The sequence below is a fragment of the Haemorhous mexicanus genome, chromosome 3 (assembly GCF_027477595.1).
Source record: "Haemorhous mexicanus isolate bHaeMex1 chromosome 3, bHaeMex1.pri, whole genome shotgun sequence".
Taxonomy (NCBI): Eukaryota; Metazoa; Chordata; class Aves; order Passeriformes; family Fringillidae; genus Haemorhous; species Haemorhous mexicanus.
Genome location: NC_082343.1, coordinates 77,976,403 through 78,099,021, shown reverse-complemented (window position 1 = coordinate 78,099,021; position 122,619 = coordinate 77,976,403). Strand labels below are relative to the sequence as shown.

Below are 122,619 nucleotides of genomic sequence, written 5' to 3'. Positions count from 1 at the left end.
GAGTCATCTCATGCCAAGAGGCACTTAATATGTGACTATCCTACTATTCTGTTCTGAAGGATAGATTTGACTGGTGTGGACACATGTGGCTACTGTAGTTAGTCCCAGAGAATGGTCATGGACATATTTCACTAGCAAAATGCATCTAAATTTCAAGCATAGATTTAAGCATTTAATACTAGGTACCTATTTAAATTCATGAACAGTCTTTCTCATGAACTAAAACAATATCACATCCCACCACCTGCAAAAGGCATTGTCATGTTCTCTGGGAATGGTAATCACGTTATGCTAAAAGAGCCATAAACTCAATTTAGGAAAAATCTTTTTCTGTTACAGTTCAATGCATGATTGGTTTGGCAGAGTTCTAACAATTTACTCTCTTGTATTTAATGAGATTTTACCCCTTTTTAGTAACAATTCCTCCTTGATGAAATAAAAATTTTTTACAACTGGTATGACATAAAATGTGAACCTAATGTATGTCTAAATTTTGCACTGTTTGATGACCTCCTTCCCCTTGATTACTATGAAAGCCCTCCTGCAGAGTTCAACTGTGTAAGAGTGAACTCAATCTTTTTCAGGTATTGGGAGAATTGATAGCTCTTGATTAAATAGTCCATTCATTAAACCACAGGACACAATTTCTATTCAGGCAAAAAGGATACCTACAATATAATTGAAATAGAAGGCAAGATTCTGTACATATTTCCAAATACGAGCTGCACAGAACAGCAACTGGTGATCAAGACAAATATCAAAGCAAGCAGAAGAAATTTGGCTCTTCTGATAAGCATCTGCTGAAATTCCTTGAATTTCAGGACACATTTTTCACCAAACTGGGACTGAATGTATTAGTAGAAATGTAAGAGAAATTCACCGTGGCAAATCAGATGCCTGGCATGGAAGAATTTTAATGCATCAAATGAATATTTGCATGTTTTTAAACACAACTAAATAGAAGTTTCAAATTCATCTATTTCACACATATTGCATTTCACTTTTCAGAAGGAAATCAGGATATTAATTCATTACTTAGGTCAACATGCTTGAAAAATTCCATACCATTCAGATAAAAATCCCAAAATAGAAAAATTTGATATACATTGTTTTGGTTTGTGTGTTTTGAGGTTTTGAGTAAGGAATAGCAAATCTAAAATTTAAGATCTAAAAGTCACACAGATAAGATAAAGCAGTCCGAGCATATTTACAACCCCACCACTATTTTCTTGTGTTCTAATTTTCACTACAATACAAGAAAATAACATTCTTCACCCAAAACTCTTGACTGGCACAGCATTTTTCTCTAAAGTAATAGGTTATGACCTCATCATCAAAACCCAGTAAAACAAATTTGCATAACAACACAGCTTACACATAAACATGAGAGATGGTTAGAAGCAGCTGAATGAACAATGTTTCTTACCAAAAAAAAAAAAAAATCAGGTTATGCTAAGCTGAATTTATGTCCAATATCCCAAGCTATTCTGAATTAACCTCATGGCAGCAAGATGATACCATCAGATATCTTGGTTGACTGTGAATGAAAGGTGTATACTTTGCAATGTCATTTATTCTTTTTGTTTCTGCCTCAGATCCTCTCTTTCTTCCTCCTGTTTCTGGCAGAAACTTCAATAAGCTGACAAGACCCTTCTATTTTATTCTTGGGATGGCAACACTCAAATGTTTCCATGCTACTCATAGACTTTGACTGTAGGGATATGTTCTCTTACCATTTTTCCTGAATGGACCTTATTGACTGCAACAGGATTATACCTCTGCACAATATTAAACCCTCATACAACTGCAGGCAAGACTGATTGTTGCAATAAAGCTTGCTTACTTTTTAATATCTTTTGAATTATCAAGGAAAATACTCTATCCCTCTTTTGTATTTTTCCATGTTCAGTTTCCAGGTGTAGTTTGTGTCTGAACTCACTGGTAATACCTACAAACAGAATTCTTTATCAAAATGTTGTGGCCCAGAAGCCTTTTCAGGTGAATGTCTGGTTTGTTCACTGAGGAACATCACAAATATAGCACTCAATTTACACACAAAAGATTATTCTCCAACAGCACTAGATCCATGAGGCTCAACAAAGAGTCTGCTGGAGAAAAAATCTATTTTAGTTCCAAAATTACACCAAGCTAATTTCACTGGAATTTGTTCTAAAATTATGTAAGTATATCTTTTGATTTTAGTCTGTTTTCTAAGTTCTTTTGTGTTGGTTTTCAATTGATACCCACTGACTTACCTTCTAAGCATATAATCTGTTACTAGCACTGAATCTGCATATGTATGGGTTCCCAGCTGGACAAAGCTCATAGGCTGGTAGGCATAAATTATAATTTAATAGACACATACCAAGAAAAAATCCCTGCCCATCTGTTTCATTCCTTCAACTAAATATTTTGGAAGGAAGTAGTTCACCTTGGCAAGATTCCACAGCAAATTATGAATAGAATAAATAAGCTTTCATGTATTTCTGTTTGTACTTGCATTGTTTCTCAAGTTAGGACAATTTATATTTATCTCTTTTAAAACATTTTCCCAGTAAATGAATAAAACAGCCCCTGTTCTTAAAGGCTGACTGGTTGCAGAGATCATGTTATAGAACCAAAAGCCTTTTTGTCAGGGAGAGATCTTAAGAACTGAACACGGTATCTGGAGGTAAATTGGTTTTAACTACAATATCTCTGTCCAGTGAGGTGCCAGAAACTACCCAGGAAGGACCTTCTCATGCTATAAAGGAGAGACAAAATTGTTTTCCCTCTGAGTAGTTGCCTTGAATCTTCCTTGCTGCAAAGTAACTTTTCTCTTACCTCTGATCACTATGTAGAATATACTTAAACTTACATTTTGGTAGCCACAGCCTGCTGCCATCTTCCCATCTGTTCTGTTTTCTAGATCAAAAAAACCCAACTGCTTTTTCTTTAATTTCAGTGGTCTTTATATAGGTGTTTCTAGATTCTTCTTTAAATTTGTTGCCCAGGTTCCAGTTTCTCATCAGTGCTTAAGAGAGGAAGTAATTTGTTCCTTTACACACCACTCTTGCTAATACAACACAGAATGAGAGATACTTTTTCTTTCATTATAATATCCCAGCAGGGAATTGTGTTTCATTTGTGATCTGCTACAACTCTCACAGCCTTCACTGCAGTATCTCTGACAACTCAGTTATTACTCATTTTGTACTTACAACTTTGATTTCACCTTCCCAATTGCTGAACCTGTATTCAGTGAATTTTGCCTTTTCAAATTTAGATTATTTCTTCAATTTACAAAGAACCATTGTATTCTGATCTTTCCAATTTCTCTTTGAAGTTATTTGGCTGACAATCTGGTGATCTGGACTGGATCGCTGTACATCACATACATTGATCATAGGATTTATCCAGTGAGGTGGCCAACATTGTGTGGTGGGAGGAGCAGAACAGAATTGTCACCCACCACTGTCAGTTTGCTCCAGGAAAGCTCATGAGCCCAAACTCAAAGCCCAGGAATTTTCAAAAGTGTACTGGTGGCAGAAATGTGCATAAGGTGGAATGGCTCAGCTATGTAAGGTACATGGAATTTTCTCTCCTAATGTCCCACCAAGCATCGAGGGAGCGCTTCTACCTGCCACATCCTTCCCCACATCAGTGGGGTTTGATGCACAGCTGCAGCTAAAGAAAAGACACCTCTTCCTGATGCTCCACAGCTCAGCACCAGCTCCCTGCTGCTTGCATGGCAAAAAAATGCTTCACTTTGGGCTGGAAACAAAATTTCAGTGTCATAAAAGCGAAGAAGGAGATGAGACAGAATTTCACTGCTGTTCTAGAAGAACTATCAGCAGAAGGAAGCAACTCTGGGAAACTGGGTTTTATTACATAAAAGATGGGAGTGAAAATGGTTGAAAGCCTGAGAGGTTCAAAAAGAAGAAACTGTCAGGGAATTGTAAAGCAAATAAAACATTTCTTAGAAATTACAATTCACAATCCACAAAATTGACTATGGTAAATTTATGGATTAAGCTTGAAAAAAAAACAGTAAATGAAAAAAATACTGAAATACTTCAAGAGAGGGAGGAAAAAAAAGATATGCTTTTACTGGTTTGTATTGTGCTGTCCAGACTCTTGCATTTTTATTAATCTATTTCCATTTATTTTCAAGGAACAAATAATAAAGGGCCATCCCAGTGTCTGTTATAGTACTCCATACATTTGTTCTGCTCACAAGATTTTAGGGGTATTGAGACATCAACTATTTCTGAAGTCAAAGATCTCAAAAATCAAAAATCTAGTTCATAAGCAGTGTGAAACAGCTGGGTAGATCTAAGCAGCTCTGAACAGATCACTTTTTCTAAAACCATTACTACTTTTACATGTTAGTTCACAGCAAGTTAACTATTCTAACACATCCTCAGTTATATCATCTGATGTTAATTTGACTGCCTCCCATCTCAATATCCAGCAAAAGATTGGCTGGATATATTCTTACACAAACTGATTTGGCTTGGAAGAAAAGAAGAAATTTAAAAAAAAAGGAGATTGGAGATGTACAGGGACCAGTAGGCTCACAGCTGGAATGAGCCAAGTAGATTTATGGTGTAAGTTATTTTATGTCACCTAAGTTCAGCTGTCTTAAGTCTGGGTGTATAGTTTATCATCTAAGTCTTGACACATAGGCTTTTCCCTTTCAAACATCTCCATGGAATGAAAAACAAGATATGTATTTTAGATATTTACAATCAATAAATACTTGAATATATACTTGTCTCACACCACTAACTGTAAATGAAGTTTAGGTAAATGGCTGAAAGTATAACATATAAATATATAAATACTTTATTTATATAAATACCTAAATCCTGGGGAGATAAATTGGATCAAGCATGTACTACCTTAGAAGTCCAGCATGAAATAACATCATTTTGATTTGTACAGACTTTTCAGTCTTGAATGATCAAAGAACTGTTTTAGTGTGCAGAGAGCATTAATGAGTGCAAAGGGAGGGGAAAGGATTAAGGTGTGTGAAAAACATTGAGTAAATTGTAGAGGAAGATTTTCTGTGGGAATGTTAATTTTCTGGAGCAAGGACTAGAATCCAGATGCAAACAGCTTTGTGCTTGTTAGTTTTGAAGGGTAAACATGAAATAGCTAGTTATACCTGAGGGCTGTTTGGAAACTAGGAGAAACCTCAATTACAGTTGTAAAGACTAGGCTGAAAGAAGTTATTACAAAATGAAACATTTTTGTGTTTCACCTTGACACTAAATCACATACTCTAAATAAAATGGGGTTGCAGTTTTGCTTTGGATCTCAGACAAACACAGCATGGGAATTTGAAAGCCAATGTGTTAATAGGGATACTAGAAAATTTGCAGGAAGGCATTGTGATAACCAAAATACTCTACTTCTGGTGGCTGAAATCATTCAAGTATCTCTTCCAGGACCTACACTGAGTTTTAGAGAACTGACTTCTGCCATTGCTATATAATCAGTGATAAAAGGTCACCTAACCTTATTATCCAGGTTCTGTGTTTAAATTCTTACCAAAAACCACTGAGTTTTCAGAACTTATATGCAAATAAATTAATGATGATGATAAGAAGACCTAGCTGACGTGCTGTACAATTTTTGTAAGGCAAAGTCAAGTCTTTCCAAGTTTATTCTTCCTAGCTGATTTTTTTTTTTTAACATTGGCTTGATCTCTAAAACATCTTGGAGATACAAAGCTGAATGGGTGCAAATCTGTCCATAATTTGTACATTTCCTCCAGATTTATAAAACTGCAAACAGCTGCAAGCTATACAGAACAATCCCATTTTGAAGAGCTATTTAAAAAGTTTGAGTGGCAATATCCTTCATATGGCATATGAAGCAATAAACACAGAGCAGTTGATTTTTGTGTACTTCACTCTTAAATTATAAAGCACTTTTCTTGCAGAGATGGTTTCTATTTCATTCTCTGTGCTCTGAAGTCTGTGCAAAGCAAAGCTGCCTGATGGACACTTGACTTTTATTTTTTTCTTCTTGTTCTTCTTTAACTTAAAATAAAGGTAATCAGTAGGGAAAGACTATGTGGGGAAAGATAATTCCAACTACATTAAAATAAATAATACTATAATCCCTATTTAATTCTTTTGGTTGAAAGGAAGTGGTTATAGCTGCTTCTAACTTGAATGATTTTTGCTTTAGCAGCATTTAAAAATTATCATTGTTTTAAAAGTGCCTTTATGAATAAAACATTGGAGTTCTAAAAACAGTCTGGCTTTGCAGTGTTGTGAATTGAGAGGAAAAAAAAATAACAATTAGTAGGCATGATAGAATTTCACCTGATATTTTATGGGCAGAAATCTTACAGCTGATTTAATAACTGAATCAACTGCATGGGAATCAACTGCCTTGAGAATGACATCAATAGTTTTGAATGGGCCTGATTTAATTCCTACCTTTCAGTTTAATGTAGAAAGACTTTTCATGATCCCACTTCAAAATTCTTTACTGTTAGCAGGAGTATTTACAAATGGATTGCTAGGAGGACAAGAGATAGTAGATACAAATTAGATATTAAAAAAACCCATAAATTAGGTATTACAAAAAACAGCACCAGTGTTCTTTCTAAAGAATTACTAACTCTAGAAACAAGCAACATTAAGGCTAATATGGAGTTCCTTTTCCCTTTATGGGAGACATTATGCTCTATTTTTTCAGTCTTGGACTAGCCTGAGTGCCTTCAACTTTGATTGACTTTGAATTGAGATACAGACATCCAACACGTCACAAGATTTAACCCTTGCTAGCATGTGGAAGTAAATCTCTCTACATGTCTGCTACACATGTACACATGTAGACATTCCTGTGGGTTTAGGGAAAGGTGCCGGTTGCAATTAGCTTCACTGAATGCTCAGGATTTCTGAACTCTACAGAAAAGATATGGCACCACTATGAGATACAAAATCCAACTCCAAAGGGGCCCCTTGTGTGGTCTGAGAGAGATCATTAGGCTTGCATTAGGTTTGCACCAACACCCCTACCGCTCATGGCAAGGTCCTAACAGCAAAAAGGAAAGGCTAATTCAAACAGCAAACTCAACAAGGCCTCATTTTATGCTGTTTTCTGGTTCAGTCTGAGCTACTGTCACTGCCAGTCATTGCTTTCCATTTCACTTTCAGTACCCACACATAAGCAACCAAAGTAACTGCTTCCTGCTTTCAAAAACAGAGCCTGTAAGTAATCCTATCCACCCTCAAGCACCTGATATTATTGGATAACCAGTGCATTTACTACAAGAAGTGAAAGCATGGTCTAAACAACATCCCAAGACACAGCTCCCCAGCTTATATATACATGAGTGTTACAAACATGGTGGGTAACTCTAAATAGATCTCCTGCCTACATAGAGTTTCACTTAAGAGATTAATCCTTGTATGTTGGAGCCTGTGATGAAAGTTAAGTTTCACAAAACATTCAGGTTTTCTTTGCAAGTCTTCCTTTTAAGAACTGGTATGAAATCCCAGAGAGAAACAGAGTGAAATAGCTCCCAATTCTGCAAACACCAGCATGGCTAATTGCAAAGTTGTGTATCAGAAAATCCAGGGGCTACTCAACAGCAGAAATTAATTTCTGTCTAATGCAGCAGTTTTCTTTTCAAGCGAAGTCACCATGGAGACTAACATACCTCCCAAAGTGGCACAGAGGTACCTCCTCTTCTGCAGCCACTGGGGACTGTACAACCAGCAGAAGGAAAAGCACTGGACAGCCCCTGCTCTGGATTAGAGCCAGCATGAGATTGGACCTCCAAGCTTCAAGGTTTGGGGTCCAGGTATGCTGTCAGTCCTTGTGCCTAGACACAATGGGCACTGAGATGAGGCAGGATCCTAGTCCTACAGCGCATATTCTCACATAATATTTCTGCTAGCCAAAAAACACTTGCACATTCATCTTGTCCACTCCTCCCATCAATGTTTTCATTCCCTGGCAAAAAAGCTCACTCCTTTGTCCTCAAAAATGCCATTGTGTTCTTTTCTGAAATGCTGTGGGCTTTGTCCTACGTGGCAGGGATTTCTGTCTGATTTTCATGCACTTTACTCTGTGAGAGAAGATTCTCCTTCTCAGAAAGAGACTTTCAAGATTAAACAGTTGGGAGAAGGAAAATGAGGAGGACCTGCTAGGCAGCAAGAGTTCTTGCCACAGTTTTTTTTTACTGCTTTATTGACCATCAGTGTCAAATAGTTAAGCAGGGAACCTGTGGCTCATTTTCTTTTTCATTCTTTGTGATGGTTTAATACAGGAACATCCCTGTGGAGCTTCCTCAGCTGGACCTCAGCTTCTCCAAGCTCAAAGGTAAGGTCTCTTCAAGAATTAAATGTCCTGTTACACAGAGGTATTGTAGCATGTCCTAATCTCCATACCTTCCACTTATGTAGATGCAAATGTGGCATTTCCTCCAAGACATGGTCCCATGTGCAGAAATACAAATGAATAGGAAAAGTTTCCTTTAATTACATAAGAAAAAGCAATAGTCAAAAGCAGCTGTCTACAGTCTCCACTCTGGTGGTGGTTTTGCAAACAGTTTACAATCAGTGTTGAATATGCAAACAGTTAGTTCATTTAATCTGGGACTATTTAATGTTTCAGAGTTAAGCAGATGCCTAATTGCAACGTTCACAGAGCAGTAACAATGCCTGAAGTTAATGGTCCCTGACAGTTTTTATTACAATACTTATTTTAGATAAGTTTTTCCTTCCCATACATGATTTATAGCTGGTGGTTTCTTATAAACTCAGCAATTTATAGATTATAAAGTCAAATTATTCTATCCCATTTCTTCAAGTAATGAGTGGATGAGGTCAAGCAAGTGTTAGGTACATACAGCAAAGAATTTAATTGGACTTACAATAAGTTCTTTTTTTCCCTGGCCATCTAGCTCACAGTGCAGGTAAGTTTGTAGAATGTTTCTCAGCCCTGATCCCTCATTGTCCAAACTGGAAAATGTGGGGAAATTCATCATGGGTCTTCACCTCAGGAGCACAAACCTTCTTTTAATGGAAACCAGGGTCAGGCAGATGTATAAATGTGGTTCATGCCTGTCTCCTTTGCAAACAGGGAGTGAGGTTGTGGCTTGGATGTGCACAGCTCTGAGGAGCTGTGAACCTGCCCCAGATCTCACAATATTCATATAATGAAGTGTGAACTATTTTGGTGAGAGAAGAGGAGATTTTCTGGCACAGCCTGTCTCTTATCCCCAAGCCACATTTCATGCTATTTTGGCTTTTAAAAGGTTCTGTGAAACCTCAATGTATTGCATAATTGTGTTAATGATAATGCAAAAATTAAAGCACACCAATTCTGAATTCAGAATCAAAGCAGCCTAATACTTAATGGCTTATAAGCCTTGACATTTCATAGGTCTTCTGGGACACTTATGAAATATCCATCTTCTTTTGTGAAACTCAGCTGAATATTTTACTGCTATTCTGTATTAACATTTGGTACTATTTGAAGGTTTCCTCAAAGGATTTCAAAGGATTTCTGGTAGGCTGCACATATAATAATACTTCCTCCCTCACCCTGGTGTTTTATAGCTGTAGTATAGACAGGATGCTTACAAGTTTACACTAAAGGACATAGTCATCATAAAAAGTAATGAGCCAAAATTCAGAATTCCTCCCTGCATAGAATCAAGCACCTATAGCCTGGTAATTACTCCAGTGTAAGACATTAAGTCAAAGCTTCTGAGAGCTCCTTCTTGTAGCAGCTGCTAAATGATTAATATCACGTTGGTAGATTTCGCAGGAGAATCTGTTAAATAAAGGAAAGTTCAGCGTATATGCAAAGTTTCAATTCCGCACAATTTGGTTTAGAGTCAACATACAATATTGCATATTTCATGGTTCCAGGAGGAGTGCAGCATTCATTAAGAAAATACAGATGGTTTTCAGATAGCTAACAAGATTTCACAGCCATTTCTTTTTTCCCTGCCGTGAAACCTGGAGAGAAAATAGCAGTAACAATGAACTCACTATGGCTGAAACCTCAAGGCTCATTTCTGCCAAAATATCAAAATCCTGAATTGATGTTAGCAGTCAAGTTCCACCAAGTTCAACAGAGCTAAGCTATTTACAGGACCTCAAATGTGTCCCTCTTTTCTCCAGCAGTACTTTTCTCACTTTGAGAAAACCCAGCATTTTTGAGGGTGAGACTGTCAATTTATTGTGAGCCCTGAATAGCCAGCAGTGTACAGTCGTACTGCCTCAGGACCACAGCAGTCTGAATCTTCAGACTCAGAGAATGAGAATTCAGTCCTTGGGAGATGCCAAATCTGCACCACAGTCACATAGACTCTGCCTTGCCCTGCCATGCACTGCCCTGCACTAATGTGGGGTAGAGGGAGGAGTGAAGAGATGAGGGTCAAACCCCTCTGCTGCACTTCTCTGCACAGCAGGACCTCGCCGTGCCTGAAATCTGCATTCAGCGGGCTAATATCCTGTAGAATTTGGGGAAAACAACAGATAACAAGCATGGTTTGCTGGTCTGAATCCACTCAGGAATAACTGATTTCTCTCCCAGTTTTCCTGGCTAAAAAATAAGGATTTCAGGATTTCTTCCCACGTGATTTCTGCCTGCAGAAAGGGAATATTTGATGAATGATGCAAGTTTTAACACTGAAAAACAAACAAAGGACGATCAGAATTTAGATCAGGAAGTTAGTTTTACCTTCACCTTACACTCTTAAAAATATTATGCCTTCTGCCTCCAGTGTCTATGTTTGACTTCCCCTCTGTTATTCTAATGCATTCACTATTTTCCTCCTGGAGCATCTAAGAATATGAACAAATACTTATATTGAATATGCACACATAGACAGATATATATTGTGACTGCCCCAAAAGACCTTCTACATTAAAATAAAATTGGGATATATAAAAACTTGAAAATATTTGAAAAATTATGCTAGTTAAACCAAAGACTCCTCACCACTGTGGTGAGCTGGTTTTGACTGGAATGGAGTTAATTTTCCTCATAGCAGCTAGTATGGACCTATATTTTGAATTTGTGCTGGAAACAGTGCTGATAAAACTGGAATGCTTTCATTATTGCTGAGCAGTGCTTGCACAGAGTCAAGGCATTTTCTCCATTTTTCACCCCACCTCACCAGTGAGGAGGCTGGGGGTGCACAAAAGGTTGGGAATGGACACAGCTGAGATAGCTGGCCCCAACTGACCACAGGCATATCCACTGCCATATGGTGTCATGCTCAGCTTATAAATCTGGGGGGAAAGGAAGGGGTAGGGGACATTTGGAATGATGGTGTTTGTCTTTCCAAGTCACTGTTATGCTTGATGGAGCCCTGCTTCCCTGGGGATGGCGGAACACCTGCCTGTCAATGGAAAATGCTGAATTAATTCCTTGCTTTGCTTTGCTTTTGTGCATGGCCTTTGCTTTACCTGTTAAACTGTTTTTATCTCAGCTCATGAGTTTTCTCACTTTTACCCTGCCAATTCTGTCCCCCGTTTCACCAGGGGGGAGTGAGGGAGCAGCTGCACGGGTCTGAGTTGGCAGCTGAGACCAAACCATGAGCAGCAGCCTCAGGTACACCTATGCTCTATTCACCCTCTAGGATGCAGCACTGGGCCTACATACAATTAAGTATGTGAAATTCAGTGAAAATACTGGCTTAAGGCTACTGTTGCTCAAACACAGTTTGATCTCACCCTTGCTCTCAAAACTGGGAGTTAGCTATTATTTAAGTTTTCAGTGAAGAGCTTGTAATCTGCTTATTTTCAGGATCCACCAAATCTTTTGCAGCCAGCCCTGAGTTTGTTCTGCCTATACTTGGAGCTGGCAGAATGCAAGCAAGGGCTCATTCAGAATTCCCATAGCTTCCTTAGGCAGCACTTTGCTCTGAGCAAGGCTTACTGTATTACTCCAGGCATGGTGCTTTCAGTTTAAAGCTGGTGAGTACGTTGTTGACTTAGAGTACAGGTGAAACAAGCTTCTGTAAAAGTACAAAAACATCTCTGCAAAAGTATATGTACGTAAATATTTATGGTCTGACACTATTAGCCAGGATGTCAGGCTGCAGGCTCTTACTGGTATTGTAAAATCCTACTTGGAGCTCAAGCTTAGGGCTATAGCTGTTGTACAGAGTCTCACACATGCAAATGCAGAACTTGCACTGCAGACAACTTTTTCCACAAAAACAAAATCAAAATCACTACTTTGTATTATTCCATCTGAGTACAATGGCTGTCTCTACATTACCAGGCTGATGTCCACACCTGCATTTATCTATATTGCTAACCTAGGGGAACATTCTTGCAGTGCTTTTGCAGGAGGTATCTCAGAAGGCAGAATGAGTTTTGAAATATGGCACAGATTTATTTAGTGTCTGCGTGGACCTTGAGGCTCTGGACCCCATTGACTTAGGCCAGTGGATTGGGTAGAGAGATGATCTTGCCAGCTATGTCAGCTTCTGTGTTCTACTGTAAGTTAACATGTAAACCCTACATTCTTATCAGGTATTCCTATTTTGCTATGATATCTCCAGACTGAAAGGGTGAAGGGCTACTGCAGACTCTCTTACAACTGGCCATACATTAGTTTTAGTTCTAGTGAAATCTCTATAGAGATGAAACCTGTCTTGCAAGACTTCTGCTGCAGTATTAATGGAATATTTCATACATAATATTAATTATATATATAATACTAATGGAACATTTTATATGCATCATATATATAGAATATACTGCAGATATGGTTCAAGATTTTAGTGGAATTTTATCATATAACTTTAAACCCTTCTACTCAAAAGCAACTGTATTGTACTGGCAGGGGGAAAAAAATATTATCATAATGTTTAAATATAAATATTCAGTGAATTCTTCATTGGTCACAGTGAATTACATTTTCTGTCTCTCTAACATACACTTGCAAGGTTACTGTGGTTAAAACTTCCTTGATGAAACATCCAAGATTATTATATGTCTGAGAGTATGAGTGTTGCTTTTGGACATTTCTTTTTTAAATTTTTGTCTTTTTGCAGTTTCTTTTTGAATTATTAGATTGCACGGCTTGAATGTGAAGATAGCTGCACAAGTGGCAACCACACGTCTTCTTAGTACTCCTAAAAGTCTTTGAAGCTTTTGCTCCTCTGTCTGGTGTATTTTAACTCAGTGTGACCTGAGTGATTGACTTTTAGTCTGATTACTTATGTGGGATTCAAATACTAATGTTGTAAAACCTTTAGACCTCATCATGCTACCATGCAGTCTCCTCACACGCTTTTTTTTCTGATCTAGATGTAAGAAAAACCCTTTCAAAGAATAAAAATCCCATCATTTGTTGCCATGTCAAGCAGTCATGTTGTTAAAACTTTCCTTATCGAGCCATGACAGGAATTGTGCCTTTGTAAAAAGGAAATTGAGACCCAGAATGAAGCCAGAACTGCCAACAGAAATCTGGTGTTTTAAAGGGAACCTGTCATGAATTCTAACTATGCTGAATGAAATCACCCTCAGCCTCTCTTGCTTATGAAGCACTCCACTTACCCAGAAAAATACTTAACTGTGTTCAACAGGTGTGCCAGATTTTTTGGTTTTTCATCCATCTGTCTTTCCATTCTAAATAAACAAATCATCTTGTTATTGCAGTAAGCATTCTTCTCAAATGAACCCAAATCCTTAAAAAAAAAAAAAGGAGTTTGACCTTAATAAATCCCAATAAAGGAGACTAACCCCAACTCAACTTTTGAAAATTACCCAATGAATAATGGCATAGAAGTGGCCTGGAATAAGATAAGTCACAGATTTTTCAAGAGCAACTTTGTGTTACTGTAAGTTTTTACTGATATGAAAAAAAACTAAACAGAATAACAACAAGTAAAAACACCCACAAACAAACTAACTCCAAACCAAAAAACCCCAGTAATAGATGTTGAACTTTTTAATTTAGCTCTTACATGGCTGGCTAGCTCAGTGAGTTCATCTAGTATTAGATTTATTAACATTTACTATTCAAAAAATTGTGCAAGCACAAATCATTATCAGAAAACCTGAAATAATTACAATACAGAGGAATTACAAAAATATATTCCTTGTTTTTGTTTTCCAAATTCATAATATAAGAACTCTATTGAAGTGCAAGATACATTGACTGTGTTGTGGAAAGACAGTGAGGTTAAAGAACCTGCATACATGTGTCAATAAATAATAAAGAAAATTATTAACCTCTTTTGTATGGGTCATTTTTTTCTGCAGTGATATCATCTGTGCATTTTTATTATGCAGTTATGCTATTGCTACTGGATTTAAAATCCTATATGCCTCCTATCATTAATTATTTTTAATAACAATTAAATAAATATACATGAAGTTAAAATTTCCAATTTTCCAACCATAGCACTAACCATCCAGATTAAAAAACTAACATTGTGAGTATGAAAATTTAAGCTTCCAACAAAGGACAAATAATTCATATATCTAATTAATTCTCCCTCAGCTTTGTGAGTGCATGAATACCACATAAGACATGGGCTGTCCTACCTTCACAGGTTTTTTCTATACCCACACACATTGTCCAATGTAAATAGACTGTAGCTTGAAATAATTATGGACAAGAGGCTGTAATAGCAGTCTGCTCATCACTGTGTTATTTTTGTCAAGAGCAAAGAAATTGAAACTGAGCAGTCCTGAAATTGCTCAGAATGACTCATGACAGTGTGAAAGTAAATTATATTCTCCTCATCTATTGAAATGGGGGTAGTGATATTTACAGTGTCTGGTTTTGTTTATGAAGTGATTTGGAGATGAAAGGTTCAGTTTCACACTGACTCCTTCCATTGTGCCAAAAAAATATCTTGCATTTCCTTTCTGTGGAGCCATATGTCCCACAAGGACAAAGATTTGAGTGTCAAAGTGCTCTGCAGATACAGTCCTTACCATGATAATTAGGTTAATAACTATCTGAAGCTGCTGTGACAAATTAGAGCACAATCTTTAGTAACAATATCATTCTGAATGTCGCTGTATATATACATATTTCCCTAGTATTAATATTACCTTCCTGTCTGATGTAATGTTGTTGCAGTGTTTTTGTTTAAAGTTTTAAAAAGCATTGGAACAGGGTTTCATAAAATCAGTGTCAGGAACATATCATGAATGTATATGAATTCTGATGTATTTCAGCTCCAGGAACAGAAGTCTTTAAAACTATTTTACGTGAAAAACTTCCTGTAATTGTAAGTGAAAATTGTCTCTTATCCCTTCTGTGGAAAAAACACCAGAAGGCTATACAGCATTTTCAACCACATATCCTTAATTGCAACACATTACACAGTGGAAGTACTGGCAGCTGTACCACCTTCTCAGAAATTATGTAGCCTGTGTCTTTGTCTCAGCAGATGGTATTTTTATGACCCACAGTTCCTATCCTATGCTCAGAAAGCCTAGAGGAGAAAATAGAAACCAAGAAAAACTGGGAAAATAGGAACCAAGCAAAATTGGGAATTCTCATCTTGCATTTCAAAAGACAGTAACCAAAGTTTTTCAATCTTAATAATAGCCTTCACATTAAGAATTATGGGACTAAATGCTCTGATTTCAGAGATACACAGTAATGAGTTAAATACAGCGTCATGTGGAAATCCTGTCCATTTATGTAGGTGCCCTACCAAGTATTAATGACTTAGGCAGAAGAACTTCAAGGAAACAAGTGTTGTTTGCAAAGAAAGCCTCTATAAGATACTGGAAAAACACACCACTTCCTGCTGTTCACTTTTTATAAGGCTGAGTTCCAGAAAGGGTTTTCAGCATCCCACATCAATTCCACATAGTATGGTCATTTTTGACATATAAATAACAGATCATATCAGATTGTTTCACCTTCACAAGTACGGATTTGATCAATCAAGAATACCAAAATATATACCTCTCTTCATTTTTATCTTATCTCAATCTACAAGCTTAATCAAATTTCATGTTGTGCTCATTTTGCCTGGAGTAAATTTCCTTCATAGCAGGTAGCAGAGGGTACCATAGGGTGTCATGCTCAGAATATAAAGCTGAAAAAGGAAAAAGGAAGAAGGGTGTGACCTCCATAGTGATGGCATTTGTCTCCCCAAATAGCTGTTATAAGTGATGGAGTCTTGCTTTCCTGGGGAAGGCTGAACAGCTGCCTGCCCATGCAAAGGGATGAATGAATTCCCTGTTTTGATTCACTTGAATGTGCAGCTTTTGCTTTAGCTGTTAAGTTATCTTTATCTCATCCCCCAAGTTCTCTTGCTTTTACTCTTCTGACTTTGCCCCCGTCCCACTGGCAGAGAAGTGAGAGAGCAGCTGTGTGGGACTTGGCTGTTGGCTGCATTAAATCATGACACATCTTGAACTGGTATTTTGAAAATGGGATAGGTGATTCAAAATTCTTCATTTTTTATATATTCAAAGATACCCAACTGAGCTTAGCTGTAATAAACAGCAAAAAGACTTAAAAGTAGCTCTACATCTTTTAGCTCATTATCAGTATGTGAATATTCTGTTTCATACTGTACATCATTTAATAGAGGCCTTTCCCTACAAATACAGATGCACCATCATATGCTCAGTCCTGGTCTTTGTACTGATGTAAATCTTCCATACCTCCTCATTGGCAATCTCTTTGGATCTCTGTCAGTACAACTAGAGGGCAAATATGGCCACCCTAACTGAATATTTTATACAGTCCTCTAAAACTTCACTCAAAAAAAACCAAAAACCTGTGGGCAGATTCTACCCCTTTATAAGCTTGTGAGAAATAGAACAAAGCAAACAAATAATTTCCCAGCTGTTAGAACACCTAAAGAAACTGTCATTCTGATAAATCCCAAAGTACTTTTTGAGTAAACAAGTGTTTACATTTAAAAGCCACAATGTCATTCTAAAGAATTATTTCTATCCCACTCATTGCTCATGGTTAGAGCTAATTGGAAGCAGTTTCTCAGTCTATTGATGATTAATGAGCAGCATTTTGGTTTTTTAAGTACAGTATTCTTTCGTCCAATGTAGAAAGGCAGAAGAAATTAGTGGCTTCTTAACTTAGAATTTCAGAGCAGAGAATAATTTAAGTGGTGAAAAGGCAAAGGAGGACACATAACAAGCCTTATTTAGACAAATCCCCCACTGAGAGTTAGGAGAGTTTGGGATCACAAGGAGTAAGCAAAATCAATTTATTTTGGTCTAACTCGAGTAAAGTTATTGATTTTATTTAAGGATTTGATCTTCTATGTTCATTAGTTGCCAGCATGAAAAATTAATCTCATTTGACAGGAGAGCATTGAACACAGAGATTGCAAGACTGAGTTAAAAAAGTAGAGGGTAAAAGACACTCTGTATTTATATACTCAGAATTTCTTGGTGGTGTGTGGGATGTCTTTCATTCTTTCTTTTTTAAAAATATAAAACCATAAATATCTATACAAAGTTTAGCTTTCTTGCCCAGCACTGTACCTCCTTTCATGCTGTCAGCACAAAAATTATGACCCATCCACGTGTTTGAATAGATGTCTTCATAAGCTCCTTAAAGAATAATGAATAATACCATTCACATTTCCGTAATCTACAACCAAACTAGAAAAAAATGGTCAAAAGTTCTGTCCAAGAAAAAGAGACAATAAAGAAAAATATAAGTTAAAAAAGCAAAATGTTAAGTGAACTATATCCTGATGGAGCTTCAGGGATAATACTGCTTCTAGCTTGCTCTGGAAAAAGACAGTCCACTCTAGCCTTTGATTTTGAAGCTACTGAAAGTAGCAGATTTCAGATCAAGACCTGGAATTTCATCTCCCAAAGATCAATAGAGATTTGGAGTAGTCAACCTTATCAAACAGATCCTGGTGTGGATTTTCTGTACATCTTATACTTGCCCCCCAGTAGCTCTGGATGATGTGGATTTTGAAGGGAGGTCAGGAACGAGCTTGCTTTGAAGGAATAATCAATCAGAGACCAATCTTTGCTTTTTGGTTCAGGATTGTGGAAGGGCACCCCGCCTCATTCTCTGCTGCCTTGCATTGTGTGAAGTCATCAAAATTTCACCTACAGAGCAATATACAAATGTTCATAAATGACAAGCACTGATGGAACTTGACACTTGAACTAGGTATGAAAACAGTGAGTGGGATGAAGCCTTATAAAGTTTCAAAGATAATATTGTTGCAGACTTTTCCACTTTAATTCATTAGTTTTTATTTGTTCCAAGTCTATTGAAATAAATAGGGCAGGAGCTCTTTCTCCTTTTTAATGCCTTTATTAAAAATCAGCTTGGGTGGGAAGAATTGACGGGTCGTGCTCACGCTGCCACTGCTTCCAGGAGTGGCACGGAAGAGGAGGAAAAATGCAGCTTTGTCCACTGGTCTGCAGGCAGAGCTGGGGGTTCTGTCCTCACGAGATCACCAGGAGATTCCCACTTTTTCAGTTTGACACTCAGGGTCCTCTTTCTGGCCAATGTCCTTTAAGGTTAGGGTGAAAGGTAAAAAGGGTCTCAGTGGACCCTGGATTCTGTTCTTCACAGCTAGACTTCACTTCAATCTCTTAATTCCGTGTTGGCTCGTTTTTAGGGGTTTTTGTTAGGTTTGGTGAAATATTTCCCCATTTGCATGTTAGTCCTGTTGTCCCCTCTCCTTCACCGTCTGGGGTGGGGGGGGTGCCATCCTCCAGGCAGCAGCAGGGTGGTACAAAAAAGGGGAATTCTCAACAATAGGGAGTTAACAACCGATTACAACATGAAACTATCAACAACGGACAGTTAGAACTCCCCCCTGGCAGCAACTAGCCCAACCTGTGAACTCTGCAACCTTTAAAACAATGGGTAACTTTCCTACTCATAACATCTATTATTTGCTCTGTGCTGCTACTGTACTAACTTCCAAGGGTTTTTTTGAGGGCAGGCAAAGTCCTTGTGTCTTATCACCTGAAGTGTAGATAAAAGATTATTTACTATCAACTTGAAAATATGAATGATGGCTGATGATCTGAGAAATCACCAAAAGGCAGATATTCTTATGATAAACACATTCCCACAGCAACTAGATGACAGTGATACCAGAAAACAACAGAACCTAGTTTTCCCTCTCAATCCCAAAAGCCACCTTTGCTTTCCAATGCTAGGACAGGGTAACAGGCCACTGCCCAGGACCTCACACACAAAGCAACTGTACAGTCCCAACATGAAGCAAAAATATCTCTCACTTCATGAAAACAGAGCAGACCCAAGACGCCAAGCAGGAAGATGTCCCAGGCAGCACACTGCTGAGAGTGAGCTGGATACGGCTCACTGCTCACCATAGCTATTCCAGAGCCCTGAAAAAAATCAGCTTTCTTTGCTGCTGCCATCCAGGAGAGGCTGAGAGGTGAAGGCCACTGCTTACAGTGCTCCAACCTCCATAAAATCTTCAAACCCTGTGCTCTGCCATTGCCTCTTGTTTCAATTGAAACAGCAAGATGGTTTCCCCAGGATTTTTTCCTTGCCTCCTCATCCACCTCTGTCCCCTTTCTTCTGTTTCTCGTGCTGTTCCAGCAGGAGTAACACAGAGTCAGTCAAAACCTGAATTGTCTTTTTAGAGCAGCATATTAAATTTTGCCAATAATGCTGAAAATCACTGCACTACCTCTAAAAAAACATAAGCTCAGAGCCATGACTTACTTCTGTGCAACACAGCACTGAATCCTGCCCTGACCTTAAAGTATGTTCTAAACCTCCTGTCTTCATGCAGATTAGCTGGGTTTGAGCATACACTTAATTGCTGTCTTGAGCTAGGCTAGATTAAACCTCCAGGTCTGTCAAAACAGAAATATTTTAAAGAGCACATGAAAGAATAATCCAAAAGCGGGACACTGTGAAATTCCATCAGCCAGAATTAATTTTTTTTTTTTCTTCTGCATGTAGAAAGTGAACTGGGTCATTCAGCATTCAGTGACTCTTTTTCTTACATGCTTTACCACACACAGCGATTACTTCTCCAGATTTAGATCATAGTCACAGGATGTTTAGTAATTTAATATTTTAAAATGAAGCGGCACTTCAAATTAAAGGGGCACAAATATGGTTTGAACATGGCAAATGCTGATCATATAATTACATGGCAATTAATTTTCATGTGGTATCTGTGTGATTATGAGATAAATATATGCTTTTTCTGTCTTCCAAACAGCACAGCCCTTTACCAGTTAATTACTTTTATATCTGCTTAGTGTAATTACACTGTAATCCATGAAAGTCTGTACATATTCTGTCATTACTTCTTGTTTACTAACAGCAGCACACAATTGCCTTAGGTCAGATCTCATCCCTTCCTCAGTATCCTGACACCTTGGCATAGGTGTAGCTCTACAGAGGAAAAGGAATGCAGGAATTCAGGAGGATTTCTTGGGTGCACCACATCTTATATACAATGTGCAATGTGCTCTGGTTCTGCTAGGATTTCTTGCTCTGCAGTGTAATGAGATTTCCAAGATCATTGCTAGAATTTGAATTTTTGCATTTTGGACCTAGGACAAAGAGAGGGGCTGATTAGATTTGCATGCATTCAACTACATTTTTTTCCTGAATTGCTTTGTTTAAATACAACAATACTTAACTTTTTCTGTGCTTCTTCCAAACTTCACATATCACCAGTTCATGAAAGTATCTCAGTGTCTCAGACAAAGAAGTAGTTCAGTTGAAGAAAAATACTCTAAATCTCATCAAGCAACTTCTCCATGTTCAAGAGAAAGATCCTCCCACCTGCAGCTGGAAAAGTGAGGGAAGGGCAAGAATGTGCAGTTGTTCTCTGTTCTCACTGGTGTTCAAATTTAGCAGGCTGCTGTTGCAGTATGAGAGATTACAATGATAAGCATTATCCCACATGTGATATGAATGGAGAAAAGACATAATAAAACTATAGTAGCTCTATATAACTTGTGCCTTGTGGTTTGAATATCTGCTATGGGCTCAGTCTGTGTGTATTGTTCTTATTGTGCAAATGCAGCTTTTTGTCAGGGGGTGAGAAAATGCTGCAAGGCACTTGCATTTCATTTCCATTTCCATTTATTTACAGCATCCCCTAATTCACACTCATGCTGATATGTAACTTAAGCTCCCCTCAGTGACTGACATCTTATCTAGGGCATTGTGCATTACCATGTTTTGGTAATGTTGCTTAAACATCATATGGAAAAAAAAATGGGCTGAAAGACAGCATAACTAACAATGGGAATATTTAACCTATTATTAAATCAAAGGGGTAGTGTTTAGGAGGTTCCAGATTAAAATTTTGAGGACTAGGAGATACCCTTCATTATGACAGCAAATGCCAAGAGAACTGACTTTCAACAAGCTATGTGAGAGAAATTGTTTTTTCTAGGGTCATGATTCATAAATCATCTTAAAGGCAAATCATTGTGACTTCTCTGTGGTAGCAGTTTCAACATCATAAAATATACATTGTTCTAAAGCAAATGGCAGCTTGTAATGTCTTTGTTAATGGCACAATAATTCTAGATTTTTACACAGATAAAGAATTTTTAATGTATCCAAACTTAGAGCATCAGACTTCAGAAAATCCTTGTTATTATGTTTCACTGGCTAAAGTCAACATAAAAGCCTTTTAAAATGTTAATTTGTGCACTGGAAGTAAGACATGATTCACCATCTGTCTCAGAGGTTCACTGGTTATATTTGGATCCATTAATCAACTCATAGGTTGCAGATGAGTAAAGGTGAGCCACCCCCCCCCCCCAGTGGAAGCAGCTGGCCCAAATCTTTGCCTGGTTTCATGGCCAAACTATTGAAGTTCATTCTGACTCAGAGAAATTGCATAGTATGGAAAAGATAACTTAGTCACTCTGTCTGCAAATCACCCCACCCAGATGGATCCCTGTTGGATTGCAGGTCTGGCCATGCCAAGCAAGCAGGATGACACTTTACCTCCCTCTGCCTCTGGAGTTCAACGAGACCTTCAGGAGACTCAGAGAATTTAAAACCCTCTGAGGGCCTTTGTGAACAACTCTCCACTTTTTAAGTTTGAAGTTAAAAGGTTCAAAGGCGGCAGCATTTCTGACCTTTAGCAAGGAATTTACATCATTTGTGTCTCTCCCTGACTTTTCCTGATTGCATCATTGTTAAGCATTTCTGCTTCCCTCTGTGTTTCTAATTGGTTTGTCTGTTGGAGATATTTACAACAAAGGGAACTGCTTTTCAGCCTAGCATTGTCTGAGCAGCACAAGCGATCTCAGAGATTGCATTATCCTTACTCAAGCATCAGTTTTCTGGGTGCATTTCAATGACATTTCTGAAGCTTGAAGAAGAGACATAATCTCGAGATGAAAGAAATTAGAGAATCTGTTCAAAACCTTATCCTTTCTCCTTCAGGTCTACTGTAGCATTTTCCTTTAAATCAGGAATGCATTCTTTTAAACAAATCACCAGATTGTAGCCATTTACCATACCTTGATTCACAATGCAAAGCAGACTCAAAATACAGGAGCAGGATTTGTTTCACTATACGTCCAAAACAGGGACTTCTAAGTTTAAAGGCACAAGATGACATCAGTCTGAGAAGGACTAAATACACTTAAAAGACCACAAAAGCACACACACACACACACACACACACACACACACACACACAAACAAAAGTATTCAGATGTATTTTAAATTACTCTTTTTTCTCCTGGTGGAAAAGAACATTTCAAAAATTGCTGGAAGCAGGAATAGATCCTCAGCTTCCATTAGTCCATTATCTCAGAGGAATTGTGCTCCAAAGCGAAGGAAACTGAAAGCTGAAGTCCATCAGGTAAGTAAACTGTAAAAAAACTCTGGCAAATTTCCAGATGATGGCTATCTGTCAAGAATAGCTCATGAGATCTATCCCATAGTCTCATTACAACTCCAGAGAAGGCATGATACAGTGTCTCGGGAGCCTTTTTGGTTCCATATTGTTATAGATGGATAACGAGATGATTGGCTCTCGCAATTAAAAGATAACTACTGTGTGAGTATTAAGAAGAGCTTTAGTGATGTATAGTTATGTTATTGTAGTTTTTGTAGTTTAGGTTTCCTCTGTTCTCCCCATAGTTCCCTTTTCCCCCTGTATTGTGGCCATCAGAGAGCCAGGGTGGTCTAGGACAGGTAAAAGAAGGTGTGCACGTGTGTCCCTTACCTGGAGCAGTTGGGAATGGAAAAGCTTAGGGGGTTGCTTAGGGGGTGCAGCATGGCAACACCTGACTTTAATCAAGTTACAAGAAAGCAGTATCCACCGATAAATGGCAAAGAGCTGACTGACAGACTTTGGGAGGGGCCAGGGCTGGCTGATGCAACCCCCGGGGGTGTAAAAGACTGAGCATCCACCCTGAAGATGAACCAGCTATGTGGTGTGCATGAGGGCAGTTCCTAGTGCTGCAGCTTTTCTCTTATGTAGTCATTTGTTGTATTTTTGTTAAGGTTTAATAAACCTTTTACATTTTCAAAGTGAGCAGTTGTTTCTCACACATGTAAAGAATAATGTCTGTTAACCTTGTATTTAAGATGTTAGGTATATCTTTCTAGTTTATGTTAAACAATTACATTATGAAGCTTTAAAATTTGACTTTTATCTCCCTGGCGTTACAGATACTCATCTGCTTCAGTATCTGGAGACCTGTTTTTAAGAAAACTTCAGAGAATCTAGATGAAGGCAACTTGAGGTGAATATCTTATGAATAAGGATTCAGTTTCCTGTGATCATAAATGACAAATCAAATTTGGTTTTTCAATGATAATTTCACATGGTTGGGAATATCATAAGAAATAAGGATCTGTAGTTCCATACCATGCCTGACACTGTAGTAAGAATATCACTAGGATATCTCATTAAATATACACCTGAAAACCATATTGAATTTAATGTTATTACTAATAAAAAATTCAATGAAAAGACAAACTGAAAATTCACAAAACATCAAACACTTTAGCTTAAAAGAGATTGAGCCAACATATTCTTCATTGCTCTTCATCATCATTTTGCTTTGTCAGTCTTTAATGGCAATCTGTCACTGACAATAGCTGGCATACAAACACCTACCACACACTTAATGTAAGACTGTGCATGTGCATATCTTGACATGAGTGGGAAAGAATCTCTTACACCAAAAGCCATGTACACTCAGATATATAGGTAATCTGAAATGATTTGACAAGACTGTAAATAAAGTGTCATTTTCCTTCACAGGAAACAAAGAGTGGGAGAGATCCAGCCTCAGAAGTCTCTCCCACTACATTTTGTCTTCCTGTGAAATTCTACCAAAGAATGAAGGAAATAGTTTCAGCCACTTTCTCATTTGCTTTTTTCTCACAGAAAGCTTTGCAACTGGGGTAGCCCATCCTCAGAGTTCTCTTTAGGTAGGTACTACAAATTCCTTCCTCTCAAAGCTCTCATGATAATTATCACATTGCCATTAGGATTATTCCACTCTTAATGATCAGTATCTAAGAGTGGGCTTTTCCTTTGCATCAAGATTCATCCATCTCTCTGCTTCATTTTCAGAGGAAGAGGCTCCTGTGATCTCATCTCTTTGTGTTCATCTGTGTACCTACCCTTGAAAAAATCTCAACTCAGAGGCCAGTTTCTACCAAACTTAACAAAGAGGCAAAAGTTCAAAGATATTCACTTCTGACATGCTTGAGGGTTGAGATGAGGACAAGGTAAGTAGTGGAGACATTTCCCATTTCCACTGCATTCAATTCATCCCGTATTAGATGTCAAAACAAAGAAAAAATCCATAGGAAATCGGGACTCTATTCTTACTAGGGAAACTTCTGTCACCAGCAAAACATAACTAATTTCCCTTACTGTGAAGCAGGGATTGCGGAGATTTAGTTCTGAGTGCATAAGAAAAGAGACAAGATATTATAGCCTTTCTTTTCATGGTAATAAAACCTTTGTTTATCTTGGCCTGCTTCTGCAATGTGAATCTCAGCACAGGAATTCTGCAAAAAACAAGGACTCTACCATAAAATTCAAGTTCATCCTGTTCTAGAGAAAGCGAGGTTTTATTTTATGAAGATGCATTAGTTACAATATAAAAAAGTAGCTGGAAGATATACATGTGAGTTCACTGCTTACTTCTTTTATGAGTTAACATTTCCTCTTTGTACTAATCAAACAATGCAAATAAACCCCTCAATATATATGAGTAATTTATCTTAGAGATTAAAAATAAAATTTTATATTGCATTGCATTACAGATTATTTTTATATATAAGCAAGCACGGCTTAGCTAGGAAGTATACAGGTGCTGTGAGAGAACTAGGGATGGGAAAAGCCTCAACAGAAAGGCAGGGAGAGGCCAGAGGCAGCTGAAGGAAAATAATACTTGGTTCATTCCTCATACCCACATGCAATGACAGTTTATAAGAAGGACTGTGACTGGCTTTACATCATGTGTCAGCTTTCCTGCCTGCTCAGTCTTTATTGCTGTCAAATTTTATTGTTTGGACTGACATACAACTGAACACAACTTTAAAGGGTTAGGGCATTGCATTCAAGTGCAGTTCTGGCTGATTTAAATCAGGAAGATCCAGCACCCCTGATTCCCCAACCTGTTGTCTCCCTAACCTCTACAACTCCCAAACACCAGTGGCACCAGAGGCAAACATGGGAACTGCAGAACTGCAGTCAGAAGATGGGACCCTGACATCCCTACTACGGCCAGTTTAAATTCTGGTGGAGACGCTTCCCGTGAGCATGGTCAAATACAGATAAAAGCAACAGAGGAGAAGGATGGCCAACATGCAAGGGCAATATCAGGTACCTAAACAATTATGCTGAGCAGTATTCATGTCCACTGATCATAGTCATAGAATAATTGCTTTCCATCACAGATTTTTTTCAGGGGTGTCTCATTCTTTTCCTGTACAACCGAAATCTTTCTTTAAGAAGCCCCTGTAATAAATAATAGCTCCTTCTTCTTGTGCTCTATCTTCACAGTCACCAGGTCTGGCTGAAGGAGTTGTATGCTTTGATTGCCAGCCTCACCCAGACTGATGTAAAAGATGTTTTCCTTCCATTTACACAGAACCACCTGTGTTTCACTTTGTGCCCCAGCGCCTCTGAGCACCACAGAGAAGAGTCTGGCTTTGCCTTCTAACACTGTCCCACCAGGTGCTTACACACATTGCCCAGATACATCCCTTCCTCGGGGCCGACCAGCCCCCATTGGAAAGATCTGGCAATCTCAATCATCCTTGTTGCCCCTTTCTGTACTCTCTCCTGCCTATCTCTTGCACTGTGGAAGCACACCTGGACAGAGCACTCCAGAGCTAAGTAGAGGGGAAGGATTGCCTCCCTCCTCCTGCTGGCAGTGAGGAGGCTGTTGGCCCTCCTCGGTACAAGGACACATTCCTGTCTCATGTTCGAGCTGTTATGCAGGATCCTTGTCCCTTCCCTGGAGAGCTGATCTCCATCTGGTCAGCTGCCAGCATACACTGGGGCATGGAGCTATTCCTCCCCAGGTGCAGGACCTTACATATCTCATCAGAGGATTAGAATGTAAAAGAATTTAGCACACAGAATCATTTATAAGGCTGCTTTATGTACCTCAGAGTATTATGTACTTGAGAGGGCAGATGCTATCTGACCATGTGCAGGTAATTTTTATACTGTTAAATAAATATGTCTTATGTTAGGACTTCTCACCTCTTACAGAAAACACAGAAATCAGTAGAAGTAGCTCAGATATTGCCTGTCCAGTCTGAGCTCTATTGCTTTCTTAATGAAAACCCAAAGTGAAAAAAAAAGTGGTACTGTGTGACAAAATCCCAGTTTAGTTACTCAGGTTAAAATGTGAGAATAGTTGCAAATTTAATTTAAAAAAAAAACAGATTAATTTTCAATTTTCAAGACTTCCATTTGAATAGGCCTAAAACATCAGATTATTAAACAATTTTACTCTTGCATTTTCCCAGAGTAAAAGGTGGTAGCAGAACCAGACATCTGGTTCACTAAGATGGAGAATGCTCTCAGCCCCCACTTAGACGAGCTTCTTATTAGATGGAGTCCCAAATGCTTTACATAAAATACCACAGAGAGGAGCCTTACTCAGCTTGCTTTCCATATGGGAAGACACAGACAGGAGACTGACAGAACATGATACACAGGGATTCATGGGGTGGTTGGTTTCTTTGTTTTTTTGGTTTTTTTTCAAAATTAGAATATGGTCCCCAACTGTTTTTTTTTATTTTCAGGGGAGCTTTATTTTCAACTCTGTTTCTGTCTGTGTTCTTCATTCAGGAGAGAAATACCCACAGCCATAGAAATGTGTAGTGTGAAAAGATAATAGGACAATTTAGATGGGATAAAATACCTTGACGATTTACAATGAGCCTTAGAAGCTCAGCTCTCAGTGCCTGAGACAGCAGCTGCTGAGCAAGTGTCATCCTCTCAGGCACTTGGTACGAAAAGTTTCACATTTAATCTGCTGTTTAAAATGATAGGCATGGAAGAATTTGTGTGTAACCACGGGGACCTCTTGCAGAGTGGTGCTTTTGCCATGCAGACCCCCAGCTCCTTCCCTTGTTCCTTCCCCCAGTAGTACCCAGCCACTGACCAGGACACACAGCATTTCCTGTCTCACTCCTTGGCCTTGGAAAGTTGCAAAAACAACTAGGAAGCCATACAGAAAATTCCTGAGTGTTGTCCCAGAAGCCTGAAAAAAACATTTCCATGTATTTCCATGTCAAGACAAACCTGAAGCCAGAAAGTGGAGGTATGAGCCTGGTGGTTTCCCATGAGTCTATGGCTGTCCTTGGATGACACAATATGTTCTGAAACATAAATTCTGATAAAGGACTTTCCTGAAGTTAATTCCTATTTATTTGTCCCAGGTAGATCCTTTGGTGTCTTTTATAAAATTCATCTGTGGCTTTTACCTTTCCTTTACTGGAGAACTACTCTGTTCACTTTCTTTTTATCTTTCTATTTCACAACTATAGGGTATATGTTTCACATCTTTCTCTGTATGTCAAATTTAGTTAAAATTGGCCACAGAGATTATGTGGGTTTTTTGCGGGGGCAGCCAAGAGCACTTGACAACTAAGCATTTTCTGTGTGGAATCTGGATAGAAATATCTAAAAATATACAATACTCTCAGGAACCATGAAGCTTTACATATGCTAGATGATGGAATTACTTAATTTCTACTTTTTTATAATAAAATTAGAGAAAAATCCAAACGGTCCAATTAACCCGTGAAAAAACAACTTCTTTTATTTAACACTTGAAATTTTTGAATGAAGCCTCAACATCAGGTTCATTTGAAAGGAAGGGTATTTTCCTTTTCTTATGCCAAACCACAGAAAGCTACCATTGTTAGAAACCTTTGTCCTTTTAACTTAAGTACTGACCCAGAAGTCAAAACTGCAAATTGCAGCCCACTTACAAAAGCAGAACTGTAGACTGTGCAAGTGTTCAGCTTTTTAATCTCTAGAATGTCACACTCCAGCTCAAGTCACTATTCATTAAACAGGAGCTGTTAATGTTATTTGTTGCCAGCATGAGTTATCACTATTTGACAGTCATTATCTTGCAGCAAAGCTCTTTAGACTTTTTTGGACCCTTTCTCTGTGATTATGTTGTGTTTTTTTTTTTCTTTCTGTAAACAGTAGTTCCTTTATCATTTGAATTGGGAATTCCCACAGAAGCCTAGTTTCCCATTGAGTTATTAGTTAGGAAGTAAGAGGAATGTAGTAGTTTTGGATTAAATTTGGACCATCTTATCTTTGAAATACAGTAAAAAACTATATTCTCCACCTAAATGGTAATTCTCTTTAACAATGTTTCAAATATGGTTGTGTTACTTTCACTGACCAAAGATTTTTTTGTAAAAGTAAGAAGGAAAGGAAGGAAGGCATAACTCCTAATGTCTGCAAAATTCATCCCTTAAGCAGTAGGAGGAAGACAATGTTAATAAAACATTTACTGGGATGATGGAGAAGGCAGGAATAAGATGATATAAGGTAGTCTGTGACTCAGGTTGTCTTTTCAGTGGGGTTTTGTAGCCTGTGAAGTATCACATTATACTGAAAAAATAATATAAGCAAAATTTTGAATTTCTAATCCTTTGGCAAAGCAATTTCTTCTTCCAAATTAATGTCAAAATATTGAGGATTTTTTCTCATCAAAAAGTTCATAAAATCCCTGATTCACAAATAGCTAAATATTGTGTTATGAGTCAGTTTGACATTAAATTGGATTATCTGTCATCCCACATGGTCTTACAGGAGCTGTACCATCTCCAGTTCATAATCTACTTCATAAGCAGTGCTCAGTGTGAGGACTTCATCTTTCACAGCGCACTGACACTCCTAATTCCTCATGTGTTTCAATCAAAGGCTGCTATAAGGCACCCTGGGAATTAAAATCCATCTGGGCAACATAGATTACAGAATGCCTGGAGGCAGGACTCTAACCACCAATGGACAGATGTTATGAAATTTCACTGACAGGAGGAGACCCCAGGTTAATTCTGAACTGAAGTTACTATTCCAAATTTGACAAAAATTAGGCATTCCTAATGGATTATTTTTTTAATCATCAACATAAAAACATGGTTTTATAGAAAATGTATGTTGTGTAGAAGATGGCCTCCTCTAGCTGAAAGAAATAAACCAAAATTTTTTTGTCCACTTCCTGGTATGGTGCAAGTTTATGATTTTAGACTAGTGCAGGAGAATGTCAGACAGTTCTAAAGAATGGCAGAACCTTTTCCCTTTGATTCTTTGGTTGTGTAGAGACTTTAGACAAGGCACTGCCTCAGAAAGGCAGGACAGGCATTAATAGCTGGACTATTTTAAAAAGTCAGATGGCAGGATATAAGGCAATGTCACTGAAGTATTCTGATGTTTGATAACTCTGTAACAGGAGTCATCTATTTCAGGTTAGATTACAAATTGATTGAAAGCAGCTAATTCATCTGAGCAACCCAATTATGTGAGCTACACAGAACCACATCAGCAAAGAACTATTACATATCAAAGCATAATAAAATTGAGGGCATGTTGAGAGCCAAGGGTCACTGAGGTGTTGCCTTATGCTTTATCACCACTTAACAACAAAGGCAAAGAAAGATAATCTTCTAATCAGTCCAATATGAAAATTCAAGAGGAGACGTTTTATTCCTCTTTGATACTCTTCCTATGCAGCTGCTTTTTGAACACCAGATTTCTTTCCCAAAAATGAATATACTTTACAGGATCTTTTTCCTGCTTGTTGTGGGGTTTTGTTTGTTTGGGGTTTTTTTCTTATTGTTTTTGAAAATGTGGATGGGACCATGAAAGAATCATGTCTCTTTTATTACACAGCATTCTGTTCTAAGCAATATCACTCTTTATTGCATCACATTTCCTATTTGATCTAATAAAGTAGCTCATTATTTCTTAATCATGCCTCTTGCCTTTGCTGTTATGAAAAGGTTGGAACAAGATGCAGGTAAGAGAGAATTAAATTATAAGAGTATACTTAATGTCCCTTGGTGTGGCTAGAATGGAAACAGGCCTTGTCAAACAAATAAGATTTGAAATTGCAGGTTTGCTTGATGAAGATAACTGCACAAGTATAATTGAATAGCTAAGCATTGACATCTGAAATACCAATTTAAAAATTAGCTGTATTTATGAGCAATGAATTAATCATCCAACTAATAAACCTTCAAAAGTCAGTGGAGAACATTGCTTAGCACTTTAAAATAGACCAGGAAAAGCACTCCTGTCCATGACAAACACAATGTAATGCAAAAAGCACTAGCTTTTTGTGGTAAAAAATGTTACAAAATTAAAACATCCCGTGACAGAGCATATTGTCCTTCTCCCTCAGAGAATATTTAAGTCTATACATAAAACAAGAAACAGGTATTGAGACCATTTTAAGACTGACTACAGTAAGGTAAGAGATTACATTTGGGATAGGGGTAATTTGGGTTGAAATCCAATTTTTAGCCTGAATAAAAGAGATAAAACTTTCCCAATTCCTAACAGGTGGGTTTATCAGTACTCTGGAACGCAACTCTTTAGTTTTTATTACATATTCCCGAATCTGAGAAACCTCTCTGTAATACTTACCAAAATCAGCACTTATATATGAAGGACTTTTAATTCCAGCATATTGGTATAATCCAGTGAGAAATATTTAAAAATACTGGCCTATGACTGTTTTCTATGGAAATTTGGTAGGGCATGACAATACAGCTGACACTGATCAGTATCTTCTCCATTGATATGCAAATAACATAAACCTACTGCTGATAAAATTGTATCAACTGATGCAAAGATGAGTGGAAGGCTAAATAATGGTGATGAAACACCATCATGGTTGGTAAATTGCTCAGCAAACTGAGTCCATTCAGGCAGGATACATTACACTAAAATATGTATGAAGCACAATATAAGTAGTACAGAAAGGGGGACTATTCTGTGGCCACAGAAGCTGTGATCAGGGCTCAGGATTCCCACTGAGTTAACTACTTCAGCTGAGGATGGATGCAGGCCCTGCTCAGAATGCAGATGACTCTTTCAGACTGTATGAGTGTTTCTGAATAATAATAATTACTAAAGATGTCTCAAACTGAACAGAAAAATTGAGTTATTCAAATTGGAAAAAAGTGTTACATTTGTAATTATATCAACAGAGGGGTAAAAGTGAATTCATCTTCCCTCGCTGTCTTCAAGTGAGCATTTAATAGCTTCAAGAGAAATAATGTTTCAGCCCAACAATTTTCTATGTTTTCTTAGTAACATTTGCTTCTGTGTTCTTGTTGCCAGATGAAGAACTGTCTGCACACCTGCTGGGTTAACACAATGCTTATTCTTCTAAAACCACTGGCCTATGGAACCACACAATGCTTATTCTGTGGGATCATGTTAAACATTAACCAAGAAGAAGAATGGAAAGTAACCAGCTCAGTTATGCCAAATTTTCACCAGTGCACCAAGCAGCCAAGTATGACTTTGGGGTCACCGACCACCAGTGACCACGAAAGAGACCCTCAGAACAGAGGAATGCAAAAAGGGAGGGGAATAAATGTTGAAAATTTTGGGGAAATTAACATCAAATGTATATTTATTCCAGGAAAATCAACGAATATGTATGCAAAATATAGTATAAAAACAAAAGTTTTTTCTGTACTCAGCATACATAATATTTTGGAGAAAACATCCCCTCATGCATCCAGATAAATAAAGAATGCCTGTTTCCTAACGTTACACTGGTGTTAAGGAGTTATATTTTTACTGATTTTTGAAAACAATCCCATCTTTGATGAGATTGCATGGGAACAAGTTATTAGCCTTCAACACTTCCAGCAAAATGAAACGTAGCCTCTGGCACAAGAAAGCCTGGATTCTCGTGAACTTTTAAGCTACATCTTAGACTTCTGGTGTGTAAAAAAAATCAAAACAAAACAAAAACTTGCTAACTCCAGATAGAAATTCAAGCCCCTTCCCATCTGGATTGGCTGGTGGCTCCAATGGATATGCTCCTAGAGGTGACTTTGCTTCAGGTTTTACACATGCAAGACACTTTCCCACACTTTCCAGCTGTTTTCATGAAACTAGAGAACTAGCCAGCAGTTTAGGCAAGCAAATTGAAGCCTGTCACTTGAACCTCAGTTTTAGATATAGTGATTCTGTTTCCCTGCCAGAGCACAATAACCACTGAATGGAAAGCTATAGGTGTTTCTTAAGGCCTTCAGAAGTTATTGTCTACCTTAATTCTGAGCCTAAGCTACCGATCTTTCTTCAGAGAGATCTCTAAAGCACCCACTTCTCTAGCTTAACTGTACAGGGAATTTAGCCAGATGCTTTAAGAACACTTCTTTCTAGGAGTGGAAGGATAAACACATTATGAGTTTTTAGTTAAATGGTCGTCAGCAGCAGCTATATGAAAAATTACAATAGAAGATCTGAATCATGAAGTCTGTATTAGCACTGAAACATGAATGTATCATATGATCCCAAGTATTTCTTTCCATTGCAAGCATAAAATATTTTATTAGTAATAACTCTTTTATTTTTCTCTCTGAAAAACAAGATTCAGAATATTTTAAGTTAGCTGACATCCAAATTTTTAGAACAAATTTCTATTGTAAGGAAAATTGTGTGAGAAGGTTTTCCCAAAATCAAGTTGTTGTTTGTTTTTTTTTTTTTTTACATGAGATTATTATAGATTTCTTTATTTGTCTAGAGAGCAGGGCTTAATAAATATCAACACTATTTCATCACATTTTTTTAGCTAATACTACCACTTTTCAATATTGCTGAGAGGCTTTGCAGTTTGATGAACTGTCCAGCAAGAATCTAACTGATCATTGAACCGGTCTTAAATATGTCAGAAGAATTGCTGACAGCAAAGCCTGTGCACTGAAAACATATAGATCTGCTAGACATGCACTCTGTTCATTATATAGCTCCACATTTTCATTTAGTGTACCTAGAGAATTTCTTATCCTTGGGCTACCTGCAGTTTAGGATTTGACTTGGATTTGTTTCCCTCTTTCGTCTGTGCAATAGCCCAAAGCACAGTGCTTTTTCTTCCTGAATTTTTGATGCTCTTTCCAGCATGCTAGCCTATGAGGGTTATTTTCTCCATTATTCAATCTTTGTCCTATTTCTTGTCTTCCTTTAGGTTGATACACTTGTTCCAAACGGATGGCTGTTTTACTTCAGTGCTCTCGCTGAAATTCAATAGGAGATATCTTTATAGAGATAAAGCTGTTCCTCTCATAAATCTCCCTAGCAAACTGGATTCACATAGTCCACGAGAGATTCAGCCGTCGATTAGGGACTTCTTTCTCTGATATCCTATAGGAATATACAAATTCTTAACTATGCATGTTTTGGAACATTTTTTAATTTGCAGTTTTTGTCTCAGAACTCATCAAATTGCTCTCTCCTATGTTCATACAGCATTTCTAACAATGGTGTCTCTCTTCTTTGTTTACCTTTTTTGTCTCATCAAAATATTTAAAAGTTATTATCTCATTTTTTAAAAAACTTTATCAAGGGAGATCTGTATACACACATCTCTTTCATCCATTGCTTTTACACAAAGATATTTGTATCTATGGTTAGCCTGAAGCTGTGTGATTTTTTTTTTCTTTCCTTGGGACTGTAGTGTTCAGCAATTTATCAGTGTCTTCCTAAGCATGAACATCAGACAACTGAATATTGCTACCGTTATTCTTGCATCACTTGTTAAGTAATGTATAAGAAGATTCTTTTTTCTTATGGCCCACTGCCTCTTTATTAAGACTTAGATATATTCTAGAACAGTAGCCAGCATTCTAGGCACATCTTGTTTTCTCAGGCCCCTTTCCCTTTGTAAGCTGTACGGTTTCTTTCTCTAATGCCTTTCCAGAGTTTGTAATTATTGCAAAGTTTACTAGAGGGTAAACAAGCAAGCAGCAGCATTGCCAGTGTTCAGTAGCTTTAGTTCTTCTTATGGAACAATAATTTAGTAATTCCATTAATATTCTCAGTACATGACTTCTTTTTTGTAGCAGCAGCTAAATAGCAGCTGATAGGGAAGAAAAAGTCATTTAAATTTTCTGGAAATGTTAAAAACTCATTTGGAAGTGTGAATCTCCAAAAAAGTTAAATTTATGATATAAGGATCAAATCAGTCTCAGTACCATTTAGTGGATATAAAATTTTTCTTGCTATTTCTGTGCTTGGGACACAGATAACATGGATGGATTCATAAAATAACTCTAAATTTCAAAAATAGTAGGAATATAAGGCCACAATGATTTATAATTACACATACACCAGTGAGGTTTTATATGTAATTAACTATTGTATGAGTGTTTGAAACTCATATGACTGTTTGAAACCATCAACACTTTGAACCTTTACTATTCATAGCATTAACTAACAAGTGAAAAGTACTGCATGGCACTACAAATAAGTGGGAAACAACTTCAATAGTTTCTCAGTCCTTCTCTCAAGCAGACAAAACAAAGTGTATCTCAGATACCTGAGGAAAATAAATGGTAATCACAAACGATTAATAGTATAAAACCACAGTAGTACCTGTGGGAAGTGAAAGAAGGTAAAATAAGAATTGACCAGAAACAGCACTGTTTTTTTTCACAGGTAGGATTTAATTTGAGTTCATTAAATGGTACTCACAGTTAGGAGGACCATGGAAGTCCCATTTGGTTAGTGATGTTTCATTGAATGCTACAAGCAACCTCATGCATAAATGGCAGCTTCATCACACCAGTACCCTTTCTCAGGTTGATGCTGCTCATTTGGCTGTGAGACAGCAATACAGTCTCTAAGCTGTTCACTGAACTTTGAAAACAGTAATCCAGCACATCAGCTCCTCAGGTGGGATATGCCACTGAGGGTCCTTCTATTCCTTCTGTTTTCAAACTAGTGGCTGGAAGCCCTGGAACACTTTCATGTCCAGAAATTAAAAAATACTAGGTTTCTTTTCCACCTCTGAGCTTTACACGCTTCCCTGACTGAAGATCAAGACAATGAGGGAAAGGCAAAAAAATCCCTCCTTTCTTTCTATCTCTGTTCTCCTTAGGTTTGTTCAATGGTATTTTTTGTTCTCTAAGTGAAACCACAACAGTGACCTTTCTTCAACAAGGACCACCAAATTATTAGCACTGGTGACAGAAATAGAGCCTGAGATTTAGGTTTTGGAATAAAATCAAGATTTATTATTTGTTCTGTTTCTCTTTACTCCATTTTTTATCATAAAATTGTCACAATAATGTGCCTTTCCTTGAAAATATTGTGTTTTGCCTCCAGCAACCCACAAATCACAAACACAGATTGCTGAGGATGTTACTATCTTTCTTTTTTTCCCTCAGAAATAAACTTTTTGTCTGATATTCTCTCCCTAAGAGAAATGGTCCTCTAGCAAGTGTGGCATGTATTTATTCTGAGTTAATATGATTCTATCATGCACTTTGCCCATGACTGATTTACTGCTTTGTTGACTGTGGGGTTTATGTCTTTTTAGGATTCCTGCAGCTGATGGCAAGCATTAGAACTTTTTCATTAGTACAGATTGGGTGGTGTAAATTCCATTGAGATTCTCCTGCCCAGCATTTTCTGTTTCTCACTGGTAGACCCTCAGGGATGAGTGGCTATTAGCCACTGAACAACGAGCCTGAAGTGGAATTCAGGTTGTCAGAACCCACATCTCTACACTTGCAAAACTGAAGTCCCTAGGAGTATCTTCTTTCTGTCTGACCTGAAAGAATTTTTATTTAAACACAATAGGTAGCACCCTTCAGAGCTAGCTTTACATATGCCAGGAACCTTCACCAAATTATATACCTTTTCAAGCTTCTAAGGGAAATTAGCAAAGAGCCATAGATCATTTGCTCTTTTCTGAATTGTCATACGCTATGGATAGCAGAAACAGTACTCCAGCCAGCTGGTCCTTTGTTTTGGCCTTATGTGTGTCCTTATTGTGAGCTACCTCTATACTTGGGCATCCTTTTAGCTTCTTGAAGCTTTCAGCACATGAATGATGATAAAGCTACTCTGGTTGCTGACTAGTGTAATGTTCTGGGCAGGATTTGCCAAGGGAAAGAAACAACGGGCAAATCTTCACAGAGGAGTGCTACTTCTGTCAGCTGTACACAGTGGATGACCAATCCTGTTCTTGATAGAAAGCCAGTGACCTGTTGTCAGTATTTTTTTACTTTTCATTCCTTGCTGAAACAGAAGAAAGTAACGAAAAGAGTTTAAATTAATGAGAGGACACAGGATAAATGAATAGTTGTGATAACATGAATAGTTGTGATAACATTAGCTAAATTAATAGGATCTGCAAGACTTGTCACACTTAGTGGAAATTCATTATTTCTTGTCACACCCAGCCATCTCTGTAGCCCATCACTAGACTCTCCATGTCTCTCTTCTAGGGGCAAGGCCAGAACTGGACACAGTACTATAGATGTAGCCTCATCAGTGCTCAGCAAAGGGAAGGATCACCTCACCTTGACCTGCTGGCAATCTTCAGCCTCCTACAGCACAGGATGCCATCAGCTTTCTTCCATGCCAATACTGGAAAATGTAAGAAGGGAATAAAATCCTTGTATTTTCTCCATGGAATACAAAGTGCTAGGTACTTAAATCTTCTTATGAAAAAATGAAGCATTAAGAGAAAACAGCTCATCAGTGGTCATTACAAGTGAATTAATCTTCTTTATAGCATCCATAAATATTGCTAATGCATTAGTGTTTCACACATTGAACTCAGACATGAAAAAATATAAATCAGTAATACATCCACTATTTTCCAGTCACCTCATAACAGGAAAAAAAAAAAAAAAAGCCTCTGTACCTTCTGTACCTTACAAAAATTGTGAGACTCTCCACATCCTACGGAGTTGAGAGACACGTGTAAGGTTATTTGTAGCAGGCAGCAGGTGGTAGGAGGAATTGTTAGTAAATTCAGTTCTCAAAGGACAGATTCTCCAGTGCTCATAAGCCACCTGCCATCAAAAGCAGACCAGTTCGCTCATCCACGCAACGTATGAACTGAAGAAGTGTTCTAAGGTGTGGTACCACATAGGTAAGAAGGGTACACTTGTACTCTACTTGAGGGAGACATATCCCAATCCCCCAGCAATGCCATACAGCTATCCATTTTTCACTTCATCTGAGGTTTCATGCTGTTTCTGCCCATTACACACCCTTGATTATTTTCATATTCCCCTCCACATTTCCATAACATATCCTAATTGAGAATTTCTCTCTCCTTTTTCAGTGTTTTTTTTTTGTTGTTGTCTTTGTGCAGCTGATGAAGCATACAGATGCAGCCAGCAAAGATCTGTCTCTTCATTTTGGCTATAAGCACATAGCAAAGGTCTGGAATTTAAAAGAAATTAAACTTAACAAGAAACTCCTGCATGCATTTCATATCTATCCATAGTAACAGAGCTCACAGCAGACTTTTTCACTTGGTCAGTCACCCTGACAGTGGTTGCTATGGATGTTTTGATGGTTTCTTTGCAATTAGAAGGTTTTGTAGAAACTGATGTTTCTGACAGTACATTGTTTCTCTGAGGTGAATTTCACATTTGACTACCTGCTATTCCAGCATTCTACAGATACACACATACAAATCAAACAGCAGAAGATGCCTCTGTCATTCAGGATGTTTCCAGTGCACAGTTAATGAAAACACTCCACAGGCAGATAATAACAAAAAGTGAATATGGGCAGTCTAGTTCAGTGTAATTGCAACCCATCACTACAATCACTGTCTGCATGACAACAAGGCATCACACAGCCTTGCAGCAGGTCAGAATCTAAACCATGCCTTTGAAGATGAGAAGCAACAAAACAAAACTAATTAATAGCATCTGATATTTTTACATTATTATATATCACAATGGGACATTTTGTGGCTTTTCATTCCAGTGCAGGAATTAAACTGGAGAATGCTAGGTCCAACTGACATGTTTCAGATTAGAAGCACCTATAGATGAAAACCACCCTATATGGTTTTAGGATAAAATTAATAACTCCAAAGGTGCAGAATACAATCATTAAACAGTTGATATACTAACACATTAAATAAAATTTGACTTTACAGGACAGACACCTTTTATTACTTCAAATTTAATTTGATTTTATTCACCTCTTTCTATGTAGCCATTTAAAATTACATAAGCAATTAATATAAAACAGATTAAAAAATTAATTATTCAATCAAACAAATCTTACACATTTTTCTTCTCTCTAATAAGTTCTTTATATTGTACGTGTTTCAGCTCAAGAGCATAAGAATCATTTGGAATTCAAGCTTTGTCTCACTTAAAAGTCAGGAAAAAAATTATTCTTTTAATAATAAATAAATAAAAATTATTAACATTTACAGATATGCAAAATTCAACAAGCAGTCATGCATGCTATTATGCAAATCAGAATATTTCCTCCCCATTTATATTTTAATAATCCATTAATAACTAGAAACATATTATGGATATTCCAGACACAAAACACACAAAAATTTAGTACCAGCAATTTCATCATCACTTGTGGTCATAGACTAAAAATGAAGATAGAATATGGGAAAAAAGATTGCTTTGAGGAATCATTCAAACTGGGTTTTATGTGGGTTAACTAATTAAGTGCTAAGCTGGAGTGCAAGGTAGTGGCCTGCTGATTGGTTTTGGACATCAGTTAGTGCTGGTTCTGCTCAGCTCTTCAGGGATGATGAATAGCTAGAGAGAACAAGACAGTCATTTGGAAACAGTCCTGTCGAAGGGAGATGTAAAAAGCAATGAGTTACATGATATGATACAAAGAGATCTGGAAAGATTAGAAATCTGGGACAAAATGAAATGGATCAAAACAAGTTTCTTCTTCCAAAAAAAAAAAAAAAAAAAAAGGTCAACCTAATAAACCTGAGGAAATCCAATTAAAAACAGAAATACTCAGTCTGGTGGAGAAGTGTAGCTAAGATCAATGATATAGAAGGGCAAAATCCGAAAGTGAATGAGACAGGGTTTGGCAATGTGATATGGCTACAAAACCAATTGTACTGGGGCTGCAGAGCTTGTGAAGGGCCTTGAGGGGAAGCCATATGAGGAGCAGCTGAGGTCACTTGGTCTGTTCTGCCAGGAGAAGTGAAGACTGAAGGGAGATGTCATTGCACTCTACAACTTCCACATAAGGGGAAAAGAAGGGGCAGACACTGATCTCCTCTCTGTGGTAACCAGTGACAGGACCCAAGGGTATGGCCTGGAGTTGTATCAGGGGAGGTTTAGGTCGGACATCAGAAAAAAGTTCTTTCCCCAGAGGGTGGTTGGGAACAGGCTCCCCAGGAAAATGGTCACAGCACCAGCCTGACAGAGTTCAAAAAGTGTTTGGACAATGCTCTCAGGCATGGTGTGACTTTTGGGGATGGCTCTGTGCGCAATGAGGAGGTGGACTTTGATTATTCTAATGGGTGCTTTTCAGCTGTGATAGTCTGTGATTCTATGACCTATTTTCTAAAGATTTTTAAGAAATTGGAGTCATCATACATATAATCTTCTACAAATATGATCTAATTAATATTTCAGACCATGAGGAATGAATAGCACAGTACACACTGCTATATGAGCATAATTAGTGCAATTATAGTTTTCCATATTCTCATAGAAATCAGGGATCTACATCAATTTTTATAACTAATAACTTTATATTACCAGAAGGGACAGAATATAGATAGTTCAAACGTATGAAGTTGTACTGATCTTTGGGAAAAGTTGAGGATCAAAATCAAATGTAGTGAAGGTTAAATCCTCTTTTGCCAGTTTACTTAAAATTATAATAGCAAAGAGTGTAAAAAAGCATTTCATTAATATTCTCCAATAAGTTTAAATAAAGAAGCAATCTTTTCTGAGTGAAACAATTGCTAATCAAAAGCAGTCTAAGTTTCCATCTCCAGGCACTGCATGAAATTCACAGTGTAAATCCTTGATATCAAGTGAATGAGGATACCATGATGATATGGAACTTTCATTACAATGTTGAAATATTTTACAACAGAAAATAATATACAGCTGTAATTCGCTGCCCTGAACAATGACTCAATACACAGCAAGTTTTCTGTGAGTTATTTCTATTTTCTGATGAAGTCACAACTAATACTGAAAGTATCAAAGCAAATATTCTCTTGATGAAAGCTTCAGACTGTCTCTTTCTCAACAGCTCTATCCATCTTATAAATAATTTTTGAGACAATAAAGGGCACAGACATATGTGCCTTCTGCTGTTAGGTTTTATTTTCAGTAGAGAATTGTTAGCAAAGATGATTTCAAGATGTAATATGAAGGGAAAAACAGCATTCCCAATTTCCAGTAACAAAACTCCAGGCTTGTCTTGTATTCCGTAAGCTAGCTTTCTTCAGATAATCACTAAAATATTTTCCCATATTTTCCTGCATCTTTCCATAAAGAAATATGAAGACTGTCTCATCATAGCTGAGAAATTGAACAGTGTATAGGGCTTGCAAGAATCTACATAATTCGGAAAAAAACCCTTCTTGCTCAAAATAATCACCTCTGCCAGGAAGCTTATACCACCTGGGGGGAATCACATGCATGAAAATACGCAGGCATCTGAACAAGTTATGTAAGCATAGGCATGGGTGAAATGACACCTGATTAACAAGACACCTCACAATTGTTGAAATGCTGGCTTCCTTATGACTATGGAAGCAGAATACTGCACTTTCAGACAGGAAGATTGTATTTTGAAGGAATCTGAAGAGATAAGGAAGAGTGGCAGGAAAAGGTGAATTTTTTTTTTATATTTTAATTACCAATATTCTCTTAAGAGTTTTGAACAAAAGAAGATAAAACTTAAACAAAACAATACCCTCCTTTCAGTAGTCTTTACAGAATTTTATTCCTGCCAATGACTTTAACTAATAGTTAAAAGGAAAAATTCTTGATTATGCCATCTATCACTGCCAACAGTCACAGTCCATAATTCTCTTACAAGCTTGAAAGTATTCAAGCAATTTAAAGAAAATATTATATTCTAGTTCATTATGTAGCAAAAGAAAATTCAAATACTACCCATAAGAGCCTAACCAGGGAAGACAGAGTTATATGCCATTATTTCTATGCAATTCAGAAGAGAAAAAAATATTTGTGTGGTTATTTACTCTATCAAAAGCTCCTCCACAAGTCAAATTTAAAATATCATAGGTTCAAATTCATGGATACTTAATGTGGTTCTGTAGTGACAGGCCCTCAAGACTGGACTTTCCTACGGATGTGCATGTAACTCACCAAGAGTTAAATGAAAAGTGCTATTTGCAGCAGTAGAAAACTACTCATAAACAGATGATAAATCTAGCAAGAACTGTCTTTTTATTGTAAGAAAACTTGTTTTGCATACTTCTCTATCCATATATCAATGCAGCAAGTAGTGTTAAAATTATTCAAAAAGAAGTATCACTTGACTCAACTCAAAGGTGGTCCATATAACCAAGTGCTGCAACATGATGGCCTCAGAACTGAATGATTTAAGGACCTGGCTGGAGCTGTCAAGGGCTCCCAAAACTCCCATGTGAATTACTGCTTTTCTTATAGAATGCAGCCCATTGTGGAATTCAAAGACCATTTTGCCTGAAGAGCAAACACACTAAACCTAAACAGAAATCTATGTTTCGCTCTCAAATGTTCCTTTATCAGTCAGTTTTATTAACAGCATACAATATTGTCATAGTGCAACAGAAGTAACATTTAAAATGGAAGTAACAGCTTCAAAGAACTTAAAAAACTCCAAAAAATAATATAATATGATGGTCTGTGACAAGGCTGGAGAAAGAAATTATGAATACATGTAAAATCCATAGCAGGAGACACTGCATTCTGGGAAAGAGTACACACACCAGCTAACTGGTAGGGTAGATTAACAAGTTAGTACACATTTTAAAAAAATACAACATACCAAGTTCCACATTCAAGGGGCTGAGAAAAAAAAGCATGATCTACAAAAAGACCTCCATACTGAGAAAATTTTTTCTGGACAAGGGTTGAATTTCTTTGCCTATAAACTTCTTCTGTTCTTAGGGTTATGCTCAGAGTTAAGACAAAAAAGAAAACTTGAAGTTTCATTGACAAGAAAAGGATCCTACATTTGAAAAAGCTGAGACTGGATGGACAGAATGGTCCCCAAATATTAGCACCCATGAGGTGAGATAGTGTCTCTGTACATAAGAACAAAGAAAGAGAGGAAGGGAAACCCTGGAGGCACAGTCTTGAGAGCTCTGGAAAATCTCCAGCAAACCAAGAAGGATGGGCAGATGCAGCAATTCTCATATGGAAATAGTCGAGTCTGTGGGAACAGTGGTACAAAGGTCTGAATGTGGAAAGCTTTTAACCTGTGAGAAAGCTGATAGCATCACCAGCAATGGGTAGGGGTTAGGTCTAAGAAAGAGAGAATGGTTGCAATAGGGCTACAAAGGCAAAGCTAGAACAAAGGTGGTGGAGAGCAGGGATGGGGTGGCAGAAGAATTAGTAAATTCCCTGAAAAATTTCTCATCTTGGTCTTGTCTGGGACCATGGATGTGCCTAGGATTTGCATCACGATTCTCTTAGAATTACGCTAAAGAGAAAATCTTGACCTCACATTGGACTGTGGCTACAAACAGGCTGAAAAAGTGAGGGCAAAGCTGTGAAAATAATTGTCCCCAAGAACATGTTCATCTGGGCCAGGACACTGGGTCTCAAACAAAGGCTCAGCTAAGCCAGGACCAGTATTAAGGGTTAGGGTATTGGTTGGGAATGGGACAAAATCTGCAGCAGTGAGATTAGACAAAGGCTGCAAAGGGGCTGAAAAACAAGGCTGTCAAAAGAATTATTCCCTCCAAATGTTCTCATCCCTGCTGAGGCACTGAGTGTTGAGCTAGGGTTCAGCCAAGAAGGAGACTCAACTAAGGAAAAGAGTTAGGGTCAGGAAAGAACTACAGCTGGAAGTGGGGTGGCATTGCAAAAGGGCCACCCAGAGAGGTGGAGGTTTCTCTCTTCAGCTTATATCTTTCTTGTGGCAGCCTGTTTGAAGCTCTCCTTCAACTGGATTTCTGTGGTTATTTTTTCTTGGCTCCTAAGAATCCCAAGTGATAAGGTGACTGCTCCAGCCCCAGTTCCTACTTCCATCAGAGGCTCCAGGTTCCTGGGAAGAAAATTCAAGTTTCAGCTGTTCCTTTTCCTAGATGATTTTTCAGTGTCCTAAACATAGTTATCTTACAGTTTATTGCAATTTTATTCCTAAATATAATCCCGAATATAAAATAAGTATAGGCACTTTCCTTCTTAATTTTACCCAGAAAAGGATTTACTCCAGGGGTAGATAAAGCCTACAGGATTGGTTTGGTTTTTTTTTTTCAGACAGCCCTTCTTCTGCACCACTCAAGCTGTAGCTCTAGGCTTTTTCTCTCAATCATTAGAGTTGTAAAAGGAAGTGACTGGTGCAAAAATAATTGTTTCCTTAGGAATTTTTCATCTTCACTGGCCTTTTATTTTCTGAGGTTCTTTTCAGGGTTTGGGTTAAGGTTATTTTTGACTGAAAGTCCACAGCTATGTTTGATCCCATCTGGACAGCAGCTGACAAGGAAACCCATGGGCCGACTCTAATATTCACCTAGGAAGAACAGAGAATCTTTGCATGGAACATTGTTTTTGGTTTATGCATCAGTCAAGCATTTATGTCAGTGCCAGAGGAGGTTTAGAGACAAAGAGAAATCTGAAATGAAGTTATAGTGAGGCTGCAATGCTTTGTTAAGTAAGAACTGATACTACAACTGGAGAATTGCATCATATCCATCTAATGGTTTGTCTGAATGGAGAGGGATTCCTCTCCTATGCTCAGGCCAGGATTAGGGCACTCTGTTAATGTTAGGTGTGTTGAGGAGAAAATTAGCTCAGAACTTCACAGAGCTAAGTCTGGAAAAGGACTGTCAGAAGGAATTGTGAGATCAAAAAAAATATTCTTTTGGCCAGTTTTCAGTATAGATAAAGTCCATCTGGTCTTTTCTGACACTCACATGACATGTAGGATTTGGTGTTAGGGCTTTGGTTACTATTTTGAGAAACAGAAATAAATAAATGACACTTTGGAGATATCTTTTACAGGTGAGTAAAGACACACATGCAAATTTTCTTTTAGGAATATTGATTATTTTATTCTTTTTGGTTGGAAATTAGCCTTGTCCTAGATCAAACTACAGTTATTGCCTAAGACTAGAGCTGCAAAAAAGAAAATTCAGAACTCCACTGGCAGGGGGGCTGGTAATGGATAGCAAAAGAACCCTGAAATTCTCCCATGAGGAAATTTTTGTCATGACTGGGCTGCCATGCTTTTTTCTGAGGTTCCCCTTGCATTGGGCTTTTGTTGAAAGAAATGTAGTAATTTTTTTGAACATGTAAGATGCTTCCATTTTTACTTGCCTTAACCAACAAAGTAATGGTGGATCCATGTGCTTTGCATGGAACCACGAGTAAGGATTTCTTGTGCTAACCACTGACTTGCATATATGACTAAGCATATAGTCACTTAGTCTAAGTGCAAAAATTGTGGAAGACAAAGTTACAAGGTCCTGTGTAAAGGAATGTCCTTTTCTTCCCCTCATTTTCCAACATACAGCAACAAAAATTCACAAATATTCTTATCTTGTTAGCATTATTTCGACAATGAAAATCTTGCATGTTCTTGTTTTGTATGACACTGTTTTCTTGAGTATCTGTTGCACTACATGCATGTTGACACACAAGTCTGCTCCAGTTTTCTGTCAAGATCTGTAAAAACTGAAAAGCCTTAGAACCAGGAGTAATGGTTAGAATGTACTGAATTTGTTTTCAGTGACTTTTGAGGAAATAAACTAATTTTATATAATTATTCTACACAATTATTTAATTGTGTAATTTGACTTATACTCAGCATCACAGCATTTATGTATTTATGTTTGTTATATGCTAAAGCAAAGCATCAAAGCAACAGCTTTATGATTGTAAATCTAGTACACACAACATAGCTTATATTTGAGAGAACATAAATAAAACTTTTCTGTTGCTTCTGGCTGCAGGGATAATCTTCCATAAACAAATGTGGATGACTGAATAATGCTAGCCTGAACATGCCTGTTTAGGAGATTTTTGTAATAAACCCCTTCTTTCTCAGGGAGATGCTTATGCCTTAGGCTCTCTGCAGTAAGAACCAGAATTTAATTTTCATAACTTGAGGGAGCTCAGATTCTGTATTTCAATTTAGTTCATGAAGAACAAGAGAAACCAGCATTTAAATATGATCATAAGGATTAGTGCATCCGGACCAGGACCCGACTGAGACCTACCACACCTTCCTGTCTACGTATAAGCAAATCAGTATAAGTGAAACAAGGAACCTCTCCAAAAGGCTCTGATATAAATAAGAATGGTTATGGCAGCACTGGTTGTGGGAATAATCCTAACAGTATGGCAGAGACAAGTCATATTTGGTTTGCTTCTTGAGACTACTTTCCACAAACTGACCCAGTTTATACATATGTTGCTTCTGCTTTATGAGCAGAGCATCCATTAATCAAGTCAAAATTCAGACCACTGTTCTGCCTTCTGCATCAGGCATTACTCAAAATCCTCTTTCACATTCTGCATTAAAATCTTTAGAACTTCACAGCCATATTTTGAGTAAAGTACAGGAGCTTGTATATGAAATGACTGCTGTTTTGTATGACACTATTTTCTTGAGTCTCCCCATTTAACCTATTTTCATTAGCATTTAAATATATGCATATACAAAGTTCTTAACATCCTTATATTCAGTACTGAATATATTCAAAGGAAAGCATAATATACACACGCTGCACTTCATGTGCACTGGTCATATCACTAATTATTACAACAAAATTATTGCAGAACGAGAAAACATGACAGAGCAGCATTCAGCTAGATGATATTGAAAAGTTCTTCAGATTGTTTTCTTCTTGTCTAGAGTATAAAAGTGAGGCAAATGTAGATATGTGGTGATGCCTTAGAGACATAGAAATAAAAGAACAGACTTTGAAGACAGTATTAGTATAGGAGATAATATGAAGGCTGGTCTTTAATAGGCTGGTCTTTAATGGAGACCTCCAGGGGTAGATATGGCAAAATGCCAACCCTGCACAGGGTGAATACAGTTTTATAAATTTACCAAATTAGCATAATTGACACATATTCACAATTAGAAGCACAGGTGATAAGGGAATTGCCCCTTCTGGTTAAACCTTTTTCTGGACAGCCCCTCTTCCCCCCTTGGTACTAGCTGTACTTTGCTTATGAAAAAGTATCTGGGGAGAGAAGCTCATCCTTGCTTCCCAGAGAATTTAGTCTTGGACCCCCATGGCTTGGAGCCTCTGGAGGATGTATTTTGTCTTTCGGCCTGTCAGGAGAGGAAAATTACTGGAGTTAGCTAGGAACTATGTAACTATACAGTAATAGTCTACAGAGCTATGAATATTAGAGAGGAAATACAAAAACAAAAATAATTCTGGCATCAGTGGTATATTTTGTTGTTCTGGCTGCACAGGAAATCTAAATATTCTACTCTGTAAATGTGTGCATACCCAGCCATGTGCTAATCATAGAAGCAAGAACATCACAATGGAAATTCTAAGCACATGTTAACAGCTGGGAAAAAATTTTTGCACCATTTTTTTCAAGTCCTTGTCTTTTTGGTATTAACAAGAAGTATAGATACCTCCTGAGACAAATGACATTTTAAGGATAAATATGAATTTCAGCAGCTGTTTTTTTTCATCTTTTATAGGTTAGAGAGAATAACTTTCTATTTACAGAGATGTGGAGACAGGTGAGCAGGAGTGTTAGCTGAGGGCAAACAAAGGTTAATTGATTTTACTTACATATCAAGCTCACCCCCTTCTGAGTGCCCATTTTGGAACACATAGTAAGTAAATTTTATCCTCAGTTTTAATTATGTGTCTGTATGTGTATTTACACACATAAGTAAGGGCTTGGACTGGTGACCTAGCTACTCATCTTTGGTTTTTTTACCTTCCCTGAGTAACAACAGTGCTAGGCTGTATTGTAACACCAGATCATTACAAAATAAAACTATTTTGGGACTGTGCTCCTTGCACTCAGGGATCCAATTGTTCAGGCCTCAGGCAGTATCTGTACAAATGATGTAAAGAAATTATTTAATCTCTACTGGAAAGTAGAGAAGTATCACTGGAAACGGCTGAAAAGAGCCCAGATAGTGAAAATGGTCAAGCTCATTCTATATCAGGGCATAGGTTTGTCCATGTACTTGCCCTATGGCAATGGGGCTATAATTAGAGCTGTAGCTGCTGGATTAAAAGAGATGCTGCTATGCTCAAACTTCTATTATAGGCAAAAAGGAACATAACATATGAATGAGGCTAAGAACGTATTTTTATTCCACTTAAAGTTTTACTAGTCTAACAGTCTGAGTTAGATAATTAATTGTCATGGTCTTCAGCACATCAATAAGTTTTAATTGCTTTGACCTCCATCCATGCCCATTGGTCCAGGAGATGCAGTTAAGCTCCTTGCCTGAATTATGCCACAGGTATGTTTGTGCTCAGCTCTGACCTAAGTTTGGTTGCTTATTGCTTTGTGTCTCAGATTATCATTAGACTGCATTAACATCCACGACACCTATGCTTCTGTTAGAATGAATGCTGTCCTTCTGCACATTGTTGTACCCAGCTTGAATATTATTTTTTGTGGTGAAAAATACTTAAAGAGCTATGCTTTCAGCCTGGGCTTTTATAACCCTATAAGGAATCATCTGCTACAGCACAAGCAGCTGATGAAGAGCCAAGACACAGAGGCACACCTTACCTTCTATGGCAGCAGCAAAAATGCATATTTTCTACCCAAAAATTATCCTTTCTCTTTCAGTCTGTAATAGCTCAGCACCCCGCGCTGCTCTCCATCTGTGCCTCAAGCTACAGTAAAGCACTGAACTATCATGGAAGTTCTGTTAACATGCTGATATGAATTCTTTCAACACCTGTACATTAAGCACATTACTAAGTTTTATAGGATGGAAAAAAAAAGAGCAGGAAGAAAAAAAAATAAGTGCTTTAAGGAAGACTATTCTACAATCTTTGAAATAAATAGTTTAGAAAACATCTAATATTCGCTCACAGATGCTGCCACCTAGAGTCTGGCATTATGACACAGTGAACACAAGGATTATAGAGTAACTTTCAGGCAGGAATATTCAGTTTGTGAGGAGGTGGAGGTGTTAGTTTCTGGGGGAGTAGGTAGCAGGAAAAGGTTAAAGAGAAGCCAAACAAGCAGAAGGCAATTTTAGACCTTGAAATTTTTAAGTGTCTTCTTTCAGTAATGGTCAAAGTCAGATCTTACACTGAAAGGAGGAACGGTAGAATTTAGCATGGGAAAGCAAATTGGACCTGCTATTCTGTCCATTTATCAGAATACCTAAAAAATAGATTTATTTCCAGTTCAATTTTCAGGTCTGAAAAATAATGGTCAGCAGAATAAGAGATGTTCTAGTTGTGCAACCTCACCTTCAATTTTGATGAAAAAGCCTGCCAGTTCTCAAAAAGTCATTGAGAAAGCATATTTAAGCTTCTCTCTCTCCCCATCAGTAGAATACTGCAGAAGAGAAAATATCCCCATGAGGCAGCCTAACTGGAAATCTAAGGCAGCCTGGAAAATGAGCTATCCTGCTATGCTTTAGAAATTGCAAATAGCAGCAACCCAGTTTCTCAGCTAACCTGAAGGACCTGGCAGCATTTGCTACAAGATGCCTAATTCCATGCCTGGACTCTCACACTGTGTGTTATTTGTTTAGAAATGAGCTACAAACCTGGATCTCAATTTGCTCAACAGGATATGGTTTGATTAAATGTGTCTGGATGCATTTGTAATGGGATTATAGATTTCAATTAGGAGTCATTACAAAGCAATACTTTGTCATGCATACTTTAGCAAGCAGAACTGAGGCAAGGACTATGATGGAAAGGTCTCTCTTTTCCCTCCAAGACATTGTTACTGCTTCTTCACACTCTAGTACTGTTTTTTTCTCAAGCTCATGTTATGTTTCTTTACTTTCTCTTTGCTGCCTGTTGTCAAATTGATGGCTTCTAGTTCCATTGAGCTCTGAACATGGTCCAGTAACAGGCTGATCTGCAATTCTTTTTCCTGCTGGTGAATGACAGTGAATAGATCTTTACTGTATTTGATTGCAGAAGGGTTAAGCCAATTGCCTCCATGTTGGTAGAGGTACAGCTTGACTGAACTAAACCAGCACTGCCTTACCTTGTGTCTGTGCTGCATGGTGGAGAACAGGCTTGAGAAGACAGTGTCTGTTCAGTGAGCCCTACAATCCTCCCAGCTGGTGACAGCTGAAAGAGCCAAAACCCAACACCTACTGCTCAACAGGTGAGTAAGCCTCACTTACATCTGCTTTGTCAGGCTGCATCCCAAAGAGTCCTACTGCAGAGCCATGCACACAAGGATTCCCTCTTCTCCGGGAAGCACTAAGGCTAAGGCTGGTTTGGCCCCTCTGTACAAAATTAAGGGTTTACAACATGGTTTGTGGTCAGTTCTCTTCTAATGAGTGGATTCATATCTCTGCTGCCTGCAGTAGAGACTACTGTCACAGAGACACGTAACAAAGTGCAACTTACAACCATGCACCTGCATTTTCTTTCCACAAAACAGGATGACCTCATTCAAAATGGAATTGCTGCATAGCCTGTACTGCTCTCCAGACTATGTCCTGGAAGTCTGAAAAGCTATTACCTGGCATGGGCTAAAATCATGCTAGAAAGAGAGTTAAGAGCGCTGGACTTCACTTGGATGTGTGTCCTGGACTTGAATAGTCTTGTGTCCTCAGAAAGCAGGAACTCAACACAGCAGTGAAAATAGGTGTGTAATTGATTCTGAATAGGATGCCAGTTTAACAAACTACTGCTTGTCAACTATGGTTTAAGTACCCATATCCTCCTGCAAGAAAAAAATAAGAATGCTGAGTGGCAAAGGTGACAACAAGAAAAAGCAGCTTATTCTCCCAGGGTCCCCCTAAGGGCATGGTCACTTAGGCAAGAGAGCAAGGTTCTAATGTGTTTTACAGGCATGATGTCAGGAAATCTATTCAGTCCCATAAAATATTATAGAATCACAGAATCATAGAATGGTTTAGGTTGGAAGGGGACCTTAATAATCATCTAGTTAAAACCCCCCTGCCATGAGCAGGGACATCTCCAACTAGGCCAGGATGCCCAGAACCTGGCCTTGAACACCTCCAGGGATGGGGCATTCACAACTTCCCTAGGCAACCAGTTCCAGTGCCTCATCACCTTCTCAGTAAAGAATTTTTTCCCAATATCTAACCTAAACCTACTCTCTTTTGATTTGAAGCCATTCCCCTTATCCTGTCACTACATGCTCTTGCAAATCTTGCCCCATTTTTCCTTACTGGTTAGAGTTACCTTTTCTCCTTATCCATCATTGTGGTGGTTTGTGATGTCTATTATCAATAGGCATCAGGCCTGCTGCTGTTATGGTCTGTCAGTGGATTGCACATGCTCAGATTTTATTCCAACCTACAGAACCAGTCTGCATCAGTTTGCACTGTACTGGAAACCCCATTTGCATACACTGCTGTGCACTGGCAGAGATAGTCTGGAAATGACTCACAGGCAATGCACAACTTATAATTTTGCCAAATGGGGCAGTGTATCGGCAATTTTGTGGCATCTGCCATGATATTCAGGCCAACTTTCTCTTCTGCAAGGGAAAGAAAACTGTCTTCCAGACCAGATGAATTTAAAAGGAAATATGACAAATTCTGCCCATTCATTCCACAAACTCATTTCTATTCACTAGTTACTATTTTATTTATATCCTTTAGCATAGTGAAGATCTGGTGCCTCTCAGTTCCAGTATTCTGGATAGCTATTACCAACCCATGGAACTGAGTGCCCTACTAAGAAAAAAAACTCCTTCTACAAGAGCAGCACAAAAATATGCAGTTACTTAGTCTGGACTGATCATCTAGTGTCTTGTTAATTCTTTATTTGATGGAATTCAATTCTTTGAAATGTACAGCAAAAAAAAAAAAGTAAAAAACATGCAAAACATGCTGGAGTTTAGAGTATAGATAGAGAAATGGAAAACCAACAAAGGAAAGAAGAACAAGAGAAAGTAAGAAACGCAAGTAACAATTGAAAAGACTCATGGCAGACTCACTTGATAGAATTATCATTAACTGTTTCAGAAAGGAGCTGACAATATCCTACAGACATATCTGATTACTTCAGCAAATGAGAGAGTGGGAAGTAGGATTGCTGACAAGCTGCAGTAACCTGAGATTAAATTATCCTGAAAATCAGTATACAGGGGAAATAAATTTTAAAGCTATAGGTATGTTTTTGAAAAGCACCCACCTTTATACCATTTTCCAGGACCACAAAGCATGTGATGTTAGAGGTAATTAGACATAATTGTCAATGGTCATAAGCAAAACAAGTCTTAGTTAAATATAGGTTTATTTGACCAGACAGCATCACTGAAAATGTTTCCTTCAGAAGGTATTTCCCTTATGTCTGAAATTAAAACCTGATCTGCAGATCTTCCATTCTGCCCAACTTTCTAAACCCTCTCTAGTCCTCTTGGCTTCCCAGTGGTCACCTGTAGGAAAACCCTCCAGGAGAAGGATGTCAGAAACTTACTGACCAGGAGCAAGGCTGAGTATCTAATACGTAGGGTGGCAGATGAGTTCAGGGCAAATCAAGCAACCAGCAAATTGAAAAAGAATGCCTTAAATGGCCTGTGTGATTCTTCTGTTCAGGGAAAAATGAGCGTCAGTGGAGCCCACATGCACTCTTCACTTTCTCATCAGCCCCGGAAACCCATATTTCCTAAGATTTTAATTTATATTGTAATAATACTTATAACAGTGCTTTTCTCCAGAGTTAAAACTAATAAACAGGGAAGTACAAATATGGTGGGATTCAGACAGGTATAGGACCAACATGTATATGCCAAAAGGTAGCTGCCTGGGAGAATTAAATGCCAGCACAAAGGAGCAGTGATAAATTCTTTTCACAACAGAGACAGGTTTTAATGCTTTAAAATTGGAATACATTCAAGTTTTAGGTGATGGTTTTGGGAGGTCTTTAGGGGTTTGGGTTTTTTGCTTGCTTGTTTAGAGAAAATAGAAAGTATTTCCAAGACTGCATATTGGAAGAAATAATAATTCCCCTTCATCTTACAGGATCAGAGAAAAGAGTATCAGGTCAGTGTTCTCAGTAACACCTGTCTGCTTCCACTGAGCAATGCCAGAGCTGCTGTATTCCATGTGGCAGTATAATGAAGTTCATTGGAACCTCAGAAGGCTCATATTTATTTCAGCACATCATTTTTTACTGCTGTTCTAGATAACAGTTTTGATCTATAATTCCCTGGGTGGTTAAAACCACTGATGTTCTCATACTTTCCACCAGCAGGTGAAATCTTCTAAACCAACAGCCACTGTGGGGTGTTTGCTAGATGCACGGCTGGGGTTTTTCAGAAGTCAGCCTTTGCAACCTACCCTTAATTCAATGAAGCTGAAAGACATCTGACTTTCAGCTAATAGAGCAAGGCAGAGAGCATTTTTCAAGGAATGGGAAAGCAATCCCAGCAGGATTGCAGGCACACAAATGAAAACATGACCGTGTTTTCTTTGGAAAGATAATTCTTTATGTAGTGAGGACATTTCATAGGCATACACTCCTCCCACCCTACCCTCAAATGAAGGACTGCACTGCCCAAAAGGTTGGAAAAGCAGAGGCAAATACTACTCTGGGTTTACCCAGCCATTAGTCCTCAATAAGTTGACACCTGTAAGACTGAGCTTAAAGTGGACACATGCTCACACACAACCTAACTCCATAAAGTACTGTTTTCTTAGCGTGTCCTTATTAAAGCATTTTAATTGCTCTTTACCTGACATATCAGCTACTTGCAAAGATTCCAATATTTCAGCACATTTATTCTTTCCTTATATTCATATATGTTTTGATTTTTTATTCAACTGAGAGCTGAAGAACAGGAGAACTATGTTAGTGCCTTCTGGGCTTGCCATAAAGAGAACTGAGATGATCAGTAAAAATTCCCAGTAAGAACTCTGTCAAGAACTGAAGTATATAAAAAAAGGATGACCAACTTTCTGCTCTAGGCCAGCTGTGCCTCTTCAACACTCACAGCTTTACTACTGCTGACAACGCAGTTCAGAGAGGCAACAAACAGCACTTGCAGGCGGAGCATCTCTTGGCTAACAGTAGACTGCAAGATCCATAACAATTCAGTCCCGCTGGGAAGCACAGGCAAAAGACACTGCTGCAAGAATTACAAATTCTGACTTTTGATTCAAAGGAACTTCTATGACAGGTCTTGCATTTTAAAAGATCTGTTCTCTGGGGATGTGAATCTTTTCATTGTATTCATGTATCATTTTGCTCAGCATCTGTGGTCTCAGATTTCCCTTTCTATTCTTCTTATACAGCGTCAGTCCATTTTATTTGGCATTTATTCTACTCACCTCTGGAGTCATCCTAAGGCAGCTGGTTAGCCATGGAGAACGTAATAAAATTAAAAACAGCAAACAAAATCCCAGAAGGGAACAGGTTGACTACCTCAGGGATATTTCATTTTATATAAATAAGCTATGCAATTTAGATTCATGGAATGTGAGAATCCAAGCTTTGACTCCAATTTGCAGATGTTAGTTCATGCAGAAAAGAAACATGTTTAACTGGGTAATTCTCTTGATGTCAGAATTAACTTATAAATGTCTAAGTTGTCAATTTTCCTCTACTTTCAGTCATCACTACTGTGAATTTATTTTCTGTAAGACAGATCTCCAAGTTTCTGAAATGTTTGAGAATGAAAAGCGGTACTATCAGTGTTAAGCTCAGCCACACAAATTCATTGTGTAAATTATTCTATTTTACAGATTTATTTTACAGATTTCTTCTGTGCAAAATCCAAGAGTAAAATAGTGGAACTTATTTGTAAATCATCCTAGATATTATCAGCTCAATGGCTATAAACATTACTTTGATTTCTGTGCACTCTTCTTTCCAGTCTTTTAAAAGTTATTGCCTCAGCTACCTGCAAGCTGCATTTTTTTTTCATGAAACCTATACACCTCATAACCCATTGCAGAATAATCAGAAGTTTGTAAAAGCATATTTAATCCATTGGCACACATATTTTCTTACAGTAGGTGTTTCACAGTTCATGCCATGAAGTTTTTTAACTATATGGAACTAGAATGACTGCCTTAAGGTCTAGATCCCTAATTCCATTCGATGAATTTTTTTTGCAAGGAGAGGATGAAAGGTTGCTGATTTCTGAGACTGGAAATATATTTGAGTTCATTATATGGCACTTGGATTAAAATATCAGACTCTGACTATACAATTAAGATTCTGTGAAATCCACTTCACTTTTCCTCCATTTTTTAAAACTCCATTCCCTCAAGATGATTTTTTCTCCATATTATGGTGGATTGACCCTGGCTGGATGCTGTGTGCCCATTGAGCCACTCTGTCACCCTGCTCTGCAGCTGGATGGGGAAATTTAACAAAAGGCTCATAGGTCAAGAGAAGGAGAGAGAGAGAGACCACTCAGAAATTAACATCATGGGCAGGAGTGACTTGACTTGAGGAAATTAGTTTAATTTATTACCAAACAAATCAAAGTAGGTAAATTAGAAATAAAGACAAATCTTGAAACACCTTCTACCTATGTCCTGGGTTTAACTTTAATCCCAAATTCTCTTTCGCCTCCCCCCCAGCAGCTAGGTGGGACAGGAGATGGGGCTGTGGTCAGCTCACCACAGGTTGTCTCTGCTGCTCCTTCCTCCTTCGTGTGGAATTCCTCACACTCCTTCCCTGCTCCAGTGTGGGGGTCCATCCCATGGGAGACATTCCTTCATGAACTTCCATGAAAACTGGCATATTACTTAGGCTTTAATTCCATTACTTTAAATTTATATTCTTGATAGAATATCAACTTCCATAGCTTCAACATTCATAGCTTCTCAGAACAAATAAGGAGTGAAGCAAAAAAGCTGTAAAACAAGGAGGCAAATAAAGAACTCAAAAACTTATTACTTTAATAAAAAATAAATTTTAAAATATAGACAGAAAAGTAAAACTCATCATTTTGGATTTAAGTTCAAGTTCTGCTGAACACTAGGGACAACTATTGCTCACCCATTTGTCAAGGAAGTGAAGTGCCAGGTTTCTGTTTGTGGTTCCTGCCTGCAGCACTCCTGGTCACTGCTCTCCTGATATGCCAGCTAAAAAGCAAACAGGAGCCAAGTGCAGGCCTCTCCCACTCTTGTGGAAGATGGCTTTCCCCAGCAGGTTCCTTCTTGTGAAACTAAACATGCCCCCCTTGGGGGGGTGGGGGCACAGCTCTTGGGCACAGCTCATATAGCTGCCACATGCTCATTCTGCCCATTACTGACACATGCTCATTCTGCCCATTCCAACCTCATAGCAAACTCAAGTAAAACCGTAACTAGATTTTGGTTACCATTAAATAAACATTTCTAAATTTTACTAGGGGCGACAGTCTCAGTAAGTGATGAATAATTAAATATATCACATATTTTCACTGTCCAAAAATGCATTTAAGCTATTCTAAGCAGCTTTGTTATGAATTCTCATGGCTGAGTAATGGATAAACTTGAACAATTTCTTCCATTTGTTGTTGTGGAGGCAACATCAAAAGATCAGTAGACAAATCTACTGCTAAAAAAAAAGCTAAATCTGAATGTTCAATGTCAGCACGGATTTGATGAAAAGCTCAAGAGTTTGTTAGCACATTCACAGCATTCCACATTCCAATTACAAAAGGGAAGATTAATATAATCAACTTTAGTCAACTCAAAGTTGACTATTTCAAAATGAGTAACCTTAAGCCCTGTATGTATGAGGAGAATGAATGAGGCACCTCCAGTGGGTAATTCATCTCACCCTAAATCTGGTGTTTTAGACAAGATGAATCATTCCATGTAGACACTCAATTCATTTTGTTGACTCAAAACTCAGCATTTAAACTTATACAACTTCCATGATTATAAATCAGATAGGAAAAAATAGCATAAAACATCTATTGTCTGAACTCTGTTATCAGATATCTACATAGGCATTTTCATTGGGAATATATGTCCAGAAGCACCTAGAAAAATAGGTCTCATAATGACAGGCAGATTCTGAGAGCAAATATTTCAGAACTTAAAAACACAGTCATTATATAGCATGCAGTTCCTAATATCCATAGACATGACAAAGCACTACAGTATATATATGAACCTTCAGTAAAAAGGTCCATGACTTTTCAGAATTCTGCTAATAGACTTCTCAAATATCCTGTCTAAAATAAGCAAACTGAAATTTTCAAGGAGAGAACCAGTTGACAAGGCTACAGTAGTTAGAAAAGCTAAACAAAGCAGAAACTTGGCATTTAAAGGGCCCAAATAATTTGTGGTTTTACTATTTAACATGTATTATTCATTTTAGTATCATCATGCTTGGAATTCTGCATACACAATATTAGACGCAGTAATTGTGCAGTTCTATTAGTCAGCAAATGCCAAAAGTACTGATACTGTGAGTATCTGTCACGAGATAGGAAATAAGCACATCACAAAAAAAAAAATGAGCACAGAGGTGCTACAGAAATAGTGAGGCAGTTGGCTCATGAATACCACAGACTGAAGTTGTTAACTTCTCATGGTCAATTATCTGGTGTTAGCCTTTCTGTTAAAAGGATGATCACTACCCCCTGCCCCCCAGTCTTTTTGCTCTGCAGAAATTGGAAATTCCACTTCTGATCACAGCATTTTGGGACTATCCTGGGAAACATTTTTCTTCTGTGTGTAAGCTGAAGATAATGGCTGGGATTCCACATGAGGTTAAGTAAGCTGGAGAGGAAGTACAGACATCCAATGCATATAAAATGCTTTCAGTTATTCAAAACACCTGCACAGGGCTGGTAAACATGACACAATCCTTGAGGAAGACACATATTTCTACAGGGGCTGTGAGAGAGCAGAAGAAATATCCCACAAAACCTAAATGACACTAGACATCTACATACATGCAGCTGAATCCTTCCCAAAGGTAGGTGCCTACAATCATGATGCTTACTTAGAGACTTAGGGTCTCACTACAACTAATAAAGATCTAACCAGCATAATGCAAAGAGCCTAGAAAGCATCATCTTACTGAGTAGATATTAACAACTTGATTTCATCCCATCAGTAGACACCAAGCATTATTTCTGATGTCATGAGCTATTCAAAACTCATGACTCCCAAATATGACACAGGACTTGGGGAAAACCAGTGTCCTTCTGGAGTGGTGGCTAGAGGCCAGTAGGATAGCTTTTTAATATCTCAAACAGCACTCAATATCTGTCCAACAACCTCTCAGCTGGTCACCTGAAGCTTCCTCTGGACTCCACTGACAATACTGACTAGATACTTATTTTAGTTGACTAAGCATAAGAACCTAATACATCTGATATGTTTAAAAATCTTCCACGTGACTTTCAGAAAAGCCAATCACTCCTTTAGGCCTTTTGTTACACTTATCAGATCCACACAGGTGGCAAATGTTAATCTCAGACTGGATCCCAAGCAAGATTTCTTATCTAATATTTAAAGTGAACTAACTAGGTTGCTAGAAGAGATCAAAAACCAAAAAAAAAGCATAAAATGCTCAGGGACTTTCAGTTGAGGGCATTAATCAAGAAGACTATTCTGTTACTAGTAATACTAAAATTTGTACTTGTGTTATGGAGCCAATGTCATGCACAGTGTTTCAAATGCATATCAACATAATTGCTGGCTCTTCCTTAGACAACAATCTAACAACTAAAATCTCTAAAACCCATCCTAAAAACTGAGGAACATTGTTTTGCTACTTTGTACTGTTGCAGCTGTTTAGGTACTCTTCCCAGACTGAGCCTCCATTCTATTAAGTTATATATGTCTCCAGTGAAGCCATGACACATCTTTATGTGTCAAGAGCTCTCTGCACACTGGCAATCTGTTAACGTCTGTAAGAAAACAAAATTTCTATGAAAAGTTCATAGGTGGCAAACGGATATAAAAGCTTTTTCACTATTTGAAATGAAATTTAAAAATCCAATCTCAGAAACAGAGTTAAACAGATTGTTTTTTTAAATGGTAGATTGTATCTCAGTTGGACAATATACTAATCTTGACATCACCTGCCAATCCACAGCGAAGGGGTAAGATGAATTCATGATCTATGATTTTTTTTTTCACTTTTTTCCTTTTGGCTTTTAATTCTTCTATTACTCACCAGCAGCAGTTTCTCTGTGCCCTTTAATTAGACTGACATTAAAAGATGGTGACTTCTACAGGGAAAGAGTGAATTACTTATCCAAAATATTGAGACAATGTGCCATGTGGAGAAAATAGAAGAGGAAAATCTCTACGAACTAATTTTCTGAGCTTTAACGTTTACATCGGTCCTGAAAAAAGCAATGCAATAATAAATACTTTGTGCAGAATGCCAAAATCTAAGGCACATTTTTTGCCCCAAATATCTGACTTCTTCGGTTCAGTGGTTATCATTGGAGCACTTAGGAAGATTATTCTACTCAATTTTTGCAGGTGCACAGGAAGACTTTTTTCCTCAAACCTAATATCTGCAGATGTACATTTTGCAGAAGGTTTGAATTTAATTTTCTTTTTTTTTTAAAGCTGTGTTGTTTCTCATAGAAGGATAAATTTGCTTCTCAGTTTGCATTGGCATTTCATAAACATCCACCTAAAAGATCTATTTGCAGTGTGCACAACACAAACACACCCTCAAATAAAACAACATAGAACATAGAATTAATATGTTGAACTAAAATAGAGTTGTTCTGCTTCAGCATGCCTATAATTTCAGAGGTTTGGTGCTGCACTAAACAGGAAAAACAAACAGGAAAAAAAATCCATCTTTGAAGGTTTTTTCTGAAAACCTACGTCTTTGAGTCTTTAATTAGTTTTCTATAAAGATGTTAAAATTAGGTTTTTCAAGAAATTGTACTATTCAGTTCACAAAAGAAAAGCCAAAGTGTAGGATTGTTTATTTCACTTACAAATGTAAACAAATTTTGGTAAGTGCAGACAGGAAAAGGATTAGCAAATAGTATATAAGAACACAGTCAGAAGCATTTGGGCTGCTGCAACCTGACAGGTTACCACACAGGACAGATCTCCTACTGTGATCCACACCCGGGACATTTTAGGCAACGGAGTCTCATCTCCCTTAGAAAATTCCAGCTAAAGCCAGTTCAGTTGTTTGCCTCATAACTCACACCCTGAAGTAGTTACAGAACCTCATTGTTCTGTTGAACCAAAATTTGCCTCTATCTTAATTATAGCTTTTCCCAATAGATCAGTTTTTTACCTTCTCATTAAAGGCTCAATCATATTTCAGGCTTTTAAAGGCAAAGACAGATCATTTCTTTAAAACAGACCCTCCATTCCTTTGTCATAAACTGTACCTACACATCTTACAGGTTGTTTTCCTTTTTAGCTTGGACAGTTGGAATTGTACATGATAAGCATTGTCTTTCAACAGGCATAAACACTCCCATCTTTACCAGAAATATCTGAATTCAAGCATCCTGACATCATAGTAATCCTTCTCACAATATTATACATTTTTAGGCTATGCTGATTCTGTGGACTAATTAAACTAAAGCGCTATGGTGACACAAACACTAATGCTCATTAAGTCAATCTGGAAATAAGATTAAATCATCTAGATAGACTGGTTCCAAAACAGCCTTCCAGATGGAAGAGAGCATGAGGGAAGAAGACAGTTACTACTCGTACTTTGAAATGAGGAACATCTGGTCTCCTGTGAAGTGATATGAGCGAAGGCAAAGCAGTGATCTGAAGTTTCTGTTCTCATTCAGGGCTGAAAACATCCCAAGGAGGACAGGAGAGCAAGAGAAACTGCAGTCAAAAGCCTTCTCTCCTGTAAAGTGATGGAAACCACATGGTTCAAAGGGGCAATTTCAGAGGTCAAGGTATGACAGAGAGACAGGCAGGCTTGAAACCTGGTTCCTTCCTTTCCATTAAAATTCCCCCTCCTGTGTGAAATACAGAATTCTACGCTTTTATGAAGTTCTCTCCCATTTTATGGCAATGGATTTCTAGCACCTTTAGTACCTGAACCCACGCTGTGCTCTGAGCTGGCACCTCTGCTGATCTTTTGATACCTGTCAAGAATATGCAAAATCTCAGTTCCCTGCTTTAGGATGAGATTAGTGACAGTTCAACTACAACAAATCCTCATACAAATTTGAAAATATACCACCGGGAAAAAAAAAGCACTCCAGGGATAAAAAAAGTTTGGTTTTCTTCTTATTTCTGTATTTGTCCACACCGCATTTTTAAATTACATTACCAATAAATCTGTACTTCCCTCCTGCCTTTAAGGGCTTTTATTTTAATTCTCTGGTTTTAAGCGCTACTTAAGTATTTGCTTGCCATTGGATTTTGAGACCTGCTGTCAACAAACTCCTTAAAATTTTCTGTTCCCTTTGATAGCATAAATGGTTCTTTATTTATGCAGCAACAAATATTCTGTATTGTTGCAATACTTCACAAGGACTTCCAGCACACTATGAATAAAAATTTTATATACTACTTTAGTGCTTTGTTCCATGATAGCTCAGTGTATCAGAGGAAGATATATTTAATGTTTGCAGTTTCTCACTATGACATGCTATTACTGACAAATTGATCTTCTTTTTAGCATTAATCAAAATATTCAGCTGAATGAAAAAATGTGGGTATTTACAGTGGCTTTTGGTTTTTTTAATTTTTAACTGGGCATATGGCTGAAAACTGCAGGAATACATGTCTCTTCCCTTGAATCACATTCACAGTTCAGGTCAAACAAATGATTACTCTAAATTCTGCATATTATGTTTAACCATTCCTCAGAAAAGATCAAAGGCAGTTTTGTCAAACACAATGTGGGAATTTGCTCATTTGAACACTTCAGTACATTTAGTCTTCTAATCCAAACAGAGAGAACTCCCTTTCCAAACAAGGATATAAACTGAAGTCAGTACTTCAAAGCTTAGAAAAACTCATTAGCTCTATACATATATTAACAGAAAGAGCTACTTAAAACAGTAAAAAAAGCATGGTACTTATATGAATATAATTTTATGAGCACATGTCTGAACCACATTAATAAAGTGTATGAATGAAGCAGGTGCTGATGCATTTAGTACACTCACTTGTGAGATTTTTCACATACATGTGCAGTTTAATACCCTGTATGTCTAGAAATATTTTGTTCAGGGAAGATTTTATTATTGATATGAATATTCACTGCAAAGAAAGAACCAAATGAGTACCGAATTTTCTCTACCTACTGTTAGGTAGGTAATCACACTAATTAATTGAAAGTGTGTTGTTTCCTAACTGAACCAATTATGCAGAAAAGGCTGCCTGAGGTTGAGCTAAGCACAGTCCCATTAGCACAGCTACAGTGCAAATGACAGGAAAAGAGAAAAGAGTGCACTGAAAAGCAAAACATTATGCTATTTATAACTGTGCATTAAAAAGGGACTGTGTAAATGAAAAAAGCCAAAGCTACACACAGCACAAACAGCCTGGGTGAAAACCCTTCTTCTAATGGAAGTCCAATAGCCAGTCACCATTTAAAAAAAGCTTGTGCTTTATCCTGCCAGCTCTCTCTGATAAAGGAAGGGGTCATTAGGCACCTGCTCCCTTATCAGAATAACCCTTATGAGTCACCACATCAAAACTGTTACTAATATTTTTTATGCAAGAAAAACAAAAAACAAATGAGATGAGAAATAACCTTTTTGATTGCTAAAATCAAAGTAAACACATTAACAAGCAAAACATGACAGCTAAACCATCCAAATTCACAAACTCACCTGTTTGGTAGGAAAATATGTCCAGCAAGTTAGGAAGATAATATAATGACATATGCACAAGGAAAGAACCATTTTAAAAAATTCTAATTTATACTCCATTTCTTTCAGCTTACAAACCATTTTCAGACATCCTATTACACAATTATTTATTCATTTCCACCTGCATCATTTCTAATTTTTCATCAAAACAGTCGTCACACAGCTATTTACTGTCTTTGTCTTAATAAATTCTCTGTATCAAAAACACAGACTGCACACAATCCAATTCCCCTGCAAATATCAGGTAAGGTTCCATTATGAGGCGTGACACTGTTCTTTCTGAGGGAAAGGAAAATATACTGTACATATCAGAATTCCTCCAACTCATTTTTTATGCCAAGCAAAAAGCTTTTTTTGAAACTTTGTTCTTTATTTTGCATTACTCATTTTCTCTACGTATTTTCTACATACTCCTAAAAATACCTGCTATATTACTATTATGTTATTACATGAATACTAGAATATCAACCTTCATAACGTACTTTATGTCATACAGACAGCATTGATTCATTTTGATAGGAGTAAGAACCTTATCATTTGCTTTTATTGTCCCAATTAAGACAGGGTAATTGATATTCCTAGAGTGAATCAATGCAATACTGTGCATTGCTTTCATAAGAAATTATTTACTTTGTGTCAATGGAATATAGCCATCAATCCATATTATAATAACTATGTAAAAGTCTATTTAAACTTTTGCCCTCATTATAGCTACAAAACCTTTCATACTTATTTTATATACCTGCATCAATGAAACAAAAACATTTCTGCTATTGTAATAGTTCTGAAATCAGTTAACTCAGAAGAACTGCAGAAAAATAAATGGTATCAACCTCATTTTTCAGCATCATACCCATGCATAAAAGAGATGCTAATAACATTTAAGCTCAGTTAACTGCAAGAGGTTTGTGCAAGTATAGTAAAATGAATCAGTTAATCTATTTTTAAAACAAGATTTAACTTAAAGGCTGTCTAAAGAAAATGGATTTCTACAGAAAAAAAAATCTGAATTGCTACTTGAATAGCAATTAGGTATAGAAAATATTAATGCATCTGTCATGCATATGTACATACATCTCAAATGAAAAGGGTCCTTATAAAATTTCTTTGATTGCGGACTCAGAATCTGCAATTTGGAAATATCAAATGCTTGTAACAGTTTCGTATTTATGATTCATCTGCTCCTTCTTTGCATGCTGGTGGAACATACCTCTGAGCTTAATAAATTAAAAAAACAAACAAACAAACAACACCCCCCCCCCCCCAATAACCCAGTTCTATTTATGGGTTAGTATTTCCAAAAATCTGGGAACTGTGGCTTGAACTCAAGTCATACACAGACAAGTCAAGGTCCAGCCATCATACATCACTTTGGAATCTTAACTACAACACTCAGTTTGGCCAGTCCAGTGATTCAGATTTTAGCTGAAAGGGATTCTCTATTGCCTGGTAGCAATATAATTAAAGGACTTCAAATCCATTTAAGATTAGGTAGGAAGAATACAGTTCTAAGTCCCTAGTTCTTTTTCCTGTTGTCCCCTATGGGAGCCTATTTCTATACAATCTTCATAAATACTGTCCCCATAATTGCTATCATATTTTTTCCCTAGTCTTCCACTACACTATTCATTCACAGAAATACGCCTAAATCAAGGACCTGGCTAAGCAATGTCCCTTGCTATCTTCTTTGCCTGCGGAGGAGCACAGACACCTCCCTGATGTAATTAGTGAGCTTGCTTTAGAGCTGTGTTTTAGGAAGAGCTGCTCTTTGGGAAGCCTGTCTCGCTGCCGGCTAAGGCTCCAGGACCAGACCTCAACAGCAAACCTCAGATGCCCAAGCAAAATGAATTTTGCCCCTAATTTTTTATCTCAAAGGGAACGACCAGTAAAACTGAAGCCACATATTTATCTCACTATAAATGCTGTTACAACTTACTATGCCGGTTGCAAAGTCTTTGTTCACGCTATTTAAACCGCACCCCGCACATCAAACCTGCCAGAGACATTTTCCTGTGACTTTTGGAAGGCAGAGTCACTGAGTGGCTGTCAGGGTCAGTGAAAACAGCAGCTACGCAGGAAGCAGCAAGAAATCTGGAAGGACAAGGACAGAGCCTCAGCAGCACAAACCCCATTCCCGGTGCTGGGCAGCTGGCAGTGTCCTGCTGCTGTCCCGCCTGGGATGTGCCGGGCACTGTGTCCCGCTGCTGTCCCGCCTGGGATGTGCCGGGCACTGTGTCCCGCTGCTGTCCCGCCTGGGATGTGCCGGGCACTGGTGGCTGAGGCTCCCTCTGCTCGCCCCGCGGCGGGAAGCTCTCTGCCATCGCCACAGGCGAGTCAGCTCCAGATAAGCTCCCAAAAAGCCTTTAGGTCTGTGGAGCTCACCTCTGGTCTGACAGCTAAATAAATTCAGCTTGCCCTCGCTGCGTAACAGCGATCCGGCTAAGTGGCGACACTATTGACCTCACACCCAACTCGCGGTCTAAATTTCATTTCAGGTTTCGGTAGTGGCAGCTCCTAGTGCGGTTCATGCTAAAGGCTGGGCTCACAGCCCAGGCCCCCTGCGATAGCCCCGAACGGAGCGGCCGCTCTCGGGCCGCCGCGGGCAGCACAGCAGAGCTGCCACCGTGCCCACGCCACCGGGACCCCGCTGCTGGAGCCAGCCCCGCCTGCGGAAATTGCTTTTTGTTCCTTTTCCCGTGGGCAGCTTTTGTTCCGTTTGTTTTTAATGACCCGGCCCGCGCAGGAGCGCCTCGGTGCCGCGGGGCGGCGCTGCGGGCGGAGGCCGGCCCCGCTCGCTGCCCGCCGCCGCCGCCCGGCCGCGGCTGACGTGTCGCTGCGCGATGGCGGCGGCCTGGGAGGAGATCCGGCGGCTGGCGGCCGATTTCCAGCGGGCGCAGTTCGCCGAGGTAGCCCACAGGTGAGCAGGGCAGGTGCCGGCACCGCCTGCCGCGCCCCTTCCCCGCGCCGGCTGCCCGCTTCCCCCGCGGCCCCCGGTCCGGGCACCCAGCGGGGTCCGGCCTGGCCCGGCCCCTCTGCTGGTCCCTGTGTCAGTGCTGGAGCCCCGCGTCCCTTCTGGGACCCCAGAGCACGGACAGGCCCAGGGAAGCGACTGAGTGTGTAGTCACAGTTAAGTTCGAGTTCCTCAAAATCGTCACGGCTCCAGTGCTTGATTTCTCCCTTCTATCTGCCTGACTAGTTGAGGCTGTTGCCCAGAACTTTTTTTTAAAGAAAAATGAATCCGAAATGCGCAAAAGTAAAATAAAAGCGCACAGAAGTGTCATAGACACGAATTCCTTAATTACAGGCGTTCCTAAATTCACCAGCAGATGCGTTCTCACAGCTGACAGGGCTGAAAGCTGTTCAGGAGGAGAGTAAAAGTTTTGGAGAGATGACCCGCTCAAGTGAAACCATATGGATGATTTGGTGGGTGATAAGCATGATACAGACATTAATTTCTTAGTCTGAAAAAGTATGTTCGCAAAGAACTGCAAGCAATCTTCGCTGTACTTCCCATGTTTAGTGTGTTTGAAACTTTAAAGGTAATTTTAGCAAGTACTTCCTTAGAATAACTGCTGACTCCTGCTTCTGCTAGATTGTCAGAACGGAACTGTATAGAAATTGTCACAAAGCTGATTGCAGAAAAGCAGCTGGAAGTAGTGCACACGCTTGATGGCAAGGAGTATGTCACTCCAGCACAGATTAGTAAGGAGATCCGTGATGAGCTCCATGTTTCTGGTGGTAAGTGTGACATTTTCCTTCTTCCTTTGGATTTGAAAGTTAATTCTGAAGGCTACAGAAAGATTTTGAAAGTTTTCAGTAGCCTTAATCTTTCAGAAAAAGTGAGTTTGCTTCATCTACACCTTGATTCACCTGCTACTCTTTTATTTTCACTTCAGATCTGTGTCAGGCTTTTAGGTAAACATATCAAGATAGGCTATTTGGTTTATTTTCACTCATGTGGAATTTCTGACATAAAAGTTGCATAAAAATCCTTTTGAAGGAAATTTGGCGTTTTAATGAAGTTAGTATCTGACCAAGATGTTTGGCCTTGTCTTGGAATTTCAAAGTCTTTCTTCTCTCACACCATTAGTAATAATAATATTTGTAAATTGTAATTGATAGGTTCTTTTATTTTACCAATGTGAAGAGCCACTTGTGTTGGAAGATGTGACTTAGATATATAAGGAAGCAAGTAAGGAACTTCAGATAGCTTTTTGTTGATGGCTTTAATGAGCAGGCAGTGTATTGTACTTTGAGTTATTCTAAGGGTGAATTTCACAGAGTCATATGTTCAGAAAAATTAACTTCTTATTATGTCCATACAGATTAGCCATTTTCTCACTGTTACCACAGGTTTTCCTCAGTTTGTGTTTTGCCATAGTGTATCATATTAGTGGGACAGCTTGGACTGAATTAAAATTTGGTGGGTTTTTTGTTAGTGGCATCATACAAAGGTAGAAAGTTTTAACAATCTCTGGGTACTCATAGACTAGTTTAATTGGTCTACAGAAGAAGTAGTTAAATATTTTGTGCACAATGATCTGTATTTCATTCTGAATCTGTTCGAGTATGTTTCATGTACTAAAAGTGTGTTTTATCTTTCCTTGAAGGTCGAGTTAACATTGTCGACTTACAACAGGTAACTTTAGTAATAAGCACTTTATACTTCTTTATTTTCTTCACCATGTATAGTGTGAATATGGAGTTCATTAGTTATACTCCAGCTAAGTTATTTTTTTAATACAGAACAAATTTTATGAAGAGCTGGTAGCTCGTATCAGGGTACTGCAAATTACTTAATCTGTTCATTTATTGCTTTATTGAAACCTTTCTGCTTAGTGATAATCTAGGACTTCTGAAATCACTACTGGTATATACAGTTTTTGTTTATGAACTCTTTATTTGTAAACTAAGGAGGGCAGACAGAAAAGAAATATGTTACCCATTTAAATTTAAAGCTGCATGAGCCTGCATAATTAACTTTGCATGCCTCTTTAAATCTGCCCTCTTCCTTCATTATTCTTTGTCTCTACTAATCGTTGTCCTGCAGTACTCTTCCTCTGTGGCTAATTTTTAGTTCAGGCTTGAGCAAAATTACTTGGAAACAGAAAACCTTTCTGAAAGCCATTTTCATATTTTGTCTTACTGTTTTCTGGCATTTTTTTATTATATACGTTTCTTTTAATCTTGTAACAGTTGCAAAGAGAGGTTTTTTTCTCTAAAGGATTGCTACTTTATTCCAAAACACAGATCAAGTGTGTTTGTATGCAATAGTATAAAAAAATAAGAGCTTTCCTCAAGATATAGAGTTATATCTTAATGTTTGAAAATGATTTTCAATTTAAAGTTCTGATAAGAGTTTTGTTTTTTTTTTTTTAGGTAATAAATGTGGACCTTCTGCACATTGAAAACAGAGCTAATGACATTGTTAAATCTGAAAAAGGTATTCAGCTTGTACTGGGACAGCTTATAAATGAGTGAGTACCTTCAGGAGCAATATGTATAATTCATACCATGTTTATTTTTTAAAATGCAGACCAAAAATAATGTCCAACCTTTGTTGCTTCTGAAGTGAAATACATTTTTCTTGGCTGATCTTAGAGCTGCTTGGTGGTGGTCAGTGCTACTCTTGGCAGGTGAGACCTATCTCAGCAAAGCATCCAGTGAATCCATGGTGTAAAGGCCCTACTGAACATCTGTGTTCAGTGTCCTGTGTTTAAGAGGCTTCATTTCTTACCCAGTGTCTTTGTGTACAGCAGCCAGATCTCATTTGCTCTCTGGCTTTGCTGTCTACCTTCTACCTCATGTTTTACCTCACAAACCTAAGAGGTTTGAGCTAGTTATTTCATGGCTTCCAGCACACTAACAACCACTGAAGTAATACTCTTACGGGGCTGTCCTTTTTATTGATTGAGCTTCAAGATCTGTTTTTATCAAAGAATATGAAGCACCTGGCTCTCTTGAAATAGTAAAGACCTGTCTCACTTACTTAAGCTGTTTTCCAATTTTCATTGACATAATGTTTTCTAATTTCTCTTGCTTGAAATTTTCATACAAGTAGATAAATGCCCCATCTTAATACTAGCTACCTGCTTAGCAGGCTTTTTAAAAAAAACCACACATTTTCCCTTACACTCTTCTACTTTATTCATTTAAAATAACTTTCAGTTTATTTTTGCAAAGATGTAATAGAAAGAGGTATATTAAAAGAGGTCAGTTACTCAGTACTTGATCTTGAGGTTGACTTTGAATGTCACACTTAATGTGTTGTCTTTTCTTTTTCTTGTTTTTACTAAAGGAGTTATCTGGATCAATTAGCGGAAGAAATAAATGATAAACTACAGGAAACTGGCCAGGTGACAATATCAGAACTCTGCAAGGCATACGACCTTCCAGGAGACTTCCTGTTACAGGTGATGAAAGCCACCAACCTGGCAAATGCAGCATTGGTTGTGACCACCTTCTTTCTTTATCTTTACAATGTCAATGGCTTTAAGTCACTGTTTAATACAAAATTAATACTAAGGTTAAATCTTTTTTTTCATGGTGCATCTGCAAACCATACTTCTGTTTTCTGCAAAGTTTTCTGTCATTCGATACTTGTATATCTGATGGAAGAAGGAATGCTTAGAAAAGCTCAGTTCTTCTATTTACAGGCATTATCCAGGCGTTTGGGCAGAATTATTCATGGACAACTAGACCAGGAAAACCGTGGGGTGATTTTTACAGAAGCCTTTGTGTCCCGCCATCGAGCACGCATTCGTGGGCTCTTCACCGCGATTACTCGGTAAATTGCAATGCCTGCAACCACATATTAAAATATTTTTGTGATAGGTCTTTATGGTCCAGATTCACTTGTGATTGAAAAAGAAGAAGGACCTGTGGATAGATTCCCCTAAGTGTAGTTCAATTCCTGGGACCAATTCTCAGTTACATTAGACTTGCTTTTTAGAAATGGGGACTCACTTTTGAAAAACAAGGGAAGTATAACAATATTCACTACACAACATACATTAGTGTTTTGGCTGAAGAAAATGTTACTCTGTAGTTCTTTTGTTACTCTGTGGAATATCTGTCCTCTTGTCACTCCGCTGCTCCTTACTCAGTTACATATTGAAGTGGTCGCTACATATGATTATAGATAAGTTTTTATTATTAAATCAAATTTTTGTGTCACTTTGTAGGAAGAGGAAAACTTAACAAAGCAGAAGTTTCCTTACAATAATTCTCATAGCTTTTGTGTTACTACTTCACAGTAATTCAGAATTAAAACCTTGTAAGCTATTTTAAACATGTGTCGTACCCTGAGGCTATGTTCATGTATAGTAACCTCTCTTATTTCTGGATTCTCCAGTCAGTTTCATATCATTAATTTGTATTTTGTTTTTCTTTTTTTCCCGAGGCCTACACCTGTAAGTAGTTTGATCAGTCGGTATGGATTTCAAGAACATTTACTTTACTGTGAGTTTCATTCAGAATATTTTGTGTGTTTGTTAGGAAATCTGTTCTTCATTATTAAAAGTCTGCTTTCAAAGAAGCTTTTTAGTACATTGACTTAATTCTGAAATACAGAACAATGTGTTTCTCTTTAGTGTGAAAGTATTAAACCTTTTGTGCTATTCATAACTGAAGGGATGTTCTCTGTATCCAAAGCAATGAAAACATTTGTTGATGAGATGCCTCTGGGGACAGAATGATGCAAGAAGTACAGTACTTATTTATACATCTCTTTCATTATTTGCCCTTAGCTACTAGCGGCTTTATCAGTGAAGCACACAAAAGGGGACAGATTTTATGTAGCCAATTAGCATTAATTGCTCAGAATTTTATTTTCTGACTTTTTTTCTGTGATAATGGAGGCTAAGCTTTTGTTGTACTCTTAGGTAAATGACTTTATATACTGAGAGATAAAACATATCCTTAAACTGTTTGCTTTTATTTTCCACAGTTCCTTTTCTAAGTAGAAATGCATAAAGATTCCCTTTTCAGCTGCTCAAATCTTTAGGCTCTACTTGTTTGTCACTTTATATGCCCTCTCCTATCTCTCAAAAATGCTGCTTCAAGCATCATTAATCTTCTGCGCTGGCTGACCAAGTGCTCCCAGTCTTCTAAAATCCTTTAATGGTTTTTGAACTCTTCTTGTGAACCTTAATGCTTCTCTTGATTGGGTCTTTTATCCTTCAGAGCATTGCTCACTTTAGGTACACTGTAGTATCTCTCTGCTTATTCTGTTGTAATCCACCACAAGCTTATTCATTAAAAATTAAAATCCTAGCACTTAAATAAAGTCATATAAACAGTATACTTGCACATGATCAATTTAAAATTTCCACCTTTTTTTGATGTGCCGTACAAGTTTTCATAGATTAAAGTCTGTGAAATTGCATTATCATAACCCAGCAAATTTCAATATTTGGTTACAGTCTATTTCAGATAAGTCCTTCAAGTACATCGTCATGTTTTGATGATGGACAGTGTTAATTGGAATTGAAGTTCTAGTATTTTCCTGACACCAGTGAGCATCACAATATGTACTTCTAGTACTTCCATGGGGTTTTTTTAGTGAGTTTGTTCATCCTTCTCTTTAGTTTTTCTTACTTTCTCTCATTACCTCTGCAGTTTCTAAGTTTCAAAGAGCTTTTTATCTTTTTATTCGCTGCCAGATTTTATTGTGTTCATTTGCTGAGATACCATTTTTATTTCACAAATGTTGGAAACTTGAAAAATACCTTTTTATGATGTTACCTTTTAGCTTTTTATGTCTGTCACTGTTATTAATGTGTTTTAAAGTGGTCTTCATCAGTTTTCTGTCTCTTCCAGAATAAAAATGTAAGTTCAGTGTAATATTTGTATTATTTACAAACAGCTAATTATTTAATCAATACTTGGGTTTAGACAGGATAAATATTATTCTTTGGTTCTTTCACATAGGTGTGCTGCTATTCATCTTAATGAATAAAGTTGGAAAAAAAAAGTTACAATAAAAATAGTTTTAGAAATGAGAAGCTCTTCAGCTTAAGACACTAATTACAAAGCATAATGCAATGACAGATGTTATTCATTTCTGGGCATTATGTTACTGATGTAGGACTGATATAGAGGGGCACTTACCATCTTTGTCAGACTTTGACAGAGACCTAACAGGACACTACAAACTACTTGGCAAAATAATTGTCTGTCTAGACATAATTGTAGCAACAGTCTGTAAAATCACTGAGAGCACCTCCTGTGCCCTGGAGTTTTAGAAGTGGCAATTTATAAAATACAGAATTTAATCGATGTTTTCATTTGACTTCTTTTCTTCTGACATTTTCTTTCCATAAAGAACAGATTTTTTTCTTTCCCTTCATGAATAGATTTTTCAACCAATTTTGTGGAGTTCTAGGAAAGTCTAATTCTTTTTCCTAAAAACTTTGAGTAAAAAGAAGTTGAAATTGCAAATAGAGAACCATTCTGTATTATCTGACAATTGCTTAAGTGGAATAGACACCTTGACTCTGTTTTCTAGGGCAACTAAAATATTAGGAAGTATAAAAAACTAATTTTATTTCCAGAATTGGTCTTAAAAGTTCCATTTTATTCGATGTAACTGAACCATGGCAGAACATGATTTCTGGCTCTTGTCTTAAATTGCATAAAGCTATATCTTGTTTAAATCAGTTCCTCTTTCTGCTGCATTTTTTCAGTGTAAGTATTGTTCAGCTTTGCTAGTGGCAAGTTGTGATCAATAGCTGCTAGCTTATAGAAGGTCATCTACACTATGGGCATATCTGACAAAAACTGTCATGATTTGCTGTGCACTGTTTCTTCTGGAACTGGGCTTTCAGGTAAACTTTCCTGCATAAGTGAGCTAAGCCTCTGTGCTGTACTAAGCATGTTGAAGTGTTGATTGCTGCTGCTATTTAATGAGGAAGAAGCCTTGCCATGTGATACCATTAAATGTTTTGTTCCAGAGCAAAATACATCTTTTAATGAAGTAGAAATTAACATAAACTGAGTATTAAAAAAAGCCATCTGGCAAAGCTCTGGAAATTAGCAGAGCTAGCAGTTGATGACACTGATTTTTTTAAATGTATCTCTTGTATTACAAAAAGGCAGAAGCAGATCATAGGAGGCAAATCAGATATTCCTGTGCAACTTAAATGGATTTAAAAAATCCTATTTAGCATTGAGAAATGCTTAGTACTTCAGTACTACCAGTTACCAATATGTTTTTTGTTGGCAGTATTTGTGTATTCTCAAGAGGTTATTATTGGCAACTCTGTGACGCAGTTTAGGTAATGACTTTACATGTCATTTTCTGTGTTCAGATTTTTTTTTTTCCATTTTGATTAACATACAAGCAGAGAATTCAAAGAAAAATTACTAATAAAATGCTAGTATATTTTATTCTTCTGGCCAGAGAAAGATTCTTCTATGTCTGCATTTTTTAAATTAAAAGCTAAAAGTGCCCAGGTATATATTCAATAAAAAACGTTTTGATCCTGCCATTGTGGTTCACTCTTTAGAAACATTGTCTGATTTCCAGTGCTTTTGTGAAGAAATTTTCATAAGTGTTAAAAGTAATTGATAGAGCTTGGCAATATTTCACTAGAACAAGCACAAACTGGTAAGAAAGAAAAAACAAACCAGGGAAAATAATTACTATCTTTTGATTAATGGGTATACTAACTTAGGAAACATCTCTTCATTTATTTTCTTCTTGTAGCTTTGCTAGAAGAACTTGTTAATGCTGGTCGTCTGAAAGGCACCGTGGTTGGTGGGAGACAGGATAAGGCTGTGTTTGTTCCAGACATCTATTCCAGAACACAGAACAAATGGGTGGATTCCTTTTTCAAGCAGAATGGTTACTTAGGTAATTAATCTATATTCTTACAGATAATGTAGTTTTCTAAAACTAGTGTAGGTAATGGGTCTTACCTAATATAGCTAGTGCTTAGGGTGAAGCCTCACAAGGAGAAGTGGAAGTCAAGGCAGTGGCTGATACTCCTTTGCTAAAAGACCATCTTGCTCATAATGATGTGTGTTACTTTTTCATGATGAATTGTGTGTCAGCAGAGGGTACTGCACTGCTAAACAGTAACTATTTCTCACATACAATTACAAATGCTGTTTTTGTTACTGCTCTGAAGACATTGATTAGACTGCTCATTGTAGACTTTTCAGATCATCATGGCTGGAGTTTCAGGCCAGGTATCCAAATTGCAACCAAACTTTGGCTGCTAACAGTCCAAATATGCAGTGCTCAGGAAGAATTTTTTTCCAAAATAATATTTGTAGAACTGGAATGAGTAGTACTAGGGTCCTCATTAGAATCCAGACAATTATATCTAACTTCAAGCTGAGTGATGCTGGATGATGGTGTTTTTAGACACCACAAGAAACCATGCGGAAAATGTGGATCTGAATAAAGAGAGGAATGTCTCCTTATGGTCCCAAATGGTCAGGCCCTAAGTAGCAATTATTCTTGCAGATTTAAAAGGTTCACCATAACTTAAAATGATATTATGAAGTGTTTCTGTAATACTATTTGACTGATGGAATGTCTGTCAGTCTTTGAATGTTTTCCCCACATCTTAAGTATAAACTGCTAAATAGTTGAAAACAAAACACTTGGACATTGTATGTATTGTAAATATTGTTCATTATATATTAGAATATTTGCAGTCATATCTTTCCAAAGTATAAACTTAATAGTATAAGAATCTGAAAATAAACAATTTTCTAAGTTCAGATCAAAGTCACATCCATGATTTAATCTGCAGACTTCTATTAACAACATTTAGGTGTAGCTTGTACTGAACTGAGTTTTAGGTCAGCATTAACTTAAGGCTGCATTGACTTGTATAAAAAATATGTTTAACTCTTCGTTTCCTGCTTTCAAAATAAAGTCATCCCATAAGATCATGTATATATATGAAGGAACTAAATTTTAACAGACATTTAATTATTTTATAGAATTTGATGCATTGTATAGACTTGGCATCCCTGACCCAGCAGGCTACATTAAAAAAAGGTACAAGTCCACACAACTCTTATTTCTGAGAGCAGCTTGTGTTGGTCAAGAAATTGTGGATCAAGTTGAAGCCTCTGTGGAGGAAGCCATCAGCTCTGGAAGCTGGATAGATGTAGCAGTAAGGAATCCTTTCAATTGCTCTTGGATTTATTTTTTTTTTCTGGTTTTTGTGTCAAATGATACTTTATTGAAACTACATATATGCGTAATGAAATTCTATGTTGTCAAAGAGTAAATTTCAGTCTAATTAAAATGACAAAGGGCATTATTTGCCTTCGATTTGATCTGAACAAAAACAGGGGAAGGACATATTGGCATTCAGTTTATATATATGTAAGACTAACTTTCCTTTCAAAACTAGTGCTCTGCTAGAGAGCAATATATTTCTGTTGGCTTTTTTTTTTTTTTTTTTTTTTGAGAAAATGTCTAAACTAAGTGCTTAAAACACCTTTGGTGAGCAGAGGGATCTTAGCCACTTTGTCCTAAGTCCTAATTTTGGGCCTTCCAGAACTACCTTTGTTGCTCTTAAGTGCTGCTGCTGTTCTGTGTTTGGTGTTGCTTTGTAGCTGTTGAGCTTCATTTTGAAGAATTTGCCATGCATTTGCCTGGAGGTAACACATATTTCTAGAGCAATATGGATTTGCCTTGTTAGAAGATTTAAAGTAGTGTATACTCTTAAATCAGTAGCTTAATTTGAAAAGTGCAATGCTTTCTAAGTAGTTAATAGGTGTCAAAAGGCCTGTGTCTATTCTGTTTATCAACTTACAAGGCTGTTGTATTTTAATTTTCTTTACCCTAGACTCTTCTGCCCAGCTCATTGTCAGTAGAAGATGTTGGGATTTTGCTACAGCAAGTGATGAGATCTTTGAACAAAAGCTCTTCAGGTTTAGTCTTCAGTGACACCATTGCAGTCAGTGAGAAATTTCTAAGCAGCTGTGCTGACCTCTTTTCTGATCTGATGCAACAGAAAGCAGAAAAGGTACAGTAGGTTTTTTGTTGGTCAAGATGCATGTTGAGTGTTGGAGTGAAGCTCATGGGACTTCGCAGTCACTGTTCTAATTTCTGTACATCTCATCTGAAATACAACTAGAGAAGAGGCAAGACAAGTGAACAACAGGTTTCTGTATTTAATGGGTGTAATTTATATTCTGGTGCTCTCAGGAAGTCCAGTCTCATGTGTTGCACTTGGAAAACGTGATGTTTGATTCATGTACTTGAAAATGGCTAGCTGGCTTAAATGTTTCTTCCATTGCTCTATCTTTTTGCTATGATGTGCATGTTCTTCATTTTAGGAAATTAAAAACAACCCTGTTAATTTAATCACTGAAGAAGATTTAAAACAGGCTTCTTGTTTAGAGAATTCATATGCTAATAAAAAAGACAAAAAGGATGAAAGACGAAAGAAAGCAGCAGGTAAGATATCAATATTCAGTTTAAGCAAAAAAAAAAAAGCAAAACAAACTTGTTTTATCTTTGAAATACTCAAATCTACAAATCTAAAGTTAGTATATTTTTTAGTCATTAAATGCTTCCAGTCTGTTGCTTAAGATATTCAAGAAATAATCCAACTGCTTACTATTATACTGTGGCTATGCATACTTGTCACCTATGCCCACGAGAACTAATTTCTGACTTAGAAATACTGTGGTATTGTAAACTTTTGAAGTGCTACAACTTTCCTGTGTACTAAGCAAGTAATTCCCCACCAGAGGGCAGTGGAAGCGTGAGAGGAGGAGGTGGTGGGAATGCCAGAGAGATAAAGATCAAGAAAGCCAAGAAGAAAGGAAGAAAGGATGCTGACAGTGATGAAGAGTCACAAGGGACTGCCACAGGTTTGTCATTTTATTTTAGGCACTATCTATTCATATCTGTTCAACATGGTTTTACTACTTGCTTTCTTTACCTACATGTCTGTTTTTCCCCCACTATTTAGATAGAGTCAGCTGAAATGTCAAGAAGATGAGAACACTATGTAGTTAATATTGTTTCTGTGGATCTGGTGTTGCTATGTAAATGAAATGGACATGACATGTTCACTGAATGGTATAACTTAGTATTTAAAAAAGAAATTTAAGTCAAGGAAATAATACAATTTTATATTCATTCTTTTATTTTATGTAGGAAATGCTGTAGATTTTGGGGTGAATGTTAATACTTGATTTTTTAACACGTGCTGCATAGTCTATGATAAATGAATGGCTTAAATTAACAAATCATAGCGATTGAACAGGTTTTTTTCTTCATAGGAATAAAATATACAGTCAAAACTAATGTTTTGATAGTTTTAATATCATTGGTGACTGTTTTTCTACCTTCACTATTAAAAGGAGCATGAATGGCTTGCTAAGTAAAAGCCAGCACTGTTAGATTTAGTGCAAACAGTGACTGCAAATGAAGCAATCATGTTCTTTCTTCTGTTTGATGGAGAACCAGAAATTGCTTCCATTTTATATGTAGAATCGAGACTTTCAATACTGACTGAAAAATACTTTGAAACATGATATTTGATGTGTGAAATACAGTGTAGTAATTTTGTTTGATACTATTCTTACAGAGTACAGTAATTCAGGACTACTCAATTACTGAGTAAAACAGTGTTCAGTCACTTTTGGTTTTTGGTGTAGGTTTTCTTTTCTTCCCTCATTGCTGTTTGTGTTGCTGTATTATAATAAATAGCTTGAACCACTATCTCAAGGTAAAGTCAGATGAAACCATTCAAATGTAAACAAGATCCTTTTAAAAACCTGATTTAATCTCCCTTGTCACTTGTTTATAAACCTTGTATGTTTGCTAGTGCTGTGGCACAACAAGGAACATCATTATCTCCATACTTATGTGCACAATAAGCCTGTTTTAAGGTGCATCTGGAACATGTCCTTTTCTGGTTCTCTGTCATCATTCTGATCTCATTCTTATATGTAAAAATTCTACAGCACCCAGGAAGAGTTCATGTTTTGTGCAGAACCAAAATAAAGATGCACTAAATTGTATGCATGTAAATTGCTTTTATTACTGCTTTTATTATTTTAAGTTTTATTAATTTAATTTTATTAAATTAAACCTTGTCTGGTTTAATTTGTCATGTTTCAGATTTTATGTTGTAACCTCAAGTTTAGGACACTGTGTTACATGATTGTGTATCTTACTAGATGGAGTTTAAAAAAATAAAAACAACAGCATTGTAAAATTCTTCAAGTAGGAACACTCAATTCAGTTTTGGCATGTTATTTGGTCTTGGTGACATTATGGTTTCTAAAATAATGGGCCAAGCAGAAAAAAGTGTCACAAAAAATGCATATCCTCATACGCTACTTCAGTTGTCTCCTACAGAAACTTCTAAGTGATTAAAAGAGAAATTTTGTCAGTTTTTCCGATGTGTAAAATTCAGCAGTCATGTATAATCATCCTGTTTTTTCTATTGTTGATAAGCATTTCTTCTATGGTGTTTGGACTTTGAGGCTTTTCAGTGCCTCATGCCACAGAGTAATTGTAGCAATACTAAATGGAATGTTTTCTCAGTGAGTGTTGTTTATGGCCACTACAGGTAGGAATAAGAAGCTGGAGTTCTCTTTCATGTCACAAGAGGAAATTGAGGATGTTTTAAAGACCCGCATGCAGGATTGCCCTGAAGAGCTTATTACAGAAGTTGCTGAACACCTAAAAAGGTAATTTCAATAATTCAGCTGGAGTTAGAAAATTTGTGATTCACTTCAGATGAATCTGCACTTCAGTCTTTTTTCTTGCTTAGAAAAGAGGGCCTTGTTGATAGATGCGAACCACAATATTCTCTTTCTGTACAGCTTCATGTTACACGTCTTATGTATTAGAAAGCTGTTCTGACACAGGAATGTGCTTCTGCTTAGCAGTACATAGTCCTGCAAGCTCATTTTCAGCTTCATGAGTGTATTTCCACCCCCTTACACTGATCCATGCTGGGGTTTCACCTGCTGGACAACCTTTGGTATATGTTCATGTTTCCTGGCATCTGTGTCTCCACTGGTACCCATGAGAGCTGGGTAGTAAGTTATGTTAGCAAACTGAGTATGCAAAGATGAGTAACTTCTTTTAAAACATGTTCCATACCAGACAGAATGGGAATATGTATGTTCAGAGCAAAAGGAACATGAGATAAGACTGTAATAGCCAAGCTTGAATAAACCGGGAGTGCCATAGTAACTGCATCTTTAGGAATTTGTCCAGAGGCCCCTGAAAGTCTGTTAATAGCATTGCTTCTGGAAGTCCTTTTATCTTTCACCTTTTTCTCATTAAGGATTATGAAAACCTTGGCATATATTTACATACCATATATACTATAACATTAGAACATCTGCCATTAAGTATATTTTAGTTAATATTTTAATTTCCTCATGTGGTTTTTTTTCAGATTTTCATAATTGGCTTTTTGTTTATCTCACCATTCTGTAGCATTCATGTCCCCGTCATTTACTACATAACAAAGTCATTTTCTTTGTTGGTGATATATTTGGGAAAACCTTGTACAGTTTTAAACTTTGCTCAGTGTTTTCTCCTTTCTTCTTTCCTGTTCTAAGACCTTTGACAAAAACTTACCAAGAGGTTGTGCGTTCCGTTTTTACATCTTCAACATCTTCCTCTGGAGCCAACAGAAGACAGGCTATGAAGGACTTGCAGGAGGAATTCTCAAACCTGTACAACAACATTCGGTTATTTGAAAAGGGAACAAAGCATTTCACAGGTAAAAAGTACATACTTTGGAAAATGAATATGCTCCTTCAAGGATGTTAAATTTATTCCAGAATCTACATTATAGGTCAGACAGGAGTAAGAGTTTAAAAAGGAAAACCTAGACAGTGAAGAAAAAAAAGGAAAATTATTAAGCTCATTTTATTCTGTCAGCTGTGCTACTAATGAAAAAATTGAATACCACCTGATTCTAAGAAGCTGCTGTTGAAACCTCATAGGTTTGGTATTGAAAGGAGCTGGTGCTTCAGGATAGTCTGTCAGACCTGTTTTGCAGGGGGTTACTCCATAAGGTGTGACAGAAAACTTAGCTTTAGGAAAATACTGTAGACATTTCCAAGATTCTCTGCTGTATTCAGCTTTTGCCTAGTAAATTACTTGTGGAAATCTCCTAGCAGAAGGAAACAGTAGCAAAACGACCTGATATTCCTGTATTTTGGAATATATAGAATTATTTCCCATTAGCCTTTGTTCTTGGACATGTATTCTGTAGCCTCTTTTTATTTTTTCCAAAATCCAGTATTTCAGTCTTAAAGTCACTGCTTGTCCTGCAGAATTTTCCTTTGTATGCTCTTGATTTGATCAATAGCAGCATTTCAAGAGGATTGTACAGGCTTGTTTACTGCTTAAACAGATGCATCTTTGAAATACTAGCAATGCATTAAAATGTTCTTACAGACCTGAAAGCTCACATTTTTCACAAAACAACATTCCATAAGAATGTCACAGCAAATGAGGGATGTTATCTTCATGTATCCAGATAACTTTCTCATACTACTCATGGTTGATGGAGTCCACAGGTAGGAAGGTGCTGTGGTAACATCACAGGAATCAGATAACTATAATAAGTTACTTAATCACTTATTTGTTTTAACAGATGATACTCAAACTAACCTTGCCAAACACCTGTTGAAGACTCTGTGTACAGACATTACAAATCTGGTTTTCAACTTCTTGGCATCTGAGTCAATGATGACAACAGAAAATTACTCTGCAATCACAAGTGAGGTACAGAAATAAGAGCTCCTTTCTAACAATCTCAAGTAGATCAGTGATTTTTCAATAAGTAATTTTTTTCAATAAGTAATTGCTTCACTTGGAATATGCCAACATCTAAAAAGATTATTAATATTATAGGTGATTTCCATTTTTGTCCCATACAGGGCAGAATCAAGATTTTAGGTAAACTGCCAGAAGATACCAAAGGTCCTTTAACTAAACTGCATACTTCTCTGAATGGCAAGGTAAAAATCAAGTTCAGATTTTCTGTTTTGCTGATAGAATGCTAATAAATAGCTGACACATATAGTTTAGTACATAATCACTTCTGCTGGGAGGGTTGAAGGCAAAATAATCTTTTGTATTTATGTAAGGCAGTGAAAGAAACTGTGTTTTTGTATCTGTGAATGTTCAGAGATGAAAAGATGATCTTACATTTTGATACTGATAGTCACCTTTGGCTCCTTACTGCCATGTGGAATCCAGTGTGCCTTTCATAGGCAGGTGGGAAGAGTGAAACATGAGAATCTCCAGTCTAAAGTGGTTGGTTTGTATTTTGTTCCCAGAGTTCTTGCTTGTTCTCCCATGTATTTCTTAATTAGTAAAATTATGGATATTTAAAAAAACCCCACCCGTTCAGATTATGGCAGTGTAGGCACAAGGAGAGTTATTTATTAATTCTTTCATGCAAAAGGCCATACAGAGGTGTTTCTTAATAAAAAATATATTTGTAAATAGTTGCAGAACATGTATTCATTTTTAATTTTATTTCCAAGACCAATGAATTGCAGTTTGGGTTAGTATTTAAGTATATGAACCATTGTAAGATGAGCAAAGGTAATTTCTACTAAATACATGTTACTTTCTCTTTTCTTCTTCTGTAGTTTATTTCTTCTTCTGTAGTTTATTTCAAGTGTATTCACAGTCATCTTTTGTGTGATTAGTGGTGAACAATAGTTAAACTTTTTTATAATCTGCAAACAGAGAATAAATATTTATATTATTTTTAATAGAGTATAGAAGATTTTCTTTCATGCCTTGATTCTGCAGTGGATATTTGTGGTGTTATGGTGAAAAAAGGAGACAAAAAAAAGGAAAGGTACATTAATTTTATTTATTCTATGAAATATGGCTATATTGCTACACAAATGCTGGATGGTTAGTATGGGAGCAGTCATACTCAGTCTGTAAGAGGCAGTCCTTCTTTCCAAACTGCTTAACTGAAAAATAGAAAGTCAAGCAGTTCTAAATCCATGGGAGAAGGAGAAGAGGAGAATTCGCATTTAGCTAATTTTGTTGGCTCACTACTTTCTGTGATATAGTGTATAAATTGCCTAGGGGTCTTTGAAAATCGGAGCTATACCAGTGATAGGTTTTTTGGTTTTATTTCAATTAGCATTTTGGAATTCCATATGAATAAATGGTCAGAGGAGAAAATTAAAATTAATTGATGTTAAATAAGTTTTAGCATGTGTGATCAACTACTATATGATAAAACATAGAATCATATTTTTGTTTAATATATTCTTGTTCCTTAGGCAAGTCCTGTTTCAGCATAGACAAGCTCTGATTGAACAGCTCAAAGTCACAGAAGATCCAGCTCTTGTTCTGCACCTGACATCAGTATTGTTATTTCAGTTTTCAACTCACTGCATGCTTCATGCACCAGGAAGATCAGTACCACAGATCATTAATTTCCTAAGTGGCAAGATCCCAGAGGTATTCTTTTCTAGCTTTTTAAGGGGAAATTACCTTTTTTCTATAACAGAACATTCAAGTTGTGCCTTACACTATTTTTGCTGGATAAACCTGGCACTGTTTGATTTTATGCCTAAACATTACTTTATGTGCAGAATATACAGTTCCTCTTATCTGTACTTCATTGCAGATCAATCTCTTCAGGGATCTGTCATCAAAAATTTTTTTATAAAATTAAAAATCATTCTGTTATTAGTCCTTTGACTTAACCATAGAAGACAGCTCTGTCTTGGGGGCTATTACAATTTTTATAACTGAACATTTTTCCATCTTTCCTCTGATCTAGAGCATGGTTGCTTTTTAAACTTTTCTAATCCAGTTTTAAAGAAAGGTGTACCTCTTAAAGAGCAAATACATTGAAATTCTGTATTTTATACTGCTGAAACTGGTGATGTTTACTAACTGCATTGCTTTCATGCTTCAGTGGTTTATTGTCCTACTTTTGCAGTAATTGGATGCGCTTTCAGTTTTTTGCCCCTTTGAATGTCTCTCAAAATTTAGGTTGTCAGGTACTTTGTTAGAAATATATTTCTGTATCACTAAATCTCTAACTAACATTCTCGCCCAAGAATGGGAGAATGCTTTTTAAAAAATTACATCTTCAATTATAGGTCTGTCTGCCTTTTCTGTAACATTGACATCCCCTGGGTTTGTTCTCATTTTTTGCCCTCAGGATCAGTATTCGCTGATAGTCAAATACCACGGATTAGTGGTGAAACAATTGACCAGCCAGACTAAGAAAACTGAACACGGAGACAGTGACACAAAAGATAACATGGAAGAGGAGGAAGGAGCAGAAAGCATTCGAAAAGAGCTTCAGGAAATCACTACCTCTATCAAAGATCTTGTTCTCAGACCTAGGAAATTTTCTGGAACAGAGGAATAAAACTGTTACTCAGTGCATCCACCTCCATGATAGAGTTGGACTTTATTTTCTTCTATGGTGAAAAGAAGGGATAACAGAAAATGCTTGAGAGACTTTAAATTTGGCCTCTAGTAATTTGCGAATTACAGCCAGGGAACACAGTTGCTGGGTGATGGTGGCAAATGGAATTTTGTTACTTCTACAGTATACTTCTAATACACATTAATGTAGATGTGACAGAACACAGCTGTGGATGCTTTGGGTAAAAAACCAGTGGGTTTTTATTGGCATCCTCATGTGAGACCTCAAAAAAATTACTCTTCAAACAACCATGTATTTTGTTCCATACACTCACAGGCTAATAGTTGTACTTCTCTGATTTGGATTTGTAGTGTGATAAGGATTGCATATAAGCCTGTCCATCCTAATTTCAAATACTGGTTTTAGAACATATTCTGATACCTAACAGCGCACCAGTAAAGGCCATCTTTACTCTGGTATTATTAGTGGATGTTTCCAGTCTCTGTTCACTGGACTGCAACAGTAAAAACAATTTGAGTGGATATTGATAAACTTAAGGGAAGTGACCTACTACTAATACAAGTTTCATGAACATTCAAGTTCATGAACATCAGCACACTGATACTACTGATGTATTCTGCTAATGTCTGAAGTAGCTGTTCATTTAAAACTTGTAATTCAGAGAAGGTGACTCCCTTTTGCATTGGCATTTTGGGAGCAGATAACTCCTGTTACACTTGCCATATTGTACGTGCCATGTCTTTATTCAGCAGACTTGAGTGCTTAGTCCAGATAGAAACATTTGCATTCTGTCAGCTCTTGAGAGAATATACGGTGTTCTGTTTATCCTGAGTTTCTTGAAAATAATTTAGTTCATGATCTTTCTACATAAACTTCATAGACAGAAATACTGCTTCCCTCAAGTTTTTTTGTGAGCCTTATATTTACATTAACAGTACTTGGTTTTCAGGAAAGTACAAAAATGTGAAAAATTGAGTTCTATCGCTATTAATGCCATAATTCTTGTATGGCAAATATACTTCTAAATTTATTTTGGAGAGAAGATAATTTTCAAACTTGAAATATCTAAGTTCTGTTACTTCAGTAATACCCATTGATTTCATGTATGTAATTTCAGGGGGCTTGCATAACATCGAGGTTGACTAATAAGAGTTGAAAGACGTTCATCTCACTAAAAATGTTGTTCACCCATCCTTGCCAGAATTAATGCTCAAAGAAGGCAAATTCTGTGCAAATTCTGCTCCATTCAAAATTTTCTGTTTTCTAACAATTCTCATATCATTGTGAGCCTAATCATAAACATACCCAAGCCTGAAATTGCAACAATTGAAAGTTGAAGAGGCCTGGTATGGAACCCCAGTAAAAGAGTAACAAACATTAAGGTAATTTTGGTGATGTACACAAAAGAATTTTACACATATTTAAAAGGCAGTAATGTTTAACAATGTGCTGAGCTTTCATCAGCCATGAGGCAAGAACAGTTTGAATTGTAAGGCAGAAGCAAAGGCAGTTGTTTCTCTTTCCTTGGCAGGAGGTTATAACAGCTGACAGTAAAAGACAGTGGGGAATAAAAGACAATAAATATTCAGGTTGTTGAACTTTGTTTAAGAAATGGTTTGTGTACCAGGAATAGGTTTGATTTCATGGTATTTAGCCAGAATAAGTTCCTATAATGAATGTAAACAGTTTTATATGACATTGAGCTCTTTTGTAAATAATATGCTATATGAAATTCTGTATGCAAATAAGAAATTATTTTAATAACATTAAATGATGAAGTATTTGAAGAGCATTCTGTTGACATCACCAGTGTTTGATCATCTTGCACCTTGCAGCTTTCAAAGAGCAATAGGTAATATGCACTGTTAGACTTAACATACTCTTCTGAGTGTCTCTGTATTTTTGTTTGGTATAAAAATCAACTTACTTCAGAATTTACTTTATCAACTTGCTATATTCCAGCCTATGTTATAAGAAGGATTTAAAAAATAGATTATTTGAAGTAGGTACAATGAAAACACTACAGTTCAGAGATATCTTCTGGCTACTTAAGGAGTTCAAGGAGACGTGGTTGGAAAACTGTCCCAGGTATTTTTTCTTGATTTGGAAATTCAGTCTTTAATTTATGATACAGAAGTATATCTTCTGAAAGAGAAAAGTAATTTTGCTAATTCACAGGGGTTTTTCCCTCTTCCTAGGAAGAATGTATGTGGGAAGAAGAGTAATTTTGTCTTACAAATCAGAGGTGCAGTTCACAAAACAAAAATGCCCTTGGGAATATCTAGGAAAATGAAAGGCATTACAAAGTATACAATTTAACACTTTTACTCTGATTTCAAGTGTTAGTGTCAGCCTCTCACCTTCACTTATGCTGTCTAAACGCCACCATTATATTTTTAATCTCATAAACTGACTTGTATAGATGCATGTATGTGTCTATACACAACCACTTACAAATGTTCTCATAACCTTGTTTGCTGCTACTCTGATTGCAGTAGATGCATTAGCCATAGGTAGAGTAATGCCTGTCTCAGCAATAGCCTTGCCTTTCCTTCTTTTTAAGTGGCAAAAGATGACTCTTGTAGTTGCTTACTTCCAGATCTGCTGGAACTGAGCAAATTGTTGCTCTGTTAGAACTTTCAACTCTTCATTGAAACTCTCTTGCAGCTTCTTAAAAGATTTGGTACAGTTTTCTAAATAATATCAGTGGCTTTTGTTGTCAGCATGAATCCATCTGAGAGCTTGTTCAGATAAAACTGCAGTAGTTCTGTTCTCTCTAGGCTCATGAGTAAGGCTACTCAAGCAGTGGTTTTTCCTTGAATGTTTTTCCTAGTAAGAAACAATAGGCCAAGAAAATAGAAATTTCTGCAAATATGGGTAGATTGGGGTTTCTTGTTTAATAGGAAGTTTAGTACTCTTGCAGATGACAGAAGAGTGACTGTGGTGGTCAGACTGAAGGTGAGTGTAGCCCAGTATTGTGTCTCCAGCAGAGGCCAAAAGTGAGTGCTCAGAATATAAGAACAAGACATGTAGTATTTCTCCTTTGAGTGCTTTCTGGGCCTCCAAATCCATGTTGCCCAAACTTTTTGAACAATTGTACTTTATTATAGATACTCTCTGCTAGCCCAAATAACAGAACATATTCAGTAAATGCCAAAGATATTTTGGGGTCTTTAGGAATTGTTAAGGAATGTGATCTCTGAGATTTTGTGCTTTAAACGATGAATATTCTAAATTGGAACGAGTAACCTGAGTTGTTTAAGGAGAGCCATCATTTGCTTGATGAATTTCCCAAACCTTCAACATGAAGAGGAAGGTAGGTCAAGACAGGTCGTGTTGGGAGACAGATAAAATAAGCTGCTTTGTATTTCAGGATGTTCAAGAAGTGCTGCGGGAGCTGCAAGAGACATCATCTAATTGATAGTCTGAAGAAACAACAGGATTTTGCTGACCTCCTCATTTGTACATAATTTGTACCTGTTAGGGAAACCCTGATTCTGTCTTAAAAGTTTCTCTGGGCCTGTCTTCTATTAATACAGTTGTTATCTCTATCTACAGCTTAGACAAATTTGAGGGTAGTCTTTGAAGCATAAGAAAAGTGATGTGCAATAGAATGTGTCTGAACTTCTCGTCCTTGACAGCAAGAACATGTTGTGTTAGTATTTCTAAGTGTCATTAGCTCTCTCAACAGATCTGCTTGAGAAATACTTCTGTCTGGATCTGATTTATGAATTTGAAAAGGTACTTGGTTAGGAACTATACTATTGGGTTTTTTTTTCTTTCTGGAAGGAAGACAAGAGAAAACTATTTATGATTCTCATTCTAGACTCAAATTCACACCTAACTGGTCCTCTCTCTCCTCAATCTGCTAAAATCACAGGCTTGAAATGAAAGGTCCTTGGTATAAATAAAGCTTGTAGAACAAATTAAAATAGCAGGAAAGAGATCAGTCTTGTTTAAGTAATGACTGCATGTCTGGAGAGGTTTAACAAGACTGCAAGCAGAGATCATCAGGTCTTGGCAATAGTAGTCAGAGGATCAGTCTTAAGTGTGAGACACTATTTAGACACAAATAACCTGCAGAACATGCCCCGATTTGGCAATTTTACCAAAGTACTCAGATAACATCATACATATTTAAACCATTCAAACATTTCCTTCTATTTGTGATACTAAACAGCTCCCACCCACTTGACGTTGTAGACTGAGTGATTCAGATCTATTGGCTCTTGGTTGTGGAAAAATCTGCCTTGAGGTCAGTTGTGGTTCATACCACAAGCAGCCATCCTTTCTTCATTCTGCCTAACTTCAGCCTGCTTTTTTAAATGGACACAATATCCTTACTTTCAGCTGCATTTGGTTAAGGGTCTGCATAGAGTCATGTGCAAACTATAAGGACCTCAGAATGCTGAATGCTCTGTGCATGCAGGAACCTGTCTGTGAAAGCTGGCCCCTGTTGGGCCCAAGCAGAAAGTAAAGGAGGTGGCTGTGACACAAAAGCTAGAAACACTGGGAAATACTGAGAGAGAGCCTAGAGGAGTCCGTTGCTGATGGTAATCCTTGTGAACACCTTCCCACCTGGTAGAAAGCAGCAAATTGTAACAGCCCAGAAAGTGCTTCAGGCGTGTCAGAATTTTGAGTACTGCTGTGTCCCTGAATGTCTTTCCTGAAACTGGAGGAGGCTTTTTTCCTGCCCCCTGACCCCACCCCCGTCCCCCAGGATTTTTTTCTGTACACAACAATCAGACTAGTAATTGCAACTTTTTTTTTTTTTTCTTTTCTGATTTACAAGCCCACATGAGGCCTTTTGGATTCATTATGCATGAACCAGTTTGTATCTGGGGATGAATAATGTTCCATCTTACTTTCTTTTTGCCCTTGCACTGAACAGTTTTGTTTTTAACAGAAATGCCTTTTTCCTTTTGAGAACTCTCAGAAATATGTTCCTTTAAGAACCTCCTACATGGTATGTATTTGCCATTTGTAAACACAGTATGTCAAAGAATGATTTGATTCAGTGGTGAGGCAGCCAGATATTTGCATGTCATGAGGTCTAAGGGAAACAAACTGACCCTCAGCCTTCCCCCATCCAGGCGAATTCTGATGGGACCCTCAAATAGCTCTGGCAAAGTGTTCTGTTTCTTTTGGACTTGATTGATGCTTGTTTCTGTGAAGACGTGTAATTATTTCTTCCTTTATTTTGCTGTGCAAGTTTCAGAGAGAAGCAGCTTAAAACTGACTGTGAGTATTGAGGCTTTTTTCCATTATTCCTTCATGTGATAAGTTTTAAATTTCTTAGTATAGAAGGTACTTAATTTAATATTTTGAGCAAGTATGCAGGAAGTTTTTCCTCACAAAACTGCTGAAATAAATTAGATGCAGACTTCCACATATATATTATGTTTTTAACTTTGTGTACCTAAAGAGATAGAGTTTTTAAAAAAATTAAAAATAATTTGTTATTAATTCTTTTAATTGCAGTAATTGGCTCACCCACTAATTTGCGGAAAGATTGTCTGGGGTTTCCTTTGTAAAGAGATGAGGATGAATTTTGTTTACCCCAAAGAACCATCCAACAAAAAATGGATGGTTCATTACATTTTTATCTCCTAGCAAGATTTCATTTGCTTTTGCAAGAAAAAATTCTAGATAGTGTCTCTTCTGTTAAGACACTTGTTTCTAGCATGAGTACTTTTAACACCTAATGTGGATTGTTCTTGATTTTGGAAGTAAAACAGTTTCCAAGCTGGCTTTTATAAGAAGTCAAAATATTGCTGTAAACAACAAGTATCATCCCCAAATTCTCCCTCCATAAGACATTTTGTGTTATCTTTATTTTTAGGATAATAATTTTTTTTAAAATTTACATTTAGAAATTAAGTTTCAGATACATTTTTTTTGTTTGTGTTAACATTTTTCTTCTCCTTGTGCAACAAGTTGTTATTTTTACAGTAATGTAACAAACTATAGTGGATTTGATACATTAACATTATTACAGATTGCTGATGGTCAAGCCCTGTAATTTTACAGGAGGATCAGAATAGTCCCTTTGACTCAAGGTTGTTTAATTGATAGAATATTGAGATGATACTAACTAACTTGCAGGATCAGAGAAAAATTAATTCAAAAGCTGCTTAAAAGAGATTCTGTTGTATGGCATCTCCAAATTATTTTCAGGCAGTCATAATTTATAAAGCATGTATGTTTTGGTTTACACGGTAAAATGTGTTCCATCGGCTCCTCACCGATAATCCCAGCTTTTTTCAGTTCTTTTCCCTACCAGAGTTTTATTTCTTGAAAGAACAGTTAAAAATTTTTAGTATTACCTAACCATGGACAGACAGAAAGAAATACTTTAACCAGCATGCTTCCAAACATCAAGCCCAAAATCAGAGGGTGAAATTCCAAACCTGTTGGAAGGAGCAGCCCTCCTGCCAACTGAAGCTCTAGGTGCTGTCAAGGCTTTTAGATCTCCTGGAGAGTAAATCCGAGTGGAGTTTTACTCCACACTTCCCTGTCAATTTAGGGTAAATGATGCTCATAAATTAATCATTTCTGGTTCAACTGTTCTATTAAAATCTCTAGAGCCCTAAGCTTGGAAGCTGGTGTGCTGAAAGGCTGCTGATGCTCCACTTGGGCTGCTGCAGCTGAATTCATTCTTTTGGGAACAGGGCTTGCAGCTCTTATGAGAAAGGAGGCTGTGAGCTCCTTGTTTCATTCATTTGTGTTTTCCTGTAAAATGTCAGAGGGATCAAGTAAGGACATTTTTGTGGAAATATGCAAACATGACTCCGAGAAAACAAATTAATAAAACCCCGTGACAGAAATTCTGTAGCAGAGATAAAGGGAAGGACAAGACTCACAAAGGGAAGCTACACTACCTTAGTTCCTTCATAATGATGGCTGAGTTTAATTTCTGCTAGAAGTCATCCTGGAGAGGAATTTGTATCTGTCCTTTAGCTTAAAAAAGTGCCTTACTCATTAGCTTCACCAGGTTTAAGAAAGTTTTTGTGAATATCCCCATTCTCTGTTGCCATGTAGTACGTGTCAGCTATCATCCCTACTTGCTCCCCTTTCTTAAACTTAAGAGGTTTTTTTGATTCTACTTCCTTTATGCTAGTATGCTTCCTTTATGCTGCTTTTTTCCCAGCTATGGTTGCCTTTGAATTTGTTCAAGGTCCATGTAAGAGGACTGGTTAATTCTTGCACATCTCAGCGTAGTCTGGGTAATGGAACTGAACAGGCTGTCTAGCTGGTCGCTGGCCTCACACTTGAGAGGCTTCATCAGTCAGAAAAATATTAACCTTCCTGTAATGTGTCTTTGTGCATAGGTAGCAGAATTAATAGCAAGAATGGCCAAGTGCCAGAGTATGGTGTAGCTGTTGACAGAACTGTTTGTATAAGAATATTCATAATAAGCTCAGAGTCATAAAGGACAACTGCAAAGTGTGCAGCTGGAATTTTTTACCTTGGCTAAATTTGGAAGTGTTTTCTACCTCTAGCACTGGGAGTTGACCAGTTGGCAACCTTTGCACGCTGCTTTGAATTATCCCAAGCCAGTGCCATGGATACAGCCTGAGGAGCAGACCCATCTCATGGCAAAGGTGCAGTGAATGGCTTCTTTTGTTCCCACTCCCAAAGGTTTGCTCTCTGACCTTCAGGAAGTCAATTACTTTGCTTTGACAAGTATTAATCTTTTCTGTAAAGTAACTCACAAATATGTTTTAGGGTTACTTTATTACTATTGTTAAATCATTCTGAAACCTTTGAAAGGAAAGCTGTAAAATACAGAGGTTTAGGTTTAATTCTATTTATCAGAAGCCTGTAACAGTATTAGCCTTAAACTTGCTCATCAAGCTCAGTCTTTCTCAACTGAGCTCTTCAAGTTTCAAATTCAGCCACATCATGATTCATTTATGTATTAAACATGCAAAACTGTGGCATAATTAGAGTTCAAAAATCTAACTTGCATGGGAAAAAAGGTTTAGAGTAAAAACTATTTCCTGCTGGTCTTCCAATTGGCAACCTTTGTTTAGTTTAATGCTTGAAAGTTAAAGGGCATTGAGAAATATTTCAAATTAAAAGCTCAAACAGTCTGGGTTTGTTGGATTTTTTAAAAATACAGTAGCAGAATTCTTAATTTGTTTGATCACTTGCGTAGACTTTTTACTTTTAATAACTTTTAATAACTTTTACATAAATTAGCAGAAAGGCTTTGGATTGTATTTGTTCCTTGGTGCAGTTTCGGCCACTGTGTTCTACTCACCCCCTCCTCAGACGAACCTTTTTCACCACAGCTGGTCAGAATTATGGTCTCTGAGCACCATCCTCTACCAAAATCAATCAAATCCATTTGAGGTTTGCAAAGATGGCTGTTGCTACTTTCTTCACATTGTCGCTAAAATAAGTCCACATCAACCAGACTCCACTGGAATCAGCGGGCTCACTGTTCCACAATATCCCTGAGTTAAATTATGTGTTCTTAAAATGTTCCTTAATATTAGAAAGGAATTTCTTCATTCTTAACGAAGTTCCTCCAGCACTCTAAGATTTTGTGATGGGTTTTATTTGTCTGAAGCAAATGTTGACTGTCTTGGGTGTTCAGATAACTTTAGCCTTAATTTTTCTTCAATCAGATAAGGTCAATCCTACACTGAGACCAATTTTTAGATAGTGTGTATTTACAATCATGGAAAGAAATTCACTCTGAAGTCATGGTGCCAAAAAACAAAACAACAACAACAAAAAAGACTTTTTCACATATCAGGACATTACAAAAATCCCAGCAGGGCAGTTACTGAAAGGTCAGTAACCTCACATCATAATAAAGAAAGGCAGAATACCATGGTCTACTAATTTTAAATCATAGCTGCTTCTAGACTATTTTAGGTAGAAAATGTTTAATGTGTGGTGCAGAGACTTTAAGGCTTGAGGGAAATGTTAGGACACCAAGTCACATAACTGTTCTGCAGATTTTATCTCCCAAGAAGGCAGAACAGGTAATGTAAGGGTCACAAAGGCTTCACGTAGGGGGCAAATGTCACTGGTGGGAACAGGGCTGAATCTCTGTAAGGACTGGTTGTTGTTGCTGCCACAGGATGTGAGGATTCAAGTTAAAACTGAGTCAATGCCATGTTATCCCCTGTCTTGTTTGGCAGCGCATTATCTACTCAACTGCTCAAGACTCCAGAGGTCTTTAAGTACCATTTTTTGCCTGCTTAATGGATGATGCACAAAGCCACATATTTAAAGACCAAAAAAAGGAAAACCACCACATTTTTTTCCTATATTTGTCCTGGTGACACTGTTATTTTTCCTCCCTGGTAGAGGACAAACAAAAAGCCAAAGACCTCCACTCCCTGCTCTTTTTTTCTGCCAGCCCTGCTTCTAAAAGGGTTCTCCTAAAAATGTTCACTGCCTTCAAATTCCTTTTGTGAGACCACTTCTAAAACTGTTTTACATTGTGAGTATACATATATCCTTTGTCTGTGCTAGAATGAAATGCACTGGATAACTATCAACAGTGAACATAGGACATGATGTAAAAGAATGTGTATATCTGAATATTTAATCTTTTTTTTTCCCCAGCCCAAATGCCAGCAGCCTGTCCCTGGTAAACCTACGTAGATAAACTAATAAGGCTTTCCTGTCCATAGTGTGTTTAAGGCACCCAGGACAGAAAATAAAAGCAAAAAGCCACCCTGACATTATTCCACATCACTGGTGGTATGCACACCCAGCTGAATTGCACTGTTTTGTAACTGCAACCATAGTGCAGATGCTGAGACTTCATAATAGAACTGTGCATAGCACTGCCCAATAGATGATAGCACACCAACCCTAAACTGCAGAATCAAACCCTAATCCAGAAAATATTAAATCACCTAATTTGACACCCGAGAATTGAGATAAATTATTCAACTGCATTAATTTGCAGACAGATGCCAGTGTTCCAAGTGATCTGTTGTAAGAGAAGACACAGCAGGTGGTCATGTAACACTTAGAGGGATGCAGAAGGAAGGTAAATAAGTCTGTTAAAGAGTACCCAAAGCATATTTTCATGTTGGTTGTTTGTTATGAGCTCTCCTAGAAACCTTTCTCGCCATCTGTCTCAGTTATATCATATAACCAGTTCATTACTGTAAAAATGGTAGAATACAAAGAGTGACACTTCTTTCAGATTTTCTTTACCAGATTATATGCTTCATTGTCTGCCTACCTAGCAGATGCAACATATGCATATGTGTTTTAAGCTGTTATTATTAAATCTCTGTATTCCAAAAACAGTACAATTGCAGAGCATCATTAATGCTAAACATCATAACCATATCTACTGTGTTAATTGTCATCAAAAATCCAGAGTCCAAAGGTAGAGATCAGGCTGTTTCTAGCTCTCTTCAATGTTTCTGCTTACCCCTTCTCCCCTTGTTGCCTAGAGAAGCTGTGGATGTTCCATCCCTGACAGTGTTTAATGCCAGGCTGGATGGGCTCTAAACAGCCTGGTCTACTGGGAGGTGTCCCTGTCCATGGCAGGGGGGGTAGGAAATAGATGATCTTTAAGGTCCCTTCCAACCTAAACCATTCCACTATTACATGATCTTGCCTCTTGGAATTGCCCATCTTGAAGCCTGTTTTCCCTTGGGAAGGATTGGAGAGTGACACAGCAGTGGTCACCCCAAACATCTCACAAATAACGGGAAGACATTTGCTGTGCTACATTTGCCCTAGCCAGCATTTCTTAGACTGTGCAGTAGTGGCTCTGCAAACAGTGACTCCTGTTGGGGTAGTAAGCAGCCCAGGGCTTGTCTGTGGAGCCACATCATCCCTATTTTCAGAGATGAGCTTGCTAAGAGGGTGGCAGCCAAGCCAGAGGGAGCACTGCAAGCAGCAAAACTGGCCTGTGGAATATCTGGCCTACAAACCAAAATAACTGGAAAATATAATAATTGAAGTAGGGATTCTACATAGCACTACTACTGACAATAGCCTTTACTTTTCCTAAGCTGTAATGCCATCTAACTCATCACAATCTCTTAACAAGGCTGAGACTATAAAATTACAGATTTGCTTCATTTTGATAAGGTGTCATCCTTTTATTAAAAGAGTGCTGTGTCTCGGTTTTTATTTTTCCTCAGGAAATTAGGTCAGGTTGGCATAGCACAGCTGGAGCTAAGAGGAAAAACCACTGCAGCAGATGCTTGATTATCATTTGGGGGATTTATGTTTTGGTTTGGGGAAGGAAGTATTTCTTTTTTTAAATAGGGTAATGAAAATCCTTTCCAATTTTAGCTTGTTGCTAACAATGCTGCTGCTGCTGATCTTTATATTTTTGTTCATTTTATTTCTTAAAGCAGTTCTAAGCAGGTCACAGGCTTTTAAATAACCCTTCTAGAAAAAGCTATGCTGTGTAGACAGTTATAGTTAATTTAAAAAAAAATAAATTGTAATTCATGTGATGCACCCCTTCTCACACAACAGAGTAATCTTCATCCACCTTCCTATTCCTGAAGTAAAATGTAAGGGTAGGGAAATCTGGTCTCTACAGCTAGGAACTCTGCAAAGATGAGAAATTACATATTTTTTCATTAAGATCTTAGAGATTACTGTCAGAATCAGCATTCCCTATTGAAGTTCTGTTACTTCTTGTTAGGGGCAAGATTGTTTTGTTTGGTGATCTCTGGACACTCCACTCACCCTTGTACAACAGTTACAACATCATTTGTTGTAACTACTGTTTTTCCTGGGAAAGATTTCTGTCCCAAAGGCAGGCTTGTGTCACTTCCAGGGAGGTGTGTCCCTGCCAGGTGCTGTCAGTGTGTGGCTGAGATGCTGCTGTTTCCTTGGGGCACTTCTGCCCAGCTGTGCAGGCTTTTTGTGCAGATGCTGTTGTAGCAGAGATGGTTCCAAACTGCCCCTCTGATGCTGCTCCCTACCAGTGTCCAAAGGGGGCCTAGAGGGAAGCTGGAGAGGGAGTCTTCATCAGGAACTGTAATGATAGGACAAGGACTAATGGGTACAAACTGAAAGATGGGAAATTTATTATAGACGTTAGGAAGAAATTCTTCACTCTGAGGGTGGCGAGGCACTGGAACAGGTTGCACAGAGAAATTATAGATGCCCCACTCTTGGAAGTTTTCACAGCCAGACTGAATGGGACATCGAGCAACCTGGTCTAGTGGGAGGTGCCCCTGCCCATGGCATTGGAGTTGGAACTAGATGATCCTTAAGGTTCCTTCCAACCCTTAAAATTCTATAAGTCTATGATTTGCACAACAGGAATGAACTCGCTGGTGGAAGTCTCAGATCAGGATTTCAGTGCATGTCTTCATTTGAAATTTCCATTTTCTGTTTATTTGAACACTTTTTGAAGTATCATTCCTGATTCCCTAATCATAGATTGTAGGTGAGTGTCAAGGCATGAAAGGGTACTTGGAAAAAACAAGCATCTACAAGAGACCAATTTTGTTGTTATGAGAATGCTCCCACTCCTGTTCTAATGCCCATAAGAGAATACTGAGGGTTTGTGGAGATGTTTACCCTCTCTCTTTTGCCATTCAGCAGTGACAAATTTTCTGTGGTCCATCACAGAATCACCTTGCAATTCCCCCTGCTGAACCTCATGATTGTCCTGTCACCCCACTTCTCCAGTTGTGGGGAGGTCCCTCTGGATAACAGCACATCCCTGTGGTGTATCAGCCTCTCCTCCCACCGCCAGTGGTGTCATCTACCAGTTTGCTGTGGCTGCCACTCTGTCCCATCTAACTCACCAGTTTATTTGAATATTCTTTATCAGATGAGCCCTTTGTAACAGATACAATCCTCAAACCTGTTTTCTGGTTCAATATGGGAAGTACAACAACAGAATTTTATATTAAAAGTTATAACAGTGCACAGCTGAATAATTTCATCACTTCATTTTATTCAATACATTTGACAGTAGTCAGAAAGGAATGAGGTCCATGATGACACAGGAGAAAACTCTGGCTCTACCAGACTGTGTGAAAACCTGTAAAAATGTGGGTAAGAATTATTTCAGGGAAAAAAAAAAGAGGAAGAATTTAGATGACTACACCATTTGAGTTTGTATGGTGTAAACAAAGAAGACAGCAATACCAATTAAGGAAAAAATTACAAAATTCCTGAGATGCTTGATCCCCTAGTTAAACCATAGCTCTTGCCCTTTTTGCTTGTAGTCATGGGGTGTGTAAACACAGTACAATTCAGTACGAATTACCAGACCAACCTCTAAAATATCTGCTTAGCCTTGACACCCCAGCAAAACAGTGTCCCTTGTGGCATCCGTCCTGGCTGCTTAAAGGAGAATTTCAACAGTGAGAGCTCTGCACTCACTCAGATGCTTCCAGGACCTGATACTGTATTACTGTCCTGTGCCACAGAGATAAGATAGTTCAGATTTAGTATCTGTGTCTTCATTCCTGTAGGTTCTTGTATTGACTTGATCTGTAATACATGCTCCTAGTTCCTATTGCTTCCCTAGCCATTTTTAGAAAAGCAAATATTACAGAACCCTTAATGTATGTAAATGCATGAGACAAAAATAGAAATAGGGAAAACAAAGTCAGCAAATTCATGCAAATAAGGCAAATAGCATTAGAAGATAAAAACATGCACTTACCTGAAAATGAACGAGTGCCTAGGGCAGCTTGCAGGGGTGTTCTCATCATACAATATCAAATTGTTTTTCTTATCCTTCAGTGCTGTTCAAAAGATTTTTTTCCTATCTTTTTTTTTTCTTTATGCCTCTCTAAGAAAGAGTCTTATTCCAATAACTGCTTGTTCTTAAAGAAAAAGATGATGAAGTTCAGTGGCAGATATATTTAGATTGAGAAACAATCCATTAGAATTTCCACAAAGTGAAAGATGGAACATTTTTACCTACATGTACATATCGACATCCATATGTATGTACTAATTCCTTTCTGAGTAGTATGAATGTTTCTGGGATTTTTATTCTTGTATGATGGGAGGGAGATTAACATATATTTATGGAAAACATCAAGATTAATTATTGAAAGGTATATTAACCTTCTGGCTCTGCTTTTTAGCTCCAATGAGAAAAAAGCATTCTTTTCCTGATGATTCCATGTCTATCAGGATTCACAACCATGTTCTTAGAGCTTTCTTCACTGGAAGTCTTCTAGTGCTCTGCATTTTATGGGAAATAATTTGACTCTCCAGAAAGTCCCTGTACTAATTTGTGGTAGCTAAATTCTATCTTAATTTGCTTAGCAGCAGGCTGACTAGCCAGCTCCCTTTTTTATATTTTCATCTCTTTTATCATTCAATCCATGAAACTGCTGCATTCTCAAATCAGACCCCAGGGACTCCAGTTACAATATTCTCATGTCCTTGGCAACATCTCTCTGCACCTCCTTGGAATATTCTTAACATTAAAAATGATACCTCGTATCCCTGCCTACTAGGTACATAAAAATCAACAGTATTTAGCTTCCAATTTAAGATGTTCCAATTTAAATAATAAAATCATCTTTTCCCAAGGAATGGCAACATTGCAGTCTTTCCCTGTGCCTAGGACTCGAGTTAGCAGCTGGAATGCTGGAGTCAGCGTTTCATTCCATGGGAGTGAATAACATCAGATCTCCAGAGATTTCTTAACTGACCTTCAAAACGCAAAGTCTAGCTTCCAGCAAACTTAAAGTAAACATTTTTCTCTAGAGATTAGGATCAAAGCACAAGAAAAACATTCAACTTCACTGCGTGGCACTCGTACTATTACTTATTTATTGGAGCAAGGATAAGTGGTGCAGGGAGAGACGAGATTCGCCTTTTTTGTGGCATTTTCTAATGGTAAAAGTAGTTCTCAAAGGTTACCCATACTTTTGCCAAAAGGTTTGCAAAAAACCTTCATTCTTTTGCATACCATTGCTGCTTCATTTCTAAACATGGTCTTTTATGATGATTCATGGTCAAATTCTGAAGACTGTCTGAAGAAAAGTTTTAGGCAACTTGAGCATTTTACTAGAGAAGCAGCCCAAGAACATCCTCAGGCTTTGACTCTGTTCTTGGGGGTACTTTATTAAGTTCTCAAGCAACAGCTCTCATCTGTAGAACAGGATTAATAACGCTTTGCTCCCATATCCATATAGGGGTTTGTGAGGATAATTACGTAGTTCAGTAGTTCTGAAGTATTACAGTAGTGGGTCTTGTTTGTGCCCACAGCCAGGGCTTCCTGAACAGTTTGACTTCCTGGGGTAAAAAAGCAATAATCAAGAGAACTGCTTTTTAAAGAAAATTACTTGGAATGCAGTTTTTGATAACTTAAAAACGTGATTGACACTCATTAGAATGAAAAAACAGTGATGTTTCTACAGATATGGGAAGCTATTTGTTGGAGAATTTTGTGCAACAAGAATGCTCTATAAGTAACAAAACTTTTCATGAATACCCTGTTTGGATTTTGCTGTTGCCACTTTTAGGCTGAGATGAAACTCTGTCAGGAATCAGGAGTACTGATCCAGCAGGGAGGGCATCAGAAAGGCGCTTCTCTCAGAGTTATCCTCCGAGGCAGTCTCATAACTTAAATTCCCACTAAAAACTGTATGAATCTTCAGAAGATTTTCATATGTAATGAAAATCTTCTGAAGCCCAGTTTCAAGCCTGTCCTGTGACCTTCACTATGGAGCACAGTTAATCACAAACACTCCTTGATTGTGTCCTTAGACCCCAGTTTATACTTCTTCCCCAACAAAGAGCAAAATGTGCAAAACTTCACCTTGACTTTGGTCGTGACTGTGATTGTGCATTAAATGCACTGAGCTCTTCCTGGTTTTATACGTCATGTTCTGTAAATGTACAAGCTGATGGATGTAATTTTCTCATATAATTATTTGTTACACATTCAAATCTCTGTTTGATCTTAAGGAATTGGAAGTCCTGATTCAAGCCCTGTTATAGTATTTTTCCAAGGATATCACATAAAACACACCAGAAATATTTTTAAGAAAGCATGCTTCCCACTGATCTGGGTTCTGGATTATTTTATTTCCTTACTACACCCTGTCTTGGCTGACAGGGTGTAGTAATATTAAGGGTAGTAATAAGTAAAATATATCAATTCAATTCTAAAGATTTTCAATGTACAGGAGCAACAAGTTTTCCAATCAAGTCATTACTTTTGGTCTGAAATTAATATGACAGCCTTGCTCCCTGCCCCCTTTCCACTGTTTTACTACTACACCTCCCAGAAGAGATTAATTAATAAATGCCTGACCTTAAGTATTGCTGCCAGTGGAAACCTGCAGTAATTGTTCTTTTCTCACAGCTCAAACAACATTTTGGTTTAGAGCTTACCAAAGCAGAAATGCAGAAAAAGATTTTATGCCTTTTTAAGCTGAACCATGGGTATAAGACAGTCAGAGAGTGTGTAAAAATAAAGTATGAGGGTGTAACTCTAAGTGGACTAGATGTAGGCTTTGTCATGGATAAGAAATCCCTCAAATATTGTCCTCTGTATGTTCTTCCTTATTCTGAGGCTATGCATCTGGTTAAGAGAAACTAATTTGCCCTGTTATTCAAAGTGCATTAATTTCAGCTACCCAGAGTCACTGACGTGTAAATATTTTAGGAGACCTTCCCCAGTCATTTTCAACCCCTCTAAAATTCATGACTGCTGGTGCTGACTGCAGCTACACCCATTGAGTTTAATGAAGAGTGCAACCCAATGAGACCAGCAGATGGTTTTGGGTTTGCTTCACTGTGAACTTTCTGGTTTCTTCTTCCTTCATTTCTAAGAATCAGGACCCAATTTTAGCAAAGTGATTATGATCCAACCAGCAATAAGACTGAAATTGGTCTTCATCTCCACAATCCTTAAAACACTCACTATTGCAGATCTATAAGCAGCTGAGGTTTGGATGCTTGTCCAAGCCTCTTTAGCCTGAAAAACTGAAGGATGGGAAATTCATACAACTGACTCTCAATAGATTTGTGGTATTTCCTGCACTTGTCTAGCACAGAAATATAAACTATTTCACATTATTTTGGTACTGCCAACGTGGAATCCAACATAGAAATAAAGAAATATGTGAGAAAAAACGATCTTTTCCAATAACAACAAGGAAAAGCTTCTTTGAGTTTTGATTTTGTTTGACTTATTATTTAGTTTATTTTTCTTTATATTTCACTCTATTGCTCTCTGGGAGTATTTGTGTGACCTTAAAATGCCACCAAATATTAGCAGCACAGTTGGGATAATGCAAAAAACAGTCATATATCCTGGAGTCCCTTGTCTTCCTTCCACTGGGTCAGGTAGATGTGGGGATATTTTGAAAAGAAAAGAATGAGCAGAAGGACAGGAGTATCAAGAGAAAGTCAGGAACATACTACAAAGTGCCTGCCTCTTCTCTTTGGCCTTTTAACTCCTCAGTTGGTTTCATTTCTGAATTATTGCTTCTATATTACCCAATTTCTGGATGAGCCATATCTCAGAATCCAGTACATAATGCTCATAATACCAGGAGTTTTATGTAGAGAATGTGAAGTTGGCTTCATTTTCAGGTGTTTGACCTGAAACAGTGTTAGAATAAGCTGAAGCAGCCCTCTTGCTCCCCATCATGTAGGTGATACAATTCACAGTATGTGTTGTTAAAGGCTACCATTTTGTTGTTGAACAAGCCAGCATTAAGAAATCCAGGGCACTGCAAATGACCGGGAAATGCCTGTCCAACTTTCACAGGTAATGCAGCACTACTTAGTATTTGAGCAAGCACCATGCACTGAATTGCACAATTTTTCCATCTTTTGCAGACCACGTGGAGGGCCCCAGCAGGATGACCAGCAGCCACACAGACTGCCATTTCTGCCTGCAGCCTCTCCGTGGCAGGAAATTTGCACTGAGAGATGAAAATGCTTACTGTGTCCCGTGTTATGACAGCCTGTACGCCAACCCCTGCGAAGAGTGCAAGCAGCCCATTGAGTGCAGCTCCAAGGTAAAGATTTAGCTTGCACTTTTTATTCCTTGTTAAATTATACACAAACCCAATTTCTTTAATGGTACATGTGATACCCACCCCTTTGCACATCCCTGTGTCGCTGAAGAGACTTAAGCGCAGCTGTTGTACATCCACACACAGCAGAGTGAAACAGTGCTGTTTTCCCTGAGTGGGAAAGCTCTGGGATCAAAGATGAGGAAATCTGCACATGCATATACCCCAAGCATACAATCTGGGCTCCATCCTTCACCTCCAGCCACTCACTGGCTGCAGAGGCTGCACAGTGCTGGAGGGGTGATAGGGTGGGTGGTGTAAAAATTCAGTGTATTATGTTGATTGACACCTTGGAATTTCCGAGACGTGTTCATTGAAAAAAATATTTTGAGGACTGAATAAATTACTTTTACTGTAGGTGTTGACAAGCAGATGCCAAGCTGAGAAGACAACATGTTTATAGTTTGCATGTTATCTCTCTCCCTCTTGGAAATGGAGTTTTTTTATTTCTGCTCAGTTCCATGCTTACCTTGTTCATGTCACAGATGGTGTATTAGTGGCAGTGTTTCTGACCTTGTCTTTCACCTCTCCATTTTTTACAATATTAATTAATAATTCAAGTTCCTCTGTGGTCTTTGACAGGGTTTCTAGTACCCCATACTTCAATTTAGAGGATGTATACTTGACATTGAATTTTAAGGTCAAATGAAACCTGTCAAAAAGTATTTGTTTTGCCAAGTCCAGTGTGTACTGGTCACCTTCTCCCCATGCTCTTTTTGCCTATGTTCCTTAGAAATAAAAGGACACAAAGATATTAAAATAAACCTCTTGGAAAGCTTTCCCAGCCCAAGCACTTCAAGGCACATAGTCTGCATACAGGAATCATCCAAGGAAAATGCTCATTTGAATGAAGACACTCCTCAAAGTTTCATCAGCACTTCACCCAAAGCAACATTGAACACGTAGCACCAGTCAGATTCACCAGAACACATGCTTTGAGTTCACTTAATTTCACCTTTAAAATCAAAAATTAAAACAGTGACAGGATTACTGTTATTGAAGATCATAAACAAAAAGCCATGTCTTTGGACTGAGTGGAAGGAAAAAATGGGAGAAAAAAGCAGACAAAGGAGTGCACCTGGCTAGAGACATCTAGAAAAGTGGCACAGAGAGATCTACAGCTGATTGTCTCGCCTCTGCCAAGGGGCTAGAACTTGGTTTTCTTCCTCTCCTCCTCACCCAGTCTTTGCCTCGGGCTGCTCTGGGCTGACAGCCTAGTTCCTGCAAGGTTCAGAGTGCTAACTAAAGCAAATGAAAGTGCTAAGTGCTCAGCACCTCCTGAGACGAAGCATGGTATTTCTTTTATTTTTAGCTCTTTGAGAGGCAGGGACATGATCAAGGAAAACAATGAGATTGGACTTGTGCCCTTTTATGTTTCTTACTTATAAAAGAGCCCTGGAAGGGTTTATTTTTTAGGCTGGGAGGGTTTTTTGGAGGTGCATTTTCCCCTTGCTTTTCTAACTGTGGGAAAATTAAATCTGCTGTTTGGTCTTTTTTTTGAATTCTTAGTCAGGATCTCATACATGTACATTATTAGCTCTTTCAAATACATAAATGTTGTTAGCTCTTTCACCCCTTAAGCCCACTGACTCTTAGACAAACTTTTTATCTGTCAAGTTTTCAGGAGGATTTATATCGGATATAAACAAAAGCAATGATTTTTTTTTCAATATTACTAATAATCATTTTGTTCTAAATGAGATTTTAATTGCTTGTTTTCTGACAACTATTAGAATTATGTCATGTCAGCTAGAAGAAGTAGCAACATTGGAAATACAGAAGGTTCATTTCAAATTCTACAGAATATGGGCTTCCTCTCCAGTGGTCTGTGCACATTGAAAATGTTGATCACTTGTTTCCCTTTGAAAGACAACTGTAATATATAATGTGATTCTTCCAATGAAGACACACCTCTGTGTTACATAAGGAAGGACATTGTGCCAAAGCAGCTCCTAATGGCCTCTGCAAGAGATCTGCACAGCAGTGTGACATTGAGTACCTGCACCTTTCCTGAGCACGCTTCTGGCTGGATCCACCCCTGCAATGCTCTTCCTTTTTCATTTTAGTTCTGGAAGGAACTGAAGGATAAAAGAGCTGTAAATAAAGGTTTTCACTAACATGAACTTGCTTTCTCCAAGGATCTGGCCTACAAAGGCCGCCACTGGCATGAGGGGTGCTTCAGGTGTGCCAAGTGCCGTCGCTCACTGGTGGAGAAACCATTTGCTGCCAAGGACGAGGTCTTGCTGTGTACTGAGTGCTACTCTGATGAGTATTCATCCAAGTGCTTTCACTGCCAGAAGACCATTATGCCTGGTAAGACAACAGGGGCCCTTTGCTGAGAAATGGAACCACATTTTTAGTGATAACCTCTTCCTGGAATAACCAAGCTACAAGGTCCTTGACTTTCAGAACAGCTTGGAGGTGGCTACATTTCCTTTGTATGCAGCATTCTCCTAGCAGTGGGGACGAGGCAGGCAGACCCTTCTGGTCTATCTCTGACAGGTCTTATGAATCCTTATAAAAATATTGAGAGTTCAATGCAGGGTAAAATGTGTTCATGTGATGTCCTTGATTCCGTTGCAGTTCTTAGGAATCGTATCCCACTGTGAGCATTGGTAGACAAACTGAACTATTGTGAGCAGAAGTGCCACATTAGACAAGTCATCTGCATGTTTTCCGCACTGACCAGACCCTCTGCTTGTGTTCTTTACTCTAGTGCTTTCTCTCAGAAATAAGTTTTGTTTAAATTGTCTAAACATGACAATTTGCTTTCAGATCATTAACAGCATTTTTAATAAAAAGAATACAAGTCCATTTGACAATATTGTCCATGTTTACAACAGGCTTACTTCCTGCCATTAGCAATCTTGAAAATTCTCCACTTTCCCCTAGGCTGCTTCTCAGCTTTTGATTGTGTCTGTTCAGGACGCGCTCTAGACTTTTCATCTCTACCACATCAGTAAAGCTCATAGAGCAGAGTGATTACCCAAAAGCTGCCTCTTCACAGGCATCTGAGAGAAGCCACAGCACCATTTGTTGCAAAAGGAAGCTGCTTGCTTAGGAAAGTGCATCCCTAATTTTTGGAACAGAGAACATCAGTAAATTTGGCAGTGACATTAGAATTTTATTTTTCAGTATATCTTAATGCCAAACAGTAAGATCCAGGCTGTGCAAAATTATAGTCTTACTCTAGATTAATCATGTTGTGTTCAACCTGTAACACTAATTTGTATTTTTACAGTTTGTTTCATTTTCATTACAAGTAAAATCTGCATTAGTGGAAATGAATATTGTAAAAAATATAGTTGTGTTCATTTAAAGGTTTATAAACTGCTTAAATTGTACACAGTTTACAAAAATATTGTCAAATGGGCATACCTCACTAGATGTGATCCAAAAAGTACCAGAATGCACTCAGGTTTGCATCATTATCTTCTGGTGTAAATCCATGCTGCTTGTTTTGTCACAGAGTCTAAATCCTTGCAGCAAGTGCCCAAAGGTGTGGGAAACAGTGCAACAGAGGCATGGGAATGCCAGCCAGTCTCTCTATCATTAACTTCCTTCTCATCAGCTAGCTAGCTCTGTGTTGAAAAGACCTGGTTGTGAAAGACAGTGAAATTGGCCTTCTGATGACTGGGATGAAGCTGCAAGCCTTTTGTGTCCAAGTACAACCAGTAGTTTCTCCACTGGCCCCACAGTTCAGGGAACAGGTACAGTGGGATGAATCAGTTATAGCAGCAATCCTCTTCTTCATGTGGTAAAGCACCTCTCTGTGCAGTCTTATGCTACCTACAGATAGGAAGTTGAGGATGGAGATCCACTGGAAAAATTGCTCCCAGACCGATATGTACATATCTTAGATTTATGTTTCTATATCAAGATAGGACACCTGTACACAGAAATAAAAGCTCTGAGACTCCTCTGACAAACATTTAACTGAGCAACTTTCTGTCCTTGTGCTATATCAAAATCATCTAGTTAAACATGATAAAAAGAGTTGTTGGTCTAGGACAGAAATGGTCAGCTATAGGAGAAGGCAGTGTAATGTGTTGTGTCACAGAAAAAATATTTACTTTTAGAAAGTTGCCAATTTAAGCTGATTAAGATAAATAATGCATTTATAAGTGAAGGAGCCTTATTTTAAGAAAGACAGAAGACAGGACAATAATAAATGTACTGAACATCCAACAAATTAATTTCTAATTAATAAAATTGCTGTGTACCTGAACATCACTGAGTTGGCTGGTTTGAGAGAAACTGAGCAATTCAAGCAAAATCACAACCCAAAAGATTCATATAAGAAGAGACTCTAAAAATTACAGCTTAGGCAATTCAGCACATCTTTTGCCAGATGAATATATGGCACTCAATGTGTTCTTGAAATTTGAAGTGTGTTCTTAGAAGGTCTATTAAACTGAAGATAACTGTTTCCTTGGGTAATCCAATGCTGAGGTAGAAGGTTCAAAAACAAGAGGATTCCCAACATTTATAACTTATATTTCAAGGCTATTTCTGAGAGGATTGTTCACTTTGTTTTTTTTCCAGGTTCACGTAAAATGGAATTTAAGGGAAGTTCCTGGCATGAATCCTGTTTTGTTTGCCAGCATTGTCAGCAACCATTGGGAACAAAACCATTAATCACCAAAGACAATGAGAATTACTGTGTGCCCTGTTTTGAGAAGCAATTTGCTCACCACTGCTATGCTTGCAAAAAGGTAATTAAACACACAATGCAAATGTGCCCTAGTGAGGCAATATTGCTCATGGGAGAAAGGGCTGGATCATGTGAAATGTGGTGAACTAAGAGTAAGATCAGGATCTTCCCAATGACACTGGACACTGAAAGGCAACTGTGAGAGTGTCTGCTGTTCACTCTTGTTAATCTAAGACTGATTATATCCGAAATAAATATCTTTTTCTGGCAAAACAAATGCTTTGGGCTTCTTTAGCTATTGATTATGATTTTTAGCAAAGATTAAGTGGAAAGTTGTATAAAACCCTTCTTTCCTGAAAATCTCTGACTTTGCCTTTGTAAACGTGCCTCTCTTTCCATCATTTTTCAGATGTATTCATACGCATAATTAGCCACCTGAACTGAGCAAATCATCCACAATCTTGGCTATTTTTTCTTGAAATGTCTCAGGCAATTAGCAGATCAAGTAACATTCTATTGTGATAACACTAGTCAGGAGTCCCACTGATGCAATATGTGATGATACCCTTGTGGGTACCAGAAAGCTTGACTTGATTTCTTTTTTTCCCCGAAGTACAGATAAATCAGTTCTTCCCTTCCTTGATTTCTCATGTTTTAAGATTGTCTCTTGTTGACAAAAATACTCAAAGCATCATCCTATTCTAGTGTGATACTTTATACTTTTTTCTAGAGAAATGTTTTAAGCTGTTTTTTAGGGCAGAATTTTACTTATACTTTAGTACCTGGATTTTTTTTTTTTCCACTTCATCAAATAACTTATAATTTCCTGTAGTTATGTAATGATTACCTGTAAATCTCTACCTCTAACAAAAGCTTTTAATTTCAGGAAAATATGCTGCCTACTTTTTTCTTCAGTAGCTAAACTTTAGAAAGTAATTTTATACATTCCCAAGTCTCTGCATTTAGTCTTTAACTTGTATTAAATGAACACATGGCAATTATAGTAATTATGCTCAATGTTTATTACAGGCATTGATATTAGCACCACCTACATGAAATAATCAGGATTTGATTCTTAAAAATTCTAGGAATGCAAACAGCTATTTACATAATAGCTAAAACCATTTTATTTCTGAAACTTGCATCAATTCCCATACATGAGAATTAAGCCCAAATAGATTAAATTGCCGAAGTGAATCTTGAATTTTTGTCAGTGATTTTTAGATTTTAATGGAAAATAGCCCAAAACTGGAATGTTAAAGGGATTGGAGACTATTTAAATCTCTTTATTGCTTGACATGACCCCCTATTATTCATGATTTTCCTGAAACTGTATTCACCAGGGAAATTTGATACCACTGTTTTTACTTAAGTTTCTTCAACTTTTTCTCCTCCAGTTCCAACAGTATTCATTCATTCATTCATTCATTCATTCATTCACTCATTCACTCATTCATTAATTCCCTGTCATGCATGTGACTTGATAGCAGAAACACTATCTTACAGCTCATCTTTATAGAAATTTCTCTGTACAGTCTCTCACAAATTCTGTGAAACCAGCTCTTTGCCACACATATGGGAGCCACAGAACAACTGGAAACTTCCCTCTTCAGAAATAACCTGCAGAGCTGTGAGTGTATTGCTGGCAAAGAAAAGTTGATGCCACTGATAAACATGATTTTTTTCACCTTCTGACTGTGTAGCTCTCCTTTCTGTCATACTTCTGTTTCTTTACTGTCTTTCTTCCTGGTTAAAATACTGTTGCTCTTGGTAGACAGAAAAATACTGGTTGGAGATTAACTATCATCTCAGCATCAGTTCTTTCACCCACTGCCTATCACTGAGAATTTCTCTTCTGAGAGCATGCCTGATTCTAAACACTTATCTACAGCATAATAGAAAAATTTCATTTAAAGATAAAATAATTAGTACAAATTATGAGGTGATACTGTGGTAGAAAATTGAAAGTAACAAACCAGTAGCATTTGGAATTCGACTGCAGATTAGTTAAATGGATAATCCAGATGAAAAAAACTTGATGCGACCGCCCTCTCTTGTCTTGTGCATGTTGGAGGAGAGAAAACATGTGGAAGTACTTATGAAGGATTGGACAATCCTTCATGATTCCCACCTTTGTTTCTTTGCTCTGCCCTTGTTTGTCAATGCATTAGGTTATAACTTCTGGAGGAGTGGCCTACCATGACCAGCCTTGGCACAAGGAATGCTTTGTGTGTGCTGTGTGTAAAACTCAGCTGTCTAGACAAAGATTCATTTCCAAAGACGAGTACCCATACTGTGTAGACTGTTTCAGCAAATTTCATGCCAAGAAGTGTGCTGCTTGCAAGAAACCTATTGCAGGTGAGTCTTGTCTTCTAGAGGAGACCAGACAGAAATGAATCATCAGTCTCCTCTCAAAGAAGACTTTCATTTTATGAAAAAAACCCATTAAAATTACTCCCATCATAATGAAAGACTGAAGGAGTTAACTATCAGAGATAGCTAATGATCTCTGATAGTTGACTCTGTGTCACATGTCCTATATCTTGCTAGGACATACTGATCACACATGTTCCCTAACACATGAGTAGTTGTTTTATGTGTCCAAATGAGTTCCTCCTTTGTTTGATGTAGTGTTTTCTGCAGTAAAATTCCTCCTTAAGAGTATTTTAAAAGCTGGGTTTTTGCTGTTCCCAGGACACTACACACAAGCCCCTCTGTGATTTCTTCAGTTTTGTTTTTAAATGCAAATATGATCATACTGAACACAGATTAACTGTCTGCTGGTAAGGCACACCTGTCAAATTAGAAAGCTTGCCAAATGCAGCAGAGCTCTATTTCATTAATACTTGTATACTTATACATGATTTATAATTAGACATGTATGTCACTGGTCTATGATAGCTGGAGTTTTCTGAGAGCATTTGCTGGTGTTCTGCACTTTAATTCTATTATGTGTGGAATCAACTGTTGAAAAGTACTTCCTGATACTTACAGGTGCATGCTGCATATGTCATTGGACAAAGAAATCAATGAATACCCAATCACATGTGCATGATTTAAAAAATACCCAAACTACAAAACAACAACAAAAAAAGCATCAAAACTATTCAAATTCCTCCAGTCTTCAAGATTTTATTTCAGATAATTCTGCTAGGAAACCCATTATCTGGTAATTTCTAAAAGAATCCATCTTGAAGAAAATTATAAAATTTCATTCAGAGTTGTATAGAAACTATACACATATTGCAAATAACTTCCATGAGAGTTTGTTGGGAAGATCAGCAAACCGGAATGGACATTCTGATAAACCCACTGTGTTCAGATCTCATAATGGGATATGCAAGAAAATGAATTGTGGCCTTGCTTTAAATATTTCCCACTGTTTAAATTCTAAAGACATTTTTCAATTCAGCCAATTAAGAATATTTCACACTATGGACTTTTGTTCATTTTTCCATTCACTATATGAATGACAACCTGATCGCACATCAGAAAGTCATCTGTTGCATTGCCGAACCCTGTCCAGAAATGCTGGATTCAGATCTTCTTCTTCTTTTTTTTTTTTTTCCTACTCTCTTTCAGCTCTCGAAGGTACCAAATACATCTCACTTGAGGAGCGCCAGTGGCACGGGGAATGCTTTAGCTGCACGAAGTGCTCTGTCTCCCTGGTGGGCCAGGAATTCCTCGCTCGGCAGGATGACATCCTTTGCCACAAGTGTGGCTCTGCTTCATAGTTCTGTGGCAAGCTGTACAGCTGCACTATTTCTCACTCTGTAGCAAGGTAGTTTATTGGTCTGCTGTAAGAAAACCAGATAAAAGGCACTATAGTTATTTAGTCATTCCAGTAACTTTCCAACAGCAGTTTAATGCAGTCATAGTTCTCAACTGTTTATAAACAAACATTAAACAACCACCCCATGCTGGTTAATGAAACAATGCAGAAAAGATTTGTATATATAATAAGCCTAACTCCAGTATGTTTTCCTTGTAACGCACTGCACTCTGCTGTTAGAAGCTTAAGAATTTATCTTTTATCACCTCTATTGTGAAATGTCTGTTTGGCAAATGAATAATGATGAGGCATTAGCACTGATTCACAGATGCAGATCTTGGCATGGACAGCTGGGAACAGGCATTTTTCTCTTGGATCATAACATTGAAGAGAACACCTTGTAAATCTTATACTCTTCCATACTTTGGGCAAAAAAAGATGCTGACAAAGCAGGCAGAAATTGTGAAGAGGAAATGCTTTCACATTGAGGAGCTCAGTCAGAAAGGTCCATTCCAAGGGCGAATTCAATGGAAAAAAGGTCACTTTCCTTCCCTTACTGGGATTGCTATCCAAAGAAGTCACCCAAAACACTAAAGCGCAGGTCTTTTCCCAGTACTGGGTAACTGTACTTATTTTTTTAGGCATAGCTGCTTTTGAACATAAATAAACCCATATTTTCAGCTACTGCAAGAGGTAAGGAATGCCCAAGATTGAATAGTGCTCATGTACATTTTCCCACAGCCAATATGCCTTAAGACTCTGTTTCCACTTTTTTTGCTATGCCTTCAAATACAGGCCTAAAACATACTTTTTTTTATTAGTTGACTAAAGAGCAGACTCATAGTGGTCTATTTAACCTTGTACTTTCCTTCATTCAAAACTGCTTTGCCAGCAATTGAAGCCCAGTTAAGAACCTTACATGTTTGGTCTTTGATTCACAGTCCATTCCTCTGCTTGTAAATTCCTGCCTCTGGACAGCAGGCTATAAACTCCCCAGAACCAATTCCTGATTCATTTCACCATTATCCACATGTGGTTTTAAACAGTATTTCCAGAATCAGTAATTGTCATTGCAAGCTAGGCAGCCCTTGCTTGCAGTGCGGGGCCTTAGTTTCTAAGTAGCCAGCCTTTATATCTGCTTGCTGAGCTCCAGCACTCAAATGTCTACTTTTAAAGGTCATCTAGAGCTGAGTTACAAACATCCATCTGCCTGCTTCTTCTGCAGTGTGTGTTGCAGCGGCCTGGTTCCTGTGCTGGGCCGTTGTGGATGGAGCAGTGGTGTTAGGAATGGCAGGTTCTGCACCCTCCAGCAGAGTTTGAGTCTTCATCTCAGATGTCTTCAAGTCATTCTTCTTCAGACTCTGACCTTGAGTGCATAGAGTTATTTGGCTGACTTGAGCGGCCTTTACTCACATTGAAGACAGCCATTATTTTAGGTAAAAAAGGAAGAATATGTATGCATGGCTAAGCCAGAGCCAAAGTGCAGTGGCATAAAATCAATATGGATAATGACTGACCAATGAGTACACAGCAGTGTGTTGTCAGTCGATAAAATATTGATCTTTTGCTCTGTGTGGTGTCAATTTTTGGTTTTCATTTTCTTCTTTCATGGCAGCTTTTATTGCAGTCTAGAGTTTGATTAGTTTATGTTTTTCATTTATCCCAGCTGCTTCCTTTTCTATTTACACATCTCCCATGGCTGACACAGGTTCTTGGTAAGGCTTAGATTCCCATAAATAGAATATGTTTCATTGCCTTATATGTATAAATATATATTATATATACACATAAAACATAGTGGTTCACAGTTATGTATGATGTTCTTAAAATTTGCACTGAGGTATCAGAAATTAGTAAATGCTAATGGTCTTAAATTTTTAAATTAAAATGATGAATCACAATATACAGGCGTGTCTGTGGAGTGTACCTTTGTTTGTGTGAAATTACATCAGCACATCTCAAGAATGTAGTTTGGGCCCTTTATTCAGTCTCCTCTGAAGAATCATACATCTTAATTACAAATTGATGCAGGAATTACCAGGCAGCCTCCTAAGACATGTGAGAGTCACAGGTCAGACACACTGATCATGATAATCCCAGCCTTCCAGCCTTAACATTTATGAAAATTAAATTCTTCTCTGACTCATCAACTAATTATATTTTTAGAAATGCCAACTGAATTATTTCTTCTGCAGTAAATACAGTACAGTCAAACCTGACACTGAACATTTTCTCTTCAGAAAAATAGTAAGAAATAAATGTGATTGCTATAAATAGTCTGAACAAAACTTAGATACAAATTGCTATTTCCTAGTCTCTGTCACCAGCTACCAATGCCTGAATATAAGTACGGTGATACTCTGGTGGTGGGCCGGACACCTGGCTGGACACCAGGTGCCCACAAAAGCCCCTCTATCACTCCCCTCTGCAGTTGGACAGGGGAGAAGAAACACTACTCAAGGCTCGTGGGTGTAGGTAAGGAGAAGAGAAACATCTCTCAGCAATTACTGTGACAGCAAAACAGTCTTGACTTGGGGAAAAGAAATTTATTACCAATCAAATCAGAGTGAATAATGAGAAATAAAACAATATTTTAAAACTACCTTTTTTCCCAGCCCTCCTTTCTTTTTGGGCTCAACTTCACTCCTGAATTCTCTACCTGCTTCCCCTCCAGTGATGCAGGGGGACAGGAAATGGGGGCTGTGGTCAGTTCATCACACATTGTGTCTGTTGTTCCTTCCTCCTCAGCAGGAGAACTCCTCACACTCTTTCCCTGCTGCAGCATGGGGTCCCTCCCACGGGAGACAGTCCTCCATGAACTGCTCCAATTGGAGTGCCTCCCGCAGGCTGTAGTTCTTCAAACACTGCTCTTGTGAGGGATCCCTCACATGGGGGTGCATCCTTTCAGGAAGAGGCTGCTCCAGTGCGTCTCCCATGGGGTCATAAGTTCTGCCAAAACCCTGCTCCAGTGTGGGCCCCTCTCTCCAAAGGTCTACAAGCCTTGCCAGGAGCCTGCTCCAGCACAGGCTCCCCACGGAGTCACAGTCTCCTTCAGGCACCATGTCTCTGGCATGGGATTCTCCTGGGGCAGGAAGCAGATACCAGCTCCACCATGGACCTCCGTGTATGGCAGGGGAATCTGCTCTGGCACCTGGAGCACCTCCTCCCCCTCCATCTTCACTGACCTTGGTGTCTGCAGAGCTGTTTCTCTCACACGTTCTCACTCTTCTCTTTGGCTGCTGTTTCCACAGCCATTCTCCTTCCTCCCCTCCCCACCCTTTTCCAGTCTGTTATCCCAGAGGCTCTACCACCATCCCTGATGGGCTCAGCTGTGGCCAGCAGTGGGTCCAACTTGCAGCCAGCTGGCATTGGCTCTGTCAGACATGGGGGAAACTTCCAGCAGCTGCTCACACAAGGCCCTCCTGGAGCCCCTTGCTACCAAAACCCGCTCACACAAGCCCAAGGGAACTCTGCACAGTTTAGGTCTTTTATACTTTTTGTAGATGAAAAGACTTGAGTAGGTGCAGAGAAAGGCAGCAGGAGGAACAGTGTGTCTCTGTGGAGGACTGCAGATCATGAAGGGGATAGGTGGCTACTCTAAGTGAAGAGAATACATTTGGGTCCAGAACAACAGCAACTAAACTCCTCAGCACTGGAAACTGGACGTTAGAAGGTGATGTCTGCTGCTTTCCAGAACAAAGAGGCAAACAGCCATGTGGGCAGTTTCAAAGTGATGCCTGGTCTGTGTGTTAAAGGTCATCTAGAACAGAATTGCCTGGTGTAGAAAAACAATGAGAAAAAATCAACATGATTATCAACTTCAGTCTGTGTGGCTAACATTGGATTTACTGCAGGATGACCAGGACACAGACTCCAGCACAATTCCATTTTCTTTAATAAACTTCGGAGGATGGAAAATTTGAGAGATTTCGTTTTAAGTAAATTTTTAAATGTCGTATGTCTTTCTTTAACATTGTACTGTTTAATTTTAAAATATATCTACTTCTTCCCTGTGTATGTAGCAGCCCAGCTGTAAGATAATCACATTGCTTTTGTTACAATCAAGCTAAATTACCCTGAGGTGATGTCTCTAGTGCCCTGGTCACATCTCTGCTGCACTCGTAGCTATCCCAGGGGACCAGAAGGGAGGCTGCCCTTTGGGGCTAACTAAGAGTGAATAGGTGCCCTATTACCTCCCTCAATATTTCAGGCTAAATTTTAAGTTCCTCAACCATTGCCTAATTGTCAGAGAACTCCCCAAGAACAAATGTGCTTAAAATACAGAGACAAGTCCTGAGGCATTGTTATCTAGTGACCCTTCTCTATCCATATTTCTGAATGTCACATTTTTTACTCTGAGGCAAGGCATATTATGAGAGCAAGGTATCAGCCTTTTCCTGGAAAATTGCTTTTAAAATCCAGGCGAGTTTTTGGTAGATTTTGTGGCAGGTAACACAGAGCTACAGTAATGTTGGAACCCAGGACCACTTCTACATTTTCCAAACAAAGGCATGCCCTCCAGAGTCATGGCTTATGTCTGTGATAAACCCAGACATTTTTAATTCTCTAACCTTGTGCCCTAGTTCTCCAGAGAGAAAATGTGTGGGCCTAGACTGGAGAAGAGCTGGGACATAGCCTAGCCATGTCAGTGAAATGGATGTCACACCACAGTTTTTCTGAACTATCTCATGCAAGTTCAGCTGGTTCTTTTACTCTGCCCATGGACAGGTACCAGGTTTTCTTCATGCTGACCACAGCTCAGTGCTACCAGAGGAGCGTTATGAAGGGGATGGTGAGGTTTTGCAAGGAATTCTAAACTTGTGGTTTCAAACCCTTCCTGGGCCAGTCCTGTCACAAGGAGGGCTGATGGGGGAGTGTCTGTGGGTGTGCACTTGTTAAACCTCAATGAATTGACCAGCAATTTCAGCACCCACTCCAAGGTTTATTAATCTCACTTGATTCAGAGAAAGGGTGTAAAGCCCTGTATTATATTTTAGAAAGTAAAAATAGTGATTTTTATACAATGACAAATAACAGTAGGTGTAGGAAAGTAATGTCAAATGACTGCCTAAGTGGAAACTGAGAGATCATTTCTGTAAACAAAAAAGTTGGATGGAATCCAAATGTATAGCCAGAACAAACTTGTTTATCAGTCAAGCAGGAAAGCTGCAATAAATCCTCTACATTCTCACTAATAATATCCGAAAGAAAACACATGTATGTTCATCCGTGCTCGTTCACTCCGGAACTGCCAAAGCTTGAATGGAGTGAGTCATGGGAAACTTGTCAATTTAAATCAAAGTACAAAATAGCTGGCATGGCTATAGACTGCTATAACCACAAAGTTTCAGTTCAAGTACCACTATCTTGAACAGAAGTATCAGGTACAAGTAGTTCAATACAAGAGATCAAAGTACCAGGTAGGAGTTATTCAATACAAGAGATAAGTGGTTTGGAGGACAGGCATGTTTGCACTCAGGGACACTGGTATGTTATCCAAATGGCAGCACACAGCTGCAGTGGAGGATCTAGAGATATCAGCTTTGGCCTGGATCATTAGGCTTCTCTTAATTTGTTCACAAGAATATTTCTCCAATAGCATCCACTTAAAAACTTTTGTAGGCTTTCATCTGCATTTTTCACCCAAATCCTTATAATAACCTAGATTTTCTCAGTGTAGACCAACTCCATGTCAGAGGAACCATTGCACAACATTATATCCAAGCTAATAAACCTTATCTCTGTCTTGAATATAATTCAATATCCGATTTTATTAACTTGAGCCTCTGCTGTACTTCTTTTACTGTCCTCTCCAGTAAAATATTTAAGACTGTAGGCACTCACCTAATTCACTGCAGATTTTTCATAGCACCAACTGAATTGTAAGTCATAGAATACAAGAAGCTGCACTACCACCACTACAGGAGCCATGAATCCCTCTCATGCATGATGTGTGTGAGACTTTGAGAACAAATCACATTAAAACAAACAAAAAAAACCCGCTCACCTGTTTTCTGTGGCCTGGGCACAGATACAAAGGCACAAAACCCCTCAGATAAGATCACTTATAAAGCAAGCAAAGGATTGTGGCCTCAGATGTTTCAGGAACTGTCAGGCAGAAGACTACCTAGCAAAATCAGAGAACAACTGAGCAAGTTTTTTGGGGTTGAGATGTTTCACTCCAGCGTCTCAGTGCTCTCTCAAGTCACTTCTTAGCTCACACCCAGCACCTCATGTCCTAACTGTCCTCAAGGGCATTCTCATCATTTCCACTTGTGACCAGGAGAGTTGACCCTTGCAAAAGGATCTCAGTCTGGCACAATGACTCAGCCTCAGGAATCTCATGGGTGACTTGCTCAATAGAGGATTGACCCAGCTGGAGGTAACAGAAGTCCCACCAGCCTTAGGTAATTGCTCACCTTTAAACACTAGTGCTCATCTTAATAGTAGTTTCATAGCAAAGACAGACTTCAGGTAGGTATATCCAAATTGTTCTTGGATGAAAGTCCTCATTTAACATTTTTGTTTTCACCTTAGATTTTGGAATATCTTTCACTAGACTTAGTATCAAATAAATTAATAAAATCTCTTCCATCCAAGCCCAACTTGCCTGGATTAAAAAAAAAATAAAATTACAGTGCAAAGTAATGCAAACAGTTTATCCAGTTCTGCTGAGTTGCATTTTTTGATGTTGTTTCCCAAAGGAAAAGAAAAAGACTACTTATTTCTTGAGAACACGATCTTTATTTATAAAAAAAGCAAATCAAGCTCTTAGTCAAACATTTTTATTGGAAGGACAGCAATCTGAGTAGAAATTTATGACTATGAATGCAGATGACCGTAAAAGGCTACTAACATGAAGAATTTCTCACAATAGCCATCTTATTCCCTGTTAGCTTGATTGTTTTTTTATTTCTACAGAATTCTTATTGTAATCTTAACTCTCAACTCACTGGAAAGTAAACCCCCCTGACTGACTGGGGGGCAATGTCTGTGACTGGTTACCAAGGTCTTTGATCCAGGGTATGTTTCCACTTGCCCATAAAACACTGTCACTGTTAAATGCTTTGTGCTGAGCCCTGTGCCAGACTTTCTCAGGCCAGGTCCTGTTTTCTTCTTCACATTTTTGCTTTTCATACTCAGAAGATTCAGACAAAACCATCTTACCTTTCACAAAAAAAAAAAAAAAACAAAACCACAGGAAAAATGCAATGTTTTCCCTATACTAAAGAACCCTGACCCTTTTCTTTGAAGAGTTCAGGTGCTTTTCTTGATTTTTTTCTCAGGAACCTAATTGAAAACATACAAGAAAAATTTCTTTCATGGAGGGGTCTCCTGCCAAAAAATCCAGTTGTCCCAATTGTATCTCTTCTGCATTACGGAACTGCATTTGCTCATTTTCCAGGGCAAATATGGGGTCCAATTGCTATGTGCTCAGTGACAGTCACTTTGTAACCTTTGATATTGCATACATGTCTCAGTTCCTACTGTGCAGGAATCTGGCTAGATGGCTGTGAGAAGTGCTCCATCTGAAGCACTGCCACAGCAGGCTGCTGGTGAGCAACCTGATGAGGTCAACCTCTAAGCTGAGCTCCCAGTTCTGTCATTAAAATAGTGTTCAGCATGGAGCCACACAGGAAGCACTGCTGAGAGTCCCAGTGAGCATGGCCCCCACAAATGTGAAAAACTCTCTTCTTTGTCCAGTTTGACAGTTTCCTTAAGAAACTGTCCTGTCCTGAGCGCTGGTTATATGTGCTTTCTGGAATCAGACTAGCACCACACTTCTTGCTGAAGAAAATTTCCGATTCCATAGATTAATTAAACATTCTACTGCACAATGTGAGAAGACCTCTACCACATATAATCATGTTGCTCAGCTGGAAATCTGGGATATTCAATTCCAGCTGCAGCAGATGACCATTCTCTATGTGACTGTACCTACCAGCCCCAAGAATCAGACATGGATTAGCTGGGATGCCATTTTCCAGAAGAAAGGCTGCTTCTGCAGCCCCCACTAGGGTGGGGGCATTTTTAGCTTCACTCCTCTCAAGGCTGCACTATGGACATTAAGGTATGGGCTTAGCTGAGAAAATATCTCCAAAAAGAACAAAGATGTTTCAGCATAGTGGTACACAGCCATGGTTATCCAGTGTAATCCAGTATTGCTGTAATTATCTGAGCAATTTGCTTTATTTTCTCAGAACAGTAAACAAGGGAAGCAAGAAATTTAGCTCATTCATAGATACTATCAATAACACCATGATTTCAAATACTGGTCCTAATGGGAACTGTCTCTCTCCTGAGCAACAGGAGAGAAGAGGGTTTGCAGAGATGCTGGACTCCCAGAGGCTGGGACAATGACAGGACAAGGGGTGGTGGGTCCCTTGAAAGGGGTAGGAGGTTGTCATGATCTACCTATGACAAAAGAATCTGAGAGCTCCTTTTAGACCAAATCCCCATGTGCACTCTGGAGGTGGAGAATCATACTTTTTATCAGACAATTGGGAAACCTTTCAAACATATTTACTTTCTGCTTCTCGTTCTACGCAGCCAGATGGGAATTTTAAAATTATATAGAATGAAAACTCTCAAGAAAAACACTCAATTGGCCTATTCCTGGAGGAATTGATGGGTTGAAAAGGATTCCTTTTAGTCTGTTGAATGATTGGATAAAAGAGACTGTCTTACTAAAGTCCCTGACGGATACTAAAGGGGATAGAAGTGGTAATAGTTGGATGAAAACTTCCCAAATACAAGGATGTGGTGTAAGCAACAAAAGAAGGGTATATTAATGAAAAAATAAATGCAGCAATAGCTATCAGAATGAGACAGAAAATAAATAAATAGGTCTGTTGCAGCTAGCTACAGGTTTATTTATGAAAATAATGCCTTTAAGTACTGAACCAAAAGCATAGGTGCAATTCCTCTGAATATCAAATGTTAAACATGCAGAACACATTCTAAGAGTGACAAGCATAGTAACAGAAAAGTGAAAGGAAGCAAATGAAATATAGGAAAATAATAATAATGCATCAATCAGTATTGACAGCAGAACTTTCTTATTTTAAAATTATGTAGTAATTTAGTCATGGAAAGATGATGTCAAATCCAAAGACTTTCCACATGAATCAGTAATCTTTAGCAAAAACCCAAACAAACCATAAAAATTTTAAAAAACCAAGAAAAGTCTATTGTATTATTAGAACAGTCCCCAGCTGGGTGAAAAGCTAATAAAGTGCCATGACAATTTAAATACATTTCTCCTTATAAATAATTTATATATTTTCAGCATATTTAGTATTTCTGCCACTTAGACCACATATAGCTGAGTCTGTGTAAAAGCCTATTATTGTAATCCATGCTAGCTGAGATTGTTTTAACTTGATGAAAACATTTTGTGTTACCACACCGATTTCCTTACCTTGTTAACTGGAGAAACAGTAAATGTATGCACATATTTATTTCTCACTTGTCCCATAATCTTAATCAACAAAAAAGGGAATTTTCTTTGTTGAAGTGAATCTATGAAAAGCAAATCCCTCAAGGCTTTTTTTAGTCCTGTCCAGATTAATTAGGACAATATTTTTAAAACAGTTTGGCTACCCTATCTTATGGTCACTCTCACAGTTAGAGACTCAGCCCTGTGTGACATGGAAAACAGCAGAAAAGTTGGTTTTGCACTCACACAGTTTAGAAGAGCTGTTTTTTTCATTCTGACATGGAAGATCTCAATCAGATAGCAATAAGCCTGTCTTACCTCACTGCACATAAGAAAGACTCATCAGGGCACAAGCAGCTTGAACAGCTTCTCTGCTGTTACACAGCACCCAGAAAAGCATGAAAGTTGGTAGGACAGCTACTTTTAATCCTGCTTTGCAATCCATCCTCAGCTGTTCTCAAACAAGTCTGTGATAAATTATTTACCACTGCAGTGACAGATGTATCCTGTCACACAGTATGTGCCAGCCACATGAGACGGCTCAGAGATAAGCACACCCACCCTGACCCGCTCAGATGAAGCTCATGCAGCAGCCCCACACTGTCCTGCATATCAGACTGCTGCTGAACAAGCCTTCAGGAGTGCATTCTCCAGTGAACTCAAAACCCTGAGCTTTCAGGTCAGGAAAGAGAGGTGGCAGTTCTGACAGGTTTAATGAAAAACCAGTGCAAGTGCCTTTTATGCTCAGCCCTCTGGAATGACCGGAAACTCAACTTTCAGCATGAAGAAGCAGAAATGCAGCTCATTTGCCATTATCCTTTACAAATGCAAAACTTTCTAAAGAAAGCTGTAGAAAGGATGGTCTATCAGAATTGGTTAAACATCACCTGCAGTGCAGTACTTTTCTTTCCCACCACAGGAATCTGTCATTCATGTGTCAGTCAGGTCAGCCATGGTACTTCTCACAAAGGGCTCCTCATCAAGGCCATCATTTAAACCCATACAGCTGCCAGAAACTCTCACTAAGTTCATAATTAAGCTCATCATAAAACACACTCCACTTCCTTGGAAATAAGAAGTTCAAAGTTCATACCTGTGCCATTTCTGCATTTGGTTGAAAGTCATCCCTTGCAAAAAGTAGTAGCTTAGTGTTGCTAGAGGTTCAATGGCAAGAATAGAGAGGAAGAGAGACTTTCTGTCAGAGAAAGCCCATCACCCCCAGAGCATCTGTAATTAGTCAGTACAATGCCATGGCAGGTTTACTGCATGAGATTGTGTGGAAACTACAGAATTTCTCACTTCCCTACCGACTGTCAATGCAGCCAGTGGTTCATCACAGGTATCAATAATTCTTGGTGAGTAACATTCTCCCTCTCTAGTGACAAAATCAAAGCTAAATCTATCCTGAGTCTGGAGCTCTGGCTCTGCCTGGAGGTAAGGTCTTGCTAATACTGACCAGGAGTACATCTCATCTTCAAGGATGAACTCTCACTGTCAGTCTGGCAGCACACCTAAGATCTAGTTGCGTGTTCTGCTTGTAAAGGAAAAAATACAGTCAGAGACTGTCTTCAAAAGCTGTGGATTTGTGGCCATGTGATGAAAACTACCCAAGATCAAGAGAATTTCTACATTAGGCCTGTCAATACTGGCTAGCCTGTCTGGGGTTGTTTCTGAGGATCATTAGCAGCAAATGCTCATGAATAAGTTTAACACCCAGGATAGGAGAGAAAATGCTGAATTAGGACCATCATAAGAGAGAAGATGGAGGCTTTTCTGACATTGGTGCATTTAGAATCGGATTTTACAATTACAGAACTCTGATTTTTCTTTTTTTCATATCTGAAACATTAGGCTTTTATTTTTAAATTCCAGAAGCACAAATCTTTACTTAATGACATTAGGTGGTTTTTCACCACAGCACTTCACAGTGCTTTAGAAACATTAACCACATTGTAAAGGTACAGAATAGCAGCTAAATAAAATGATTGATGTATTTATAGTCATGGGCAGTTGGGAAGCAGGGGAAAACAGGCACGTAACTGCAGTTCTTTATTCTGGGGTGAAACACAGATCTCTCCTTCATAAAAACCTCAGCAAGCAAGACAAACAAAACCAAAAGCTTTGGAAGCACAGTGGGAATAAAGCAACACGTAAAAATACAGTTCATTTAACCATGTAGACACCTTTTGAGGCACTTACTAGAACTGGTATTGCTTAACTTTGCTAATGACCCAAGCAGCAGGAGAGAAAGTACCCCGGGAAGCTCTGGACCACATGCAATTGGAGGGGGTAATTCACGTGCTAGAGGGCTGGATGGCCATCCAGAGAGCCCAGAGGAGCTGGGAACATGGGCCAACCGGAACCTGATGAAATCAAACTATGGGAATGCAAAATAGACCAGAAGAATCCCACGCACCAGGATGGGCTGAACTGCAAACTGTGGTTTGTAGAAAAAGATCTGGGAACCTGGCAGACATCAAGCTGAACATGAGCCATCGCTATACGCTTGCAGAATAGGAGGCCAAACACATTTTGGACTGCATTAGAAAGACTACTGCTAGCAGGTGATGGGGTGTGATGTTTGCCCTAGCTTCAGCACTGGTGATGCTGCATCCACAGCCCTGTGGCCAGTTTTGGGCTTCCCAGTCCAAGAAAGACCATGCTGTTCTGGAATGAATGGGTCAATATCCCTTTCTTATTTCTGAAACAGACACTAGAAATGAAGACACTTGAAACAGCGTGGAAAAATTTCTTTGATTCCTTTCCTCCACATGCAGAAAAAAGTTACTATGTCATGTAATGGAATTAATAGTCTAAGGGAGAAAGCATGGAAGAAAAGTGTAATTTTAACCGGTGTTCTCCAGAACCTCCTCTTTATGTTCTCCTCTGTTTCTCAAACTCAAGTTGCTATAGGAAAGCTTTGACAAACCAATGACTATCACACAACATTCTGCTTACAGACAGGATGAATCATTTCCTCCAGTAGCTCATTCCAGATACATCTCAGAGGCAACAGCCTCCCACCACTAATATTTAATTAGGTCAGCTTGGGGCTGATTCTTTCATGAGAATGCACTGAGTGAGGCAGGAGCACTACATGTCCCTCAACAAGCTGAGAACAAGGCCCACGATTAGAGAAATGGCTTCTGTGTTGTCAGCCCTGCTGCATTCATTTTGCTGCCAGCCAGCCTGACTCTGACACAGATTAATCACTGTACATGTGCACGTGGTCATGCACAGCAAGTGTGAATGTGTAGCAGCTGTCTGATGATCCTCTTTGGCAGATGGTATTAGCCCTCAGAGGCTGATGCATTACAGTCCCATATTTTTTGAAATATATTGCTCCCCAAGATGTTGGTGGAGCTTGTCAGGTGCCATTCAGTACAGAATATTCACTGGGTTAAAACTGCTTGAATATCTATGACTTCTAAACCATGAAAACTGCTTCTGTGCTGAACAGAATAATCCACAGTCTTCTCATTACAAAATACTGAAATATGCACAATGTAGAGTTGCTATGTTTTCAAGAGCCACTTCTGCAAATCTAAATCAGTCAACGACATTTAACACCATATTTGCAACCTTTTATAATAAAAATTTCCTTAACACCATTGATAAAGCTGAAGTGATGCCATTTGGTGCCCATTAATATGGACATTCCTCTCTTCCATGATTAAATTTTTCTAGTTAGTTTCTACCAGTGTATAAGGCTTATCCTTGCCATTCATCCACACAGTGAAAACCTTACCCTGAATGGGACCTCAAGCTTGTGTTCCAACATCTTTAAA

At 38.0% G+C, this 122,619-nt stretch overlaps 2 protein-coding genes and 1 long non-coding RNA gene across 7 annotated transcripts; 2 read left to right on the top strand and 1 right to left on the bottom strand.

Annotated features, from left to right (window-relative positions):
* Positions 1-35,119: 35,119 nt before the first annotated feature.
* Positions 35,120-65,200, bottom strand: LOC132325285 (uncharacterized). 3 transcript variants are annotated; one of them, XR_009485869.1, is made up of 5 exons: positions 64,924-65,200; positions 60,413-60,557; positions 55,377-55,612; positions 36,985-37,051; positions 35,120-36,700 (listed from the first exon to the last, which is right to left on the bottom strand). It is a non-coding gene; the product is annotated as an uncharacterized LOC132325285 (long non-coding RNA). The 3 variants fall into 3 exon arrangements; XR_009485870.1 differs by lacking the exons at positions 35,120-36,700; positions 36,985-37,051 and adding an exon at positions 38,652-43,669; XR_009485868.1 differs by lacking the exons at positions 35,120-36,700; positions 36,985-37,051 and having other exon boundaries at positions 55,202-55,612.
* Positions 65,201-65,325: 125 nt separating this feature from the next.
* UFL1 (UFM1 specific ligase 1) lies at positions 65,326-84,732 on the top strand. The gene is made up of 19 exons (XM_059842436.1): positions 65,326-65,458; positions 66,134-66,279; positions 67,152-67,180; positions 67,921-68,018; positions 68,840-68,954; positions 69,198-69,328; positions 69,944-70,002; positions 73,250-73,396; positions 74,500-74,675; positions 75,357-75,536; positions 75,850-75,970; positions 76,267-76,389; positions 78,102-78,222; positions 79,108-79,271; positions 80,154-80,284; positions 80,440-80,520; positions 81,289-81,374; positions 81,814-81,994; positions 82,707-84,732. The coding sequence occupies exons 1-19, from the start codon at positions 65,382-65,384 to the stop codon at positions 82,917-82,919; spliced, it is 2,379 nt and encodes a 792-aa protein (XP_059698419.1). The 5' UTR covers positions 65,326-65,381; the 3' UTR covers positions 82,920-84,732.
* Positions 84,733-84,872: 140 nt separating this feature from the next.
* FHL5 (four and a half LIM domains 5) lies at positions 84,873-111,295 on the top strand. Of its 3 annotated transcripts, XM_059842438.1 has the most exons (7): positions 87,929-88,181; positions 90,443-90,544; positions 100,728-100,909; positions 103,105-103,279; positions 105,512-105,681; positions 107,792-107,978; positions 109,203-111,295. In XM_059842438.1, exons 3-7 carry the CDS (start codon positions 100,751-100,753, stop codon positions 109,352-109,354), a joined length of 843 nt encoding a protein of 280 aa, XP_059698421.1. In that variant the 5' UTR covers positions 87,929-88,181; positions 90,443-90,544; positions 100,728-100,750; the 3' UTR covers positions 109,355-111,295. The 3 variants fall into 3 exon arrangements, with proteins under 3 accessions (XP_059698422.1, XP_059698421.1, XP_059698420.1); XM_059842439.1 differs by lacking the exons at positions 87,929-88,181; positions 90,443-90,544 and adding an exon at positions 84,873-87,906; XM_059842437.1 differs by lacking the exon at positions 90,443-90,544 and having other exon boundaries at positions 87,930-88,181.
* Positions 111,296-122,619: the final 11,324 nt, after the last annotated feature.

Bases quoted from the DNA above. Each gene is read 5' to 3' on its own strand.
- UFL1 (XM_059842436.1), top strand. From the start codon at position 65,382: ATGGCGGCGGCCTGGGAGGAGATCCGGCGGCTGGCGGCCGATTTCCAG. The intron at 73,397-74,499 runs GTAATTAATCTA...ATTATTTTATAG, and splicing joins CAAGCAGAATGGTTACTTAG to AATTTGATGCATTGTATAGA. The intron at 80,285-80,439 runs GTACAGAAATAA...TGTCCCATACAG, and splicing joins ACTCTGCAATCACAAGTGAG to GGCAGAATCAAGATTTTAGG.
- FHL5 (XM_059842439.1), top strand. From the start codon at position 100,751: ATGACCAGCAGCCACACAGACTGCCATTTCTGCCTGCAGCCTCTCCGT. The intron at 105,682-107,791 runs GTAATTAAACAC...TCAATGCATTAG, and splicing joins ACTGCTATGCTTGCAAAAAG to GTTATAACTTCTGGAGGAGT. The intron at 107,979-109,202 runs GTGAGTCTTGTC...ACTCTCTTTCAG, and splicing joins TTGCAAGAAACCTATTGCAG to CTCTCGAAGGTACCAAATAC.